Source organism: Hippoglossus hippoglossus, chromosome 20 (assembly GCF_009819705.1).
Source record: "Hippoglossus hippoglossus isolate fHipHip1 chromosome 20, fHipHip1.pri, whole genome shotgun sequence".
NCBI lineage: Eukaryota > Metazoa > Chordata > Actinopteri > Pleuronectiformes > Pleuronectidae > Hippoglossus > Hippoglossus hippoglossus.
Window position 1 is genome coordinate 19,128,531 of NC_047170.1, and position 112,378 is coordinate 19,240,908.

General features: G+C 45.0%; 6 protein-coding genes and 1 long non-coding RNA gene across 9 annotated transcripts; 3 read left to right on the top strand and 4 right to left on the bottom strand.

Annotated features, from left to right (window-relative positions):
* Window positions 1-270: 270 nt before the first annotated feature.
* LOC117754269 (ribonuclease inhibitor-like) lies at window positions 271-2,480 on the top strand (the record flags this gene model as incomplete). Its single annotated transcript, XM_034573097.1, has 5 exons — window positions 271-277; window positions 478-670; window positions 1,207-1,380; window positions 1,761-1,934; window positions 2,315-2,480. Coding segments are annotated over exons 1-5 (714 nt in total), but the record flags the coding sequence as incomplete, so codon positions are not given.
* A 15,030-nt stretch (window positions 2,481-17,510) lies between these two features.
* LOC117754270 (butyrophilin subfamily 2 member A2-like) lies at window positions 17,511-25,345 on the top strand. The gene is made up of 6 exons (XM_034573098.1): window positions 17,511-17,750; window positions 20,820-21,140; window positions 23,493-23,835; window positions 24,584-24,876; window positions 25,140-25,237; window positions 25,316-25,345. The coding sequence occupies exons 1-6, from the start codon at window positions 17,690-17,692 to the stop codon at window positions 25,343-25,345; spliced, it is 1,146 nt and encodes a 381-aa protein (XP_034428989.1). The 5' UTR covers window positions 17,511-17,689.
* A 4,132-nt stretch (window positions 25,346-29,477) lies between these two features.
* LOC117753600 lies at window positions 29,478-32,871 on the top strand. The gene is made up of 3 exons (XR_004612273.1): window positions 29,478-29,528; window positions 31,050-31,053; window positions 32,674-32,871. It is a non-coding gene; the product is annotated as an uncharacterized LOC117753600 (long non-coding RNA).
* Window positions 32,372-50,755, bottom strand: LOC117753550 (protein CIP2A homolog). Of its 3 annotated transcripts, XR_004612257.1 has the most exons (24): window positions 50,638-50,704; window positions 50,275-50,399; window positions 48,432-48,579; window positions 47,761-47,873; window positions 47,329-47,423; window positions 47,132-47,228; window positions 46,693-46,815; window positions 46,166-46,311; window positions 45,986-46,061; window positions 45,576-45,818; window positions 45,291-45,453; window positions 45,048-45,195; window positions 44,674-44,773; window positions 44,131-44,249; window positions 43,794-43,974; window positions 43,478-43,552; window positions 43,103-43,213; window positions 42,793-42,989; window positions 42,276-42,389; window positions 42,074-42,156; window positions 41,702-41,841; window positions 40,999-41,553; window positions 40,942-40,968; window positions 32,372-32,381 (listed from the first exon to the last, which is right to left on the bottom strand). XR_004612257.1 is itself a non-coding variant. In XM_034571693.1 (22 exons), exons 2-22 carry the CDS (start codon window positions 50,374-50,376, stop codon window positions 41,407-41,409), a joined length of 2,721 nt encoding a protein of 906 aa, XP_034427584.1. In that variant the 5' UTR covers window positions 50,377-50,399; window positions 50,638-50,755; the 3' UTR covers window positions 40,895-41,406. The 3 variants fall into 3 exon arrangements, 2 of the variants coding, with proteins under 2 accessions (XP_034427584.1, XP_034427583.1); XM_034571693.1 differs by lacking the exon at window positions 32,372-32,381 and having other exon boundaries at window positions 40,895-41,553; window positions 50,638-50,755; XM_034571692.1 differs by lacking the exon at window positions 32,372-32,381 and having other exon boundaries at window positions 40,895-41,553; window positions 43,785-43,974; window positions 50,619-50,659.
* LOC117753568 (acetylcholine receptor subunit delta-like) lies at window positions 33,807-40,031 on the bottom strand. Its single transcript, XM_034571739.1, is given in 16 exon segments — window positions 33,807-34,081; window positions 34,084-34,110; window positions 34,113-34,181; window positions 34,184-34,202; window positions 34,379-34,497; window positions 34,728-34,938; window positions 35,279-35,393; window positions 35,544-35,655; window positions 35,840-36,040; window positions 36,150-36,239; window positions 36,242-36,258; window positions 36,386-36,541; window positions 36,784-36,893; window positions 37,055-37,099; window positions 37,549-37,694; window positions 39,974-40,031. Coding segments are annotated over 16 exon segments (1,554 nt in total). The 3' UTR covers window positions 33,807-34,022.
* Window positions 50,756-61,989: 11,234 nt separating the features above from the next.
* LOC117754271 (programmed cell death 1 ligand 1-like) lies at window positions 61,990-64,392 on the bottom strand (the record flags this gene model as incomplete). The annotated part of the gene is given in 5 exon segments (XM_034573099.1): window positions 61,990-62,100; window positions 62,364-62,659; window positions 63,489-63,749; window positions 64,151-64,323; window positions 64,325-64,392. Coding segments are annotated over 4 exon segments (786 nt in total), but the record flags the coding sequence as incomplete, so codon positions are not given.
* A 23,412-nt stretch (window positions 64,393-87,804) lies between these two features.
* On the bottom strand, window positions 87,805-105,300 carry LOC117753562 (the record flags this gene model as incomplete). Its single annotated transcript, XM_034571727.1, has 12 exons — window positions 105,290-105,300; window positions 98,279-98,471; window positions 97,800-97,881; window positions 95,999-96,319; window positions 95,336-95,596; window positions 94,208-94,504; window positions 93,847-93,935; window positions 93,719-93,756; window positions 92,198-92,371; window positions 91,506-91,679; window positions 88,354-88,527; window positions 87,805-87,973 (listed from the first exon to the last, which is right to left on the bottom strand). Coding segments are annotated over exons 3-12 (1,758 nt in total), but the record flags the coding sequence as incomplete, so codon positions are not given.
* Between the last annotated feature and the right edge of the window lie 7,078 nt (window positions 105,301-112,378).

Below are 112,378 nucleotides of genomic sequence, written 5' to 3' on the forward strand. Positions count from 1 at the left end.
GTGTGTGTGTGTGTGTGTGTGTGTGTGTGTGTGTGTGTGTGTGTGTGTGTGTGTGTGTGCGTGTTCCCACCCTGCGTTTGTACGCCACCACCAACCAGTGCAGTGTCCGTCCCTCCAGGTTCCTGACATGTTGCATTCACAATAATATGAGGTCACTGTAACCTTTGACCTTTGACCACTGAAATCTAATCAGTTTATCTTTGAGTCCAACTGGTCAAAATGTGAAGAAATCCCCTAAAGACAGACTTGAGACTTCAAGAGGCCAAGAACATGTTGTGTGACCTTGACCTTTGACCTCTGACCACCTGAATCTAATGAGTTCCTCTGTCAGTCTGAATGAACGCTTGAACCAAATCTGAAAGGATTCTCTTGAGGAGTTTTTAACATGTTCATGAGGCAAAGAGGGGATTTACCAGGGTGAGGGTCACATGATCACGTTTTGTATGAATGTTGTGTTTTCTGATTTTATTCTAACAGATATTTTCTTTAATTACAGACCCAGTGGTTGTGAACTCTCAGAGACTCACTTTGAAGTCGTGGCCTCAGCTCTGAAGTCAGACCCCTCACTTCTGACAGAACTGGATCTGAGCTTCAATGAGCTGCAGGTTTCAGAAGTGAAGCTGCTGTGTTCTGGACTGGAGAGTCCAAACTGTCGACTGGAGACTCTGAGGTCCTTAAATCCTTCTTCACTTTTCAGACTTTCTTTCTTATTGGGTCATTATTTATTTAAATTGTCTCAGTTCTGCTCTGCTCACTGTCCCTCAGTCATCTGTCCCTCACCCAGCCTGTCAGTCACGTCCACCTCATCAACTCCATTCACCTGCACTCACCTGCTCCTGATCACTAAGAAAGTGTCAGTAAATAACATGTGGACTGAGGCCGAGCACTCGTCCTCCTCAGGTTTTCAAAATAAGACACATTCTTATTGAAACACGTTGGACAGTTGATAAGTATAGAAACAAACAGGAAGTGACTGTCAGGAGCCATCCCTACTTTAAACAGTGTTTAATTACACAAACCTGCTCAGTGACCAAACACAGAGAAGAAGGAGATGAATGAAACAATGGTCCAACATGTCTGATCTGATATTTATCTTCAGGTCACAGACTGGACTGAGGTCAGCAGCATGTTGAGAGTCTGTGTTGACATGAAGACGATCCACAACAACAGGAGGACACATTCTAATATTCATATTTCTTTATCCAGGTTGATTTACTGCAGTCTGTCAGAGATCAGCTGTTCTTCTCTGGCTTCAGCTCTGAGGTCAAACCCCTCTCATCTGAGAGAACTGGATCTGAGTAACAACAACCTGCAGGACTCAGGAGTGAAGGAGCTGTGTTGTTTTCTACAGAGTCCAACCTGTCGACTGGAGACTCTGAGGTCAGTTCACTGACTGACTTTTGTAGATCTCATATCTATAATACAGCATTTATACACAATTTATCTCATTTAATTCTAATTTAACATAATTCCTCTTCATACAGAACTTCAATCCATTCATTAATTAATCTGTGACATTTAAAATATTCAGCTACTTGTTAAAACACTGAGTTTAGTTCTGGATTTCCTAAACTGATCTGCAGGACAGAGACCGGGTCCAAATAATCTATTTGTACTGAATCAGGATTCGTTTTTAGTCCAACATGTCTGATTTCATATTTATCTTCCATGTTATGAGTCTGTGCTGACATGAATATGTGTCTGTTATTTTCACACATGAACTCAGTTTGATTTACAGTTAAGTTTTATTCTTTATCCAGGTTGAAGAGCTGCAGTCTGTCAGAGATCAGCTGTTCTTCTCTGGCTTCAGCTCTGAGGTCAAACCCCTCTCATCTGAGAGAACTGGATCTGAGTGACAACTGGCTGAAGGACTCAGGAGTGAAGGAGCTGTGTGGTTTTCTACAGAGTCCAACCTGTCGACTGGAGACTCTGAGGTCAGTTCACTGACTGACTTTTGTAGATCTCATATCTATAAAACAGCATTTATACACAATTTATCTCATTTAATTCTAATTTAACATAATTCCTCTTCATACAGAACTTCAATCCATTCATTAATTAATCTGTGACATTTAAAATATTCAGCTACTTGTTAAAACACTGAGTTTAGTTCTGGATTTCCTAAATTGATCTGCAGGACAGAGACCGGGTCCAAATAATCTATTTGTACTGAATCAGGACTCGTTTTTAGTCCAACATGTCTGATTTCATATTTATCTTCCATGTTATGAGTCTGTGCTGACATGAATATGTGTCTGTTATTTTCACACATGAACTCAGTTTAATTTACAGTTAAGTTTTATTCTTTATCCAGGTTGGGGAGCTGCAGTCTGTCAGAGATCAGCTGTTCTTCTCTGGCTTCAGCTCTGAGGTCAAACCCCTCTCATCTGAGAGAACTGAATCTGAGTAACAACAACCTGCAGGACTCAGGAGTGAAGGAGCTGTGTGGTTTTCTACAGAGTCCAACCTGTCGACTGGAGACTCTGTGGTCAGACATCATGTTTTAATGTTAAAGGTTCAGTGTGTAGAAAGTAGTGACATCTAGTGGTGAAGTTTCATGTTGCAGCTAAATATATAGTATTTAAATATAAAGTATGTAAATATAAAGTATTTAAATATAAAGTATTTATATGTAAAGTATTTATATATAAAGTGTATAAATATTAAGTATTCAAATATAAATTATTTAAAAATTGATGATTTAAATATAAAGTATTTAAATATAAAGTATGTCAATATAAATGTCTCATTCTAAAGTAAAGAAAACAACAACTGGTACAATTCAGATGAAACTAGTGAAAACATCTCTAGGATTCTTTTCTCTTCAGTTTCTAACAATGGATCCTTTCACCTGAATCTTCCACACTGGAGCTTGAAGGTCAAAGTGCAGAACATGTGTTCCTAACAGTGAACACTGATACTGAGCTGAGAGATGTTTGTAGAATGAGCTGAGGACCGAGTCCGGCTCAATGTGACTGAAGTTTTACTGACAGAGAAACAATCCAATGCTGGACAATGTGTCCATGTAATGTTTCTGTGGAAGCTAACCAGGACTTGTCCCGGTAACCCTGTGGACTGACCACATGACAGCGTGCTGCGTTGGTGTTCTGGGACTGGGCTCAGGGTCCAGAGTCCAAGTTGATTATATTTGATTCCTTTTATTTTTAGGACCAAGTTCTTCAGCCCTGTTTCTTCCACTTTGGGTTCATTTCCAACATGAAACCCTTCCTCTGGTTTCAGGACTTACACGGGGTCGTCCATGCCTTTATCTTTTCACCACTAGATCTCTGTCCCGCCCTGTACACACGTGTTCCTCAGGGGTCAAACTGCTGCTCAGATCATCGCCACTTCAAGAGAACATGATCATAGAACTGCTCGCCCTTTCACACATCAACTGTGGAACATGTTCTGACAAGTGGGTCGGACATTTTCTGGAGCTGAAGCAGCAGCAGGAGATTGTCCGGGTCTGACTCGTTCACAGCAACAGGAACATGTGGGAACATTCAGACGAGGGGCGGAGCCAAAACACATATCTCCATGATAACCATGGTTACGTTAAGTTATGTTAAGTTACAGGTTCACTGTGAAGGAGTTAGTGACGTCTCCAGGTGTCGTACATGTGAACGTAGTCCACTTGTTCACGTGTACGACTCCTGAACATGTCCAGCAAGATATTTAGAGACATCTAGTGGTGAAGTTACATATTACAAACAACTGAACCCCGAGGACACGAGGACTTTCAAGCTGTTTTCAGTCATGAACTCTGGAAAATAGTGTCTGGACATTTTCTGGAGTTTGACTTTCACATATGAAGAACGGGTGGAGCAGCAGGAGGCCGGACATGACGTATAAATCCTGCTGTGGAAAGATCAGTGTTGTTGTTTACAGCTCATCCACACCGGCGTCGGCCCTCATCACCAAAAGATCTGGAACCTCCTCGTGTTTCCAAGTTGACGTCTTCGTCTTCTACGTATACGTCTCCTCTTCTTCATCCTGAGATATTTGTGTTCTTCCAGTTTCACGTCCGTCACGTGTTAGAAACCTCATCAACACTTCCACTCGCTCTCTGTGAATCCTCTGGACATTCACCTGCTCTATTCTCACATGGACTCACTCAGAAACTTTATTAGGAGGCTGCAGGAGAAGTTCCAGAAAATGTGCAGAACAACTTGACTCAGACTTCAGGTCTGAAAACAGAGACAGTGATGTTTAGTCAAAGTCCTTTATTTTCACACATGAACTCAGTTTAATTTACAGTTAAGTTTTATTCTTTATTCAGGTTGTGGCGCTGCAGTCTGTCAGAGATCAGCTGTTCTTCTCTGGCTTCAGCTCTGAGGTCAAACCCCTCTCATCTGAGAGAACTGGATCTGAGCTACAACCACCTGCAGGACTCAGGAGTGAAGGAGCTGTTTGGTTTTCTACAGAGTCCAACCTGTCTTCTGGAGACTCTGGGGTCAGTTCACTGACTGACTTTTGTAGATCTCATATCTGTAATACAGCATTTATACACAATTTAGCTCATTTAATTCTAATTTAACATAATTCCTCTTCATACATAACTTGAGTCCATTCATTAATTAATCTGTGACATTTTAAATATTCAGCTACTTGTTAAAACACTGAGTTTAGTTCTGGATTTCCTAAACTGATCTGCAGGACAGAGACCGGGTCCAAATAATCTATTTGTACTGAATCAGGACTCGTTTTTAGTCCAACATGTCTGATTTCATATTTATCTTCCATGTTATGAGTCTGTGCTGACATGAATATGTGTCTGTTATTTTCACACATGAACTCAGTTTAATTTACAGTTAAGTTTTATCCTTGATCCAGGTTGATTCACTGCAGTCTGTCAGAGATTAGCTGTTCTTCTCTGGCTTCAGCTCTGAGGTCAAACCCCTCTCATCTGAGAGAACTGGGTCTGAGTGACAACAAGCTGCAGGACTCAGCAGTGAAGGAGCTGTGTGGTTTTCTACAGAGTCCAACCTGTCGACTGGAGACTCTGAGGTCAGACATCATGTTTTAATGTTAAAGGTTGTGTGTAGAAAGTAGTGACATCTAGTGGTGAAGTCTCATGTTGCAGGTAAATATAAAATATGTAAATATAAAGTATTTAAATATAAATGTCTCATTCTAAAGTAAAGAAAACAACAATTGGTACAATTCAGATGAAACTAGTGAAAACATCTCTAGGATTCTTTTCTCTTCAGTTTCTAACAATGGATCCTTTCACCTGAATCTTCCACACTGGAGCTTGAAGGTCAAAGTGCAGAACATGTGTTCCTAACAGTGAACACTGATACTGAGCTGAGAGATGTTTGTAGAATGAGCTGAGGACCGAGTCCGGCTCAATGTGACTGAAGTTTTACTGACAGAGAAACAATCCAATGCTGGACAATGTGTACATGTAATGTTTCTGTGGAAGCTAACCAGGACTTGTCCCGGTGGTCCTGCGGACTGACCACATGACAGCGTGCTGCGTTGGTGTTCTGGGACTGGGCTCAGGGTCCAGAGTCCAAGTTGATTATATTTGATGTCTTTTATTTTTAGGACCAAGTTCTTCAGCCCTGTTTCTTCCACTTTGGGTTCATTTCCAACATGAAACCCTTCCTCTGGTTTCAGGACTTACACGGGGTCGTCCATGCCTTTATCTTTTCACCACTAGATCTCTGTCCCGCCCTGTACACACGTGTTCCTCAGGCTCCCTGCACCACTTTCAACTGGTGAAACTGCTGCTCAGATCATCGCCACTTCAAGAAAACATGATCATAGAACTGCTCGCCCTTTCACACATCAACTGTGGAACATGTTCTGACAAGTGGGTCGGACATTTTCTGGAGCTGAAGCAGCAGCAGGAGATTGTCCGGGTCCGACTCGTTCACAGCAACAGGAACATGTGGGAACATTCAGACGAGGGGCGGAGCCAAAACACATATCTCCATGATAACCATGGTTACATTAAGTTATGTTAAGTTACAGGTTCACTGTGAAGGAGTTAGTGATGTCTCCAGGTGTCGTACATGTGAACGTAGTCCACTTGTTCACGTGTACGACTCCTGAACATGTCCAGCAAGATATTTAGAGACATCTAGTGGTGAAGTTACATATTACAAACAACTGAACCCCGAGGACACGAGGACTTTCAAGCTGTTTTCAGTCATGAACTCTGGAAAATAGTGTCTGGACATTTTCTGGAGTTTGACTTTCACATATGAAGAACGGGTGGAGCAGCAGGAGGCCGGACATGACGTATAAATCCTGCTGTGGAAACATCAGTGTTGTTGTTTACAGCTCATCCACACCGGCGTCGGCCCTCATCACCAGAAGATCTGGAATCTCCTCGTGTTTCCAAGTTGACGTCTTCGTCTTCTACGTGTACGGCTCCTCTTCTTCATCCTGAGACATTTGTGTTCTTACAGTTTCACGTCCGTCACGTGTTAGAAACCTCGTCAACACTTCCACTCGCTCTCTGTGAATCCTCTGGACATTCACCTGCTCTATTCTCACATGGACTCACTCAGAAACTTTATTAGGAGGCTGCAGGAAAAGTTCCAGAAAATGTCCAGAACAACTTGACTCAGACTTCAGGTCTGAAAACAGAGACAGTGATGTTTAGTCAAAGTCCTTTATTTTCACACATGAACTCAGTTTAATTTACAGTTAAGTTTTATTCTTTATTCAGGTTGAAGGACTGCTGTCTGTCAGAGAGCAGCTGTTTTTCTCTGGCTTCAGCTCTGAGGTCAAACCCCTCTCATCTGAGAGAACTGAATCTGATCTACAACGACCTGCAGGACTCAGGAGTGAAGGAGCTGTGTGGTTTTCTACAGAGTCCAACCTGTCGACTGGAGACTCTGTGGTCAGTTCACTGACTGACTTTTGTAGATCTCATATCTATAAAACAGCATTTATACACAATTTATCATTTAATCCTAATTTGACATAATTCCTCTTCATACATAACTTGAATCCATTCATTAATTAATCTGTGACATTTCAAATATTCAGCTACTTGTTAAAACACTGAGTTTAGTTCTGGATTTCCTAAACTGATCTGCAGGACAGAGACCGGGTCCAAATAATCTATTTGTACTGAATCAGGACTCGTTTTTAGTCCAACATGTCTGATTTCATATTTATCTTCCATGTTATGAGTCTGTGCTGACATGAATATGTGTCTGTTATTTTCACACATGAACTCAGTTTAATTTACAGTTAAGTTTTATTCTTTATCCAGGTTGAGTCTCTGCAGTCTGTCAGAGATCAGCTGTTCTTCTCTGGCTTCAGCTCTGAGGTCAAACCCCTCTCATCTGAGAAAACTGGATCTGAGCTTCAGCGACCTGCAGGACTCAGGAGTGAAGGAGCTGTGTGGTTTTTTACAGAGTCCAACCTGTCGACTGGAGACTCTGAGGTCAGACATCATGTTTTAATGTTAAAGGTTCAGTGTGTAGAAAGTAGTGACATCTAGTGGTGAAGTCTCATGTTGCAGGTAAATATAAAATATGTAAATATAAAGTATTTAAATATAAATGTCTCATTCTAAAGTAAAGAAAACAACAACTGGTACAATTCAGATGAAACTAGTGAAAACGTCTCTAGGATTCTTTTCTCTTCAGTTTCTAACAATGGATCCTTTCACCTGAATCTTCCACACTGGAGCTTGAAGGTCAAAGTGCAGAACATGTGTTCCTAACAGTGAACACTGATACTGAGCTGAGAGATGTTTGTAGAATGAGCTGAGGACCGAGTCAGGCTCAATGTGACTGAAGTTTTACTGACAGAGAAACAATCCAATGCTGGACAATGTGAACATGTAATGTTTCTGTGGAAGCTAACCAGGACTTGTCCCGGTGGTCCTGCGGACTGACCACATGACAGCGTGCTGCGTTGGTGTTCTGGGACTGGGCTCAGGGTCCAGAGTCCAAGTTGATTATATTTGATTCCTTTTATTTTTAGGACCAAGTTCTTCAGCCCTGTTTCTTCCACTTTGGGTTCATTTCCAACATGAAACCCTTCCTCTGGTTTCAGGACTTACACGGGGTCGTCCATGCCTTTATCTTTTCACCACTAGATCTCTGTCCCGCCCTGTACACACGTGTTCCTCAGGCTCCCTGCACCACTTTCAACTGGTCCAACTGCTGCTCAGATCATCGCCACTTCAAGAAAACATGATCATAGAACTGCTCGCCCTTTCACACCTCAACTGTGGAACATGTTCTGACAAGTGGGTCGGACATTCTCTGGAGCTGAAGCAGCAGCAGGAGATTGTCCGGGTCCGACTCGTTCACAGCAACAGGAACATGTGGGAACATTCAGACGAGGGGCGGAGCCAAAACACATATCTCCATGATAACCATGGTTACGTTAAGTTATGTTAAGTTATAGGTTCACTGTGAAGGAGTTAATGACGTCTCCAGGTGTCGTACATGTGAATGTAGTCCACTTGTTCACGTGTACGACTCCTGAACATGTCCAGCAAGATATTTAGAGACATCTAGTGGTGAAGTTACATATTACAAACAACTGAACCCTGAGGACACGAGGACTTTCAAGCTGTTTTCAGTCATGAACTCTGTAAAATAGTGTCTGGACATTTTCTGGAGTTTGACTTTCACATATGAAGAACGGGTGGAGCAGCAGGAGGCCGGACATGACGTATAAACTCTGCTGTGGAAAGATCAGTGTTGTTGTTTACAGCTCATCCACACCGGCGTCGGCCCTCATCACCAAAAGATCTGGAATCTCCTCGTGTTTCCAAGGTGACGTCTTCGTCTCCTACGTGTACGGCTCCTCTTCTTCATCCTGAGATGTTTGTGTTCTTCCAGTTTCACGTCCGTCACGTGTTAGAAACCTCATCAACACGTCCACTCGCTCACTGTGAATCCTCTGGACATTCACCTGCTCTATTCTCACATGGACTCACTCAGAAACTTTATTAGGAGGCTGCAGGAAAAGTTCCAGAAAATGTCCAGAACAACTTGACTCAGACTTCAGGTCTGAAAACAGAGACAGTGATGTTTAGTCAAAGTCCTTTATTTTCACACATGAACTCAGTTTAATTTACAGTTAAGTTTTATTCTTTATCCAGGTTGAAGGACTGCAGTCTGTCAGAGATCAGCTGTTCTTCTCTGGCTTCAGTTCGGAGGTCAAACCCCTCTCATCTGAGAGAACTGGATCTGAGTGACAACAAGCTGCAGGACTCAGGAGTGAAGGAGCTGTGTGATTTTCTACAGAGTCCAACCTGTCGACTGGAGACTCTGAGGTCAGTTCACTGACTGACTTTTGTAGATCTCATATCTATAAAACAGCATTTATACACAATTTATCTCATTTAATTCTAATTTAACATAATTCCTCTTCATACAGAACTTGAATCCATTCATTAATTAATCTGTGACATTTTAAATATTCAGCTACTTGTTAAAACACTGAGTTTAGTTCTGGATTTCCTAAACTGATCTGCAGGACAGAGACCGAGTCCAAATAATCTATTTGTACTGAATCAGGACTCGTTTTCAGTCCAACATGTCTGATTTCATATTTATCTTCCATGTTATGAGTCTGTGCTCACATGAATATGTGTCTGTTATTTTCACACATGAACTCAGTTTAATTTACAGTTAAGTTTTATTCTTTATTCAGGTTGTGGGACTGCAGTCTGTCAGAGATCAGCTGTTCTTCTCTGGCTTCAGCTCTGAGGTCAAACCCCTCTCATCTGAGAGAACTGGATCTGAGTAGAAACAACTTCCTGAAGGACTCAGCAGTGAAGGAGCTGCTTGATCTACAGCAGAGTCCAACCTGTCGACTGGAGACTCTGAGGTCAGTAGATGGTTGGAGTCAGTCCACGCTGCTTTCATCAGTATTTTACTAAACACAGTCAGTATCACAGATCCAGGGTCTGTGCTACCAAGCAGGATTTGTGGTTATCAGGTTAACTTCAGGTTTAGTTTTTTCAGTCCTACGAAGCTCGTCCACTTCTTAACGAGGTAAATCACCATGGTAACTTCTGATGAACGGCTAACCTGCTCCAGGTTAAGTTGGAGATCAACCCGTATTGAAGCTCCGCCCACTGACCACAGTGACTCTCCACTGTTGTGTGGTGCACACTCTCCTTAAAGGGACGGATAAGGGAAGTTTAAATCAACGTCTGGTTGGTTCAGTTGATCTCTAACTCACCCAGAACATCTCAATCTCTCCAGACTCATCCTGTCACCAAAACACCAGATGCACTCAGTCAGCTTCCTGAAGATAGGTCCATGTGTTTCTATTGAGGAGTGATGTCAGAGGTGTCCACCACAGTGTGTCCTCAGAGACAGTGAGACAGTGTTTGTCCTCAGAGACAGTGAGACAGTGTGTGTCCTCAGAGACAGTGAGACAGTGTGTGTCCTCAGAGACAGTGAGACCGTGTGTGTCCTCAGAGACAGTGTGTGTCCTCAGAGACAGTGAGACAGTGTGTGTCCTCAGAGACAGTGAGACAGTGTGTGTCCTCAGAGACAGTGAGACCGTGTGTGTCCTCAGAGACAGTGAGTGTCCTCAGAGAGAGTGAGACAGTGTGTGTCCTCAGAGACAGTGAGTGTCCTCAGAGACAGTGAGACAGTGTGTCCTCAGAGACAGTGTGTGTCCTCAGAGACAGTGTGTGTCCTCAGAGACAGTGAGACAGTGTGTGTCCTCAGAGACAGTGTGTGTCCTCAGAGTCAGTGTGTGTCCTCAGAGACAGTGAGACAGTGTGTCCTCAGAGACAGTGAGTGTCCTCAGAGACAGTGAGACAGTGTGTGTCCTCAGAGACAGTGAGACAGTGTGTGTCCTCAAAGTCAGTGTGTGTCCTCAGAGTCAGTGAGACAGTGTGTGTCCTCAGAGTCAGTGTGTGTCCTCAGAGACAGTGAGACAGTTTGTGTCCTCGGAGTCAGTGTGTGTCCTCAAAGACAGTGAGTCAGTTTGTGTCCTCAGAGTCAGTGTGTGTCTTCAGAGACAGTGAGAGAGTGTGTGTCCTCAGAGTCAGTGTGTGTCTTCAGAGACAGTGAGACAGTGTGTCCTCAGAGACAGTGAGTGTCCTCAGAGTCAGTGAGGCAGTGTGTGTCCTCAGAGACAGTGAGACAGTGTGTGTCCTCAGAGACAGTGAGACAGTGTGTGTCCTCAAAGTCAGTGTGTGTCCTCAGAGTCAGTGAGACAGTGTGTGTCCTCAGAGTCAGTGTGTGTCCCCAGAGACAGTGAGACAGTTTGTGTCCTCGGAGTCAGTGTGTGTCCTCAAAGACAATGAGTCAGTTTGTGTCCTCAGAGTCAGTGTGTGTCTTCAGAGACAGTGAGAGAGTGTGTGTCCTCAGAGTCAGTGAGACAGTGTGTGTCCTCAAAGACAGTGAGTCAGTTTGTGTCCTCAGAGTCAGTGTGTGTCTTCAGAGACAGTGAGAGAGTGTGTGTCCTCAGAGTCAGTGTGTGTCTTCAGAGACAGTGAGACAGTGTGTCCTCAGAGACAGTGAGTGTCCTCAGAGTCAGTGAGGCAGTGTGTGTCCTCAGAGACAGTGAGACAGTGTGTGTCCTCAGAGACAGTGAGACAGTGTGTGTCCTCAAAGTCAGTGTGTGTCCTCAGAGTCAGTGAGACAGTGTGTGTCCTCAGAGTCAGTGTGTGTCCCCAGAGACAGTGAGACAGTTTGTGTCCTCGGAGTCAGTGTGTGTCCTCAAAGACAATGAGTCAGTTTGTGTCCTCAGAGTCAGTGTGTGTCTTCAGAGACAGTGAGAGAGTGTGTGTCCTCAGAGTCAGTGAGACAGTGTGTGTCCTCAGAGACAGTGTGTGTCCTCAGAGTCCGTGAGTCAGTGTGTGTCCTCACAGTCACTGAGACAGTGTGTGTCCTCAAAGTCAGTGTGTGTCCTCAGAGACAGTGTGTGTCCTCAGAGTCAGTGAGTCAGTGTTTGTCCTCAGAGTCAGTGAGACAGTGTGTGTCCTAAGAGACAGTGTGTGTCCTCAGAGTCAGTGAGACAGTGTGTGTCCTCAGAGACAGTGAGACAGTGTGTGTCCTCAGAGTCAGTGGGACTGTGTGTGTCCAGAGTCAGTGCTCAGAGACAGTGTGTGTCCTCAGAGTCAGTGAGACAGTGTGTGTCCTCAGAGACAGTGTGTGTCCTCAGAGTCCGTGAGTCAGTGTGTCCTCAGTCAGTGAGACAGTGTGTGTCCTCAGACAGTGTGTGTCCTCAGAGACAGTGAGACAGTGTGTGTCCTCAGAGTCAGTGAGACAGTGTGTCCTCAGAGACAGTGAGACAGTGTGTGTCCTCAGACAGTGTGTGTCCTCAGAGACAGTGAGACAGTGTTTGTCCTCAGAGACAGTGAGACAGTTTGTGTCCTCAGAGTCAGTGAGACAGTGTGTGTCCTCAGAGACAGTGAGACAGTGTGTGTCCTCAGAGTCAGTGTGTGTCCTCAGAGACAGTGTGTGTCCTCAGAGTCAGTGAGACAGTGTGTGTCATCAGAGACAGTGAGACAGTGTGTGTCCTCAGAGACAGGGAGACAGTGAGACAGTGTGTGTACTCAGAGACTGTGAGACAGTGTGTGTCCTCAGAGTCAGTGAGACAGTGTGTGTCCTCAGAGTCAGTGAGACAGTGTGTCCTCAGAGTGAGTGAGACAGTGTGTGTCCTCAGAGACAGTGTGTGTCCTCAGAGTCAGTGAGACAGTGTGTGTCCTCAGAGACAGTGAGACAGTGTGTGTCCTCAGAGACAGTGTGTGTCCTCAGACAGTGAGACAGTGTGTGTCCTCAGAGTCAGTGAGACAGTGTGTGTCCTCAGAGACAGTGTGTGTCCTCAGAGTCAGTGAGACAGTGTGTGTCCTCAGAGACAGTGAGACAGTGTGTGTCCTCAGAGACAGTGAGTGTCCTCAGAGACAGTGTGTGTCCTCAGAGACAGTGTGTGTCCTCAGAGACAGTGAGACAGTGTGTGTCCTCAGAGACAGTGAGTGTCCTCAGAGACAGTGTGTGTCCTCAGAGACAGTGTGTGTCCTCATAGTCAATGAGACGGTGTGTGTCCTCAGAGACAGTGAGACAGTGTGTGTCCTCAGAGACAGTGTGTGTCCTCAGAGACAGTGAGACAGTGTGTGTCCTCAGAGACCGTGAGACAGTGTGTGTCCTCAGAGACAGTGAGACAGTGTGTGTCCTCAGAGACAGTGAGACAGTGTGTGTCCTCAGTCAGTGAGACAGTGTGTGTCCTCAGAGACAGTGAGACAGTGTGTGTCCTCAGAGGACAGTGAGACAGTGTGTGTCTTCCACTCGTCTTGTTAGTAAACAACAGATTCAGATCTCGTGGCCTCGAGTTATTTATCTCGTTCACACGTTATTATGTCGTGGTCACGTAATATATTTTTACCAAATGCCACCAGGGGGCGCTGTAACTTACACATTGACACGACCCCAGATGTTTCACCAGCTGTTCTTCCTGCATTTAGCAGCTGTGACTGAGTTTCTTTTATTCTGGATCATGTGTTTGTTCTCCTCAGATTTTTATTATAGAACAGTTTGATCCTGGTTGTGAAATATGAGGCTCTGCTGTCAGTCAAACTGTCCATGTCTGTGATTGGTCATACACAGTAGACCCCGCCCCTTTATGTGCACGCTCAGATCTCGATGAGGAAAACCTGAGTTAACTTAACGAGTTGATAACCAGCGTCATGTGACCACTTAGCCTGACTGTGTCTGTCAGGTTCAGTTGAGCTGGATCTCAGAAAGATCTCCTGGACATGTGGAAGTGTCTTCGTAGTTCAGGCCTCAGTGTTTCCTCAGTGAAGCTGTGAGAGGACAATGAGGACAGACGTCAGGATTGGACAGAGACACAGAGAGACAACAGTCGGCCAATCGACGAGCCACAAGCTGCTTGGGATCATGTGATTGAGTTGACGTGAAGACGACAGTTGTTGTTGTTTTCATGTGAACAGGAAATGAAGCTGGACCACAGCTGACAGCCTCACACGAGGAACAGAGACGCTGTCGTCTTCATCTGATCTGAGACAGTTTGTTCTCTCACTTCATCAGTGAAGAACTGATCAGGTGGATCTTTGTCACAGCTCTGAGATCAGTGGGACTGAAGCCTCTCCTCATCACCATGGTAACCAGGAGCTCTTTATACAGAGCAGAACCTCTGCTGAGGTCCATCTGTCTCATCTGGTCCCAGTTTGTCAGAAGCAGATGTTCATCAACACACAGTGAAACATGTCTTCACCTGTAACAGCAGTAAATCCACCTCTCAGGTGTCCACTCTGCACTTTGACATGCAGAGGAAACACACGTAGCTCTTAGCGTGTTCATTCCAACACGTGAACATGAAGCAGAGAGGAAGCTGCTCCACCTCTGAACAGGACTGAAGTCCCTGCTGCTCTTTCTACTGGATGTGCTGCATCACTGACTCACAGCTGATGAAGTGAGTCTCTGGAACACTGATGTCTTCTTCTCTCAACAGATGGAGATCTTTGTGGAGCTCAGTGTGAAGAGGACAGTGTGTGTGGACGGAGGCTGAGCTGTGTCCTGAGGATCCAGAGGCTGAAGCAGCAGCAGCTTGTGTGTAGAGCGGCTCTGACTGGGCCTTGTTGCTGGGAGGCAGAGTGGAGACAGAGCTCCAGAGGAATCAGAGGAGGTTGTTGTAATATGTAACTTCACCACTAGATGGCCCTCCACACCAATTGTGTTTATTCACATGAAGAATGTGTTTATTGAAGTGACACAACACAAGCAGATATATAACCCCTCTATAAAGAGTCACATATATGTGTTTAAGTTTCCTTTATTCTGTCCCACCTTTGTCCTCAGTCTGTCCTCCATGTGTGTAGAACCACATTCTGTTTGTTTATGATCTTAAAGTTCCTGGATTCACGTCACAAATTGATTTAGTTCAACACAAAGTTCAACACAATCAAATCACTTTGAGTTTAAAATCAGAGTTTTGTCTTTGACACAAAAAGATCAAAAACTCTGGACTTAAAAATGGGAACGTTTTCATTTCTGCATCAGGTGCAGAGCGGTGGTGGCTTTTCTACTTTTGACCCACAGGTGGCGCTGTAGTATAACAGCAGCACATCCCAGTCAAAGCCTTTATATTCAGTCTATGAGTCAAACACATGGATCATTTCCTCTGTGACAAACCAGATGTAACGAGAAGAAAAACATCTCAGAGAGAAAAGTCCTGTTTCTACTTGTCTCTGCTTTAATGCTCAATAAACATCCTTCCACCGACTTCACTGGAATCATGACTCTGCTTTTCTTTCCTCTTGCAAACAAACAGGTGGAAACATCTCGTCCTTGGTGCAGGTAGAAAGAACAAATCACCAGTTTGACATCATGGAAACAACCAGAAGAAAAGTGAATGAGACATTTACAGTATGAAGAAGAGTCGATGAAGAGCAGAGCATCTTTAAGTCTCTGAGGAAACTGTTTCATAAACATTTTACCATATTTAATAGAAAACTGACCCGAGGACGTTTTATACAAACATAGATGAAGATTCTTGTTGTACGTTCTCGACACCACCTCAGAACAACCACAAGGGGGAGACTGTAGCAGGCCTCTGAGAACAGCAGCATGCTGGGAAATAATTGATGATGGGAGGTCCACAGCAGAGACAAGGGACAGAAAGTGTCTGAGAGATGATGTCTGAAGACAGTGGACATTTTGGGCCTGTTGTGTTGAACAGTTTTGCGTTATTTTGTGGAGACACTTGTGTCAACATGATGACGCACGTCAGGCGGGTAAACAGGTCGCTGCTCTGCTGGCAGGTGTGAGTCAGAGGTTCGAGTCATGACTGCGCTGCTGTCAAAGTTCTGATGAACAGGAAGGACAGGAACCAGAGGGAGAACAGCTGTGAGCGGGACGGAGGCGAGGTGCTGACAGAAGCTCTCAGGAGACACAGTCACTATTCACTCGTCTGTCGTCACAACAGTAACTGTCACTCACTCATGCAAAACATGTGGATGTGATTATCCAGCGCGACTAAGACAAGCACTCCGACACCTTCTGGCCCAAAACCAACGCTCTGACTTCTGAACCAGTGAGACGCAGGGGGAGGAGCCACTGCAGGAGGTGGTTTTCTGAACAGACGCCGTGGAGGGGGGGGGGGGTCGAATTCAGACACTCCAGAGACCCTACACACACTGTCTCTGAGGACATCATCACGTTTCCTTCCTCAGTGTTATTTACTCCTTTATTTCAATTTAATTAGTGAAATTAAATCATCACCAGAGAATGATATCATGATCAGAGAGAAGAAGAAACACTGAATATACAGGATGTTGCAAACAAATTATATTCAACACACACACACACACACACATAGTTTCTCATACACACACACACACACACACACACATAGTTTCACACACACACATAGTTCACACACCACACACACACAGTTCACACACACAGTTCACACACACACACACACACACACAACACACGCACACACAGAATGCTACTTCACGTGCTGTAGATTGTCTGACCTTCCTTGAAAAGAATAAAGTTTACTTTAAAGACTATGATTCTCTAATCTCTTTATTTCAGAAGTCTCACCAGGTCAAATTTCCATCACAACATATATGCAGATATATATATATATATATATATATATATAGGAAACTTCTTTCTGATGCTGAGCGGTGATTGGCGGTGCCATGGCTCCACGTCCACTCGGCAGGACTGGTTATGTGACTCTTCCTCATTCTTCTCGTGCCCGTTCACTACGCTGCAGAACACACATTAGGATTTTACTCATCAGGGGATGAAAGCTTAATACAGAACAGAGGAGGACTGCTGCTCATGACTTTTGGTGAACTTCTATCTTGTCCTCTAGCGCCACCTGCAGTTCCAAGCTTCCATTTATCCACTGAAATCTAAATGAATCTACAAACGTCTTCTCCTCTGGCTCCACCGTGTGGTCACTGGTTGTTCCAACACTTCCTGAGATCTTCTGATGTTCCTCTTTGGCAGGGGTCAGCAGCCTTTACTATCAAAAGAGCCATTTCTCCTCTTCCACCAAATAAAACTTGTCTGGAGCCGCAAAACATATTTGATAACACAGCTTATAAAGTTATAAGTATAAAGTTATTTTTATAGTTATACTCAGTGTTGTCAGTTTACACTTAAAATTAAGTAGTTTAAAGTTCTGTGAACTAGAAACTGAACTAGTTCACTTTCATCTGTTTCATATTTTATTCATTGAGATGATTTAGGAGACGAACTGACGATCATGTGTTTAGTTATTAATCGATGGAGTCGGATCATGTCTGCGTGTCGCTCCGGTCACTTTAACACGGAGTCCTGACTGTGAGCGTCACGTGTTGTAGTGAGTCTGACAGTTTGACAAAATTTCTTGATGTTTAAATGCTGAGTGAGCTGTCTGAAAGAGGGCGGAGCCAGAGAGAGAGAAAGATCCAAAGTGGGGCATGACAGAAAAAATGTTAGAACCACTGACTTAACATGTCTGAACAGCCCCGGGACGATGTGCTGTCTGAAAGAGGGTGCAGCCAGAGAGAGAACTTTACAGAGTCACTTTCAGTTTCCATCACACAATGTTCACAATGGGACTTAGAGTCTGTGAGTCTACAGTCTGAACTCTGCAGAGATCGTAGCTGCAGAGTCTGAACCTCCGCTGCTCTGACTCGGTGTCATGAGTCAAACCAGCTGTTAACTCGTCTCTTCTTCCATTGATCCACATCCAGTTCTCACAGAATGACAGAAAGATGTCTGGGTTCAAGTCTCTGGTTGTGTTGATCCTCAACATGTGGACTCTCACCACAGCAGGTACGTGAAGTCTGATCTTACTCAGAAATCACAGGTTCTGTTTGAACGTAGTACTTTGTACAGGCATGTTGGTTTCCATCAGACGAAGCAGGAAACAGGAGAAATGATTGTGAAGGTTTATAACAACATAGAGAAACACGTGTTCTCACTGAGCTGGAGGTGAAACAGTTCACACCAGATGTTGGGTTCTTTTATTCTTCATCGAAACTTGAGCATCAACAGAACAGAACTGAGTTGTGGTTTTTAAAGGTGGTGTGTGTGTGTGTGTGTGTTTGTGTGTGTGTGTGTGTGTGTGTGTGTGTGTCTGTGTGTGTGTGTGTGTGTGTGAATAAATATCATCTCTGTGATTTGATAATGATGTCACCACACATGGACGCGGAAATGAAAAGCCAGCCGATCCGCGCCCATGTTAACAAACCGGTTTGTTGAGCCGCGGTTCAGGTCTCTGAGTTTCTCTGAGTTTCTCCACCTGGTTCACAGCAGAATATACAGAGAAAATTAACTTTCAACACAGTTACAACGTTTATCTTTTAAATTAATGTGATAAACATAAATGATTGCATTGCTGCCTTTGCACATATCAAAATAAAAGCCCACCAGTGTTTCTGTGTAGACCATAGACTGAACAGTGGATATAACAAGTCTACACACTCCTGTTAAAATGACAGGTTTCTGTGATGTAAAAAAATGAGACCAAGATAAATCCTGTCCGAACTGTTTCCACCTTTAATGTGACCGATAACGTGAACAATTCAATTGAAAAACAACTGAAATCTTTTAGGGGGAAAAATAAAAAATAAAATAATGTGGTTGCATAAGTGTGCACACCCTCTTATAACTGGGGGTGTGGCTGTGTTCAGAATCAACCAATCACATTCAAACTCATGTTAAATAGTAATCAGTACACACCTGCCGTCATTTTCAGTGACTCTGATTAATCCCAAATAAAGTTCAGCTGTTCTCGGAGGATTTTCGTGAAGTTTTCTGAGTTGCATCTTACAGCAAAAGCTCTGGTCTGCAGAGAGCTTCCAAAGCATCACAGGGATCTCATGGTTGAAAGGTATCAGTCAGGAGAAGGGTACAAAAGAATTTCCAAGGCATTAGATAAACCATGGAACACAGTGAAGACAGCCGTCATCAAGTGGAGAAGATATGACACAACAGTGACATGACCAAGAACTGGACGTCCCTCCAAAACTGATGAAAAGACGAGAAGAACACTGGTCAGGGAGGCTTCAGAGAGGCCACAGCAACATTAAAGGAGCTGCAGGGATTTCTGACAAGTGCTGGCTGTGTACTACATGTGACAACCATCTCCCGTGTTCTTCATGTGTTTAGGCTATGGGGTAGGGGGGCAAGACGGAAGCCTTTTCTTACCAAGAAAAACATCCAAGCAAAAACATACATGAAGTCTCCAAAAAGCATGTGGAGAGATGTGTTGTGGTCTGATGAGACCAAGGTTGAACTTTTTGGCTCTAAAACAACACTGCACATCACCCAAAGAACACCGTACCCACAGTGAAGCCTGGTGGAGGCAGCATCAGGCTCTGGGGCTGTTTGTCTTCAGCTGGAACCGGGGCCTCAGTCAAGGTGGAGGGAATTATGAACAGTTCCAAATACCAGTCAAGTTTGGCACAAAACCTTCAGGCTTCTGTTAGAAAGCTGAAGATGTAGAGGAGTTTCACCTTTCAGCACGACAACGACCCAAAGCACACATCCAAATCAACAAAGCACGGCTTCACCAGAAGAAGGTTAAAGTTCTGGAATGGCCCAGCCAGAGCCCAGACCTGAATCCACTTGAACATCTGTGGGGTGATCTGAAGAGGGCTGTGCTCAGGAGACGCCCTCGCAATCTGACAGACTTGGAGCGCTTTTGCAAAGAAGAGTGGGCAAATATTGCCAAGTCCAGATGTGCCATGCTAATAGACTCCTCCCCAAAAGACTGAGTGCTGCAATAAAATCAAAAGCTGCTTCAACAAAGTATTAGTTTAAGGGTGTGCATATTTATGCAACCAGGTTATTGTAAGTTTTTTATTTTTCCCCCTAAAAGATTTCTGTTTGTTTTTCAATTGAATTGTTCACGTTACAGGTCACATTAAAGGTGGAAGAAGTTCGGACATGATTTACCTTTGTCTCATTTTTTTACATCACACAAACCTTAACAGGAGTGTGTAGACTTTTTATATCCACTGAATATAAAGAGGTTACACGCAGGATCTTTGGCACGTCTCTCCGTCCTGGGACAGATCCTCACATGTGGCTCTCTCAGGTTTCTACATTAGTTTTATGTATTTTTACTCTTGAGGGTTAAGAACAGAGGATGTCTCACCTTGTTAAGTTCTATGAGACACATTTAGATTTGTGAATATGGGCTCTACAAATCAAATTTGATTGACTTCTTGGGAGCTGTCTGTCTTTATTTTCTGTCTGTGATCCGACCTCTCTTCTATAACTAAACTGTACAAACCGAAAACATTATATAAACATTCAATGAGAATTTTAACAGCACATTATTCTACAGTGTTTGTCACCAGTTATAATTTAGATAAAAGTGAAGGAATCTACACGAAAACACTGAAATCTGCTTACAATCATATCTTAATTGTTTACATGCTGCTTATAAACGACGTTATTAACGTTATTTTGCACACACACAGGATTCTTTCTTTACGTCTAAATTTGCAGATCCTAAATTCTTCTCATCACAAAGAATGTTCAGATTTTGCTGAATCTCAAAGTCAATTTTCTAAATGAACATTTCTGTGATCAACACACAACTTTTCCAGCTTGGTGTGAATCTGAGCCTCTTTTAGTCCATATTGTTGGTTTGACAGTAAATGTACGTTACACATTCGAATGCCTCGTGTGGCAGGAGGTTGTTTTTGTGAAAGCAGCTCAGATAAAACTACTGCATGTTAACTGTCAACAGCCAAACAGACAGACAGTTCCATCAGGATATTTACATTCACAATCCGTCTGAGAGCAAATGCTCTAATTGCACTTTAAAAGAAGCTTCTATTCACCACAGTTGATCCTGAACTGGTTGTTTTTTTACCCGGTGTCTCACAGATGATGAGGTCTCCTGCGTTTTAGCGGAGAGCTGCATCTTACCCTGCAGATTTCAGCCTGGTACAGACCCAGTCATCCACTGGATGAAGGTGGAACCAGGAAACACTCATGTCCACTCCTACTACAGAGACAGAGACCTGTTCGATCTCCAGAGCGAGCGCTTCAGAGGCCGGACATCGCTGTTCAAAGAGCAGATCTCCAGAGGAGACGCCTCGATGAGGCTGACGGGGCTGCAGCTCCAGGACCAGGGCAGATACGAGTGCTACACCAGCACCATCAATGGAGGCAACAAGGAGTCATTCATCAACCTGAGAGCAGATGGTAAAGAAACTCAGTGAAAACAGATCACAAATACTAGAAATGATATCTGTCTCTGATATAATTATAAAACAGATGAGGCTGGAGATGCACTTGCTGTTTAGTGTTCACATGACCAGATGCTTCATGAGCGTAGCTGCACATTCTGGCTGTGTACTCTCAGCAGTGCCCTCTAGAGTATTTCAGTAGATGGCACGACACAGAACTCAGATCAGATACAACTTCTGGATCTGCATTCTGGCAACACTGACATGTGACATGTTGAATATTAATGACAATATGTCAAATGAATGAAGAGCTCCAGACACGAGGAGGTAGAACTGCAGCAGGAAGACAGACACTCTCTTGTGTGAGAAATACCTGGGGCGCCCCCCACAGGTGAAATCAAGTAGTGAGCAGGGACGGCTGCAATGAGTCAGATAGAATTTAGGATTTTTAATGTTTCACTTTTTATTTCTTGGTTTATTCAAGGAGGTGAGAAGCCTGGTGGTGTTTTTGTGACCTTTGACCCCACAGTGAAATGTTTATGAGTGTCTGCACTGAAACAGACACTTGAACTTTCGTTTCAGGACAAATGTCAAAATGAAAGCAGGTAAACTTAGAGTATGTTGTTACATTAGACTCGAACATACTTTGAGATGTGTTACAGTGTAAACGCATGGTGTGTGTTGAGCTCTCAGACGCAGCTCGCTGGCTTCCAGCTGATAAGATTTCATTCCCAGGAAGCCTGACATTCATGCAAGGTCGTTTGAACAAGGTCATGGAGTAGATTGAGTGCACGTGCACAAACAGACCTGGTTTCACAGCTGTGCCTCCTGCAAAATAAAATAAAACACTTCATAAAACCTTGTGACGACTTCAGAGAAAGTTGTGATTTTCTCTGGTGTTCATCACACGACTTCTTCTAAATTCACGTGCACAGTTTTTAGTGCTCATGAATCCACCTCGATGGAAAATGTGTCCAACACTCAGACTTTCCTCATGTGTGATATGATCAGATTTACCTGAGCCATGTTTATCTCTGTCTGCTGAATTATGAGCCAGATGCAACAGAATATCATGTGAATGTTCACTTGTCTGGTGTTAACCGGTACAAAGTATTGTGTAGTATAAATACGTCTTTCGAAGTATAACTCAAACCATGTTTTCAGACCTCTAACGTAAAACCAGCATGAGCACTGCTGAACAGAAAGAGCGCCACCTACAGGGCGCACTGTGAATTCAAAGTGATCTGCGTTGAACACGGGTCAAAAGGCCGAAGTCCAGGTGCTGTATAAATACTGATCACTATCACAAAACCATGCTTTCTACGACTGTGTGAGCTCAATACAACAACTCTCAGTTCAATGAGTAACATCAGGAAACAGTCTGAGAAGTGACGGATGATTTCCTGAAGAAGCTTCAACAGTAAAAGAGTCATGTGATCATTCCACTGAGCTTCCTGAAGCTTCCTTTTGTGAAAGTAGCTCAGATAAAACTACTGTATGTTAACTGTCAACAGCCAAACAGACAGACAGTTCCATCAGGATATTTACATTCACAATCCGTCTGAGAGCAAATGCTCTAATTGCTCTTTAAAAGAAGCTTCTATTCACCACAGTTGATCCTGAACTGGTTGTTTTTTTACCCGGTGTCTCACAGAGGTCTCCTGCGTTTTAGCGGAGAGCTGCATCTTACCCTGCAGTTTTCAGCCTGGTACAGACCCAGTCATTTACTGGGTGAAGGTGGAACCAGGAAACACTCGTGTCCACTCCTACTACAGAGACAGAGACCAGTTGGATCTCCAGAGCGAGCGCTTCAGAGGCCGGACATCGCTGTTCACAGAGCAGATCTCCAGAGGAAACGCCTCGATCAGGCTGACGGGGCTGCAGCTCCAGGACCAGGGCAGATACGAGTGCTTCACCAGCATCATCACTGAAGACAAGGAGTCATTTATCAACCTGAGAGCAGATGGTAAAGAAACTCAGTGAAAACAGATCACAAATACTAGAAATGATATTTGTCTCTGATTGCTGTTACCTTGTTTAACATGTGTACTGTTGGGTTGAGTTGAAGCTGATACTTAAGCATTGGACGTCTCGCTGCTTGCCGGCACCATTACCTCTTTGAAACATGGTGAGTCACTAAAGTGCAATGAATCCTGGGACAGGTTGGACGGGGACGGATCCACTCGTTGGAGCTCGGTCTTCAAATGCAGCCCCTGAATTGAGACACAGCTGATGTCAGCAGCTCCACATATTGGCTCATATGTGACATGTTAAATAATAAGCACGATATGTCAAATTAATGAAGAGCTCCACAGTGCACGAGGCAAAGATGATCAATGAGTTCTAAAAGAGAAATGTTGTCTTGCAGCTCCGGTGCGTCACGTGGACATTGAGCAGGTGGAGAACAGCTTCACCTGCCGCTCAGAGGGGATCTACCCCGAGCCGCAGCTCACCTGGTCCACCAGGCCTCCGTCCACCGTGACCCTTCAGAACCAAACCTCAGTGAAGGAGACGGAGCAGCAGCTCTATGAGATCAGCAGCACACTGACACTGTCAGACAGAGACACTGTTCTGATCTGCAGCCTCAGCACTCGCAGTGGCAGGAGGAGCGCGGTGTGGTATCAACCCAGTACGTTTAATCTGCTCTATGGAACTGAACCTTTGCTTGTTTCACCGTACTGCTGCATATTTATATCTGCTCCTACAGATAACTGACATTTTATATCAATGCTGATTCTCAATCTTTACTTCGTTTGTTTCTTTGTCTGCTGAACAGATTTCCACTAAACTAGTTGTGAGGATGGAACGTGGGCCACAGGTCCCTCAGTAGAGCTCAGACCTCCACAAGGCCCAACAGTCTCCTTATGAAACCACTTTGAAATTCACCAGGCCCAAGATCTGCACCAAATTCACACACTCATAAATATCAGTCCTCTAAATTTGTCAGATTGTTTCTTCATCTTCATCAGTTATTCGCAGGGAAATCAATGAAAAGGTTGAAAAACGTCCTCTCTCACAATGTTAATGTGAAAAAACAACAAATCCTGGATCCACACAAACATGTGATGAGTTCTTCTCTGAGCCTGACCCATAACACACCTTCCTGCCAAGTTTCATGGAAATCTGTCCAGTAGTTGTTGTGTAATGTTGCTTAAAGCCCAACAAACAAATGGAACATTGAACAGATCCATTAGTTTTCTTTCTTTAACATTGGACCTTTCTGGACATTTTCCCTGAGAGGACTGATGTGTGTGAAATGTGGTGCAGCTTGAATTGACTGTTGGTCCTTGGAGGAGATATCAGCTCCACTGAGTGACCTTCTAGTTCAGTTCATCACTCCAAGGCCACACCCTCCTCCACATGAATCATTCTGATGATAGGAAATGTTCAGAAAGTCTCATCAGAGCCTGAAACCACATTCTGACAACGATGATATTATTTGATCCCTTTTCTTTTCAGCTCCCGTCCATGTGTTACTGTGAAACAACAACAATCCACTGCACTGCTCAAACACCAAACCCCCGACACACCTGGTTGGAAGTTCAACCACAGTCAGATCATTGTGGACCAGACCGGGGTCGACGGCCCCCCCAGGGTCTCAGAGCAGTGGAGGCAGCAGGTGGAGGATGTGTCAGCGTCAGGCAGCCTCACGCTGCACCACTTATCTTCAGATCACCAGGGAACGTTCACCTGTGAACTCAGTAGTGAAGAGGAGACGCATTTCATCAACAGCTACGTGACGATAGAGGAAGGTAAGATCCCATGAGACGAGAACTGATTGATGAAATCCTCAGAGCGACTGTCAGACCTTAGGCTAGTGCAGTGAGCCCTGGGTTCCTCCTGGTGGAGCAGATCCCCCAGGGCTCCGTCCTCCAGCTCATCAGGAGCATCATGTCCACATGTTGTCAGGAGAACATACAGGAACGAGGAGGCCACACACACACACACTACACTTTACACTGAAGACACATCACTGCACTTTGTTGATGCTACAGTTCTACTCTCTGAATTACAGGTTTTTCAGGTTCAGTTGCAGCAATTGTGGTCGTAGTACTCGGTGGGTGTGCAGCATTAGGAGCTGGAGCAGGATTATACTACTTTCAAATACTAAAGGTAAATATTAATATTACATAATTATTTATTATGTGATGTTTCTTCTAATGATTATTTCTTTTGAACAAACCAAAACGGATCATCCACAATCAGATGCTACAGAGATGAAACCTTAAGTAAGTTTACTGTATATTCTGTACTGAGAGTTACAATATTCTGCTCTAAAGAATAACCCTGTTGTCATGGAGATGCTGTAAACTACTTTATTCTTGTCACGTTGCTCTAACAGCTTCATCTCAGCTGCATCAGCAGACACATCCTAAAGCATCAGTTTCTGAGAGTTCGTTCAAAAACCATATCGATATTAGAGTGAAAGAAAATCTGATACTGATATATCGGCCAATACATTTATGAAAAAGATTTGACAATGATTCCTAAGATGTCGTTATCGAACCCTTACGGCAAAGAAATGTAACTGAGACTTGATATTTTACAGTTTAACCATGAACTGTATTATTAATAACACAAATACAAAGAACTTTAATTAAAATGTCTGCAACTGGCTGAATAATCGAGTGGTTGATTGAAATCTTGCATCCAAACTAGTTGAGGCCTCCTGAGGTCACCTGTCTCACTCCTACAGACAAAGAGTTCAGTCCTTATCACACACAATGGAAGTGAGTGACTGACAGCTGGAGAACTAATGTTCAATATGTACTTATATACAAGGTAATATTCATATTTATGACCATATTCAAGTCAAAGCCTTTGTAAAAAAACATTGTGCTGCAGTAGCAGAACTCTGCAGAACATTGTGAACTGAGAAGATAAAGATTGAACAGATGCTGTAAATATGAATTCATATTAATGTGAATATTGTGCATTGAACAGATAAAGTTGCATAACTGCATTTCTTTGTGTATATTTATGCTCGTGCATTCAGCCATTTACAAAATACATAAATATGTATAAGATGTGTGTGTGTGTGTGTGTGTGTGTGTGTGTGTGTGTGTGTGTGTGTGTGTCCCACCCTGCGTTTGTACGCCACCACCAACCAGTTGCAGTGTCCGTCCCTCCAGGTTCCTGACATGTTGCATTCACAATAACATGAGGTCACTGTGACCTTTGACCTTTGACCCCTGAAATCTAATCAGTTTATCTTTGAGTCCAACTGGTCAAAATGTGAAGAAATCCCCTGAAGACAGACTTGAGACTTCAAGAGGCCATGAACATGTTGTGTGACCTTGACCTTTGACCTCTGACCACCTGAATCTAATGAGTTCCTCTGTCAGTCTGAATGAACATGTTGTGTGACCTTGGACCTTTGACCACCTGAATCGAATGAGTTCCTCTGTCAGTCTGAATGAACATGTTGTATGACCTTGACCTTTGACCTCTGACCACCTGAATCTAATGAGTTCCTCTGTCAGTCTGAATGAACGCTTGAACCAATTCTGAAAGGATTCTCTTGAGGAGTTTTTAACATGTTCATGAGGCAAAGAGGGGATTTACCAGGGTGAGGGTCACATGATCACGTTTTGTATGAATGTTGTGTTTTCTGATTTTATTCTAACAGATATTTTCTTTAATTACAGACTCGGTGGTCGTGAACTCTCAGAGACTCACTGTGAAGTCGTGGCCTCAGCTCTGAAGTCAGACCCCTCACATCTGACAGAACTGGATCTGAGCTTCAATAAGCTGCAGGACTCAGGAGTGAAGCAGCTGTGTTCTGGACTGGAGAGTCCAAACTGTCGACTGGAGACTCTGAGGTCCTTAAATCCTTCTTCACTTTTCAGACTTTCTTTCTTATTGGGTCATTATTTATTTAAATTGTCTCAGTTCTGCTCTGCTCACTGTCCCTCAGTCATCTGTCCCTCACCCAGCCTGTCAGTCACGTCCACCTCATCAACTCCATTCACCTGCACTCACCTGCTCCTGATCACTAAGAAAGTGTCAGTAAATAACATGTGGACTGAGGCCGAGCACTCGTCCTCCTCAGGTTTTCAAAATAAGACACATTCTGATTGAAACACGTTGGACAGTTGATAAGTATAGAAACAAACAGGAAGTGACTGTCAGGAGCCATCCCTACTTTAAACAGTGTTTAATTACACAAACCTGCTCAGTGACCAAACACAGAGAAGAAGGAGATGAATGAAACAATGGTCCAACATGTCTGATCTGATATTTATCTTCAGGTCACAGACTGGACTGAGGTCAGCAGCATGTTGAGAGTCTGTGTTGACATGATGACGATCCACAACAACAGGAGGACACATTCAAATATTCATATTTCTTTATCCAGGTTGAAGAACTGCAGTCTGTCAGAGATCAGCTGTTCTTCTCTGGCTTCAGCTCTGAGGTCAAACCCCTCTCATCTGAGAGAACTGGATCTGAGAGACAACAACCTGCTGGACTCAGGAGTGAAGGAGCTGTGTGGTTTTCTACAGAGTCCAACCTGTCGACTGGAGACTCTGAGGTCAGTTCACTGACTGACTTTTGTAGATCTCATATCTATAACACAGCATTTATACACAATTTATCATTTAATCCTAACTGAACATAATTCCTCTTCATACATAACTTGAATCCATTCATTAATTAATCTGTGACATTTTAAATATTCAGCTACTTGTTAAAACACTGAGTTTAGTTCTGGATTTCCTAAACTGATCTGCAGGACAGAGACCGGGTCCAAATAATCTATTTGTACTGAATCAGGACTCGTTTTTAGTCCAACATGTCTGATTTCATATTTATCTTCCATGTTATGAGTCTGTGTGACATGAATATGTGTCTGTTATTTTCACACATGAACTCAGTTTAATTTACAGTTAAGTCTTGTTTTTTATCCAGGTTGAAGAGCTGCAGACTGTCAAAGATCAGCTGTTCTTCTCTGGCTTCAGCTCTGATGTCAAACCCCTCTCATCTGAGAGAACTGGGTCTGAGTCTAAACAACCTGCAGGACTCAGGAGTGAAGGAGCTGTGTGGTTTTCTACAGAGTCCAACCTGTCAACTGGAGACTCTGAGGTCAGTTCACTGACTGACCTTTGTAGATCTCATATCTATAAAACAGCATTTATACACAATTTATCATTTCATTCTAATTTAACATAATTCCTCTTCATACATAACTTGAATCTATTCATTAATTAATCTGTGACATTTTAAATATTCAGCTACTTGTTAAAACACATCTGAGTTTAGTTCTGGATTTCCTAAACTGATCTGCAGGACAGAGACCGGGTCCAAATAATCTATTTGTACTGAATCAGGACTCGTTTTTAGTCCAACATGTCTGATTTCATATTTATCTTCCATGTTATGAGTCTGTGCTGACATGAATATGTTCTGTTATTTTCACACATGAACTCAGTTTAATTTACAGTTAAGTTTTATTCTTTATCCAGGATGAAGAGCTGCAGTCTGTCAGAGATCAGCTGTTCTTCTCTGGCTTCAGCTCTGAGGTCAAACCCCTCTCATCTGAGAGAACTGGATCTGAGTGAAAACAACCTGCAGGACTCAGGAGTGAAGGAGCTGTGTGGTTTTCTACAGAGTCCAACCTGTCGACTGGAGACTCTGAGGTCAGTTCACTGACTGACTTTTGTAGATCTCATATCTATAAAACAGCATTTATACACAATTTATCATTTAATCCTAATTTAACATAATTCCTCTTCATACATAACTTGAATCCATTCATTAATTAATCTGTGACATTTTAAATATTCAGCTACTTGTTAAAACACTGAGTTTAGTTCTGGATTTCCTAAACTGATCTGCAGGACAGAGACCGGGTCCAAATATCTATTTGTACTGAATCAGGACTCGTTTTTAGTCCAACATGTCTGATTTCATATTTATCTTCCATGTTATGAGTCTGTGCTGACATGAATATGTGTCTGTTATTTTCACACATGAACTCAGTTTAATTTACAGTTAAGTTTATTCTTTATCCAGGTTGGTGTGCTGCAGTCTGTCAGAGATCAGCTGTTCTTCTCTGGCTTCAGCTCTGAGGTCAGACCCCTCTCATCTGAGAGAACTGGATCTGAGTAGAAACAACCTGCAGGACTCAGGAGTGAAGGAGCTGCTTGACCTACAGCAGAGTCCAACCTGTCGACTGGAGACTCTGAGGTCAGTAGATGGTTGGAGTCAGTCCACGCTGCTTTCATCAGTATGTTACTAAACACAGTCAGTATCACAGATCCAGGGTCTGTGCTACCAAGCAGGATTTGTGGTTATCAGGTTAACTTCAGGTTTAGTTTTTTCAGTCCTACGAAGCTCGTCCACTTCTTAACGAGGTAAATCACCATGGTAACTTCTGATGAACGGCTAACCTGCTCCAGGTTAAGTTGGAGATCAACCCGTATTGAAGCTCCGCCCACTGACCACAGTGACTCTCCACTGTTGTGTGGTGCACACTCTCCTTAAAGGGACGGATAAGGGAAGTTTAAATCAACGTCTGGTTGGTTCAGTTGATCTCTAACTCACCCAGAACATCTCAATCTCTCCAGACTCATCCTGTCACCAAAACACCAGATGCACTCAGTCAGCTTCCTGAAGATACAGGACTGTCTCAGAAAATTAGAATATTGTGATAAAGTTCTTTATTTTCTGTAATGTAATTAAAAAAACAAAAATGTCATGCATTCTGGATTCATTACAAATCAACTGAAATATTGCAAGCCTTTTATTCTTTTAATATTGCTGATTATGGCTTACAGCTTAAGAAAACTCAAAAATCCTATCTCAAAAAATTAGAATATTTCCTCAGACCAAGTAAAAAAAAGATTTATAACAGCAAAAAAAATCAAACATTTGAAAATGTCCATTAATGCACTCAGTACTTGGTTGGGAATCCTTTTGCACGGATTACTGCATCAATGCGGCGTGGCATGGAGGCAATCAGCCTGTGGCATTGCTTAGGGTTTATGGATGCCCAGGATGCTTCAATAGCGGCCTTTAGCTCATTTGCATTGTTGGGTCTGGTGTCTTTCAGCTTCTTCTTCATAATACCCCACAAATTCTCTATGGGGTTCAGGTCAGGGGAATTGGCAGGCCAATCGAGGACAGTAATGCCATGGTCAGTACACCAGTTACTGGTGGTTTTGGCACTGTGGGCAGGTGCCAGATCATGCTGGAAAATGAAATCCTCATCTCCATAGAGCTTTTCAGCAGACGGAAGCATGTAGTGCTCTAAAATCTCTTGGTACACAGCTGCATTTACTCTGGACTTGATGAAACACAGTGGACCAACACCAGCAGCTGACATGGCTCCCCAAACCATCACTGACTGTGGGAACTTCACACTGGATTTCAAGCAACTTGGATTTTGCTCCTCTCCAGCCTTTCTCCAGACTCTGGCGCCTTGACTTCCAAATGAAATACAACACTTGCTTTCGTCTGAAAAGAGGACTTTGGACCACTCTGCAACTGTCCAGTGCTTCTTTTCCATAGCCCAAGTCAGACGCTTCTTCCGTTGTCTTGAGTTCAGAAGTGGCTTGACCATGGGAATACGGCTATTGTAGCCCATTTCCCGGACACGTCTGTGAACAGTGGCTTTTGATACCTGGACTCCAGCTTCAGTCCACTGTCTTTGAAGCTCCCCCAAATTCTGGAAGCGACCCTTCTTCACAATGCTGTTAAGGCTGCGGTCATCTCTCTTGGTTGTGCAGCGTTTCCTGCCACATTTCCCCCTTCCAACAGACTTTTTGTGGATGTGCTTTGAAACTGCACTCTGTGAACAGCTTGCTCTTTAAGAAATTTCTTTTTGTGTCTTACCCTCCTGATGGAGGGTGTCAATGATGGTCCTCTGGACAGCAGTCAGATCAGCAGTCTTCCCCATACTTGTGATTTAGTTTACTGAACCAAGCTGAGTGTTTTTCAAGGCTCAGGAAACCCTTGCAGGTGTTTCGAGTTAATTAGACGATTCAAGTGATTAGTTGAATACCACTAGTATACTTTTTCATGATATTCTAATATTTAGAGATAGGATATTTGAGTTTTCTTAAGCTGTAAGCCATAATCAGCAATATTAAAAGAATAAAAGGCTTGCAATATTTCAGTTGATTTGTAATGAATCCAGAATGCATGACATTTTTGTTTTTTTAATTGCATTACAGAAATAAAGAACTTTATCACAATATTCTAATTTTCTGAGACAGTCCTGTAGGTCCATGTGTTTCTATTGAGGAGTGATGTCAGAGGTGTCCACCACAGTGTGTCCTCAGAGACAGTGAGACCGTGTGTGTCCTCAGAGACAGTGAGACAGAGTGTGTCCTCAGAGACAGTGTGTGTCCTCAGAGACAGTGAGACAGTGTGTGTCCTCAGAGTCAGTGTGTGTCCTCAGAGACAGTGAGACAGTGTTTGTCCTCAGGGTCAGTGAGACAGTGTGTGTCCTCAGAGTCAGTGAGACAGTGTGTGTCCTCAGAGACGGTGAGACAGTGTGTGTCCTCAGAGACAGTGTGTCCTCAGGGTCAGTGAGACAGTGTGTGTCCTCAGAGTCAGTGAGACAGTGTGTGTCCTCAGAGACAGTGAGACAGTGTGTGTCCTCAGAGTCAGTGTGTGTCCTCAGAGACAGTGTGTGTTCTCAGGGTCAGTGAGACAGTGTGTGTCCTCAGTCAGTGAGACAGTGTGTGTTCCCAGAGACAGTGTGTGTCCTCAGAGACAGTGAGACAGTGTGTGTCCTCAGAGACAGTGAGACAGTGTGTGTCCTCAGAGACAGTGTGTCCTCAGGGTCAGTGAGACAGTGTGTGTCCTCAGAGTCAGTGAGACAGTGTGTGTCCTCAGAGACAGTGAGACAGTGTGTGTCCTCAGAGACAGTGTGTGTCCTCAGACAGTGAGACAGTGTGTGTCCTCAGAGACAGTGTGTGTCCTCAGTCAGTGAGACAGTGTGTGTCCTCAGACAGTGAGACAGTGTGTGTCTTCCACTCGTCTTGTTAGTAAACAACAGATTCAGATCTCGTGGCCTCGAGTTATTTATCTCGTTCACGTTATTATGTCGTGGTCACGTAATATATTTTTACCAAATGCCACCAGGGGGCGCTGTAACTTACACATTGACACGATCCCAGATGTTTCACCAGCTGTTCTTCCTGCATTTAGCAGCTGTGACTGAGTTTCTTTTATTCTGGATCATGTGTTTGTTCTCCTCTGATTTTTATTATAGAACAGTTTGATCCTGGTTGTGAAATATGAGGCTCTGCTGTCAGTCAAACTGTCCATGTCTGTGATTGGTCACACACAGTAGACCCCGCCCCTTTTATGTGCACGCTCAGATCTCGATGAGGAAAACCTGAGTTAACTTAACGAGTTGATAACCAGCGTCATGTGACCACTTAGCCTGACTGTGTCTGTCAGGTTCAGTTGAGCTGGATCTCAGAAAGATCTCCTGGACATGTTGAAGTGTCTTCGTAGTTCAGGCCTCAGTGTTTCCTCAGTGAAGCTGTGAGAGGACAATGAGGACAGACGTCAGGATTGGACAGAAACACAGAGAGACAACAGTCGGCCAATCAGACGAGCCACAAGCTGCTTGGGATCATTTGATTGAGTTGACGTGAAGACGACAGTTGTTGTTGTTTTCATGTGAACAGGAAATGAAGCTGGACCACAGCTGACAGCCTCACACGAGGAACAGAGACGCTGTCGTCTTCATCTGATCTGAGACAGTTTGTTCTCTCACTTCATCAGTGAAGAACTGATCAGGTGGATCTTTGTCACAGCTCTGAGATCAGTGGGACTGAAGCCTCTCCTCATCACCATGGTAACCAGGAGCTCTTTATACAGAGCAGAACCTCTGCTGAGGTCCATCTGTCTCATCTGGTCCCAGTTTGTCAGAAGCAGATGTTCATCAACACACAGTGAAACATGTCTTCACCTGTAACAGCAGTAAATCCACCTCTCAGGTGTCCACTCTGCACTTTGACATGCAGAGGAAACACACTTAGCTCTTAGCGTGTTCATTCCAACACGTGAACATGAAGCAGAGAGGAAGCTGCTCCACCTCTGAACAGGACTGAAGTCCCTGCTGCTCTTTCTACTGGATGTGCTGCATCACTGACTCACAGCTGATGAAGTGAGTCTCTGGAACACTGATGTCTTCTTCTCTCAACAGGTGGAAGAAGAGAACTTTGTGGAGGTGAGTGTGAAGAGGACAGTGTGTGTGGACGGAGGCTGACAGTGTTTGTGTCTCCTCCTCTGTCGCTCCATCATCTCTCCCAGCTGTCATCACTTCCTCATCACGTGCTGATGACATCACGTTTCCTTCCTCATTGTTATTTACTCTTTATTTCAATTTAATTAGTGAAATTAAATCATCACCAGAAATGATATCATGATCAGAGAGAAGAAGAAACACTAAATATACAGAATGTTGCAAAAAAATTATATTCAACACACACACACACAATAAATATATATATATATATATATATTAACATTTTAACAGCACATTATTCTACAGTATTTGTCCAGTTATAATTTAGATAAAAGTGCAGGAATCTACACGGAAACACTGATATCTGCTTACAGTCATATTTTGTTTATATGCTGCTTATAAACGGCGACTTTCAAGTGTGTTAGCATTACAATAATAATATATGCAGAACAAAAATAAAATCAAAGATGTCTGCTGAGTTTAAATGTTTATTCAAACCACACAAATCAAATTAAAATACTAGTTTAATTATTCTGTTATTCTGTTGTCCACTTTTAATTAAAGAAACACACAACTATGCACCTGGACCCACAAATAATATAGAGGCAACAAACTCTAGACCCACATGGCAGTGTGTGTGTGTGTGTGTGTGTGTGTGTGTGTGTGTGTGTGTGTGTGCGTGTGTGTGTGTTACAGCAGCCGTGGGTTTTCCTCTCTGTAGTCGTGTGTGTCTCCCTTAAAGGGCAGGTGGGGGGGTGGTTGCAGATTCCCATCAGGAGATGATGATGGTGCCGAGCGTCATCACCGGAGTGACCAGGAAGAGGCAGAGACGATCCACTGTGCGAGCGTGCCGCTCCAGTTGTCTTTCTCCTGTGAACACACAGTCACACGTTCCGTTCTGCACACATGGCTGAAGGTGTGTGTGTGTGTGTGTGTGTGTGTGTGTGTGTGTGTGTGTGTGTGTGTGTGTGTGTGTGTGTGTGTGTGTGTGTGTGTGTGTGTGTGTGGTGTGTGTGTGTGTGTGTGTGTGTGTGTGTGTGTGTCACCTCGTTGTAGTCGTTCTTGTTGCGCATGTGTTTGATGATGTAGTTCGCTCCGTCCACCGCCGGCTTGATCTCTGCGTACAGCTGCTCTGTCATCCCTCCGTCGTCCTGTGGACTCACCACTGCACAACCAGAGCAAACACACAGAGCAGGTTGGTGTAGATAACACACCCACACAACAACACAAAGAGCTCACACACAAAGGAGTGTGTCTTTTCACTGGTTCCTCACAGAATCCTTCATGGATCTTGATGAAAGCAGTCCGACACATTGAGGGGCCTGATCTCTGTGAGTGGGTGTGAGGTGGAGCAGCTTGATGGAATCTAACTGACTGAGTGACCTTCTCTCGAACCTGCAGCGTGTGTGGTCCGTGTGGTCAGTCCGTGTCTCACTGACTGCTTCTCGAACATCAGCTCGCTGCGGGACTTGAAGCTGTAGTACTCCTCCGCCGCGGCGATGTACCCCACCGAGCTGGACCGCCGGGGCAGCGCTCGATCCCAGTGGGGCTCCTCGTCCGAAGGGTGGGACATACGCAGGATCCGGGGCAGGCGCTCCAGGAAGAACTGGACAGAGAAGAGGGGAAATTAAAACAGGCTTTAAAATGTATACTTAAAAAAAAGTCTTCTTTTAAGAAGCTAAAGTCTTTGAGCCACAGCAGGAAAACGCTCGGTCATCTTTTTAAATACAGACTGATTAGAAATAAGATCCAGAAGTCACACCAGAATCAAACCAGGTCAAATTGTTCCAAAAGAAAACTGGTTAATCGCAGAGAAACTGTGTGTGTGTGTGTGTGTGTGTGTGTGTGTGTGTGTGTGTGTGTGTGTGTGTGTGTGTGAGTGTGTGTGTGTGTGTGTGTGTGTGTGTGTGTGTGTGTGTGTGTGTGTGTGTGCGTGTGTGCGTTACCTTCTTGGTCCAGTCAGACATGACGTGTGTGCTCGGGGTCCTGAAGTGCAGGTTGAGGACGACCACACAGTTCAGCACCACCACTGTAACCAGCACCATGATGAACATCAAATACCTGAGACACACACATGAAACAGAAAACTCAATATTTCATCCTTGGTATCCTAGATTGTCTGTCTTTATTAGGTGTGTGTGTGTGTGTGTGTGTGTGTGTGTGTGTGTGTGTGTGTGTGTGTGTGTGTGTGTGTGTGTGTGTGTGACCTACTTGACAATAAGTGGCACAGACATGGAAGTCTCCGGGAGTCTTTGAGAAATCAGCAGCAGAAACACAGACTGAGCCAAGAGCACAGAGATGGACAAGGTCATCTTCTCACCACCTACACACACACACACACACACCACACACACACACACACACACACAACACCACACACACACACACCACACACACACAACACACACACACACACACACACACACACACACACCATATAAGAGACGTTTTCCTCTCATTTCTCAAAGTGTGTTCCTGTACATCGGCGGTGTGGGGGGTGCACTGACTGTCAGCGGGCAGGTAGTAGACGAGCGAGGCCAGGAAGGAGATGAGCACACAGGGGATGATGATGTTGACGATGTAGAAGAGAGGTTTGCGTTTGATGACCAGGTAGAAGGTGATGTCCTGGTGCTTGTTGCTCTCCATGGGAATGTGTTTGTACGTGTTCCTCTTGGCCGGTCGGTGGTTGATCTCCCACTCGCCGTTTTCTGCCAAAACCAGTGAGGAGCAGCGACAAAGACAGAAAAGACCCAGACTGAGGTTTAGATAACTAAGCTGAAGTCAGGACGAACTCATTTGATTCGACGTGTGCGTCACCTGTGAAGCTGGCCGGGTCGATGATGATCCACTCCACCGTCCACTTGCTGGTTTCGTCCGCCTCTTCCTTCAGCAGCATCCGGATCTCTTGGCGTTGTAGGTCAGAGAACTGCAAAGCAACATGGGAAACGGCGTTTTCAGGTTCATAAACAAAGTGACACACTCGACGCTCGTCATCACTGATCCATGTTTCCTACAAGAAACAAAACTGAAACACCGCGTGGATTCTGTCTCACGTGAATTTGAGCGTGCAGTTCTGCCAGTCGAAGGGGAAGTAGTTGACGTTGATGGAGCAGGAGGAGCGGAAGATGGCGGGAGGCAGCCAGTAGCAGAGCCCGGTGAGATCGACCAGCACGTTGCTGTAGTAGGCCACCTGGAACTGGGCATCGTTACTGGGGAGAGGCAGAGGGGCCCGGTTAGATCGTACCTGTAAAACAGCCTCTGATTTCTCCTCACATACAAACACATGAGGAGAAATCAGAGGCTCGTGGTCTTGTTCAAGGTCAGAGGACGATGAACTGATCTTTAATATAGATTTAGACACTACAGCTGAGACGTATATCTATATGTGTGTGATAAACATGTCTTATTTTGTCTCCATACACACAAATGAATACAGAAAATTGAATCTCACTTGTTTTCCAGCACAATCTCTGGCAGCCACACCATGCTGGGCGGCAGGCGGAGCATCTCAATACCATCGAACTCTGTGGAGTTCCACGACAGCCGGTAGTCGGTCCACGTCTGACACATGCAACGAAGCAAAAACACAAAATATACAAACACAGCAACATTTGAGAATCTTTAAAATGTGCAGAATGCAATTCAGAATAAAGGTGTGTGTATTTAGAGGATCTATACAAACAAATATACAGACATTTTCCTGTAAAATAACTTTTACGTACATGATCGATCCATACGTTTGTCAGCAGGGTCTCATCTACTTCTTTCTGCAGAAGAAAGACACATGAGACTTTATTATTACCTCCATCTCCAAGGTCAGGGTTTGTCTGTGTGTTAGTTTGCAGGATTACGTAAAAACTCCTGGACCGACTATCTAGAAACTTGGTGGAAGGACGTGGTATCGGTCAAAAAACAACTCAGTAATAATAATTCATTGATCTTGATGAAGAAAATGAGGAGTGATATTTACGAGTGTGTGAAATTTGGTGTAGATGCAGATAAAACTTCAGGATCTAGTGAATTTAAATGTTTCATACGGAGACTGTTGGGCCTCGGAGGGATGAACTCTACTCAGAGAAATTCTAGCTGTTGAATATAATGGAGTGAAACAAGCTCAAACTAAGTATTAAAGTGTTTCGGTATTACAGTCATCCAAAACTTCATTTCACTAAAACAGTGAGAGACACACACACTTTAAAATAAAAGGTCTTGGTACCAGAGAGATGAGGTTGGAGAGCGTGAGGGCGAGGTACACGTCGACGGCGTCCTGCTGCCTCTCCGTGGGACGCAGCTCTTTGTTGTATCCTCGCTCCTGAAACAGGTAGTGAATCAAACGCTCCTCCTCGTTCCTGCCCCAGCACTCTGACACACACACACACACACACACACACACACAACACCACACACACACACCACACACCATAAGTTTACATCAGCAGCATGACGTCACCTGTGCACGTTAGAGAACAGGTCTCACTCCCAGAAAATAATACAAAATACATCTCTATAAAATAAAAATTAATTCATATCTATTTAATGATTTAATGTTCGACAAATCCCAAAAAGGACAAATGTCCTCAGTAAATTCACCTTTAAATCGTGTGTTTGTTAACTTTACAGTGATCTTCTGTAAACGTACTGCAAATGAAGGAACAAAGCAGTTTGTGTGTGTGTTGTGTGTGTGTGTGTGTGTGTGTGTGTGTGCGTGTGTGTGTGTGTGTGTGCGTGTGTGTGTGTGTGTGTGTGTGTGTGTGTATGCCTACATGCTGCTCACATTTCAGTCCCTCATGGCAGCTGCTGTGACACAAGTTCCCTTCTACAGACCTCAAACTGAAGCTGGAAGACATTTCTCATCTCCACACGTCCACACAGCCACACAGCCACACAGCCATGTTTATCAGTTTGTTTATCTGTTTGTTTATCTGTTTGTTTATCAGTTTGTTTCTCTGTTTGTTTATCTGTTTGTTTATCAGTTTGTTTCTCTGTTTGTTTCTCTGTTTGTTTATCAGTTTGTTTATCAGTTTGTTTCTCTGTTTGTTTATCAGTTTGTTTCTCTGTTTGTTTATCTGTTTGTTTATCTGTTTGTTTATCAGTTTGTTTCTCTGTTTGTTTATCAGTTTGTTTCTCTGTTTGTTTATCAGTTTGTTTATCTGTTTGTTTATCAGTTTGTTTATCAGTTTGTTGAACAGTTTGTTTATCTGTTTGTTTATCAGTTTGTTTCTCTGTTTGTTTATCTGTTTGTTTATCAGTTTGTTTCTCTGTTTGTTTATCTGTTTGTTTCTCTGTTTGTTTCTCTGTTTGTTTATCAGTTTGTTTATCTGTTTGTTTATCTGTTTGTTTATCAGTTTGTTTCTGTTTGTTTATCTGTTTGTTTATCAGTTTGTTTCTCTGTTTGTTTATCTGTTTGTTTATCAGTTTGTTTCTCTGTTTGTTTATCTGTTTGTTTCTCTGTTTGTTTATCTGTTTGTTTATCAGTTTGTTTCTCTGTTTGTTTATCTGTTTGTTTATCAGTTTATTTCTCTGTTTGTTTCTCTGTTTGTTTCTCTGTTTGTTTATCTGTTTGTTTATCAGTTTGTTTATCTGTTTGTTTCTCTGTTTGTTTCTCTGTTTGTTTCTCTGTTTGTTTCTCTGTTTGTTTCTCTGTTTGTTTCTCAGTTTGTTTCTCAGTTTGTTTATCTGTTTGTTTATCAGTTTGTTTCTCTGTTTGTTTATCAGTTTGTTTCTCTGTTTGTTTATCAGTTTGTTTCTCAGTTTGTTTCTCTGTTTGTTTATCAGTTTGTTTATCAGTTTGTTTATCTGTTTGTTTCTCTGTTTGTTTATCAGTTTGTTGAACAGTTTGTTTATCTGTTTGTTTATCAGTTTGTTTCTCTGTTTGTTTATCTGTTTGTTTATCAGTTTGTTTCTCTGTTTGTTTCTCTGTTTGTTTATCAGTTTGTTTCTCTGTTTGTTTATCAGTTTGTTTCTCTGTTTGTTTATCTGTTTGTTTATCTGTTTGTTTATCAGTTTGTTTCTCTGTTTGTCTGTTTGTTTATCTGTTTGTTTATCAGTTTGTTTATCTGTTTGTTTCTCTGTTTGTTGAACAGTTTGTTGAACAGTTTGTTTATCTGTTTGTTTATCAGTTTGTTTATCTGTTTGTTTCTCTGTTTGTTTATCAGTTTGTTTATCAGTTTGTTGAACAGTTTGTTGAACAGTTTTGAACAGTTTGTTTATCTGTTTGTTTATAATTGTGGGTATTTAGATTTTCTTTCTGTTAAACTGAAGCCCCGTCACGAGGTTCCTCTCAGCTGTTTAAATTTTAGTTAAATCTCATTTCTGACACTTGATTCTTTCTTTGCATTTAAGAAGATTAATCCAGTTAATTTTCCTTTAAAATAGGACTGAAATGTTTGATTGATTATCAGGATTGTCGACGAATAGATTCGCTTCATCTGTTGATTGGCGACCCAAAGTTTTTACAACTTCTCAGTGCAGGGGTCCAGATGAACATTTAAGTAACGACTAAATGTGTGACGATGAATCAAAACAAGAGGTATTTACAGATGACACCAACATTTCTGCTGCTTTTATCATAAACTGTTTTTAACTTTGGCTTCACATAAAAAATTGAGATCAGGTGAGATTTGAAAGAAAGACTAACTCACCAGATGAGAGCAGCGTGAGGAGGAACACGGTGCCGAGTGCTGCAAGCTGAAGCTTCATGTCTGACTGAAGGCTCCCGCCGACCTTCTGCCCAAAGACTGAGTGAGTGACAGGAGGCAGCTGCAGGAACACAAGAGGAGAAAATAGAAAAGATCGAGCAGCCGGCTGCTGTCACCTCCACACTGAACGTGTGTGTGTGTGTGGGACAGATACAGTAATATAACAGCAAACATGTGATGAAGAATTTAACAAACAATTTAAGTGCAGCGGACGAGAGAAATCCTTCATTCCTAAATGTTGAAGGTTTGACTATCTGTATAAATGTCTAAATATCTGCAGCTGAACATGACACCGTGTGCTCCAGCTAAAAGATCTGAGGTTTAAAAACTGAACTGATTATATTTGTAAATTCAGGATCTTAATACCTGAAATCAGTTGGACTTGATGGACAAGCTGCGTTATGGATTATGGATTTAAGTGTCAGTTAAAGTCAAAATACTGAATCCTGTCACTCACCTGATGGAGAATCTGAAGAACCCATTGATTGATGGTTTACTTTTGTTTTCTAGGTTATTAGTTATTAACATTAATAATGTTCTCTCTATATACAGCCTCACTTCTTTACTTTGTCTCCTGGTATCACCGACTGCTTTATTAAATTATTAAAACACAGGAATATCTCAGAGGTGTGGACCAAACCGTTCTCGTTACAGCCAGACATATTTAAAGTAGAAAGAAATTCTGAGACCATATATCAACTGACATTTATGTCTTTATCAAACTCCTGTGACAGACATTTAATTGGGGTTTGGCATTTTACAGTTTAACCATAACCATCCTTATAAAAGGAATCAACTGGTTACAAACCTTCAGTCCCGACAAATTTCCAAACTCCAGCAGGACGTCTGTCACTCACAGCTCAGAGTTACAATGTAAAAACTTCATTCACATACTGAAGCTCAGTCTCGACTTGTGAGAGAAAGTGAAAGAATTCAAACTGAATCAAGCCATTTATTCAGATCTGGACCGAATCTGATCAAATGAGTTTTACTTGATGAAAATCAGCTCATAAACATATTTACAAGAAGCAGCAGAGTGACTTCACTGTTTTATACTGAATCTAAAATACACACACACACATTTAATTTGGCCTTAAATCCAGTACAAACACAAATTCCATCATTTATTTATCAAACAATAAACACAGACACAAACTTACAAAGATTTCAACATGACTTTAAAAATACTAGATTAATTTAAAAGGAGACCAAAAGTCTGAGACCATGAAAGTGTGAACTGGTCTCAGACTTCTGGACTCACTGTAGTTCATTGTGTTTTATTAAGTATAGTTATATTTAAAAAAAATAAAAATAAAAAGATCATAGTTAATAAAGTTCCTTTGAGTCTGTTTTTCCCTCCGCCACTCATCTGCTCCTCAAAGCGACAGGTTGACGTCGCTCTTCATCTTGCCGCTGCTGAGGCTGTGGATCATGGAGATCATGGCTGAGTGTTTGTTCAGCTCGTCCTCTTTCTGCTTCAGCTTCGTCTCCAGCTGGCTCTTCTGCAGCTCCAGAGAAGACGCCTGGACAAGAGGAAACGTCAAAGTTCTCAGAGTAAGAAATCATTTAAGGTCTCAAGACCCATTTTGTGTGCGTGTACAGTTTTAAACGAGGCCTCGGGTCTTGCGATGCATGCTGGTGTTTGATCTGTGCTTTAATGCTCCTCGTTACCTTGATGCTGGCGTCCTTCCTCGCCTGCTCCGTCTTGTTAAGTTCTTTCCTCAAAACATCCACCGTGTCCTCCAGGTCCCTCCTCTCCTGATCCTTCTCCTTCACCTTCTCCTCCTCAGCCCGAAGTTCACCACGTAGACCTGACGAGAAGGAGGCCGGGTTTTATTCAAGCACTGACGCACTGTCATTCTTATCACGACCTTCAGGAGGTTCCAGAGTGATTCTTGACTAAATCCAGGAAACAGACGTGGGATTTCTTGGTGTTTCTGGTGAAAACATGAAACTATGCAGAGATGCTGCTGAGTGTGTGTCAGTGACCAGCAGGTGAACATGGACACTCGTGCTCTCAATGGGATTCAGCCTCTCACTGACCTGTGATGTCACTGTTTTTCTGCTGTAGATCTGAACGGAGAGATCTGACCTGCTCCCCTCTCTCCTCCAACTCTGATGCCATCCTAAGAAAGAGAAGAGGACACGGCAACGTGAACCTCTGACTGAACCTGACGACTTCCGTGTCAAGCTTTTCTGTTCAGACAGAGAAAGATGGAGGGAGACATAAAGGTGTGTGAATTACTTTTCGTGTTGCAGCTGCAGAGCTTCGTGGTTCTTCCTCAGAGCATCGCTCTGTTTGGTGAGAGCGACGTGAGCAACCTGCTGCTCCCTCAGCAGCCGCTCGCTCTCATTGAACCTGCACAGGAGAACAACCTGTTACACATCTACAGGAAAAAAGACTCTCAATCCCAGAAAATCAAACAGCCTCAACCTTTGAGGAAACTTTTCAATTTCTTTTTTGAATCACAGAAGACTTTATATTTTCATTATGAATATCATTATTCATTTTCAGTAGATAAGTCACTTCATTCTACAGGATCTGGTGATTATGCAGCCAAAACAAATTTGATCCGCACAGAAATCTGATCTTTTGGATTCAATATACAAATTACAAAACTTTACTGTATATGTGGGATTTAACAATTTTCAAATGTTCACCTGTAGTTTTCAAAACCTGCATCCTCCCTGATTCATACGCACTACAGATGTTTAATGATTTATGTGCCTTTAAGTCCAGTTGCTGTCCCTCTGCCTCTCACCTGTTGAGCAGGGCGTTGTATCCTCCTTTCAGACCCTGGTGCTCCTCAGTGTCCTGCTGCAGTCTGGCGTTGTGCTGCAGCAGCTCCTCCATGTCGGCCTTGGAGCGCTTCACCTCCAGCACCTGGTTGCTGAGCTCGCTCTGCAGATCCTCGCGCCGCCGCTCGGCTTCCTTCAGCAAGGAGCCAAGTTTAAGAGCCTGAAGAAAAAGAAACAGCAGAAAATAAGTGACAGTAACCAGAGGATTCAGGCTGTGGATGAGGAGACTGACTAACGGCCTCATGGTTTGTATGTGTTACGTGTCGGGGTCACCTCAGCCTCAGCTTGAGCTCGTTGGAAGCGAAACTGAGCGAGAAGACGGTCGGCCTGAGAAAGAGCGAGAGCCTTTGCCTCCAAAAGGTCCTGCAGGCGACTCTCCTGAGACTGATCACATGACAGGAAGAGAAATAACCCTCATTTAAAAAAACATACACTGTAAAAAATTATCACACAAGAAGCAGGATTTACTGCAGTGAAAATATAATGGTTGAGAAACACGAAAAACCCTTTGACCTCAGATCATAACACACTTCTGTGATTCCTTTAATTACACATCTTTTAAAGAAAAATAAGAAAATCATTTACATACATAAAGCAGTATTCACACAGTAAGTTCTTTTTTTTTTTTTATCTGACAAACGTACTCACCGCAAATGCTGAGATCTTCTGTGCATAAACATCGATGATCTCAGAAACATGAGAGTCTTTAACCGGCTCCTGCAGCTACAGAAACAGAGAGTTGGTTTTTCAGCTGCTTTATCTGAATACTTTTTATGGTCCTGAAGAGATGATATGATTCAGAAATTCATGTTATCATAAAACATGGCCCCCCTAAGGTTATTCTATCGATGTCAATGATGAAAATCTGTGAAAACTCTAAACTTCAGTCTCAGTATATGATGCAGTTTTCAAACAGAACAACAAACCTTCCCAGTATTGATTTTTAAACACACACAGTTTTTACCCCCAGGCCATTCTGCATCTTCTCCACCAGACTGTGGACGCCCCTGCTGGTTCCACTGGAAGAGTCCAGTACACTCGTGTTTACCCTGGGAGGTGGGACTTCCTGCACAGCAACACGTTTGACGGACAGCTCACAATCCCTCGGGCGATAAGCGTTGTTGGCCGCGATGCTTTCTCCCAGACTTTAAAAGTACAGTTTGACAAACGGGATCAACGACAGCACAGTGAATTTTTGTATTCATTTTACACCAGCTCAATGTTGTAAGACTTAATATGTCACCATTTGTGAAATGTAAATGTGTTTTGTGGCCATTTAAAACCTTCCAGATGTGACTCACACCAACGAAGGGAAGTCTGGGAGGGGGGTGGCTTCAAACAGCAGCGAGAGTCCAGTCTGCACACGCTGCCTGTGGTGGGACGTCAGAGCCAGAGAGAGGGGAGTCGCTATCCTCTGATCCTGACCGACAACGACAGAGACAAAAAGAGAGTCACTGACAGAACCACAAAACAGGGAAGAGAGACGGAGAACAGGAAGTGAAAGGTGTGTGGGTGTGTGTGTGTGTGTGTGTGTGTGTGTGAAGCTTAATGTGTGAAGATATCTACTATTTTATCCCAACTAGTCATACCTGAAATTAAGTTTGAAATAGTCAGTGTGTTGTTGTAGATATCATGAACTTGAATTCCGACTAGTCAGAATACCAGATACCTTAAACTGGAATTAAAGATAATAATCTAATTTGAAGTCGCAGTAAAAGTCAAAATGACTCCAGAGAATGTTCGCTGACTGAGACATGTGCATTCTCACATACAGCCCCACTGGATCATTTCAGGATATTACCTGGAGATCAGTGCCGGTCTGAAGGTGGATTTTGAGTGTGTACCTGTAACATCCTGTAGAAGCTGGTCTCCATGTCCTTCACCTGCTGCCTCAGTTTGCTCATTAACTCCAGAGTCTTCAGCAGAGCTTCTGCACACACCTGACTGAGCCGACACCAAAAACACTCGACTAAGAACTTGAAACAATTCAGCTCATTTACTCAAGTAGCCAAACGACAGTTTAAAAACAAATCCCTGACAGAGCAAAGTCCTGCATTCCCAACGTTCAGTAAGGAGCATGTTCGTAAATCCTCACTATTGAGATTGAAATTCTATTTGATTCTTTTGTGAAACAGGTTATACTGAGCTATGAAAACAGAACACTGATGAGAACCCATGTTAGTTTAATGTACAGTTTATACCTTCATCTGTGACTCACCTGAGATCATTGTCAGAGCCGGGAGGGAGACAGGTAAGAGGGTTGTTGCCATGACAACAGGAGAGGAGGGACTCCGCCTGCGAGAGGCAGAGTTGAGCGCTCACCTGACGAGACACGATGGATCGGGTGGAGTCGTCAGTGCACAGGAGTGGCAGAGTTAAGGCTTCAGAACGAGCAGAAACACAAGAGACACAATATTCGCCGAAAGAAGAAGCAGAAGCGCCGACATCCTGTGAAGGATATGAAGCAGCAAACTGTTGACGTGTGTGATGCGGTGGCAGTGTTTTCTCAGGTGAGCGTCTCCCTTTGCAGGATCGAGGCCCCTCAGGAGCCCCAGCAGAACTGGAAGCAGCATTTCTATGAAGCTCACAACACGATCAGGTATAGTATCTGCTCCCAACGACTCCTGAGAAAACAGAAGAACAAAATAAAGAGAAAGAATAAGGGAAAACATATTTCAGTCAAAGATAAAGATACAGACAGTTTAGACAAAAACAGAAAAATATAAAGACAGTTTCCCTCAGCTACCTTCAGTAGCTCATGCAACAGGTGCAGGGCCTGCAGAGAGCAAGATTCAGCGCCCTCCACAGGCGAGCTCAGCCACTGCACCAGGGCGAGGCCAGACTGTTCCTTGCGTCCCCCATTATCCAGACCGGGCCCCTGCCTTCGGCCCGGGGCTCTGAGTTTGGCTGCAGCCGGTTTGAAAACCACGTCACACAGGAGCGAGCGCAGACCTGAGACACTGCACATGGCCAGGAGCAGCTCCAACACCTGCAAAATACACAAAGGGCTGAATTTGCCTCCAGCCTTTTGTTTTGACTTAACACTTTTCTCTGTTACCACAAAAGTCTCATTAAATATTTTGCTGCACCAGATTAATGTCGAGCATGTGGGCTGTTTAATGTTGAGCGAATGCTGCCTGGTTTCTCTAGTCTCACCTTGGCTGCAGAATCTGGGTCTTTTGACTGCAACAGTCCTAAAACCTGAGACAAACATGCTGAGAAGTGCTGATACCTGGCAAAGGAAAGAAAACATTCACCTTTACCTCACAGCACATAAAGCCCCGAAGCAGCCGCTGAGGTTAACTGAGAAATGTCTGTTTGTGTATGTGGCTGCACCTTGTGAGGAATTCTGCTATTTTGCAGTTTTTCAACAAGTCCACCAAGAGATCCACTGAGTATTTTCTTGTCAGAGTACCGTCGCCGTTCACAATGATGTTGAACACAAGCTGGAAGGTCTGATGTATGTTCTTTGCGTCAAAGAGCTGATGGGAACAAGCAGAGAAGATGAGTGAAGAAATAGTTGTTGAGATGAGTTAATGAGATAAATCACTTTATCAAGACTAATACTGATAAATTCACTTTGCTCTCATAACAGCTTCGGTTCTTCATGACGTGGATGTCGGGCAGATTCTGCTCCATGTCGACACGACCGCATCATTTAATTTAGGATGTGTCAGCGACATTCATGTCATTAAATTCATGTCATTACAATGTCATGCTTTTTCTTGCTTTGAGAAGGAAAGGCTGAAGGAGAAAGGAGGAGCCTTGTATCCACAAGTGTTCAGTTTTAAATGAAAGATGTTAAGATGTTAACTTTCACTGGGATTTAAATATAAGTTCAGTCGACTCCTGCAGAGTTTTACCTTCTCGCCAACCTTCTCGTTCAGGGTGAGGCTGGACAGTATGGACAACGTGAAGACCACCACCGTCAGGCTGTTGTGAGCCAGGAAGTTGATCAGTGTGCGGTAAAACGGCTTCACATTGTCCTACACAGAAAAACACACATATTACACAGAAGAACCAAGGTGTAACATCCATGTAAGCAACAAGCTGATGTTTGTGTTGTGGATTTCCTCTTCAGACCATTGTCAGTTACCCTGTGTATTGTTTTCACCCCCTTCTGTTAGTATTACATAAAGTCAAAGTCAATAGAGGCCGAACATTCTTACAACTGAGAAGCTGAAACGAGGGGATGTGTAGAAACAAATAAATCTATTCAATTAATTTTCCTTCAATCAACTGATCGATGAATCAACAAATCCTTTCAGCTCTGTCAGTGTCGGAGACTCAGCAGAGACTCACCAGAGACTTGATGTGGCTCTGCACCGAGTGGTTGTCACGACACAGGTTGGCCATGAGGCCGAGGCACGGCATGATGATGTCGTCATTGTGAGACTGGCTGCGGTGAAAGAACGTAATGTGGTTAGCTTGAAGCCAACAATACAAAGCGATCCTTCACTGTGATTATCATGCTGGGTGATGTGAGATGTGGGTTTTACATGTTGGTCATGAGAAAGGCGATGAGCTCGTGGATGTAGTTGGTCGACTGGAAGGTGCGAGTGCTGTACGTCAGTTTCTGCAGCACCTGCAGACACTGAAAAAAAATACAATATTACCACATATGACCTATAAGATTGTTAACCATGCAATACAACTATAACTCATTGTAGCTTGGTTTATTTTAGCTGAGAAATTCAATTATACACTTGAAAAGGCCACAAATGCATCACTCATCGTCTACTCAGGGGATAGGAAGCTTCAGCTTTGACTAACGGAATAATATTTGTGATTTGCTGTTAAAGAAATGATATTTAAACAATGAATGCCACTCAAAGCATTTTTTCATTCTAATGTTCGAAATGTGTATTGAAAATAACCTGCACAGAGAAGAGGACGCAGGACGTGACACCAAACGCTCAGCAGTGACTCACCTGCAGTACCAGTGGGTCTGCTGGTGTGACGCTGTGGCAGTGGATGACCGAGGCTAAGGTGCTGGTGAGGTTATAGCTGCTGTGAAGCATCTCCCGACTGTCATCATCACAGGCTGCAGGAGAGTGAGGACAGGTGGAAAACATCATGAGCATCATGTCTCAGAGTGCGTTGGCAGCATCGCTTTCTGCCTCTGGAATCACACTCTCACTGGGCCTGGATTAAAACCTGCCAGTGTTGCTCTCTACTTTCACAATGTATTATCAAGAAGGCAGCTTTCTCTACAGTTTCAGCAAGTTCAATTTAAGAGTTTTTAAGAATGATATTAATGAATGAAATTTAAGATCTATGTCAAGTACAACAGATATGAGGGAATATGAGAGTCCCAGAATTATTTACACTTGCTCATAACTGAAGATATGGTGAAGTAGACGAGTGGAGAAAACCCCCGGAAACACCAGGTTATCTCTCAAACTACAGACCGAGAGGACGTAGTCTTTACCACAGACAAGCCGAGTACAGTCACATTAATTCTGACCGAGGTGATGGCAGACGATCAGTTATCAGTTCCATGTTGGTCTGTTTGTAATCTTATGACACCATGTTAATATCTGTATCAATAAGACAATTCAAACGAAAGAGGAAAGGTGGGTACACTGTGTATTTACACTACCTAGCTGTGCCAGCAGAGAGATGATGGAGCTGGTCAGGGAGGGGTTGGTGTTTGGGTTTCCAGCCAGCTCCACCAGTCCACTCACACATTCACTGGGTAAAACCTGGCCTGAGGACAGCAGCTGGTCACATCTCAGTCCTGAAACCTCCTGCAAACACACACAAACACACACGGTACGCACACTGCAGAGACTGCATGCTACACTGGTATGAAGCACACAAAGATGGTAAGAACACATTTCATCCAACTTTCAGAGAATCTTAAACAATCTGTACCAATGATTTGGCTAAAACAGAGTTTCCTTTTGGGTAAGTTCATTAGAGATGAGGCTGCAGTTATCCCACTGTGGAGCTACAACAATGCACATGATAGCCACTCATATTAACCTCAGTCGACCTTTGTCATCACAGCAACGTCACATTTTGTCTGGGCCGTTTTAAAATCTAGAAAGTAGACAAAAGCACATACATCCAAACTTGACAGACTCTGAATAGAAGCAATGAAAACCAGAAGACGAGAAATGTCCGCACACCAGTCGATGCTCCCACAAACCTTTTATCGGACCTCCCAGGCGGTTAAGACAAAGACCAAAGAAGAGGCACCACACGTACACCTGCACCAAGAGGTCACATGATCTTAATGATCACCGGCCACCATGTCACCTTTTCTGCCCTCAGGTCACTTTGCTCTTCCTCACATGAATACTTTAAATCCAATTTAAGATCCTGCATCCCTCCCTCCAGAATCCCTTCTTCCTTCCTTTACTCTTATCTTGTGTCTTTTACTGCATCCTTCTCTTGCACCACACTTACTTCATCCGTCACCGTGTTTTTAAAAGTACTGTGGCTCAACTCCATTGTTTTTAACGAGCTCTGAATAAACCTGACTTGACTTAAAACCCTGTCTTAAATATTGAATACACATTAAAGACCCCTATCACCCCAGCCATAAACTGTTATGCCTGCTGCCGTCTGGCCAACAGTACCGCAGCATCCGGGCCCCCCCCCACCAGGCTCAGAGAGAGTTTCATCCCCCAGGAGATAAGACTTTTAAACTCCTCCAATCTGTCATAATTACACTCTGCACCTTAGCATATTTGCACTATTACACATATTTGCACTTCTTTTGTGTATATATATATATATATATATCGCTGCTAAATGTAATTGTTGTGCATATGGCAATAAACTCTTGAATCTTGAAGAGCGGGTGCTTTCTTAACCACAGGAAGTACATTGTTTACAAAATAAATCCACACATCAGAACTTTCTGATTTAGCTTCTCCTCGAGTCCGAGAGCAAACCTGTTTCCTTCTGAGAGAATCGTGATCTCAAATCAAAAATGGGGAACATGGTACAGACGGCTATGAAGGAGCATCCCTCCCTTCAGACCACGGTTCTGTGGTCAGACTGGAACACAGGATCCTCAGTGACCCGTTCACGTTCCCTGACTTGGACCGGTTACCATCAGGCGACCTTACAGAGCCCAACAGTGTGAAACTCAATAAGACACATGTTGATTCGTCATGTCTCTTAACAACCTTCTGCCCTTTGTCTGACACACGCTACACTTTGTTTTTAGGTTTTAATGCCAGTTTATGTTTTTCATCTTTTATGAGTTATATCTTTTTAGTGTTTTTAAGGGCAGGTGCAATATTCAACTGACTTTTATTCTGCCTTATTATTCTGGGTTTTACGTGACACGTCCCTGTGTGTTGTTGTTGTTGTTGTTGTTGTTGTTGTGTGTGTTGTGGTGGCTCCAGGTTCTGCTCTGCAGCAGCTGTGGCCCACGGGGACAAGCAGGTGTACTGGACGAGAGGAAACGACGTCCCGAGGGAACTCACCTCCACTTGTTTGTGTAGCTGCGCTGTGTTGTGTGTCGTCCTGCTGCCTCTGTACTGCTGGATGGCCAGCAGCAGGGACTTCAAACACGTCGTCAGGTCCATCCCGAGGGGAGCAGCACTTCGACCTGCGAGCAAACAGCAGTGAGTCCACACGTCAGCATCCTGCGACCATTACAGCCGCCGGGATGCTAAGCGCTAGCAGCTAACGAGCCCGGCGGCTACAGGCGCAGGAAGTGGACGAGCGCCGCTAGAAACTCGCGTTGTGTGTTTCACTCAACAACGCGATGTGTGTGTGTGTGTGTGTGTGTGTGTGTGTGTGTCCGCGCCGCTCGCTCGCGCTCTACCTGCACTTTGTGTGTTTACCTCAGAGAAACGTCACAGACTTCTTCTTCTTCTTCTTCTTCTTCTCTTCTTCCCGCCCCCAACTTCAAACTGACCCGGGACAGACCATGTCAGAGGGAGGGGGGGGGGGACTCAACTGTACCAACAGAACTCCTCCAGATTGAAGTTTAATGGAATAACGGAGATAGATTATTAAACCAGTTTTATATTATAACAAGAATATATGACATGATGAACTGTGAGTCTTTGATTCAACGATCTAAGGAAACACACCCGAGGTGACACGTGATGGGAGGCGCCACGCAAGGTACGTAGGACGAGGGGCGGAGCTACAACCGACCGTTGTAGTCAGGAAAATAAAAATACAAAAAAAACTAGAAATTAAAATAAGCGAGGAGTCACTCGGATTAATATCTTCATATAATTCATTTTTGTCAAATTATTCAAGTTTGTTAAAACTGTGTAATTTTGAAGCCAAAGACAATTTCCCTCATTATGCACAATATATAACAGTATTTTAACTTTATTTACACAGCTTCTTTTAACATCATTACAAAGTGATTCAGAAGAATAAAATAAAAACTAAACCCAGACGAGGCCGATGAGAACAAGATGAAGGAACCTGAGCAGAGAGAAGGTCACTCAGTCCAGTTCCTACGTCAGTTGAATTCCATCAAGCTGCTCCACCTCGCACACACTCACAGAGATCAGTCCCCTCAATGTGTGTGATTGCTGTCATCAAGTAACTTCCTGACTCTTCCTTCCTGTGTGGGCTCATTGTGTTGTTGTGTGGATGTGTGTGTTGTCTATACCAACCAGCTCTGCTCCCAGTAAAACTACATGCACCACCATTATATAGACTGCACTTTAACACTTTAACTCTGAACAATATTCACTGTGCTAAAGTCATCTGTCTGTGCAATATCAATGGTTCATGTGCAATCCATTTACTGTACATATTTACACTTTATGTATTAGTTTAATTACAATTATATTTTCAACAGAATAACAGAATAATTATCTCGTATTTTAATTTGATTTGTGTGGTTTGAATAAACATTTAAACTCAGCAGACATCTTTGATTTTATTTTTGTTCTGCATATATTATTATTATAATGCTAACACACTTGAAAGTCGCCGTTTATAAGCAGCATATAAACAATTCAAATATGATTGTAAGCAGATTTCAGTGTTTTCGTGTAGATTCCTTCACTTTTATCTAAATTATAACTGGTGACAAACACTGTAGAATAATGTGCTGTTAAAATTCTCATTGAATGTTTATATAATGTTTTCGGTTTGTACAGTTTAGTTATAGAAGAGAGGTCGGATCACAGACAGACGACAGCTCCCAAAAGTCAATAACATTTGATTTGTAGAGCCCATATTCACAAATCTAAATTTGTCTCATAGAACTTAACAAGGTGAGACATCCTCTGTTCTTAACCCTCAAGAGTAAAAATACATAAAACTAACGTAGAAACCTGAGAGAGCCACATGTGAGGATCTGTCCCAGGACGGAGACGTGCTAAAGATCCTGCGTGTAACTGAAACATCAGAAATATAAGATATTTACAACATTGTGAGTGAAAAGTAAATGAGTTGAGGACTTATTCTCAGTAATGGTAGAGTATAGTGAGTAGGCACATTGTATATCAATTTTCTTGTTGAAAATAATGGTCAACGATCAGCTGCTATTCATAATCAAGAAGCAAGCCAAAGTGTTCGTGTTTTTCCACAAAGTTTAAACACTTAGATAGATATTCTATAAATAAAGAAAACAAAAAAATTGGAAACTAAATTAAATTCAAATAAAACTTAAACTGACCTAAACTAAACCTGAAACCTTGTAGTGAATGAACATCTTGTGAAACAGCTGCAGATTAGATCAGATTCTTCTTCTTGTGTTTGAATTTAAAAGTTTTGTTTGATGGATGAATGAAATCAACTGATAATAATAAAAATAAATGTATGATCAGATGTAGAATTTCATCACGAGCACAATCTTTTCTCCATCAGTACAAAGTATATCCCATAAATCGGATCCTTGGACGACGTGTTGTTCACACTTTGTGTTTGGTCACCGTGACAACAGCCTCGTGCACAGCTCCATGAAGAGATGATGGTCTCACTCTGGTGCAGAGGAAGTGGACCTCAGAGCTTCAACATCTGCTGGACAGATGTTAGAGCAGCGTGTTCATGAACATGGCGTCACAGTCACATGTTGCACTGACACACGTGTGTTGAGGATCATAACAAAGTCACATGATGACCTCTCCATACAGTGAGAACTTGAGCCTGTCAGGAACTGACTCTGTCAAACATTTCTTATCCTGAAGTCACAAAGAACTGAGACGGGCTTGAAGAGAAGTGAAATCATCATGTTGAGACAAGTGTCTCCACAGAATAACACAAGCTGTTCAACACAACAGGACCAAAATGTCCACTGTCTTCAGGACATCATCTCTCAGACACTTTCTGTCCCTTGTCTCTGCTGTGAACCTCCCATCATCAATTATTTCCCAGCATGCTGCTGTTCCCAGAGGCCTGCTACAGTCTCCCCCTTGTGGTTGTTCTGAGGTGGTGTCGAGACGTACAACAAGAATCTTCATCTACGTTTGTATAAAACGTCCTCGGGTCAGTTTTCTATTAAATATGGTAAAATGTTTATGAAACAGTTTCCTCAGAGACTTAAAGATGCTCTGCTCTTCATCGACTCTTCTTCATACTGTAAATGTCTCATTCACTTTTCTTCTGGTTGTTTCCATTATGTCAAACTGGTGATTTTGTTCTTTTACCTGCACCAAGGACGAGATGTTTCCACCTGTTTGTTTGCAAGAGGAAAGAAAAGCAGAGTCATGATTCCAGTGAAGTCGGTGGAAGGATGTTTATTGAGCATTAAAGCAGAGACAAGTAGAAACAGGACTTTTCTCTCTGAGATGTTTTTCTTCTCGTTACATCTGGTTTGTCACAGAGGAAATGATCCATGTGTTTGACTCATAGACTGAATATAAAGGCTTTGACTGGGATGTGCTGCTGTTATACTACAGCGCCACCTGTGGGTCAAAAGTAGAAAAGCCACCATCGCTCTGCACCTGATGCAGAAATGAAAACGTCCCATTTTTAAGTCCAGAGTTTTGATCTTTTGTGTCAAAGACAAAACTCTGATTTTAAACTCAAAGTGATTTGATTGTGTTTAACTTTGTGTTGAACTAAATCAATTTGTGACGTGAATCCAGGAACTTTCAGCTCATAAACAAACAGAATGTGGTTCTACACACATGGAGACAGACTGAGGGACAAAGGTGGGACAGAATAAAGGAAACTTAAACACATATATGACTCTTTATAGAGGGGTTATATATTCTGCTTGTGTTGTGTCATTTCAATAAACACATTCTTCATGTGAATAAACACAATCGGTAGCGAGGGCCATCTAGTGGTGAAGTTACATATTACAACAACCTCCTCTGATTCCTCTGGAGCTCTGTCTCCACTCTGCCTCCCAGCAACAAGGCCCAGTCAGAGCCGCTCTACACACAAGCTGCTGCTGCTTCAGCCTCTGGATCCTCAGGACACAGCTCAGCCTCCGTCCACACACACTGTCCTCTTCACACTCAGCTCCACAAAGATCACCCCCCTCCATCTGTTGAGAGAAGAAGACATCAGTGTTCAGAGACTCACTTCATCAGCTGTGAGTCAGTGATGCAGCACATCCAGTAGAAAGAGCAGCAGGGACTTCAGTCCTGTTCAGAGGTGGAGCAGCTTCCTCTCTGCTTCATGTTCACGTGTTGGAATGAACACGCTAAGAGCTAAGTGTGTTTCCTCTGCGTCAAAGTGCAGAGTGGACACCTGAGAGGTGGATTTACTGCTGTTACAGGTGAAGACATGTTTCACTGTGTGTTGATGAACATCTGCTTCTGACAAACTGGGACCAGATGAGACAGATGGACCTCAGCAGAGGTTCTGCTCTGTATAAAGAGCTCCTGGTTACCATGGTGATGAGGAGAGGCTTCAGTCCCACTGATCTCAGAGCTGTGACAAAGATCCACCTGATCAGTTCTTCACTGATGAAGTGAGAGAACAAACTGTCTCAGATCAGATGAAGACGACAGCGTCTCTGTTCCTCGTGTGAGGCTGTCAGCTGTGGTCCAGCTTCATTTCCTGTTCACATGAAAACAACAACAACTGTCGTCTTCACGTCAACTCAATCAATGATCCCAAGCAGCTTGTGGCTCGTCTGATTGGCCGACTGTTGTCTCTCTGTGTTTCTGTCCAATCCTGACGTCTGTCCTCATTGTCCTCTCACAGCTTCACTGAGGAAACACTGAGGCCTGAACTACGAAGACACTTCCACATGTCCAGGAGATCTTTCTGAGATCCAGCTCAACTGAACCTGACAGACACAGTCAGGCTAAGTGGTCACATGACGCTGGTTATCAACTCGTTAAGTTAACTCAGGTTTTCCTCATCGAGATCTGAGCGTGCACATAAAAGGGCGGGGTCTACTGTGTGTGACCAATCACAGACATGGACAGTTTGACTGACAGCAGAGCCTCATATTTCACAACCAGGATCAAACTGTTCTATAATAAAAATCAGAGGAGAACAAACACATGATCCAGAATAAAAGAAACTCAGTCACAGCTGCTAAATGCAGGAAGAACAGCTGGTGAAACATCTGGGATCGTGTCAATGTGTCAGTTACAGCGCCCCCTGGTGGCATTTGGTAAAAATATATAACTAATAACGTGTGAACAGATAAATAACTCGAGGCCACGAGATCTGAATCTGTTGTTTACTAACAAGACGAGTGGAAGACACACACTGTCTCTGAGGACACACACTGTCTCACTGTCTCTGAGGACACACACCGTCTCACTGACTCTGAGGACACACACTGTCTCACTGTCTCTGAGGACACACACTGTCTCACTGTCTCTGAGGACACACACTGTCTCTGAGGACACACACTGTCTCACTGACTCTGAGGACACACACCGGCTCTGAGGACACACACTGTCTCTGAGGACACACACTGTCTCACTCACTCTGAGGACACACACTGTCTCACTGTCTCTGAGGACACACTGTCTCACTGACTCTGAGGACACACACTGTCTCACTGACTCTGAGGACACACACTGTCTCCTGTCTCTGAGGACACACACTGTCTCACTGACTCTGAGGACACACACTGTCTCTGAGGACACACACTGTCTCACTGACTCTGAGGACACACTGTCTCTGAGGACACACACTGACTCTGAGGACACACACTGTCTCACTGTCTCTGAGGACACACACTGTCTCACTGACTCTGAGGACACAACTGTCTCACTGTCTCTGAGGACACACACTGTCTCACTGACTCTGAGGACACACACTGTCTCACTGACCCTGAGGACACACACTGTCTCTGAGGACACACACTGACTCTGAGGACACACACTGTCTCACTGTCTCTGAGGACACACACTGTCTCACTGACTCTGAGGACACACACTGACTCTGAGGACACACACTGTCTCACTGTCTCTGAGGACACACACTGTCTCACTGACTCTGAGGACACACACTGTCTCACTGACTCTGAGGACACACACTGACTCTGAGGACACACACTGTCTCACTGTCTCTGAGGACACACACTGTCTCACTGACTCTGAGGACACACACTGTCTGACTGTCTCTGAGGACACACACTGACTCTGAGGACACACACTGTCTCACTGTCTCTGAGGACACACACTGTCTCACTGACTCTGAGGACACACACTGTCTCACTGACCCTGAGGACACACACTGTCTCTGAGGACACACACTGACTCTGAGGACACACACTGTCTCACCGTCTCTGAGGACACACACTGTCTCACTGACTCTGAGGACACACACTGTCTCACTGACCCTGAGGACAAACACTGTCTCACTGTCTCTGAGGACACAAACTGACTCTGAGGACACACACTGTCTCACTGTCTCTGAGGACACACACTGTCTCTGAGGACACACACTGTCTCACTGACTCTGAGGACACACACCGGCTCTGAGGACACACACTGTCTCTGAGGACACACACTGTCTCACTGTCTCTGAGGACACACACTGTCTCACTGTCTCTGAGGCCACACACTGTCTCTGAGGACACACACTGTCTCACTGACTCTGATGACACACACTGTCTCTGAGGACACACACTGTCTCTGAGGACACACACTGTCTCACTGACTCTGATGACACACACTGTCTCTGAGGACACACACTGTCTCACTGTCTCTGAAGACACTCACTGTGGTGGACACCTCTGACATCACTCCTCAGTAGAAACACATGGACCTATCTTCAGGAAGCTGACTGAGTGCATCTGGTTTTTGGTGACAGGATGAGTCTGGAGAGATTGAGATGTTCTGGGTGAGTTAGAGATCACTGAACCAACCAGACGTGGATTTAAACTTCCCTTATCCGTCCCTTTAAGGAGAGTGTGCACCACACAACAGTGGAGAGTCACTGTGGTCAGTGGGCGGAGCTTCAATACGGGTTGATATCCAACTTAACCTGGAGCAGGTTAGCCGTTCATCAGAAGTTACCATGGTGATTTACCTCGTTAAGAAGTGGACGAGCTTCGTAGGACTGAAAAAACTAAACCTGAAGTTAACCTGATAACCACAAATCCTGCTTGGTAGCACAGACCCTGGATCTGTGATACTGACTGTGTTTAGTAACATACTGATGAAAGCAGCGTGGACTGACTCCAACCATCTACTGACCTCAGAGTCTCCAGTTGACAGGTTGGACTCTGCTTTAGATCAAGCAGCTCCTTCACTCCTGAGTCCTGCAGGAAGTTGTTACTCAGATCCAGTTCTCTCAGATGAGAGGGGTTTGACCTCAGAGCTGAAGCCAGAGAAGAACAGCTGATCTCTGACAGTCTGCAGAGACTCAACCTGAATAAAGAATAAACTTAACTGTAAATTAAACTGAGTTCATGTGTGAAAATAACAGACACATATTCATGTCAGCACAGACTCATAACATGGAAGATAAATATGAAATCAGACATGTTGGACTAAAAACGAGTCCTGATTCAGTACAAATAGATTATTTGGACCCGGTCTCTGTCCTGCAGATCAGTTTAGGAAATCCAGAACTAAACTCAGTGTTTTAACAAGTAGCTGAATATTTAAAATGTCACAGATTAATTAATGAATGAATTCAAGTTATGTAAGAAGAGGAATTATGTTAAATTAGAATAGAAAGGTAAATTGTGTATGAATGCTGTTTTATAGATATGAGATCTACAAAAGTCAGTCAGTGAACTGACCTCAGAGTCTCCAGTCGACAGGTTGGACTCTGTAGAAAACCACACAGCTTCTTCACTCCTGAGTCCTGCAGGTTGTTGTCACTCAGATCCAGTTCTCTCAGATGAGAGGGGTTTGACCTCAGAGCTGAAGCCAGAGAAGAACAGCTGATCTCTGTCAGTCTGCAGCCCCTCAACCTGAATAAAGAATAAAACTTAACTGTAAATCAAACTGAGTTCATGTGTGAAAATAAAGGACTTTGACTAAACATCACTGTCTCTGTTTTCAGACCTGAAGTCTGAGTCAAGTTGTTCTGGACATTTTCTGGAACTTTTCCTGCAGCCTCCTAATAAAGTTTCTGAGTGAGTCCATGTGAGAATAGAGCAGGTGAATGTCCAGAGGATTCACAGAGAGCGAGTGGACGTGTTGACGAGGTTTCTAACTCGTGACGGACGTGAAACTGGAAGAACACAAATATCTCAGGATGAAGAAGAGGAGCCGTACACGTAGAAGACGAAGACGTCAACTTGGAAACACGAGGAGATTCCAGATCTTTTGGTGATGAGGGCCGACGCCGGTGTGGATGAGCTGTAAACAACAACACTGATCTTTCCACAACAGAGTTTATACGTCATGTCCGGCCTCCTGCTGCTCCACACGTTCTTCATATGTGAAAGTCAAACTCCAGAAAATGTCCAGACACTATTTTACAGAGTTCATGACTGAAAACAGCTTGAAAGTCCTCGTGTCCTCGGGGGTTCAGTTGTTTGTAATATGTAACTTCACCACAAGATGTCTCTAAATATCTTGCTGGACATGTTCAGGAGTCGTACACGTGAACAAGTGGACTACGTTCACATGTACGACACCTGGAGACGTCACTAACTCCTTCACAGTGAACCTGTAACTTAACATAACTTAACGTAACCATGGTTATCATGGAGATATGTGTTTTGGCTCCGCCCCTCGTCTGAATGTTCCCACATGTTCCTGTTGCTGTGAACGAGTCGGACCCGGACAATCTCCTGCTGCTGCTTCAGCTCCAGAAAATGTCCGACCCACTTGTCAGAACATGTTCCACAGTTGATGTGTGAAAGGGCGAGCAGTTCTATGATCATGTTTTCTTGAAGTGGCGATGATCTGAGCAGCAGTTGGACCAGTTGAAAGTGGTGCAGGGAGCCTGAGGAACACGTGTGGACAGGGCGGGACAGAGATCTAGTGGTGAAAAGATAAAGGCATGGACGACCCCGTGTAAGTCCTGAAACCAGAGGAAGGGTTTCATGTTGGAAATGAACCCAAAGTGGAAGAAACAGGGCTGAAGAACTTGGTCCTAAAAATAAAAGGAATCAAATATAATCAACTTGGACTCTGGACCCTGAGCCCAGTCCCAGAACACCAACGCAGCACGCTGTCATGTGGTCAGTCCACTGGACCACCGGGACAAGTCCTGGTTAGCTTCCACAGAAACATTACATGTACACATTGTCCAGCATTGGATTGTTTCTCTGTCAGTAAAACTTCAGTCACATTGAGCCGGACTCGGTCCTCAGCTCATTCTACAAACATCTCTCAGCTCAGTATCAGTGTTCACTGTTAGGAACACATGTTCTGCACTTTGACCTTCAAGCTCCAGTGTGGAAGATTCAGGTGAAAGGATCCATTGTTAGAAACTGAAGAGAAAAGAATCCTAGAGATGTTTTCACTAGTTTCATCTGAATTGTACCAGTTGTTGTTTTCTTTACTTTAGAATGAGACATTTATATTTAAATACTTTATGTTTAAATATATACATTATATAAAGACTGAACCTTTAACATTAAAACATGATGTCTGACCTCAGAGTCTTCAGTTGACAGGTTGGACTCTGTAGAAAACCACACAGCTCCTTCACTCCTGAGTCCAGCAGGTTGTTGTCTCTCAGATCCAGTTCTCTCAGATGAGAGGGGTTTGACCTCAGAGCTGAAGCCAGAGAAGAACAGCTGATCTCTGACAGTCTGCAGTACTTCAACCTGAATAAAGAAACATGAATATTAGAATGTGTCCTCCTGTTGTTGTGGATCGTCTTCATGTCAACACAGACTCTCAACATGCTGCTGACCTCAGTCCAGTCTGTGACCTGAAGATAAATATCAGATCAGACATGTTGGACCATTGTTTCATTCATCTCCTTCTTCTCTGTGTGTTGGTCACTGAGCAGGTTTGTGTAATTAAACATTGTTTAAAGTAGGGATGGCTCCTGACAGTCACTTCCTGTTTGTTTCTATACTTATCAACTGTCCAACGTGTTTCAATAAGAATGTGTCTTATTTTGAAAACCTGAGGAGGACGAGTGCTCGGCCTCAGTCCACATGTTATTTCCTGACACTTTCTTAGTGATCAGGAGCAGGTGAGTGCAGGTGAATGGAGTTGATGAGGAGGACGTGACTGACAGGCTGGGTGAGGGACAGATGACTGAGGGACAGTGAGCAGAGCAGAACTGAGACAATTTAAATAAATAATGACCCAATAAGAAAGAAAGTCTGAAAAGTGAAGAAGGATTTAAGGACCTCAGAGTCTCCAGTCGACAGTTTGGACTCTCCAGTCCAGAACACAGCAGCTTCACTGCTGAAACCTTCAGGTAGTTTCCACTCAGATCCAGTTCTCTCAGATGTGAGGGGTCTGACTTCAGAGCTGAGGCCACGTCTTCACAGTGAGTCTCTGAGAGTTCACAACCACGGAGTCTGTAATTAAAGAAAATATCTGTTATCAGAAAACACAACATTCATACAAAACGTGATCATGTGACCCTCACCCTGGTAAATCCCCTCTTTGCCTCATGAACATGTTAAAAACTCCTCAAGAGAATCCTTTCAGATTTGGTTCAAGCGTTCAGAGGAACTCATTAGATTCAGGTGGTCCAAGGTCAAAGGTCAAGGTCACACAACATGTTCATGGCTTCTTGAAGTCTCATGTCTGTCTTTAGGGGATTTCTTCACATTTTGACCAGTTGGACTCAAAGAGAAACTGATTAGATTTCAGTGGTCAAAGGTCAAAGGTCACAGTGACCTCATATTATTGTGAATGCAACATGTCAGGAACCTGGAGGGACGGACACTGCACTGGTTGGTGGTGGCGTACAAACGCAGGGTGGGAACACACACACACACACACACACACACACACACACATTTATGTATCTTGTAATTTCTATTAAAGGCTGAATGCACGAGCATAAATATACACAAAGAAATGCAGTTATGCAACTTTATCTGTTCAATGCACAATATTCACATTATATTAATTCATATTTACAGCATCTGTTCAATCTTTATCTTCTCAGTTCATCAATGTTCTGCAGAGTTCTGCTACTGCAGCACAATGTTTTTTACAAAGGCTTTGACTTGAATATGGTCATAAATATGAATATTACCTTGTATATAAGTACATATTGAACATTAGTTCTCCAGCTGTCAGTCACTCACTTCCATTGTGTGTGATAAGGACTGAACTCTTTGTCTGTAGGAGTGAGACAGGTGACCTCAGGAGGCCTCAACTAGTTTGGATGCAAATTTCAATCAACCACTCGATTATTCAGCCAGTTGCAGACATTTTAATTAAAGTTCTTTGTATTTGTGTTATTAATAATACAGTTCATGGTTAAACTGTAAAATATCAAGTCTCAGTTACATTTCTTTGCCGTAAGGGTTCGATAACGACATCTTAGGAATCATTGTCAAATCTTTTTCATAAATTTGGCCGATATATCAGTATCAGATTTTCCTTCACTCTAATATCGATATGGTTTTTGAACGAACTCTCAGAAACTGATGCTTTAGGATGTGTCTGCTGATGCAGCTGAGATGAAAGCTGTTAGAGCAACGTGACAAGAATAAAGTAGTTTACAGCATCTCCATGACAACAGGGTTATTCTTTAGAGCAGAATATTGTAAACTCTCAGTACAGAATATACAGTAAACTTACTGTGAAGGTTTCATCTCTGTAGCCTCTGATTTGTGGATTGATCCGTTTTGGGTTGTTCAAAAAGGAAATAATCATTAGAAGAAACATCACATAATAAATTAACCGCAGAATTATAGTAAATATTAATATTTACCTTTAGTATTTGAAAGTAGTAGAATCCTGCTCCAGCTCCTAATACACACACGAGTACTCCGACCACAATTCCTGCAACTGAACCTGAAAAACCTGTAATTCAGAGAGTAGAACTGTAGCATCAACAAAGTGCAGTGATGTGTCTTCAGTGTAAAGTGTAGTGTGTGTGTGTGTGGCCTCCTCGTTCCTGTATGTTCTCCTGACAACATGTGGACATGATGCTCCTGATGAGCTGGAGGACGGAGCCCTGGGGGATCTGCTCCACCAGGAGGAACCCAGGGCTCACTGCACTAGCCTAAGGTCTGACAGTCGCTCTGAGGATTTCATCAATCAGTTCTCGTCTCATGGGATCTTACCTTCCTCTATCGTCACGTAGCTGTTGATGAAATGCGTCTCCTCTTCACTACTGAGTTCACAGGTGAACGTTCCCTGGTGATCTGAAGATAAGTGGTGCAGCGTGAGGCTGCCTGACGCTGACACATCCTCCACCTGCTGCCTCCACTGCTCTGAGACCCTGGGGGGGCCGTCGACCCCGGTCTGGTCCACAATGATCTGACTGTGGTTGAACTTCCACACCAGGTGTGTCGGGGGTTTGGTGTTTGGAGCAGTGCAGTGGATTGTTGTTGTTCCACTCGTGACACATGGACGGGAGCTGAGAAAAAAGGGATCAAATAATATCATCGTTGTCAGAATGTGGTTTCAGGCTCTGATGAGACTTTCTGAACATTTCCTATCATCAGAATGATTCATGTGGAGGAGGGTGTGGCCTTGGAGTGATGAACTGAACTAGAAGGTCACTCAGTGGAGCTGATATCTCCTCCAAGGACCAACAGTCAATTCAGCTGCACCACATTTCACACACATCTGTCCTCTCAGGGAAAATGTCCAGAAAGGTCCAATGTTAAAGAAAGAAAACTAATGGATCTGTTCAATGTTCCATTTGTTTGTTGGGCTTTAAGCAACATTACACAACAACTACTGGACAGATTTCCATGAAACTTGGCAGGAAGGTGTGTTATGGGTCAGGCTCAGAGAAGAACTCATCACATGTTTGTGTGGATCCAGGATTTGTTGTTTTTTCACATTAACATTGTGAGAGAGGACGTTTTTCAACCTTTTCATTGATTTCCCTGCGAATAACTGATGAAGATGAAGAAACAATCTGACAAATTTAGAGGACTGATATTTATGAGTGTGTGAACTTTGGTGCAGATCTTGGGCCTGGTGAATTTCAAAGTGGTTTCATAAGGAGACTGTTGGGCCTTGTGGAGGTCTGAGCTCTACTGAGGGACCTGTGGCCCACGTTCCATCCTCACAACTAGTTTAGTGGAAATCTGTTCAGCAGACAAAGAAACAAACGAAGTAAAGATTGAGAATCAGCATTGATATAAAATGTCAGTTATCTGTAGGAGCAGATATAAATATGCAGCAGTACGGTGAAACAAGCAAAGGTTCAGTTCCATAGAGCAGATTAAACGTACTGGGTTGATACCACACCGCGCTCCTCCTGCCACTGCGAGTGCTGAGGCTGCAGATCAGAACAGTGTCTCTGTCTGACAGTGTCAGTGTGCTGCTGATCTCATAGAGCTGCTGCTCCGTCTCCTTCACTGAGGTTTGGTTCTGAAGGGTCACGGTGGACGGAGGCCTGGTGGACCAGGTGAGCTGCGGCTCGGGGTAGATCCCCTCTGAGCGGCAGGTGAAGCTGTTCTCCACCTGCTCAATGTCCACGTGACGCACCGGAGCTGCAAGACAACATTTCTCTTTTAGAACTCATTGATCATCTTTGCCTCGTGCACTGTGGAGCTCTTCATTAATTTGACTATTGTGCTTATTATTTAACATGTCACATATGAGCCAATATGTGGTGCTGCTGACATCAGCTGTGTCTCAATTCAGGGGCTGCATTTGAAGACCGAGCTCCAACGAGTGGATCCGTCCCCGTCCAACCTGTCCCAGGATTCATTGCACTTTAGTGACTAACCATGTTTCAAAGAGGTAATGGTGCCGGCGAGCAACGAGACGTCCAATGCTTAAGTATCAGCTTCAACTCGACCCAACAGTACACATGTTAAACAAGGTAACAGCAATAAGAGACAAATATCATTTCTAGTATTTGTGTTCTGTTTTCACTGAGTTTCTTTACCATCTGCTCTCAGGTTGATGAATGACTCCTTGTGGACTCCATTGATGGTGCTGGTGTAGCACTCGTATCGGCCCTGGTCCTGAAGCTGCAGCCCCGTCAGCCTGATCGAGGCGTTTCCTCTGGAGATCTGCTCTTTGAACAGCGATGTCCGGCCTCTGAAGCGCTCGCTCTGGAGTCAACTGGTCTCTGGCTCTGTAGTAGGAGTGGACACGAGTGTTTCCTGGTTCCACCTTCACCAGTAAATGACTGGGTCTTTACCAGGCTGAAAACTGCAGGGTAAGATGCAGCTCTCCGCTAAAACCAGGAGACATCTGTGAGACACCGGGTAAAAAAACAACCAGTTCAGGATCAACTGTGGTGAATAGAAGCTTCTTTTAAAGAGCAATTAGAGCATTTGCTCTCAGACGGATTGTGAATGTAAATATCCTGATGGAACTGTCTGTCTGTTTGGCTGTTGACAGTTAACATACAGTAGTTTTATCTGAGCTGCTTTCACAAAAACAACCTCCTGCCACACGAGGCATTCGAATATGTAACGTACATTTACTGTCAAACCAACAATATGGACTAAAAGAGGCTCAGATTCACACCAAGCTGGAAAGGTTGTGTGTTGATCACAGAAATGTTCATTTAGAAAATTGACTTTGAGATTCAGCAAAATCTGAACATTCTTTGTGATGAGAAGAATTTAGGATCTGGAAATTTAGACGTAAAGAAAGATTCATTTTTTTAGAATCCTGTGTGTGTGTGTGTACAAAATAACACACACACACACACACACACACACACACACACACACACACACACCTCTGTATAAACCTCTGGTATAAACGCAGCTCAGCTGCAGAACCAGTTGATCATCACCCAGTGTGAATGTAAGCTAATTTATTTAGTTGCCTTATTGTGAAGGTTTGGTCAATGAACTTGTGTTTCCTGTCATCATAAGCCGCGTGTCTGTATGGGACCTTTATTGTGAAGGGTCACCAGCGGAAGTGCTGGTTGTTTTGATTGAGCTTTGACTTGATGTGGAACATAAACAACATGTCTCCTGGTTCAAGTCCACATTGTTCAGTTCTTATTTTACTGTGAAGTCTCAGTAAAGGAGAATCAAACCCTCTCCATGAACATCAGACAAGTGAGAAACAGCCAGTGACTCGGTGGAATAACGTGTTTTGCTGATGGACTCACACTGGCCACTCTACGACACGTGTTTCTACTGGTTTCCACACACAGACACTACAACCAGTGCCGGCGCGTCCACACAGGAGAACAAGGCAATTTCCTCAGGCAGCTCTTTGGCGAGGGCGATGAAATGTATGATCACCAGCTGTCAAGAGCCAGAGGTCGATTCAATTTAACGTTATTTAACTTCACTTCAGACTCGTAGGTCAGAGGTTGACTCTTTGAGAAAATAAAATCCATTGAGAGGAAACTGCAGCGACGGAAATGATCTGACTGCGAATCTAAAAAGAGGCGACTATTAAAGGCAGGTATTCAAACCCAGAGGTATGAATACCCGAACCCTCTTAACAATATTCACTGTGCTAAATACATATTCTCACACTGCACATAGTCTTTACACTTCATGTATTAGTTTAATTACAATTATATTTTCAACAGAATAACAGAATAATTAAACTAGTATTTTAATTTGATTTGTGTGGTTTGAATAAACATTTAAACTCAGCAGACATCTTCGTTTTTATTTTTGTTCTGCATATATTATTATTATAATGCTAACACACTTGAAAGTCGCCATTTATAAGCAGCATGTAAACAATTAAAATATGATTGTAAGCAGATTTCAGTGTTTTCGTGTATATTCCTGCACTTTTATCTAAATTATAACTGGTGACAAATACTGTAGAATAATGTGCTGTTAAAATTCTCATTGAATGTTTATATAATGTTTTCGGTTTGTACAGTTTAGTTATAGAAGAGAGGTCAGATCACAGACAGAAAATAAAGACAGACAGCTCCCAAAAAGTCATTCAATCAAATTTGATTTGTAGAGCCCATATTCACAAATCTAAATGTGTCTCATAGAACTTAACAAGGTGAGACATCCTCTGTTCTTAACCCTCAAGAGTAAAAATACATAAAACTAATGTAGAAACCTCAGAGAGCCACATGTGAGGATCTGTCCCAGGACGGACAGACGTGCTAAAGATCCTGCGTGTAACCTCTTTATATACAGTGGATATAAAAATGGTAAATGGTTTTGTATTTATATCGCGCTTTTCTAGTCTTGATGACCACTCAAAGCTCTTTACAGTACAGTTTTACATTCACACACACACATTCATACAGTGCATCTATTAGCAGCACTTTTTTGTTCTATGACGGGCAATTCGGGGGTTCAGCATCTTGCCCAAGGACACTTCGGCATGCAGATGGGGAAGACTGGGGATCGAACTGCCGACCTTCAGGTTGGGACGACCGCTCTTCCCCTCAGCCACAGCCGAAAAAGTCTACACACTCCTGTTAAAATGCCAGGTTTGTGTGATCTAAAAAAATGAGACAAAGGTAAATCATGTCTGAACTTTTTCCACCTTTAAAGTGACCGATAACGTGAACAATTCAATTGAAAAACAAATCTTTTTGGGGAAAAATAAAAAACGTACAATAACCTGGTTGCATAAATATGCACACCCTTAAACTAATACTTTGTTGAAGCACCTTTTGATTTTATTACAGCACTCAGTCTTTTTGGGGAGGAGTCTATTAGCATGGCACATCTGGACTTGGCAATATTTGCCCACTCTTCTTTGCAAAAGCGCTCCAAGTCTGTCAGATTGCGAGGGCGTCTCCTGAGCACAGCCCTCTTCAGATCACCCCACAGATGTTCAAGTGGATTCAGGTCTGGGCTCTGGCTGGGCCATTCCAGAACTTTAACCTTCTTCTGGTGAAGCCGTGCTTTTGTTGATTTGGATGTGTGCTTTGGGTCGTTGTCGTGCTGAAAGGTGAAACTCCTCTACATCTTCAGCTTTCTAACAGAAGCCTGAAGGTTTTGTGCCAAACTTGACTGGTATTTGGAACTGTTCATAATTCCCTCCACCTTGACTGAGGCCCCGGTTCCAGGCCCCTGTTCCAGAGCCTGATGCTGCCTCCACCAGGCTTCACTGTGGGTACGGTGTTCTTTGGGTGATGTGCAGTGTTGTTTTAGAGCCAAAAGGTTCAACCTTGGTCTCATCAGACCACAACACATTCTCCCACATGCTTTTTGGAGACTTCATGTATGTTTTTGCTTGGATGTTTTTCTTGGTAAGAAAAGGCTTCCGTCTTGCCCCCCCTACCCCATAGCCCAAACACATGAAGAACACGGGAGATGGTTGTCACATGTAGTACACAGCCAGCACTTGTCAGAAATCCCTGCAGCTCCTTTAATGTTGCTGTGGCCTCTCTGAAGCCTCCCTGACCAGTGTTCTTCTCGTCTTTTCATCAGTTTTGGAGGGACGTCCAGTTCTTGGTCATGTCACTGTTGTGTCATATCTTCTCCACTTGATGACGGCTGTCTTCACTGTGTTCCATGGTTTATCTAATGCCTTGGAAATTCTTTTGTACCCTTCTCCTGACTGATACCTTTCAACCATGAGATCCCTGTGATGCTTTGGAAGCTCTCTGCAGACCAGAGCTTTTGCTGTAAGATGCAACTCAGAAAACTTCAGGAAAATCCCCCGAGAACAGCTGAACTTTATTTGGGATTAATCAGAGTCACTGAAAATGATGGCAGGTGTGTACTGATTACTATTTAACATGAGTTTGAATGTGATTGGTTGATTCTGAACACAGCCACACCCCCAGTTATAAGAGGGTGTGCACACTTATGCAACCACATTATTTTTTTTTTTTCCCCCTAAAAGATTTCAGTTTGTTTTTCAATTGAATTGTTCACGTTATCGGTCACATTAAAGGTGGAAACAGTTCGGACAGGATTTATCTTGGTCTCATTTTTTTACATCACAGAAACCTGTCATTTTAACAGGAGTGTGTAGACTTGTTATATCCACTGTTCAGTCTATGGTCTACACAGAAACACTGGTGGGCTTTTATTTTGATATGTGCAAAGGCAGCAATGCAATCATTTATGTTTATCACATTAATTTAAAAGATAAACGTTGAAACTGTGTTGAAAGTTAATTTTCTCTGTATATTCTGCTGTGAACCACGAGGAGAAACTCAGAGAAACTCAGAGACCTGAACTGCTCAACAAACCGGTTTGTTAACATGGGCGCGGATCGGCTGGCTTTTCATTTCCGCGTCCATGTGTTTGAGTGTCACAGGGCTGAGATACACACACACACACATACACACACACACACACACACACACACACACACACAACTCAGTTCAGTTCTGTTGATGCTCAAGTTTCGATGAAGAATAAAAGAACCCAACATCTGGTGTGAACTGTTTCACCTCCAGCTCAGTGAGAACATGTGTTTCTCTATGTTGTTATAAACCTTCACAATCATTTCTCCTGTTTCCTGCTTCGTCTGATGGAAACCAACATGCCTGTACAAAGTACTACGTTCAAACAGAACCTGTGATTTCTGAGTAAGATCAGACTTCACGTACCTGCTGTGGTGAGAGTCCACATGTTGAGGATCAACACAACCAGAGACTTGAACGCAGACATCTTTCTGTCATTCTGTGAGAACTGGATGTGGATCAATGGAAGAAGAGACGAGTTAACAGCTGGTTTGACTCATGACACCGAGTCAGAGCAGCGGAGGTTCAGACTCTGCAGCTACGATCTCTGCAGAGTTCAGACTGAAGACTCACAGACTCTGAGTCCCATTGTGAACATTGTGTGATGGAAACTGAAAGTGACTCTGTACAGTGCTACCCCCCACCACCACCACTTCCTCTCAAACTCCCTGCAGATTTCTCAGAAACAAGCTTCTTCTTCTGCAGTTTATTTGGGGCGTGGTTCTCCAGGACCAGGTCTGTTGTGTGATGCAAACTGAAAGTGACTCTGTAAAGTGCTCTCTCTGGCTCCGCCCTCTTTCAGACAGCTCACTCAGCATTTAAACATCAAGACATTTAGTCAAACTGTCAGACTCACTACAACACGTGACGCTCACAGTCAGGACTCCGTGTTAAAGTGACCGGAGCGACACGCAGACATGATCCGACTCCATCGATTAATAACTAAACACATGATCGTCAGTTCGTCTCCTAAATCATCTCAATGAATAAAATATGAAACAGATGAAAGTGAACTAGTTCAGTTTCATCTGCATGAACAGAACTTTAAACTAGTTCATTTTAACTGTAAACTGACAACACTGAGTATAACTTTATAAATTACTTTATACTTATAACTTCATAAGCTGTGTTATCAAATATGTTTTGTGGCTCCAGACAAGTTTTATTTGGTGGAAGAGGAGAAATGGCTCTTTGATAGTAAAGGCTGCTGACCCCTGCCAAAGAGGAATATCAGAAGATCTCAGGAAGTGTTGGAACAACCAGTGACCACACGGTGGAGCCAGAGGAGAAGACGTTTGTAGATTCATTTAGATTTCAGTGGATAAATGGAAGCTTGGAACTGCAGGTGGCGCTAGAGGACAAGATAGAAGTTCACCAAAGTCATGAGCAGTCCTCCTCTGTTCTGTATTTAAGCTTTTCATCCCCTGATGAGTAAAATCCTAAATGTGTCTATAAGTGCTTAAACTTAGTATAATCCATCATCACAACACACTAAATCAAAAACTTAACACTGGTGACATTTGAAGAAAAAAGCTTAATGCAGGAAAATAAAAGTTTTTCTAAAATGCCATCAAAAACCAACACAGTTAACATGTGAATACTCAGTAAATTATATTCTACTGCATCGAGTATTTATGAAATAATCAAACATACAAAAGGCAAAAGACTCTCTGGCTAAAATGACGTCTCATGGCTGACGGAGGTTTTACTCAGTACAAGACTGGGATGCAAATCCACACAGCAAGACAACAGAGCCAGAAAACACTTGGATGTACTGGACACATACAAGTACAAGAGTCAAATATTTCTGTCCAGAACGTAGACGGGAGCCGTGTATCAAAATACTCTGCGACGTACGGAAACCTGGAGGCCGGACGTCCTCACACAGTCTGTTCACACTCCAGAAACTGTCACTGTCTGGAGGAGACAACGACCTGAAAACTGTGATTCATCGTTAAAAACACAAAAGTATTTGATCTGAGAAACAAAAAGACACAGTGTGTTAGTTCCTGTATTTCAACCGAAGCTGCGTCGCCTGAACTTTTATATCAGAGGTCAACAACTAAACTACACTCACCTGAACATGAATAAAACTCAGGATCAATCAATGATTCAACGTGAGACATCTTTAACTGTTTTATCTCTAATTCCTCCTTGCCCCCCCACTCTCCAACTCGTCTCTTAAAGACAGAAATCAGACGGAGACACTTTCCCGTCCTCATTTCCACTAAGTCTTGTGATATCCTGTAGTTTTCTCTTTGTCAATCATCAGATAAAAACTCTTTTCTCTTCTCACTCCTCTGCTGCTGAAGCCTCGAAACTCTTTAAGAACAAATAACACAAATAAATATTCTCATTTCAGAAATGGTCGTAAGTGAATGAACGTCTTGTGAAAGAGCGGCAGATTAGATCAGATTCTGATAAATAATAAAAGATAAATGTATTGATCAGATGTAGAATTTCATTACGAGCACAATCTTTTCTCCATCAGTACAAAGTATATCCCATAAATCGGATCCTTTGGACGACGTGTTGTTCACACTTTGTGTTTGGTCACCGTGACAACAGCCTCGTGCACAGCTCCATGAAGAGATGATGGTCTCACTCTGGTGCAGAGGAAGTGGACCTCAGAGCTTCAACATCTGCTGGACAGATGTTAGAGCAGCGTGTTCATGAACATGGCGTCACAGTCACATGTTGCACTGACACACGTGTGTTGAGGATCATAACAAAGTCACATGATGACCTCTCCATACAGTGAGAACTTGAGCCTGTCAGGAACTGACTCTGTCAAACATTTCTTCTCCTGAAGTCACAAAGAACTGAGACGGGCTTGAAGAGGAAGTGAAATCATCATGTTGAGACAAGTGTCTCCACAGAATAACACAAACTGTTCAACACAACAGGCCCAAAATGTCCACTGTCTTCAGGACATCATCTCTCAGACACTTTCTGTCCCTTGTCTCTGCTGTGAACCTCCCATCATCAATTATTTCCCAGCATGCTGCTGTTCCCAGAGGCCTGCTACAGTCTCCCCCTTGTGGTTGTTCTGAGGTGGTGGTCGAGGACGTACAACAAGAATCTTCATCTACGTTTGTATAAAACGTCCTCGGGTCAGTTTTCTATTAAATATGGTAAAATGTTTATGAAACAGTTTCCTCAGAGACTTAAAGATGCTCTGCTCTTCATCGACTCTTCTTCATACTGTAAATGTCTCATTCACTTTTCTTCTGGTTGTTTCCATGATGTCAAACTGGTGATTTTGTTCTTTTACCTGCACCAAGGACGAGATGTTTCCACCTGTTTGTTTGCAAGAGGAAAGAAAAGCAGAGTCATGATTCCAGTGAAGTCGGTGGAAGGATGTTTATTGAGCATTAAAGCAGAGACAAGTAGAAACAGGACTTTTCTCTCTGAGATGTTTTTCTTCTCGTTACATCTGGTTTGTCACAGAGGAAATGATCCATGTGTTTGACTCATAGACTGAATATAAAGGCTTTGACTGGGATGTGCTGCTGTTATACTACAGCGCCACCTGTGGGTCAAAAGTAGAAAAGCCACCATCGCTCTGCACCTGATGCAGAAATGAAAACGTCCCATTTTTAAGTCCAGAGTTTTGATCTTTTGTGTCAAAGACAAAACTCTGATTTTAAACTCAAAGTGATTTGATTGTGTTGAACTTTGTGTTGAACTAAATCAATTTGTGACGTGAATCCAGGAACTTTCAGCTCATAAACAAACAGAATGTGGTTCTACACACATGGAGACATACTGAGGGACAAAGGTGGGACAGAATAAAGGAAACTTAAACACATATATGACTCTTTATAGAGGGGTTATATATTCTGCTTGTGTTGTGTCATTTCAATAAACACATTCTTCATGTGAATAAACACAATCGGTGTGGAGGGCCATCTAGTGGTGAAGTTACATATTACAACAACCTCCTCTGATTCCTCTGGAGCTCTGTCTCCACTCTGCCTCCCAGCAACAAGGCCCAGTCAGAGCCGCTCTACACACAAGCTGCTGCTGCTTCAGCCTCTGGATCCTCAGGACACAGCTCAGCCTCCGTCCACACACACTGTCCTCTTCACACTCAGATCCACAAAGACAACTCCCACCTGTTCGGAGAAGAAGACATCAGTGTTACAGAGACTCACTTCATCAGCTGTGAGTCAGTGATGCAGCACATCCAGTAGAAAGAGCAGCAGGGACTTCAGTCCTGTTCAGAGGTGGAGCAGCTTCCTCTCTGCTTCATGTTCACGTGTTGGAATGAACACGCTAAGAGCTAAGTGTGTTTCCTCTGCGTGTCAAAGTGCAGAGTGGACACCTGAGAGGTGGATTTACTGCTGTTACAGGTGAAGACATGTTTCACTGTGTGTTGATGAACATCTGCTTCTGACAAACTGGGACCAGATGAGACAGATGGACCTCAGCAGAGGTTCTGCTCTGTATAAAGCTCCTGGTTACCATGGTGATGAGGAGAGGCTTCAGTCCCACTGATCTCAGAGCTGTGACAAAGATCCACCTGATCAGTTCTTCACTGATGAAGTGAGAGAACAAACTGTCTCAGATCAGATGAAGACGACACCGTCTCTGTTCCTCGTGTGAGGCTGTCAGCTGTGGTCCAGCTTCATTTCCTGTTCACATGAAAACAACAACAACTGTCGTCTTCACGTCAACTCAATCACATGATCCCAAGCAGCTTGTGGCTCGTCTGATTGGCCGACTTTTGTCTCTCTGTGTTTCTGTCCAATCCTGACGTCTGTCCTCATTGTCCTCTCACAGCTTCACTGAGGAAACACTGAGGCCTGAACTACGAAGACACTTCAACATGTCCAGGAGATCTTTCTGAGATCCAGCTCAACTGAACCTGACAGACACAGTCAGGCTAAGTGGTCACATGACGCTGGTTATCAACTCGTTAAGTTAACTCAGGTTTTCCTCATCGAGATCTGAGCGTGCACATAAAAGGGGCGGGGTTACTGTGTGTGACCAATCACAGACATGGACAGTTTGACTGACAGCAGAGCCTCATATTTCACAACCAGGATCAAACTGTTCTATAATAAAAATTAGAGGAGAACAAACACATGATCCAGAATAAAAGAAACTCAGTCACAGCTGCTAAATGCAGGAAGAACAGCTGGTGAAACATCTGGGATCGTGTCAATGTGTAAGTTACAGCGCCCCCTGGTGGCATTTGGTAAAAATATATTACGTGACCACGACATAATAACGTGTGAACGAGATAAATAACTCGAGGCCACGAGATCTGAATCTGTTGTTTACTAACAAGACGAGTGGAAGACACATACTGTCTCACTGTCTCTGAGGACACACAGTGTCTCACTGTCTCTGAGGACACACACTGTCTCACTGTCTCTGAGGACACACACTATCTCTGAGGACACACACTGTCTCTGAGGACGCGCACTGTCTCACTGACTCTGAGGACACACACTGTCTCACTGACTCTGAGGACACACACTGTCTCACAGTCTCACTGTCTCCCTGTCTCTGAGGACACACACTGTCTCACTGTCTCTGAGGACACACACTGTCTCACTGACTCTGAGGACACACACTGGCTCTGAGGACACACACTGTCTCACTGACTCTGAGGACACACACTGTCTCTGAGGACACACACTGACTCTGAGGACACACACTGTCTCACTGTCTCTGAGGACACACACACTGTCTCACTGACTCTGAGGACACACTGTCTCTGAGGACACACACTGTCTCACTGACTCTGAGGACACACACTGTCTCTGAGGACACACTGACTCTGAGGACACACACTGTCTCACTGTCTCTGAGGACACACACTGTCTCACTGACTCTGAGGACACACACTGTCTCACTGTCTCTGAGGACACACACTATCTCTGAGGACACACACTGTCTCTGAGGACACGCACTGTCTCACTGACTCTGAGGACACACACTGTCTCACTGACTGAGGACACACACTGTCTCACAGTCTCTGAGTACACACACTGTCTCACTGTCTCCCTGTCTCTGAGGACACACACTGTCTCTGAGGACACACACTGTCTCACTGACTCTGAGGACACACACTGGCTCTGAGGACACACACTGTCTCACTGACTCTGAGGACACACACTGTCTCTGAGGACACACACTGACTCTGAGGACACACACTGTCTCACTGTCTCTGAGGACACACACTGTCTCACTGACTCTGAGGACACACTGTCTCTGAGGACACACACTGTCTCACTGACTGAGGACACAAACTGTCTCTGAGGACACACACTGTCTCACTGACTCTGAGGACACACACTGTCTCTGAGGACACACACTGACTCTGAGGACACACACTGTCTCACTGTCTCTGAGGACACACCTGTCTCACTGACTCTGAGGACACACTGTCTCTGAGGACACACACTGTCTCACTGACTGAGGACACAAACTGTCTCACTGTCTCTGAGGACACACACTGTCTCACTGTCTCTGAGGACACACACTATCCCTGAGGACACACACTGTCTCTGAGGACACGCACTGTCTCACTGACTCTGAGGACACACACTGTCTCACTGACTGAGGACACACACTGTCTCACAGTCTCTGAGTACACACACTGTCTCACTGACTCTGAGGACACACACTGTCTCATTGACTCTGAGGACACACACTGTCTCACTGACTCTGAGGACACACACTGTCTCATTGACTCTGAGGACACACACTGTCTCACTGACTGAGGACACACACTGTCTCACAGTCTCTGAGTACACACACTGTCTCACTGTCTCCCTGTCTCTGAGGACACACACTGTCTCTGAGGACACACACTGTCTCACTGACTCTGAGGACACACACTGGCTCTGAGGACACACACTGTCTCACGACTCTGAGGACACACACTGTCTCTGAGGACACACACTGACTCTGAGGACACACACTGTCTCACTGTCTCTGAGGACACACTGTCTCTGAGGACACACACAGTCTCACTGACTGAAGACACAAACTGTCTCACTGTCTCTGAGGACACATACTGTCTCACTGACTCTGAGGACACACACTGTCTCACTGTCTCTGAGGACACACACTGTCTCTGGGAACACACACTGTCTCACTGACTGAGGACACACACTGTCTCACTGACTCTGAGGACACACACTGTCTCTGAGGACACACACTGTCTCACTGACTCTGAGGACACACACTGTCTCACTGTCTCTGAGGACACACACTGTCTCACTGACTCTGAGGACACACACTGTCTCACTGTCTCTGAGGACACACACTGTCTCACTGACTCTGAGGACACACTGTCTCTGAGGACACACACTGTCTCACTGACTGAGGACACAAACTGTCTCACTGTCTCTGAGGACACACACTGTCTCACTGACTGAGGACACACACTGTCTCACTGACTCTGAGGACACACACTGTCTCTGAGGACACACTGTCTCACTGACTCTGAGGACACACACTGTCTCACTGTCTCTGAGGACACACACTGTCTCACTGACTCTGAGGACACACTGTCTCTGAGGACACACACTGTCTCACTGACTGAGGACACAAACTGTCTCACTGTCTCTGGGAACACACACTGTCTCTGAGGACACACTGTCTCACTGACTCTGAGGACACACACTGTCTCACTGTCTCTGAGGACACACACTGTCTCACTGTCTCTGAGGACACACACTGACTCTGAGGACACACACTGTCTCACTGCCTCTGAGGACACACACTGTCTCACTGACTCTGAGGACACACACTGTCTCACTGTCTCTGAGGACACACACTGTCTCTGGGAACACACACTGTCTCACTGACTGAGGACACACCCTGTCTCACTGACTCTGAGGACACACACTGTCTCACTGACCCTGAGGACACACACTGTCTCACTGACTCTGAGGACACACACTGTCTCACCGTCTCTGAGGACACACACTGTCTCACTGACCCTGAGGACACACTGTCTCTGAGGACACACACTGACTCTGAGGACACACACTGTCTCACCGTCTCTGAGGACACACACTGTCTCACTGACTCTGAGGACACACACTGTCTCTGAGGACACACACTGACTCTGAGGACACAAACTGTCTCACTGTCTCTGAGGACACACACTGTCTCACTGACTCTGAGGACACACACTGTCTCACTGTCTCTGAGGACACACACTATCTCTGAGGACACACACTGTCTCTGAGGACACGCACTGTCTCACTGACTCTGAGGACACACACTGTCTCATTGACTGAGGACACACACTGTCTCACAGTCTCTGAGTACACACACTGTCTCACTGTCTCACTGTCTCCCTGTCTCTGAGGACACACACTGTCTCTGAGGACACACACTGTCTCACTGACTCTGAGGACACACACTGGCTCTGAGGACACACACTGTCTCACTGACTCTGAGGACACACACTGTCTCTGAGGACACACACTGACTCTGAGGACACACACTGTCTCACTGACTCTGAGGACACACTGTCTCTGAGGACACACACTGTCTCACTGACTGAGGACACAAACTGTCTCACTGTCTCTGAGGAAACACTGTCTCACTGTCTCTGAGGACACACACTATCCCTGAGGACACACACTGTCTCTGAGGACACGCACTGTCTCACTGACTCTGAGGACACACACTGTCTCACTGACTCTGAGGACACACACTGTCTCACTGACTGAGGACACACACTGTCTCACAGTCTCTGAGTACACACACTGTCTCACTGTCTCCCTGTCTCTGAGGACACACACTGTCTCTGAGGACACACACTGTCTCACTGACTCTGAGGACACACACTGGCTCTGAGGACACACACTGTCTCACTGACTCTGAGGACACACACTGTCTCTGAGGACACACACTGACTCTGAGGACACACACTGTCTCACTGTCTCTGAGGACACACACTGTCTCACTGACTCTGAGGACACACACTGTCTCACTGTCTCTGAGGACACACACTATCCCTGAGGACACACACTGTCTCTGAGGACACGCACTGTCTCACTGACTCTGAGGACACACACTGTCTCACTGACTGAGGACACACACTGTCTCACAGTCTCTGAGTACACACACTGTCTCACCGTCTCTGAGGACACACACTGTCTCATTGACTCTGAGGACACCACTGTCTCACTGACTCTGAGGACACACACTGTCTCATTGACTCTGAGGACACACACTGTCTCACTGACTGAGGACACACACTGTCTCACAGTCTCTGAGTACACACACTGTCTCACTGTCTCCCTGTCTCTGAGGACACACACTGTCTCTGAGGACACACACTGTCTCACTGACTCTGAGGACACACACTGGCTCTGAGGACACACACTGTCTCACTGACTCTGAGGACACACACTGTCTCTGAGGACACACACTGACTCTGAGGACACACACTGTCTCACTGTCTCTGAGGACACACTGTCTCTGAGGACACACACAGTCTCACTGACTGAAGACACAAACTGTCTCACTGTCTCTGAGGACACATACTGTCTCACTGACTCTGAGGACACACACTGTCTCACTGTCTCTGAGGACACACCACTGTCTCTGAGGACACACACTGTCTCACTGACTGAGGACACACACTGTCTCACTGACTCTGAGGACACACACTGTCTCTGAGGACACACACTGTCTCACTGACTCTGAGGACACACACTGTCTCACTGTCTCTGAGGACACACACTGTCTCACTGTCTCTGAGGACACACACTGTCTCACTGACTCTGAGGACACACTGTCTCTGAGGACACACACTGTCTCACTGACTGAGGACACCACACTGTCTCACTGTCTCTGAGGACACCACACTGTCTCACTGACTGAGGACACACACTGTCTCACTGACTCTGAGGACACACACTGTCTCCTGAGGACACACTGTCTCACTGACTCTGAGGACACACACTGTCTCACTGTCTCTGAGGAAACACACTGTCTCACTGACTCTGAGGACACACTGTCTCTGAGGACACACACTGTCTCACTGACTGAGGACACAAACTGTCTCACTGTCTCTGGGAACACACACTGTCTCTGAGGACACACTGTCTCACTGACTCTGAGGACACCACTGTCTCACTGTCTCTGAGGACACACACTGTCTCACTGTACTCTGAGGACACACACTTGACTCTGAGGACACACACTGTCTCACTGCCTCTGAGGACACAACCACTGCTCTCACTGACTCTGAGGACACACACTGTCTCACGTCTCTGAGGGACACACACTGTCCTCTGGGAACCACACACTGTTCACTGACTGAGGACACACCCTGTCTCACTGACTCTGAGGACACACACTGTCTCACTGACCCTGAGGACACACACTGTCTCTGAGGACACACACTGACTCTGAGGACACACACTGTCTCACCGTCTCTGAGGACACACACTGTCTCACTGACCCTGAGGGACACACTGTCTCTGAGGACACACACTGACTCTGAGGACACCACACTGTCTCACCGTCTCTGAGGACACCACACTGTCTCACTGACTCTGAGGACACACACTGTTCTGAGGACACACACTGACTCTGAGGACACAACTGTCTCACTGTCTCTGAGGACACACACTGTCTCACTGACTCTGAGGACACACACTGTCTCACTGTCTCTGAGGACACACACTATCTCTGAGGACACACACTGTCTCTGAGGACACGCACTGTCTCACTGACTCTGAGGACACACACTGTCTCATTGACTGAGGACACACACTGTCTCACAGTCTCTGAGTACACACACTGTCTCACTGTCTCACTGTCTCCCTGTCTCTGAGGACACACACTGTCTCTGAGGACACACACTGTCTCACTGACTCTGAGGACACACACTGGCTCTGAGGACACACACTGTCTCACTGACTCTGAGACACACACTGTCTCTGAGGACACACACTGACTCTGAGGACACACCTGTCTCACTGACTCTGAGGACACACTGTCTCTGAGGACACACACTGTCTCACTGACTGAGGACACAAACTGTCTCACTGTCTCTGAGGAAACACTGTCTCACTGTCTCTGAGGACACACCTATCCCTGAGGACACACACTGTCTCTGAGGACACGCACTGTCTCACTGACTCTGAGGACACACACTGTCTCACTGACTCTGAGGACACACACTTTCTCACTGACTGAGGACACACACTGTCTCACAGTCTCTGAGTACACACACTGTTCTCACTGTTCTCCCTGGTCTCTGAGGGACACACACTGTCTTGAGGACACACACTGTCTCACTGACTCTGAGGACACACACTGGCTCTGAGGACACACACTGTCTCACTGACTCTGAGGACACACACTGTCTCTGAGGACACACACTGACTCTGAGGACACACACGTCTCACTTCTCTGAGGACACACACTGTCTCACTGACTCTGAGGACCACACACTGTCTCACTGTCTCTGAGGCACCACACTGTCTCACTGGACTCTGAGGACACACACTGTCTCACTGTCTCTGAGGACACACACTATCCCTGAGGACACACACTGTCTCTGAGGACACGCACTGTCTCACTGACTCTGAGGACACACACTGTCTCACTGACTCTGAGGACACACACTGTCTCACTGACTGAGGACACACACTGTCTCACAGTCTCTGAGTACACACACTGTCTCACTGTCTCACTGTCTCCCTGTCTCTGAGGACACACACTGTCTCACTGTCTCTGAGGACACACACTGTCTCACTGACTCTGAGGACACACACTGGCTCTGAGGACACACCACTTTCTCACTGACTCTGAGGACACACACTGTCTCTGAGGACACACACTGACTCTGAGGACACACACTGTCTCACGTCTCTGAGGACACACACTGTCTCACTGACTCTGAGGACACACTGTCTCTGAGGACACACACTGTCTCACTGACTGAGGACACAAACTGTCTCACTGTCTCTGAGGACACACACTGTCTCACTGACTCTGAGGACACACACTGTCTCACTGTCTCTGAGGACACACACTGTCTCTGGGAACACACACTGTCTCACTGACTCTGAGGACACACACTGTCTCACTGACTCTGAGGACACACTGTCTCTGAGGACACACACTGTCTCACTGACTGAGGACACAAACTGTCTCACTGTCTCTGAGGACACATACTGTCTCACTGACTCTGAGGACACACACTGTCTCACTGTCTCTGAGGACACACACTGTCTCTGGGAACACACACTGTCTCACTGACTCTGAGGACACACACTGTCTCACTGACTCTGAGGACACACACTGTCTCTGAGGACACACACTGTCTCACTGACTCTGAGGACACACACTGTCTCACTGTCTCTGAGGACACACACTGTCTCACTGACTCTGAGGACACACACTGTCTCTGAGGACACACACTGTCTCACTGACTCTGAGGACACACACTGTCTCACTGTCTCTGAGGACACACACTGTCTCACTGACTCTGAGGACACACACTGTCTCACTGTCTCTGAGGACACACACTGTCTCACTGACTCTGAGGACACACTGTCTCAGAGGACACACACTGTCTCACTGACTGAGGACACAAACTGTCTCACTGTCTCTGAGGACACACACTGTCTCACTGACTGAGGACACACACTGTCTCACTGACTCTGAGGACACACACTGTCTCTGAGGACACACTGTCTCACTGACTCTGAGGACACACACTGTCTCACTGACTCTGAGGACACACTGTCTCTGAGGACACACACTGTCTCACTGACTGAGGACACAAACTGTCTCACTGTCTCTGTGAACACACACTGTCTCACTGACTGAGGACACACACTGTCTCACTGACTCTGAGGACACACACTGTCTCTGAGGACACACTGTCTCACTGACTCTGAGGACACACACTGTCTCACTGTCTCTGATGACACACACTGTCTCACTGTCTCTGAGGACACACACTGACTCTGAGGACACACACTGTCTCACTGCCTCTGAGGACACACACTGTCTCACTGACTCTGAGGACACACACTGTCTCACTGTCTCTGAGGACACACACTGTCTCTGGGAACACACACTGACTCTGAGGACACACACTGTCTCACTGTCTCTGAGGACACACACTGTCTCACTGACTCTGAGGACAAACACTGTCTCACTGACCCTGAGGACACACTGTCTCTGAGGACACACACTGACTCTGAGGACACACACTGTCTCACCGTCTCTGAGGACACACACTGTCTCACTGACCCTGAGGACACACTGTCTCTGAGGACACACACTGACTCTGAGGACACACACTGTCTCACCGTCTCTGAGGACACACACTGTCTCACTGACTCTGAGGACAACACTGTCTCACTGACCCTCGAGGACAAACACTGTCTCACTGTCTCTGAGGACACACACTGACTCTGAGGGACACACACTGTCTCACTGTCTCTGAGGACACCACACTGTCTCTGAGGACACACACTGTCTCACTGTCTCTGAGGACACACACTGTCTCACTGTCTCTGAGGACACACACTCACTCTGAGGACACACACTGTCTCACTGACTCTGAGGACACACACTGTCTCACTGACTCTGAGGACACACACTGTCTCACTGACTGAGGACACACACTGTCTCACTGACTCTGAGGACACACACTGACTGAGGACACACACTGTCTCACTGACTCTGAGGACACACACTGTCTCTGAGGACACACACTGTCTCACTGACTCTGAGGACACACATTGTCTCACTGACTGAGGACACACTGACTCACGGACTCTGAGGACACACACTGTCTCTGAGGACACACACTGTCTCCCTGTCTCTGAGGACACACACTGTCTCTGAGGACACACACTGTCTCACTGTCTCTGAGGACACAACACTGGCTCTGAGGACACACACTGTCTCACTGACTCTGAGGACACACACTGTCTCTGAGGACACACACTGACTCTGAGGACACACACTGTCTCACTGTCTCTGAGGACACACACTGTCCTCACTGACTCTGAGGACACACTGTCTCTGAGGACACACACTGTCTCACTGACTGAGGACACAAACTGTCTCACTGTCTCTGAGGAAACACTGTCTCACTGTCTCTGAGGACACACACTATCCCTGAGGACACACACTGTCTCTGAGGACACGCACTGTCTCACTGACTCTGAGGACACACACTGTCTCACTGACTCTGAGGACACACACTGTCTCACTGACTGAGGACACACACTGTCTCACAGTCTCTGAGTACACACACTGTCTCACTGATTCTGAGGACACACACTGTCTCATTGACTCTGAGGACACCACACTGTCTCACTGACTCTGAGGACACACACTGTCTCATTGACTCTGAGGACACACACTGTCTCACTGACTGAGGACACACACTGTCTCACAGTCTCTGAGTACACACACTGTCTCACTGTCTCCCTGTCTCTGAGGACACACACTGTCTCTGAGGACACACACTGTCTCACTGACTCTGAGGACACACACTGGCTCTGAGGACACACACTGTCTCACTGACTCTGAGGACACACACTGTCTCTGAGGACACACACTGACTCTGAGGACACACACTGTCTCACTGTCTCTGAGGACACACACTGTCTCACTGACTCTGAGGACACACACTGTCTCACTGTCTCTGAGGACACACACTATCCCTGAGGACACACACTGTCTCTGAGGACACGCACTGTCTCACTGACTCTGAGGACACACACTGTCTCACGACTCTGAGGACACACACTGTCTCACTGACTGAGGGACACACACTGTCTCACAGTCTCTGAGTACACACACTGTCTCACTGTCTCACTGTCTCCCTGTCTCTGAGGACACACACTGTCTCACTGTCTCTGAGGACACACACTGTCTCACTGACTCTGAGGACACACACTGGCTCTGAGGACACACACTTTCTCACTGACTCTGAGGACACACACTGTCTCTGAGGACACACACTGACTCTGAGGACACACACTGTCTCACTGTCTCTGAGGACACACACTGTCTCACTGACTCTGAGGACACACTGTCTCTGAGGACACACACTGTCTCACTGACTGAGGACACAAACTGTCTCACTGTCTCTGAGGACACATACTGTCTCACTGACTCTGAGGACACACACTGTCTCACTGTCTCTGAGGACACACACTGTCTCTGGGAACCACACACTGTCTCACTGGACTGAGGACACACACTGTCTCACTGACTCTGAGGACACACACTGTCTCTGAGGACACACACTGTCTCACTGACTCTGAGGACACACACTGTCTCACTGTCTCTGAGGACACACACTGTCTCACTGACTCTGAGGACACACACTGTCTCTGAGGACACACACTGTCTCACTGTCTCTGAGGACACACACTGTCTCACTGTCTCTGAGGACACACACTGTCTCACTGTCTCTGAGGACACACCACTGTCTCACTGACTCTGAGGACACACTGTCTCAGAGGACACACACTGTCTCACTGACTGAGGGACACAAACTGTCTCACTGTCTCTGAGGACACACCACTGTCTCCACAGACTTGAGGACACACACTGTCTCACTGACTCTGAGGACACACACTAGTCTCTGAGGACACACTGTCTCACTGACTCTGAGGACACACACTGTCTCACTGTCTCTGAGGACACACACTGTCTCACTGACTCTGAGGACACACTGTCTCTGAGGACACACACTGTCTCACTGACTGAGGACACAAACTGTCTCACTGTCTCTGTGAACACACACTGTCTCACTGACTGAGGACACACACTGTCTCACTGACTCTGAGGACACACACTGTCTCTGAGGACACACTGTCTCACTGACTCTGAGGACACACACTGTCTCACTGTCTCTGATGACACACACTGTCTCACTGTCTCTGAGGACACACACTGACTCTGAGGACACACACTGTCTCACTGACTCTGAGGACACACACTGTCTCACTGACTCTGAGGACACACACTGTCTCACTGTCTCTGAGGACACACACTGTCTCACTGACTCTGAGGACAAACACTGTCTCACTGACCCTGAGGACACACTGTCTCTGAGGACACACACTGACTCTGAGGACACACACTGTCTCACCGTCTCTGAGGACACACACTGTCTCACTGACCCTGAGGACACACTGTCTCTGAGGACACACACTGACTCTGAGGACACACACTGTCTCACCGTCTCTGAGGACACACACTGTCTCACTGACTCTGAGGACACACACTGTCTCACTGACCCTGAGGACAAACACTGTCTCACTGTCTCTGAGGACACACACTGACTCTGAGGACACACACTGTCTCACTGTCTCTGAGGACACACACTGTCTCTGAGGACACACACTGTCTCACTGTCTCTGAGGACACACACTGTCTCACTGTCTCTGAGGACACACACTGACTCTGAGGACACACACTGTCTCACTGACTCTGAGGACACACACTGTCTCACTGACTGAGGACACACACTGTCTCACTGACTCTGAGGACACACACTGACTGAGGACACACACTGTCTCACTGACTCTGAGGACACACACTGTCTCTGAGGACACACACTGTCTCACTGACTCTGAGGACACACATTGTCTCACTGACTGAGGACACACTGACTCACGGACTCTGAGGACACACACTGTCTCTGAGGACACACACTGTCTCACTGACTCTGAGGACACACTGTCTCACTGTCTGAGGACACACACTGTCTCACTGTCTCTGAGGACACACACTGTCTCACTGTCTCTGAGGACACACACTGTCTCACTGACTCTGAGGACACACACTGTCTCTGAGGACACACACTGTCTCTGAGGACACACTGTCTCACTGTCTCTGAGGACACACTGTCTCACTGTCTCTGAGGACACACTGACTCACTGACTGAGGACACACACTGACTCTGAGGACACACACTGTCTCACTGACTCTGAGGAAACACACTGACTGAGGACACACACTGTCTCACTGACTCTGAGGACACACTGTCTCTCAGGACACACTGACTCTGAGGACACACACTGACTGAGGACACACACTGTCTCACTGTCTCTGAGGACACACTGTCTCTGAGAACACACACTGTCTCACTGACTCTGAAGACACACTCTCTCTGAGGACACACACTGTCTCACTGACTCTGAGGACACACACTGACTCTGAGGACACACACTGTCTCACTGTCTCTGAGGACACACACTGTCTCACTGACTGAGGACACACACTGTCTCACTGACTCTGTGGACACACACTGTCTCTGAGGACACACACTGACTCTGAGGACACACACTGTCTCACTGTCTCTGAGGACACACACTGTCTCACTGACTCTTAGGACACACACTGTCTCACTGTCTCTGAGGACACACACTGTCTCTGGGAACACACACTGACTCTGAGGACACACACTGTCTCACTGTCTCTGAGGACACACACTGTCTCACTGACTCTGAGGACAAACACTGTCTCACTGACCCTGAGGACACACTGTCTCTGAGGACACACACTGACTCTGAGGACCACACACTGTATCACCGTCTCTGAGGACACACACTGTCTCACTGACCCTGAGGACACACTGTCTCTGAGGGACACACACTGACTCTGAGGACACACACTGTCTCACCGTCTCTGAGGGACACACACTGTCTCACTGACTCTGAGGACACACACTGTCTCACTGAACCTGAGGACAAACACTGTCCTCACTGTCTCTGAGGACACACACTGACTCTGAGGACACCACTGTCTCACTGTCTCTGAGGACACACCACTGTCTCTGAGGACACACACTGTCTCACTGTCTCTGAGGACACACACTGTCTCACTGTTCTCTGAGGACACACACTGACTCTGAGGACACACACTGTCTCACTGACTCTGAGGACACACACTGTCTCACTGACTCTGAGGACACACACTGTCTCAGTGACTGAGGACACACACTGTCTCACTGACTCTGAGGACACACACTGACTGAGGACACACACTGTCTCACTGACTCTGAGGACACACACTGTCTCTGAGGACACACACTGTCTCACTGACTCTGAGGACACACATTGTCTCATTGACTGAGGACACACTGACTCACGGACTCTGAGGACACACACTGTCTCTGAGGACACACACTGTCTCACTGACTCTGAGGACACACTGTCTCACTGTCTGAGGACACACACTGTCTCACTGTCTCTGAGGACACACACTGTCTCACTGTCTCTGAGGACACACACTGTCTCACTGACTCTGAGGACACACACTGTCTCTGAGGACACACACTGTCTCTGAGGACACACTGTCTCACTGTCTCTGAGGACACACTGTCTCACTGTCTCTGAGGACACACTGACTCACTGACTGAGGACACACACTGACTCTGAGGACACACACTGTCTCACTGACTCTGAGGAAACACACTGACTGAGGACACACACTGTCTCACTGACTCTGAGGACACACTGTCTCTCAGGACACACTGACTCTGAGGACACACACTGACTGAGGACACACACTGTCTCACTGTCTCTGAGGACACACTGTCTCTGAGAACACACACTGTCTCACTGACTCTGAAGACACACTCTCTCTGAGGACACACACTGTCTCACTGACTCTGAGGACACACACTGTCCCACTGACTCTGAGGACACAAACTGTCTCTGAGGACACACACTGACTCTGAGGACACACACTGTCTCTGAGGACAAACACTGACTCTGAGGACACACTGTCTCACTGACTCTGAGGACACACACTGTCTCACTGACTCTGAGGACATACAGTCTATGAGGACAAACACTGTCTCACTGACTCTGAGGACACACTGTCTCACTGTGTCTGAGGACACACACTGACTCACTGACTCTGTGGACACACACTGTCTCTGAGGACACACACTGTCTCACTGTCTCTGAGGACACACTGTGGTGGACACCTCTGACATCACTCCTCAATAGAAACACATGGACCTATCTTCAGGAAGCTGACTGAGTGCATCTGGTGTTTTGGTGACAGGATGAGTCTGGAGAGATTGAGATGTTCTGGGTGAGTTAGAGATCAACTGAACCAACCAGACGTGGATTTAAACTTCCCTTATCCGTCCCTTTAAGGAGAGTGTGCACCACACAACAGTGGAGAGTCACTGTGGTCAGTGGGCGGAGCTTCAATACGGGTTGATCTCCTACTTAACCTGGAGCAGGTTAGCCGTTCATCAGAAGTTACCATGGTGATTTACCTCGTTAAGAAGTGGACGAGCTTCGTAGGACTGAAAAAACTAAACCTGAAGTTAACCTGATAACCACAAATCCTGCTTGGTAGCACAGACCCTGGATCTGTGATACTGACTGTGTTTAGTAACATACTGATGAAAGCAGCGTGGACTGACTCCAACCATCTACTGACCTCAGAGTCTCCAGTTGACAGGTTGGACTCTGCTGTAGATCAAGCAGCTCCTTCACTCCTGAGTCCTGCAGGAAGTTGTCACTCAGATCCAGTTCTCTCAGATGAGAGGGGTTTGACCTCAGAGCTGAAGCCAGAGAAGAACAGCTGATCTCTGACAGACTGCAGTTCTTCAACCTGAATAAAGAATAAAACTTAACTGTAAATTAAACTGAGTTCATGTGTGAAAATAACAGACACATATTCATGTCAGCACAGACTCATAACATGGAAGATAAATATGAAATCAGACATGTTGGACTAAAAACGAGTCCTGATTCAGTACAAATAGATTATTTGGACCCGGTCTCTGTCCTGCAGATCAGTTTAGGAAATCCAGAACTAAACTCAGTGTTTTAACAAGTAGCTGAATATTTAAAATGTCACAGATTAATTAATGAATGGATTCAAGTTATGTATGAAGAGGAATTATGTTAAATTAGAATTAAATGAGATCAATTGTGTATAAATGCTGTATTATAGATATGAGATCTACAAAAGTCAGTCAGTGAACTGACCACAGAGTCTCCAGTCGACAGGTTGGACTCTGTAGAAAACCACACAGCTCCTTCACTCCTGAGTCCTGCAGGTCGTTGTTACTCAGATCCAGTTCTCTCAGATGAGAGGGGTTTGACCTCAGAGCTGAAGCCAGAGAAGAACAGCTGATCTCTGACAGTCTGCAGCCCCTCAACCTGGATAAAGAATAAAACTTAAAGGGGACATATCATGCAAATTTCACTTTGTTAGTGCTTCTACAGGTTAATGTGGGTATCTGGCTCATGTCTACCAACCCAAAAACTCTGGGAAAAAAACACTCACGCGTTTTGATATGGTTCCTCCTTCCAGAAACGTCATGCTTGAGCGACTCGATTGAGCTTCCTGGGTTTTGTGTCGTAACAAGGTACTGGAAGTCTCCCTACATGGTCTTGGCCCACCCCCCACTTCATGCCCCCCGTCCCCCCACACTCATTACGCCGGGTTTACACCGGAGGCAGCGAGGCTGCGAGGCAGCGCAGCGCCGTTCCCAAGCACGCAGCCTGGCTGTTCACACGGGACGAGCATTTCTCCGCTGGTCAGCCCGCGATTCACTCACATGTGGCATTTGTCTGGATCGTTGGGACTGGGAGGCTGCAGCAGCTGCTCGGGAGCGACCGCTCGCTCTCCCGTGCGTGAGCTGGAATTTGTGTCAGCGCCACACAGCCAGCTGTGTGGAAGACTTCCGCAGTGTTCAGCTCTACTGTACGCCGGGTTACAGTAGTTACGCCGGGTTACAGTAGTTACGCCGGGTTAACACCGGACGCGGAAGCGCCGCTGCGAGGCAGCGCAGCGCCGTTCTCCAGCACGCAGCCGCCTGGCTGTTCACACGGGACGAGCATTTCTCCGCTGGTCAGCCCCATAGACTGTATATATAAGGTCAGCCCGCGATTCTGCTTTCACCGCTTGTTGTTGTACCCGTTGAATGTCGGGGTTCGGGGGTAAATGATGGTCTTCATAGCCCCCCCCCCCCCCCTCTCTTTCTCTCTCTGTCTGTCTGCTTGTGTGCTTGTAGTGGGGGGGGCAGAGGGGGACATTTAATTATGTGATTGGGAAAATTAAAACTCCAGGACAACAGAAGGGGAATACAAAGTATGGGATGCATATTTGATAATTTATATCATATAAAATATGTAATTTATATCGTTTAAAATCATGGGGGGAGAGGGGGAGGGGGGAGCTGGCTCATTAGCATTTAAAGGAACAGGCACTCAAAACAGGTCACTCTGTGGAGGGCTGTTTTATACAGGGTAAAAAGCTGTTTTATATGATCCTTGTGGTATTTTGACCAAAGTATGTTACAGACATTTCATTAAGACCCCAAGGAACCATATCAACTTGTGGTAAAATGGGCATGCTATGTCCCCTTTAACTGTAAATTAAACTGAGTTCATGTGTGAAAATAAAGGACTTTGACTAAACATCACTGTCTCTGTTTTCAGACCTGAAGTCTGAGTCAAGTTGTTCTGGACATTTTCTGGAACTTTTCCTGCAGCCTCCTAATAAAGTTTCTGAGTGAGTCCATGTGAGAATAGAGCAGGTGAATGTCCAGAGGATTCACAGAGAGTGAGTGGACGTGTTGACGAGGTTTCTAACACGTGACGGACGTGAAACTGGAAGAACACAAACATCTCAGGATGAAGAAGAGGAGCCGTACACGTAGAAGACGAAGACGTCCACTTGGAAACACGAGGAGGTTTCAGATCTTTTGGTGATGAGGGCCGACGCCGGTGTGGATGAGCTGTAAACAACAACACTGATCTTTCCACAGCAGAGTTTATACGTCATGTCCGGCCTCCTGCTGCTCCACCCGTTCTTCATATGTGAAAGTCAAACTCCAGAAAATGTCCAGACACTATTTTACAGAGTTCATGACTGAAAACAGCTTGAAAGTCCTCGTGTCCTCAGGGTTCAGTTGTTTGTAATATCTAACTTCACCACTAGATGTCTCTAAATATCTTGCTGGACATGTTCAGGAGTCGTACACGTGAACAAGTGGACTACGTTCACATGTACGACACCTGGAGACGTCACTAACTCCTTCACAGTGAACCTGAAACTTAACATAACTTAATGTAACCATGGTTATCATGGAGATATGTGTTTTGGCTCCGCCCCTCGTCTGAATGTTCCCACATGTTCCTGTTGCTGTGAACGAGTCGGACCCGGACAATCTCCTGCTGCTGCTTCAGCTCCAGAAAATGTCCGACCCACTTGTCAGAACATGTTCCACAGTTGATGTGTGCAAAGGGCGAGCAGTTCTATGATCATGTTTTCTTGAAGTGGCGATGATCTGAGCAGCAGTTGGACCAGTTGAAAGTGGTGCAGGGAGCCTGAGGAACACGTGTGGACAGGGCGGGACAGAGATCTAGTGGTGAAAAGATAAAGGCATGGACGACCCCGTGTAAGTCCTGAAACCAGAGGAAGGGTTTCATGTTGGAAATGAACCCAAAGTGGAAGAAACAGGGCTGAAGAACTTGGTCCTAAAAATAAAAGGAATCAAATATAATCAACTTGGACTCTGGACCCTGAGCCCAGTCCCAGAACACCAACGCAGCACGCTGTCATGTGGTCAGTCCACAGGACCACTGGGACAAGTCCTGGTTAGCTTCCACAGAAACATCACATGTACACATTGTCCAGCATTGGATTGTTTCTCTGTCAGTGAAACTTCAGTCACATTGAGCCGGACTCGGTCCTCAGCTCATTCTACAAACATCTCTCAGCTCAGTATCAGTGTTCACTGTTAGGAACACATGTTCTGCACTTTGACCTTCAAGCTCCAGTGTGGAAGATTCAGGTGAAAGGATCCATTGTTAGAAACTGAAGAGAAAAGAATCCTGGAGATGTTTTCACTAGTTTCACTGAATTGTACTAGTTGTTGTTTTCTTTACTTTAGAGGAGCCATTTATATTTAAATGCTTTATATTTACATACTTTAGAATTAAATACTTTAGAATTAAATACTTTATATTTAAATACTGTATATTTACATACTTTATAAATAAATACTATATATTTACATACTATATATTTAACTACTTTATATTTACAGACTTTAGAATTAAATACTTTATATTTAAATGTATACATTATATTTAGACTGAACCTTTAACATTAAAACATGATGTCTGACCTCAGAGTCTCCAGTCGACAGGTTGGACTCTGTAGAAAACCACACAGCTCCTTCACTCCTGAGTCCTGCAGCTTGTTTAGACTCAGATCCAGTCCTCTCAGATGAGAGGGGTTTGACCTCAGAGCTGAAGCCAGAGAAGAACAGCTGATCTCTGACAGTCTGCAGTGATTCAACCTGAATAAAGAAATATGAATATTTGAATGTGTCCTCCTGTTGTTGTGGATCGTCTTCATGTCAACACAGACTCAGTCCAGTCTGTGACCTGAAGATAAATATCAGATCAGACATGTTGGACCATTGTTTCATTCATCAGCTTCTTCTCTGTGTGTTGGTCACTGAGCGGGTTTGTGTAATTAAACACTGTTTAAAGTAGGGATGGCTCCTGACAGTCACTTCCTGTTTGTTTCTATACTTATCAACTGTCCAACGTGTTTCAATAAGAATGTGTCTTATTCTGAAAACCTGAGGAGGACGAGTGCTCGGCCTCAGTCCACATGTTATTTACTGACACTTTCTTAGTGATCAGGAGCAGGTGAGTGCAGGTGAATGGAGCTGATGAGGTGGACGTGACTGACAGGCTGGGTGAGGGACAGATGACTGAGGGACAGTGAGCAGAGCAGAACTGAGACAATTTAAATAAATAATGACCCAATAAGAAAGAAAGTCTGAAAAGTGAACAAGGATTTAAGGACCTCAGAGTCTCCAGTCGACAGTTTGGACTCTCCAGTCCAGAACACAGCAGCTTCAGTCCTGAATCCAGCAGCTTGATGTTACTCAGATCCAGTTCTCTCAGATGTGAGGGGTCTGACTTCAGAGCTGAGGCCAAGACTTCACAGTGAGTCTCTGAGAGTTCACAACCACTGAGTCTGTAATTAAAGAAAATATCTGTTAGAATAAAATCAGAAAACACAACATTCATACAAAACGTGATCATGTGACCCTCACCCTGGTAAATCCCCTCTTTGCCTCATGAACATGTTAAAAACTCCTCAAGAGAATCCTTTCAGATTTGGTTCAAGCGTTCAGAGGAACTCATTAGATTCAGGTGGTCAGAGGTCAAAGGTCAAGGTCACACAACATGTTCATGGCCTCTTGAAGTCTCAAGTCTGTCTTTAGGGGATTTCTTCACATTTTGACCAGTTGGACTCAAAGATAAACTGATTAGATTTCAGGGGTCAAAGGTCAAAGGTTACAGTGACCTCATATTATTGTGAATGCAACATGTCAGGAACCTGGAGGGACGGACACTGCACTGGTTGGTGGTGGCGTACAAACGCAGGGTGGGAACACACACACACACACACACACACACACACACACACACACACACACACACACACACAAAACACACACACACACACAAACACACACACACACACACACACACACACACACACACACACACACACTAGGAGGGTCATACTCATATTTATGTATTTTGTAATTTCTATTAAAGGCTGAATGCACGAGCATAAATATACACAAAGAAATGCAGTTATGCAACTTTATCTGTTCAATGCACAATATTCACATTAATATTAATTCATATTTACAGCATCTGTTCAATCTTTATCTTCTCAGTTCAACAATGTTCTGCTACTGCAGCACAATGTTTTTTTCAAAGGCTTTGACTTGAATATGGTCATAAATATGAATATTACCTTGTATATAAGTACATATTGAACATTAGTTCTCCAGCTGTCAGTCACTCACTTCCATTGTGTGTGATAAGGACTGAACTCTTTGTCTGTAGGAGTGAGACAGGTGACCTCAGGAGGCCTCAACTAGTTTGGATGCAAATTTCAATCAACCACTCGATTATTCAGCCAGTTGCAGACATTTTAATTAAAGTTCTTTGTATTTGTGTTATTAATAATACAGTTCATGGTTAAACTGTAAAATATCAAGTCTCAGTTACATTTCTTTGCCGTAAGGGTTCGATAACGACATCTTAGGAATCATTGTCAAATCTTTTTCATAAATGTATTGGCCGATATATCAGTATCAGATTTTCTTTCACTCTAATATCGATATGGTTTTTGAACGAACTCTCAGAAACTGATGCTTTAGGATGTGTCTGCTGATGCAGCTGAGATGAAGCTGTTAGAGCAACGTGACAAGAATAAAGTAGTTTACAGCATCTCCATGACAACAGGGTTATTCTTTAGAGCAGAATATTGTAACTCTCAGTACAGAATATACAGTAAACTTACTTTACATGTTTCATCTGTAGCATCTGATTGTAGATGATCCGTTTTGGGTTTGTTCAAAAGAAATAATCATTAGAAGAAACATCACATAATAAATTAACAGCAGAATTATAGTAAATATTAATATTTACCTTTAGTATTTGAAAGTAGTATAATCCTGCTCCAGCTCCTAATACTACACACACAACGAGTACTCCGACCACAATTGCTGCAACTGAACCTGAAAAACCTGTAATTCAGAGAGTAGAACTGTAGCATCAACAAAGTGCAGTGATGTGTCTTCAGTGTAAAGTGTAGTGTGTGTGTGTGTGGCCTCCTCGTTCCTGTATGTTCTCCTGACAACATGTGGACATGATGCTCCTGATGAGCTGGAGGATGGAGCCCTGGGGGATCTGCTCCACCAGGAGGAACCCAGGGCTCACTGCACTAGCCTAAGGTCTGACAGTCGCTCTGAGGATTTCATCAATCAGTTCTCGTCTCATGGGATCTTACCTTCCTCTATCGTCACGTAGCTGTTGATGAAATGCGTCTCCTCTTCACTACTGAGTTCACAGGTGAACGTTCCCTGGTGATCTGAAGATAAGTGGTGCAGCGTGAGGCTGCCTGACGCTGACACATCCTCCACCTGCTGCCTCCACTGCTCTGAGACCCTGGGGGGGCCGTCGACCCCGGTCTGGTCCACAATGATCTGACTGTGGTTGAACTTCCACAGCAGGTGTGTCGGGGGTTTGATGTTTGGAGCAGTGCAGTCGATTGTTGTTGTTCCACTCTGTGACACATGGACGGGAGCTGAGAAGAAAAGGGATCAAATAATATCATCGTTGTCAGAATGTGGTTTCAGGCTCTGATGAGACTTTCTGAACATTTCCTATCATCAGAATGATTCATGTGGAGGAGGGTGTGGCCTTGGAGTGATGAACTGAACTAGAAGGTCACTCAGTGGAGCTGATATCTCCTCCAAGGACCAACAGTCAATTCAAGCTGCACCACATTTCACACACATCAGTCCTCTCAGGGAAAATGTCCAGAAAGGTCCAATGTTAAAGAAAGAAAACTAATGGATCTGTTCAATGTTCCATTTGTTTGTTGGGCTTTAAGCAACATTACACAACAACTACTGGACAGATTTCCATGAAACTTGGCAGGAAGGTGTGTTATGGGTCAGGCTCAGAGAAGAACTCATCACATGTTTGTGTGGATCCAGGATTTGTTGTTTTTTCACATTAACATTGTGAGAGAGGACGTTTTTCAACCTTTTCATTGATTTCCCTGCGAATAACTGATGAAGATGAAGAAACAATCTGACAAATTTAGAGGACTGATATTTATGAGTGTGTGAACTTTGGTGCAGATCTTGGGCCTGGTGAATTTCAAAGTGGTTTCATAAGGAGACTGTTGGGCCTTGTGGAGGTCTGAGCTCTACTGAGGGACCTGTGGCCCACGTTCCATCCTCACAACTAGTTTAGTGGAAATCTGTTCAGCAGACAAAGAAACAAACGAAGTAAAGATTGAGAATCAGCATTGATATAAAATGTCAGTTATCTGTAGGAGCAGATATAAATATGCAGCAGTACGGTGAAACAAGCAAAGGTTCAGTTCCATAGAGCAGATTAAACGTACTGGGTTGATACCACACCGCGCTCCTCCTGCCACTGCGAGTGCTGAGGCTGCAGATCAGAACAGTGTCTCTGTCTGACAGTGTCAGTGTGCTGCTGATCTCATAGAGCTGCTGCTCCGTCTCCTTCACTGAGGTTTGGTTCTGAAGGGTCACGTTGGACGGAGGCCTGGTGGACCAGGTGAGCTGCGGCTCGGGGTAGATCCCCTCTGAGCGGCAGGTGAAGCTGTTCTCCACCTGCTCAATGTCCACGTGACGCACCGGAGCTGCAAGACAACATTTCTCTTTTAGAACTCATTGATCATCTTTGCCTCGTGCACTGTGGAGCTCTTCATTAATTTGACTTATTGTGCTTATTATTTAACATGTCACATATGAGCCAATATGTGGTGCTGCTGACATGAGCTGTGTCTCAATTCAGGGGCTGCATTTGAAGACCGAGCTCCAACGAGTGGATCCGTCCCCGTCCAACCTGTCCCAGGCTTCATTGCACTTTAGTGACTAACCATGTTTCAAAGAGGTAATGGTGCCGGCAAGCAACGAGACGTCCAATGCTTAAGTATCAGCTTCAACTCAACCCAACAGTACACATGTTAAACAAGGTAACAGCAATAAGAGACAAATATCATTTCTAGTATTTGTGTTCTGTTTTCACTGAGTTTCTTTACCATCTGCTCTCAGGTTGATAAATGTCTCCTTGTTGACTCCAGTGATGGTGCTGGTGTAGCACTTGTATCTGCCCTGGTCCTGAAGCTGCAGCCCCGTCAGCCTGATCGAGGCGTTTCCTCTGGAGATCTGCTCTGTGAACAGCGATGTCCGGCCTCTGAAGCGCTCGCTCTGGAGATCCAACTGGTCTCTGGCTCTGTAGTAGGAGTGGACACGAGTGTTTTCTGCTTCCACCTTCATCCAGTAAATGACTGGGTCTTTACCAGGCTGAAAACTGCAGGGTAAGATGCAGCTCTCCGCTAAAACGCAGGAGACCTCAACATCTGTGAGACACCGGGTAAAAAAAACAACCAGTTCAGGATCAACTGTGGTGAATAGAAGCTTCTTTTAAAGAGCAATTAGAGCATTTGCTCTCAGACGGATTGTGAATGTAAATATCCTGATGGAACTGTCTGTCTGTTTGGCTGTTGACAGTTAACATACAGTAGTTTTATCTGAGCTGCTTTCACAAAAACAACCTCCTGCTACACGAGGCATTCGAATATGTAACGTACATTTACTGTCAAACCAACAATATGGACTAAAAGAGGCTCAGATTCACACCAAGCTGGAAAAGCTGTGTGTTGATCACAGAAATGTTCATTTAGAAAATTGACTTTGAGATTCAGCAAAATCTGAACATTCTTTGTGATGAGAAGAATTTAGGATCTGGAAATTTAGACGTAAAGAAAGATTATTTTTTTTAGAATGCCTGTGTGTGTGTGTGTACAAAATAACACACACACACACACACACACACACACACACACACACACACACACACACACACACACACACACACACACACACCTCTGTATAAACCTCTGGTATAAACGCAGCTCAGCTGCAGAACCAGTTGATCTTCACCCAGTGTGAATGTAAGCTAATTTATTTAGTTGCCTTATTGTGAAGGTTTGGTCAATGAACTTGTGTTTCCTGTCATCATAAGCAGCGTGTCTGTATGGGACCTTTATTGTGAAGGGTCACCAGCGGAAGTGGTGGTGGTTTTGATTGAGCTTTGACTTGATGTGGAACATAAACAACATGTCTCCTGGTTCAAGTCCACATTGTTCAGTTCTTATTTTACTGTGAAGTCTCAGTAAAGGAGAATCAAACCTTCGGCTCCATGAACATCAGACAAGTGAGAAACAGCCGGTGACTCGGTGGAATAACGTGTTGTTGCTGATGGACTCACACTGGCCACTCTACGACACGTGTTTCTACTGGTTTCCACACACAGACACTACAACCAGTGCCGGCGCGTCCACACAGGAGAACAAGGCAATTTCCTCAGGCAGCTCTTTGTCGAGGGCGATGAAATGTATGATCACCAGCTGTCAAGAGCCAGAGGTCGATTCAATTTAACTTTATTTAACTTCACTTCAGACTCGTAGGTCAGAGATTGACTCTTTGAGAAAATAAAATCCATTGAGAGGAAACTGCAGCGACGGAAATGATCTGACTGCGAATCTAAAAAGAGGCGACTATTAAAGGAGCAGGTATTCAAACCTGGATCCCAACAGTGTTGTGATTAGTGAACTGAAGAGTCGGTTTACAAGTGATGAAGGTGATATTCTAGTCATCGTATCAGGCCATCGTGCGAAACATCAGGAGAGAGAGAACACGTGTTTCTCTATGTTGTTATAAACCTTCACAATCATTTCTCCTGTTTCCTGCTTCGTCTGATGGAAACCAACATGCCTGTACAAAGTACTACGTTCAAACAGAACCTGTGATTTCTGAGTAAGATCAGACTTCACGTACCTGCTGTGGTGAGAGTCCACATGTTGAGGATCAACACAACCAGAGACTTGAACCCAGACATCTTTCTGTCATTCTGTGAGAACTGGATGTGGATCAATGGAAGAAGAGACGAGTTAACAGCTGGTTTGACTCATGACACCGAGTCAGAGCAGCGGAGGTTCAGACTCTGCAGCTACGATCTCTGCAGAGTTCAGACTGAAGACTCACAGACTCTGAGTCCCATTGTGAACATTGTGTGATGGAAACTGAAAGTGACTCTGTACAGTGCTACCCCCCACCACCACCACTTCCTCTCAAACTCCCTGCAGATTTCTCAGAAACAAGCTTCTTCTTCTGCAGTTTATTTGGGGCGTGGTTCTCCAGGACCAGGTCTGTTATCATTCTAACAGTTTCCTCTTCTCCGCTCACAGCACATAGAAACACACAGTGAACACATGTGGAGATAAAACCTGTCGTTAAGAAAACAAGAGTTTACTCACCGAACCACCGGGTCTCCGCTCCGTGTCTGTTCCTGAAGAACAGGCCTGAAACCTGGTGAACTCCTAATAACCGAAGCTGAAGTCATAAAGACAAACGAACAGTAAACGAGTCAAAAGCTTCTCCAGCGACTGATCCCGACACAATCACAGTGGATGAGAGAAGTGAGTGAACACGGTGTAAATAAAGAGGAACCTGACCTCGAGTTCAACACATCACCCTCTTTAACACGAGTAAAATTGCAATCTCCTCCTTCTTCCTGAGCGAGAGCAGAAGTGACAAACGTTAGCAAACAGACTCAAAGTGTGATAACAGGAACCCAGTGTGTGACTGAGTGTCAGTGATCACTTGCAGATATAAGCTGTGGAAACAAATATTATTCTAATACTAAAGCACTTCCAACTTTGTTTTATAGAAATGGTAAAAGAAAGGAGAGACAGTAACAAAGAAACTTTTTGATGGTAATAAAACATGAGAATCCACATTACAGTTTCTCAATGCACTGACTTGTCTTCCAGTGGAAACAACATCTCTGAACAAAGCTGGATGTGAAAAAGTTAGCGTGTGAGTGTGTGTGTGTGTGTGTGTGTGTGTGTGTGTGTGTGTGTGTGAACTATGTGTGTGTGTGAACTATGTGTGTGTGTGTGTGTGTGTGTGTGTGTGTGTGTGTGTGTGTGTGTGTGTGTGTGTGTGTGTGTGAACTATGTGTGTGTGTGAACTATGTGTGTGTGTGTGTGTGTGTGTGTGTGTGTGTGTGTGTGTGTGTGAACTATGTGTGTGTGTGAACTATGTGTGTGTGTGTGTGTGTGTGTGTGTGTGTGTGTGTGTGTGTGTGTGTGTGTGTGTGTGTGAACTATGTGTGTGTGTGAACTATGTGTGTGTGTGTGTGTGTGTGTGTGTGTGTGTGTGTGTGTGTGTGAACTATGTGTGTGTGTGAACTATGTGTGTGTGTGTGTGTGTGTGTGTGTGTGTGTGTGTGTGTGTGAACTATGTGTGTGTGTGTGAACTATGTGTGTGTGTGTGTGTGTGTGTGTGTGTGTGTGTGTGTGTGTGTGTGTGTGTGTGTGTGTGTGTGTGAACTATGTGTGTGTGGGTGTGTGTGTGTGTGTGTGTGTGTGTGTGTGTGTGTGTGTGTGAACTATGTGTGTGTGTGTGAACTATGTGTGTATGTGTGTGTGCGTGTGCGTGTGCGTGTGCGTGTGCGAACCATGTGTGTGTATGTGTGTGTGTGTGTGTGAACTATGTGTATGTGTGTGTGTGTGTGTGTGTGTGTGTGTGAACTATGTGTGTGTGTGTGTGTGTGTGTGTGTGTGTGTGTGTGTGTGTGTGTGTGTGTGTGTGTGTGTGAACTATGTGTGTGTGTGCGTGTGTGTGTGTGTGTTTGTGTGTGTGTGTGAACTATGTGTGTGTGTGTGTGTGTGTGTGTGTGTTGAATATAATTTGTTTGCAACATCCTGTATATTCAGTGTTTCTTCTTCTCTCTGATCATGATATCATTTCTGGTGATGATTTAATTTCACTAATTAAATTGAAATAGAGAGTAAATAACAATGAGGAAGGAAACGTGATGATGTCATCAGCACGTGATGAGGAAGGGATGACAGCTGGGAGAGATGGAGGGATGGAGCGACAGAGGAGGAGACACAAACACTGTGAACATCCATGTGACTTTATTTTGTCCAAAGAAAATGTGACGAAAAGAAAAGTGTCGGAGAAAAGAAGAAACATCGGTGACACGTGACGAACCGTGAGTAAAACCAGCTGATTGCACTGATCAGTGAGAGTCACGTGTTCTCTGTGTTTGTTGAGATGAACCAATGATCACTGTAAGAGGACGAGGGCTGGAAGTAAAGGAGGACATGATCCAGGAAGAGAGGATAAAAGAAAAGAGTGATTCTGTCTCCTGAAGGAAACAAGTGTTTCCACTGAGGGTGAAGTTCATGATCATAGAGGAGCAACACAAGATCTCAGGAAGTGTTGGAACAACCAGTGACCACACGGTGGAGCCAGAGGAGAAGACATTTGTAGATTCATTTAGAGATTTCAGTGGATAAATGGAAGCTTGGAACTGCAGGTGGCGCTAGAGGACAAGATAGAAGTTCACCAAAGTCACGAGCAGTCCTCCTCTGTTCTGTATTTAAGCTTTTCATCCCCTGATGCGTAAAATCCTAAATGTGTCTATAAGTGCTTAAACTTAGTATAATCCATCATCACACACACACTAAATCAAAAACTTAACACTGGTGACATTAAAAGAAAAAGAAGCTTAATGCAGGAAAATAAAAGTTTTTCTAAAATGCCATCAAAAACCAGCACAGTTAACATGTGAATACTCAGTAAATTATATTCTACTGCATCGAGTATTTATGAAACAATCAAACATACAAAAGGCAAAAGACTCTCCGGCTAAAATGACGTCTCATGGCTGACGCAGGTTTTACTCAGTACAAGACTGGGATGCAAATCCACACAGCAAGACAACAGAGCCAGAAAACACTTGGATGTACTGGACACATACAAGTACAAGAGTCAAATATTTCTGTCCAGAACGTAGACGGGAGCCGTGTATCAAAATACTCTGCGACGTACGGAAACCTGGAGGCCGGACGTCCTCACAGTCTGTTCACACTCCAGAAACTGTCACTGTCTGGAGGAGACAACGACCTGAAAACTGTGATTCATCGTTAAAAACACAAAAGTATTTGATCTGAGAAACAAAAAGACACAGTGTGTTAGTTCCTGTATTTCAACCGAAGCTGCGTCGCCTGAACTTTTATATCAGAGGTCAACAACTAAACTACACTCACCTGAACATGAATAAAACTCAGGATCAATCAATGATTCAACGTGAGACATCTTTAAACTGTTATTATCTCTAATTCCTCCTTGCACCCCCACTCTCCAACTCGTCTCTTAAAGACAGAAATCAGACGGAGACACTTTCCCGTCCTCATTTCCACACTAAGTCTTGTGATATCCTGTAGTTTTCTCTTTGTCAATCATCAGATAAAAACTCTTTTCTCTTCTCACTCCTCTGCTGCTGAAGCCTCGAAACTCTTTAAGAACAAATAACACAAATAAATATTCTCATTTCAGAAATGGTCGTAAGTTAGACAGATGTCTCACTCTGCTCCGGTTTACCTCAAACATGCGTTGAGAGAGAGAAAGAGGTTAAACGTAACCTGAACCTGAGCTGAACACAAACTTAAACTAACCTAAACTTAAACTTAACTAAACTTAAACCACAGCTGCAGATTAGATCAGATTCTGCTTCTTGTGTGTTTGAATTTAAATAGTTTTGTTTGGTGGATGAATGAAATCAACTGATGAATAATAAAAGATGAATGTAGCGTGGTGGGAAAGCGGGGATAGTGAGAAGTTGCCACAACGGCACCTGGGGAGTTTCACCTCCAGGAAATACTAAAATATGGTGAGTGCAACAGCACAGGTTTCGTTTGAATCACGGGGCAGGAGACGTGTTGTACTAACAAGAAAGAACTTTAATATAACAGGAATAAATACAAACAAAAACACAATGAAACAAACAGAATAACAATTTAACATAAGAAATAAAACACTTTTGACATGAGCAACCAGGGACAGGGCTGGGACTTACCACGGCGACGACAACCAAAGAAAGAGGGGAAGGATTAATAAACTCGCCACCCGTGACACAGCAAACCAACAAAACGGGTTGTGAAGAAAACACCACCACCAGGAATTGGGTCGCCGCCTCAGGCCCACAGCACCTGACCAACAATAAAAGGATAATTAAAACATGTCCGAATTGAAAACAACAAAACAAAACAGAACAACAAAACAACAAAATAAGCCAAATACCAACCAATAAGAACACAATGTAAATGGGATTTAAAGGTTGCTAAAAACTAGGCGTCCCTCCGTGGTGATCACTCCACGCACCGTGAAGGTGTAGCGTGGAGAGCCACAGTGCACGAGACAGTACGTTTTAAGAACGACACACTTCCTTGGTCCTGAGCCAGGCCGTCTTTAACTGTGGAGCCGTGCTCTTATCAGGCGCAACAGTTCATAAAAGTGTGGTTAAGACCACACTTTCCAGTAAAAGCCATAACAGCAGGTTCGTCTGAGGCGTGGTGGCCAATGACGGCCGACGAAGGAGCAGGGCCTCTAGGAAGGCGAAATAAACAAATTTAATAATTAATATGACAACATAACTGAATTTGATGAATAATGGGGCCATACGCACCACCCTGCAAGCCAAGGCACCATCACAGCAACACGGAGGGTGGGAGTCTCCCCCAGCCGTAGATGAGTCCAGCTGTAGCATGACATAAACAGTCAGCTGGGGTAAGATAAGCAAGAGACGGCAGACAACGTTACTTACAAAGCAAACCCGCAACTGCACCCCGAACGTCCCCCGGCGGAGCGATCCCACGCCAGCAGTCAGTCACGCTACGTATGAGGGGGGATATTTAGAAGGAACCAACCCTAACCCTAGCGGAAACAGAAGGAGGGCGAGCCAAACACGGCCGCCTCCTTAAATACGGGACGCCTGACGTCGCCTAACGACTGGTGCGCCATTGCAACAGGTAGGGAGGGAGCGCGCATCTGGCTACATCTGTATTGATCAGATGTAGAATTTCATCACGAGCACAATCTTTTCTCCATCAGTACAAAGTATATCCCATAAATCGGATCCTTTGGACGACGTGTTGTTCACACTTTGTGTTTGGTCACCGTGACAACAGCCTCGTGCACAGCTCCATGAAGAGATGATGGTCTCACTCTGGTGCAGAGGAAGTGGACCTCAGAGCTTCAACATCTGCTGGACAGATGTTAGAGCAGCGTGTTCATGAACATGGCGTCACAGTCACATGTTACACTGACACACGTGTGTTGAGGATCATAACAAAGTCACATGATGACCTCTCCATACAGTGAGAACTTGAGCCTGTCAGGAACTGACTCTGTCAAACATTTCTTCTCCTGAAGTCACAAAGAACTGAGACGGGCTTGAAGAGGAAGTGAAATCATCATGTTGAGACAAGTGTCTCCACAAAATAACACAAGCTGTTCAACACAACAGGACCAAAATGTCCACTGTCTTCAGGACATCATCTCTCAGACACTTTCTGTCCCTTGTCTCTGCTGTGGACCTCCCATCATCAATTATTTCCCAGCATGCTGCTGTTCCCAGAGGCCTGCTACAGTCTCCCCCTTGTGGTTGTTCTGAGGTGGTGTCGAGAACGTACAACAGGAATCTTCATCTACGTTTGTATAAAACGTCCTCGGGTCAGTTTTCTATTAAATATGGTAAAATGTTTATTAAACAGTTTCCTCAGAGACTTAAAGATGCTCTGCTCTTCATCGACTCTTCTTCATACTGTAAATCAATCAATCAATCAATCAAATTTTATTTGTATAGCCCATATTCACAAATCACAATTTGTCTCATAGGGCTTTAACATGGTGTGACATCCTCTGCCCTTAACCCTCAACAAGAGTAAGGAAAAACTACTTAAAAACCCTTTTAACAGGGGAAAAAGAACGTAGAAACCTCAGAGAGAGCCACATGTGAGGGATCCCTCTCCCAGGACGGACAGAAGTGCAATGGATGTCAAGTGTAAAGGAGAACATCAAGATAAAGGTTTTTAGCAGCATTGATTAGGGTAAACATGGGTAAATGTCTCATTCACTTTTCTTCTGGTTGTTTCCATTATGTCAAACTGGTGATTTTGTTCTTTTACCTGCACCAAGGACGAGATGTTTCCACCTGTTTGTTTGCAAGAGGAAAGAAAAGCAGAGTCATGATTCCAGTGAAGTCGGTGGAAGGATGTTTATTGAGCATTAAAGCAGAGACAAGTAGAAACAGGACTTTTCTCTCTGAGATGTTTTTCTTCTCGTTACATCTGGTTTGTCACAGAGGAAATGATCCATGTGTTTGACTCATAGACTGAATATAAAGGCTTTGACTGGGATGTGCTGCTGTTATACTACAGCGCCACCTGTGGGTCAAAAGTAGAAAAGCCACCACCGCTCTGCACCTGATGCAGAAATGAAAACGTCCCATTTTTAAGTCCAGAGTTTTGATCTTTTGTGTCAAAGACAAAACTCTGATTTTAAACTCAAAGTGATTTGATTGTGTTTAACTTTGTGTTGAACTAAATCAATTTGTGACGTGAATCCAGGAACTTTAAGATCATAAACAAACAGAATGTGGTTCTACACACATGGAGACAGACTGAGGGACAAAGGTGGGACAGAATAAAGGAAACTTAAACACATATATGTGACTCTTTATAGAGGGGTTATATATTCTGCTTGTGTTGTCATTTCAATAAACACATTCTTCATGTGAACAAACACAATCGGTGTGGAGGGCCATCTAGTGGTGAAGTTACATATTACAACAACCTCCTCTGATTCCTCTGGAGCTCTGTCTCCACTCTGCCTCCCAGCAACAAGGCCCAGTCAGAGCCGCTCTACACACAAGCTGCTGCTGCTTCAGCCTCTGGATCCTCAGGACACAGCTCAGCCTCCGTCCACACACACTGTCCTCTTCACACTCAGCTCCACGAAGACAACCATCTGTTGAGAGAAGAAGACATCAGTGTTCCAGAGACTCACTTCATCAGCTGTGAGTCAGTGATGCAGCACATCCAGTAGAAAGAGCAGCAGGGACTTCAGTCCTGTTCAGAGGTGGAGCAGCTTCCTCTCTGCTTCATGTTCACGTGTTGGAATGAACACGCTAAGAGCTAAGTGTGTTTCCTCTGCATGTCAAAGTGCAGAGTGGACACCTGAGAGGTGGATTTACTGCTGTTACAGGTGAAGACATGTTTCACTGAGTGTTGATGAACATCTGCTTCTGACAAACTGGGACCAGATGAGACAGATGGACCTCAGCAGAGGTTCTGCTCTGTATAAAGAGCTCCTGGTTACCATGGTGATGAGGAGAGGCTTCAGTCCCACTGATCTCAGAGCTGTGACAAAGATCCACCTGATCAGTTCTTCACTGATGAAGTGAGAGAACAAACTGTCTCAGATCAGATGAAGACGACAGCGTCTCTGTTCCTCGTGTGAGGCTGTCAGCTGTGGTCCAGCTTCATTTCCTGTTCACATGAAAACAACAACAACTGTCGTCTTCACGTCAACTCAATCAAATGATCCCAAGCAGCTTGTGGCTCGTCTGATTGGCCGACTGTTGTCTCTCTGTGTTTCTGTCCAATCCTGACGTCTGTCCTCATTGTCCTCTCACAGCTTCACTGAGGAAACACTGAGGCCTGAACTACGAAGACACTTCAACATGTCCAGGAGATCTTTCTGAGATCCAGCTCAACTGAACCTGACAGACACAGTCAGGCTAAGTGGTCACATGACGCTGGTTATCAACTCGTTAAGTTAACTCAGGTTTTCCTCATCGAGATCTGAGCGTGCACATAAAAGGGGCGGGGTCTACTGTGTGTGACCAATCACAGACATGGACAGTTTGACTGACAGCAGAGCCTCATATTTCACAACCAGGATCAAACTGTTCTATAATAAAAATCAGAGGAGAACAAACACATGATCCAGAATAAAAGAAACTCAGTCACAGCTGCTAAATGCAGGAAGAACAGCTGGTGAAACATCTGGGGTCGTGTCAATGTGTAAGTTACAGCGCCCCCTGGTGGCATTTGGTAAAAATATATTACGTGACCACGACATAACGTGTGAACGAGATAAATAACTCGAGGCCACGAGATCTGAATCTGTTGTTTACTAACAAGACGAGTGGAAGACACATACTGTCTCACTGTCTCTGAGGACACACAGTGTCTCACTGTCTCTGAGGACACACACTGTCTCACTGTCTCTGAGGACACACACTATCTCTGAGGACACACACTGTCTCTGAGGACGCGCACTGTCTCACTGACTCTGAGGACACACACTGTCTCACTGACTCTGAGGACACACACTGTCTCACAGTCTCACTGTCTCCCTGTCTCTGAGGACACACACTGTCTCACTGTCTCTGAGGACACACACTGTCTCACTGACTCTGAGGACACACACTGGCTCTGAGGACACACACTGTCTCACTGACTCTGAGGACACACACTGTCTCTGAGGACACACACTGACTCTGAGGACACACACTGTCTCACTGTCTCTGAGGACACACACTGTCTCACTGACTCTGAGGACACACTGTCTCTGAGGACACACACTGTCTCACTGACTCTGAGGACACACACTGTCTCTGAGGACACACATTGACTCTGAGGACACACACTGTCTCACTGTCTCTGAGGACACACACTGTCTCACTGACTCTGAGGACACACACTGTCTCACTGTCTCTGAGGACACACACTATCTCTGAGGACACACACTGTCTCTGAGGACACGCACTGTCTCACTGACTCTGAGGACACACACTGTCTCATTCACTCTGAGGACACACACTGTCTCACTGACTGAGGACACACACTGTCTCACAGTCTCTGAGTACACACACTGTCTCACTGTCTCCCTGTCTCTGAGGACACACACTGTCTCTGAGGACACACACTGTCTCACTGACTCTGAGGACACACACTGGCTCTGAGGACACACACTGTCTCACTGACTCTGAGGACACACACTGTCTCTGAGGACACACACTGACTCTGAGGACACACACTGTCTCACTGTCTCTGAGGACACACACTGTCTCACTGACTCTGAGGACACACTGTCTCTGAGGACACACACTGTCTCACTGACTGAGGACACAAACTGTCTCTGAGGACACACACTGTCTCACTGACTCTGAGGACACACACTGTCTCTGAGGACACACACTGACTCTGAGGACACACACTGTCTCACTGTCTCTGAGGACACACACTGTCTCACTGACTCTGAGGACACACTGTCTCTGAGGACACACACTGTCTCACTGACTGAGGACACAAACTGTCTCACTGTCTCTGAGGACACACACTGTCTCACTGTCTCTGAGGACACACACTATCCCTGAGGACACACACTGTCTCTGAGGACACGCACTGTCTCACTGACTCTGAGGACACACACTGTCTCACTGACTGAGGACACACACTGTCTCACAGTCTCTGAGTACACACACTGTCTCACTGACTCTGAGGACACACACTGTCTCATTGACTCTGAGGACACACACTGTCTCACTGACTCTGAGGACACACACTGTCTCATTGACTCTGAGGACACACACTGTCTCACTGACTGAGGACACACACTGTCTCACAGTCTCTGAGTACACACACTGTCTCACTGTCTCACTGTCTCCCTGTCTCTGAGGACACACACTGTCTCTGAGGACACACACTGTCTCACTGACTCTGAGGACACACACTGGCTCTGAGGACACACACTGTCTCACTGACTCTGAGGACACACACTGTCTCTGAGGACACACACTGACTCTGAGGACACACACTGTCTCACTGTCTCTGAGGACACACTGTCTCTGAGGACACACACAGTCTCACTGACTGAAGACACAAACTGTCTCACTGTCTCTGAGGGCACATACTGTCTCACTGACTCTGAGGACACACACTGTCTCACTGTCTCTGAGGACACACACTGTCTCTGGGAACACACACTGTCTCACTGACTGAGGACACACACTGTCTCACTGACTCTGAGGACACACACTGTCTCTGAGGACACACACTGTCTCACTGACTCTGAGGACACACACTGTCTCACTGTCTCTGAGGACACACACTGTCTCACTGACTCTGAGGACACACACTGTCTCACTGTCTCTGAGGACACACACTGTCTCACTGACTCTGAGGACACACTGTCTCTGAGGACACACACTGTCTCACTGACTGAGGACACAAACTGTCTCACTGTCTCTGAGGACACACACTGTCTCACTGACTGAGGACACACACTGTCTCACTGACTCTGAGGACACACACTGTCTCTGAGGACACACTGTCTCACTGACTCTGAGGACACACACTGTCTCACTGTCTCTGAGGACACACACTGTCTCACTGACTCTGAGGACACACTGTCTCTGAGGACACACACTGTCTCACTGACTGAGGACACAAACTGTCTCACTGTCTCTGGGAACACACACTGTCTCACTGACTGAGGACACACACTGTCTCACTGACTCTGAGGGCACACACTGTCTCTGAGGACACACTGTCTCACTGACTCTGAGGACACACACTGTCTCACTGTCTCTGAGGACACACACTGTCTCACTGTCTCTGAGGACACACACTGACTCTGAGGACACACACTGTCTCACTGCCTCTGAGGACACACACTGTCTCACTGACTCTGAGGACACACACTGTCTCACTGACTCTGAGGACACACACTGTCTCTGAGGACACACACTGACTCTGAGGACACACACTGTCTCACTGTCTCTGAGGACACACACTGTCTCACTGACTCTGAGGACACACTGTCTCTGAGGACACACACTGTCTCACTGACTGAGGACACAAACTGTCTCACTGTCTCTGAGGACACACACTGTCTCACTGTCTCTGAGGACACACACTATCCCTGAGGACACACACTGTCTCTGAGGACACGCACTGTCTCACTGACTCTGAGGACACACACTGTCTCACTGACTGAGGACACACACTGTCTCACAGTCTCTGAGTACACACACTGTCTCACTGACTCTGAGGACACACACTGTCTCATTGACTCTGAGGACACACACTGTCTCACTGACTCTGAGGACACACACTGTCTCATTGACTCTGAGGACACACACTGTCTCACTGACTGAGGACACACACTGTCTCACAGTCTCTGAGTACACACACTGTCTCACTGTCTCACTGTCTCCCTGTCTCTGAGGACACACACTGTCTCTGAGGACACACACTGTCTCACTGACTCTGAGGACACACACTGGCTCTGAGGACACACACTGTCTCACTGACTCTGAGGACACACACTGTCTCTGAGGACACACACTGACTCTGAGGACACACACTGTCTCACTGTCTCTGAGGACACACTGTCTCTGAGGACACACACAGTCTCACTGACTGAAGACACAAACTGTCTCACTGTCTCTGAGGGCACATACTGTCTCACTGACTCTGAGGACACACACTGTCTCACTGTCTCTGAGGACACACACTGTCTCTGGGAACACACACTGTCTCACTGACTGAGGACACACACTGTCTCACTGACTCTGAGGACACACACTGTCTCTGAGGACACACACTGTCTCACTGACTCTGAGGACACACACTGTCTCACTGTCTCTGAGGACACACACTGTCTCACTGTCTCTGAGGACACACACTGTCTCACTGACTCTGAGGACACACTGTCTCTGAGGACACACACTGTCTCACTGACTGAGGACACAAACTGTCTCACTGTCTCTGAGGACACACACTGTCTCACTGACTGAGGACACACACTGTCTCACTGACTCTGAGGACACACACTGTCTCTGAGGACACACTGTCTCACTGACTCTGAGGACACACACTGTCTCACTGTCTCTGAGGACACACACTGTCTCACTGACTCTGAGGACACACTGTCTCTGAGGACACACACTGTCTCACTGACTGAGGACACAAACTGTCTCACTGTCTCTGGGAACACACACTGTCTCACTGACTGAGGACACACACTGTCTCACTGACTCTGAGGGCACACACTGTCTCTGAGGACACACTGTCTCACTGACTCTGAGGACACACACTGTCTCACTGTCTCTGAGGACACACACTGTCTCACTGTCTCTGAGGACACACACTGACTCTGAGGACACACACTGTCTCACTGCCTCTGAGGACACACACTGTCTCACTGACTCTGAGGACACACACTGTCTCACTGTCTCTGAGGACACACACTGTCTCTGGGAACACACACTGTCTCACTGACTGAGGACACACCCTGTCTCACTGACTCTGAGGACACACACTGTCTCACTGACCCTGAGGACACACACTGTCTCTGAGGACACACACTGACTCTGAGGACACACACTGTCTCACCGTCTCTGAGGACACACACTGTCTCACTGACCCTGAGGACAGACTGTCTCTGAGGACACACACTGACTCTGAGGACACACACTGTCTCACCGTCTCTGAGGACACACACTGTCTCACTGACTCTGAGGACACACACTGTCTCTGAGGACACACACTGACTCTGAGGACACAAACTGTCTCACTGTCTCTGAGGACACACACTGTCTCACTGACTCTGAGGACACACACTGTCTCACTGTCTCTGAGGACACACACTATCTCTGAGGACACACACTGTCTCTGAGGACACGCACTGTCTCACTGACTCTGAGGACACACACTGTCTCATTGACTGAGGACACACACTGTCTCACAGTCTCTGAGTACACACACTGTCTCACTGTCTCACTGTCTCCCTGTCTCTGAGGACACACACTGTCTCTGAGGACACACACTGTCTCACTGACTCTGAGGACACACACTGGCTCTGAGGACACACACTGTCTCACTGACTCTGAGGACACACACTGTCTCTGAGGACACACACTGACTCTGAGGACACACACTGTCTCACTGTCTCTGAGGACACACACTGTCTCACTGACTCTGAGGACACACTGTCTCTGAGGACACACACTGTCTCACTGACTGAGGACACAAACTGTCTCACTGTCTCTGAGGAAACACTGTCTCACTGTCTCTGAGGACACACACTATCCCTGAGGACACACACTGTCTCTGAGGACACGCACTGTCTCACTGACTCTGAGGACACACACTGTCTCACTGACTCTGAGGACACACACTGTCTCACTGACTGAGGACACACACTGTCTCACAGTCTCTGAGTACACACACTGTCTCACTGATTCTGAGGACACACACTGTCTCATTGACTCTGAGGACACACACTGTCTCACTGACTCTGAGGACACACACTGGCTCTGAGGACACACACTGTCTCACTGACTCTGAGGACACACACTGTCTCTGAGGACACACACTGACTCTGAGGACACACACTGTCTCACTGACTCTGAGGACACACACTGTCTCACTGTCTCTGAGGACACACACTGTCTCACTGACTCTGAGGACACACACTGTCTCACTGTCTCTGAGGACACACACTATCCCTGAGGACACACACTGTCTCTGAGGACACGCACTGTCTCACTGACTCTGAGGACACACACTGTCTCACTGACTCTGAGGACACACACTGTCTCACTGACTGAGGACACACACTGTCTCACAGTCTCTGAGTACACACACTGTCTCACTGTCTCACTGTCTCCCTGTCTCTGAGGACACACACTGTCTCACTGTCTCTGAGGACACACACTGTCTCACTGACTCTGAGGACACACACTGGCTCTGAGGACACACACTTTCTCACTGACTCTGAGGACACACACTGTCTCTGAGGACACACACTGACTCTGAGGACACACACTGTCTCACTGTCTCTGAGGACACACACTGTCTCACTGACTCTGAGGACACACTGTCTCTGAGGACACACACTGTCTCACTGACTGAGGACACAAACTGTCTCACTGTCTCTGAGGACACACACTGTCTCACTGCTTCTGAGGACACACACTGTCTCACTGTCTCTGAGGACACACACTGTCTCTGGGAACACACACTGTCTCACTGACTCTGAGGACACACACTGTCTCACTGACTCTGAGGACACACTGTCTCTGAGGACACACACTGTCTCACTGACTGAGGACACAAACTGTCTCACTGTCTCTGAGGACACATACTGTCTCACTGACTCTGAGGACACACACTGTCTCACTGTCTCTGAGGACACACACTGTCTCTGGGAACACACACTGTCTCACTGACTGAGGACACACACTGTCTCACTGACTCTGAGGACACACACTGTCTCTGAGGACACACACTGTCTCACTGACTCTGAGGACACACACTGTCTCACTGTCTCTGAGGACACACACTGTCTCACTGACTCTGAGGACACACACTGTCTCTGAGGACACACACTGTCTCACTGACTCTGAGGACACACACTGTCTCACTGTCTCTGAGGACACACACTGTCTCACTGACTCTGAGGACACACACTGTCTCACTGTCTCTGAG

What these genes read in the sequence shown, in the direction of transcription:
- LOC117754270 (XM_034573098.1), top strand. Translation starts at nt 17,690, where the DNA reads ATGTCTGGGTTCAAGTCTCTGGTTGTGTTGATCCTCAACATGTGGACT. An exon ending in GTGGACTCTCACCACAGCAG is followed by an intron (nt 17,751 to 20,819) that starts GTACGTGAAGTC and finishes GGTGTCTCACAG; the next exon opens with ATGATGAGGTCTCCTGCGTT. An exon ending in ACTACTTTCAAATACTAAAG is followed by an intron (nt 25,238 to 25,315) that starts GTAAATATTAAT and finishes AAACCAAAACGG; the next exon opens with ATCATCCACAATCAGATGCT.
- LOC117753550 (XM_034571692.1), bottom strand. Translation starts at nt 50,376, where the DNA reads ATGGACCTGACGACGTGTTTGAAGTCCCTGCTGCTGGCCATCCAGCAG. An exon ending in ACGAGAAGGTTGGCGAGAAG is followed by an intron (nt 46,312 to 46,692) that starts GTAAAACTCTGC and finishes TGTTCCCATCAG; the next exon opens with CTCTTTGACGCAAAGAACAT. An exon ending in GGAAGGACGCCAGCATCAAG is followed by an intron (nt 41,554 to 41,701) that starts GTAACGAGGAGC and finishes CCTCTTGTCCAG; the next exon opens with GCGTCTTCTCTGGAGCTGCA.